This window comes from Cupressus sempervirens, chromosome 5 (assembly GCF_028749045.1).
Source record: "Cupressus sempervirens isolate cs-2001-9-10 chromosome 5, ASM2874904v1, whole genome shotgun sequence".
NCBI lineage: Eukaryota > Viridiplantae > Streptophyta > Pinopsida > Cupressales > Cupressaceae > Cupressus > Cupressus sempervirens.
The window spans coordinates 243,843,857-243,988,035 of record NC_143122.1 but is presented as its reverse complement, the minus strand read 5'-3'; the positions used below and the strand labels follow the sequence as shown (position 1 = coordinate 243,988,035).

Below are 144,179 nucleotides of genomic sequence, written 5' to 3'. Positions count from 1 at the left end.
TTTTAGCTAGTGTCAATTTATTAAGGAGGGTTAGGGATTTTGCAATATTACTAGTATCTGGAGGAATAGTACTTGACTTTAAAGACAAAAGATTACCCAAGTGATCCTTAATACTTATACCAATGGCTAGTTTACCCAGATTACCTATTGATGCACCATCAAAGTTTATTTCCATTTCATTAGGGCAAGGGGGTTCCCATTTAACAATAGAATGATGAAAAGTGAGTTGAAGCTGACATATTGGGAAAGGAAATGATGGAAAATTAATGCCTTTCAAATCCTTCAGAACAGTAGCATCCCAAGATGTTAAGATATGATTTCCTTTGTAATTTTGAGCATTAGCATTGACTGTCTCTATGATGGACTTCTCCAGACCTTGTAAAATCCTCTATATGAAAGATGATGTTTATGCAAAGACTCTTTAATTCCTTTCCCAAAAAATGACACAAATAACCACAAATGGAGTGCATTTACATATACTACTAAATATTGATTTAGTGAATAGCATTGGCCATGACTGAAAGATATCCCATAATGTATTAGGTAGTGGTAATGATGAATTTGGCTTATTCATGAAAAACAACCAACATTGTTGTGCAAAAGAACATTGCATAAACAAATGAGTTATTGTTTATTTCTCCTTATTATATACCACACAATGAAATTGTTGGGAAATGTTTATCTTTTCCTATTTATCACTAGTTAGGATTATGTTTTCTAGAGCTAACCAAGCAAAGCAACCCACTTTAGGTAGAACTAAAATATTCCAACAAAAAGAGAATGACATTTGCTTCAGTTTAAAATCTTTGATATTCTTAATGGCATTGTATCCTTGTTTGACTGACTAATTACCATTTAGAGAAAGAGCCCAAAATAAAATATTTTTCCTATTTGCAATAAGTACATTTCTATCTAGAAAGATTGGTTTAAGGCATAGTATCTAATGAGAAGAAATGTGTAATTCAAGTGGTTCCTTTCACATAGCTTTAATTGTGAATAAATATACTATACATACATATTCTATCAATTTTTATCCCCAAAAGACCTTGATAATATGCATTTCACCTAACAAATGTGCATTTTGATATAATGGTGGCAAGTCATTCCATGAATCATCTCAAAACTTTATGCTTTCTCCATTGTGCACCTCTAAAGACACACATTTAAAGATGACATCAATAGATGATATGATGAAACTCCAAATGTTAGATCTTTTACGAAGATAAGTCTTATTATAATCCATCTAGGATTAGGAGAATCAAGGTATTTTTCCTGTAGCAGTTTAAACCATTTTGTATAGGTCTAATACACATCTACCATTCTATGTTGCCACAAAATGATATGTTCCTTAGGGATAGATCATGCAAACCAATAGCCCTAGTCTCATATTTGCAAGACATATCTTTTATTGACACCAATATAATCTTTTGTTTAGTAGTCATGTTAGTTTTCCCTAAGAGCTCCCTCATTAGCTTTTCAATTTGATGAATAATAGTTTTTGGACCTTGGAGTACTGAGATATAATAGTTTCAAGTAGTAAAAATGATAAATTTTATGAGTAATATTACACCTAATAGGGACAACCAATGAACTTTCCAAGCAAAAATTCTACTCTTGATCTTGTCTATGATAAATTTAGAATAAGAAGGTTTTTCAGACCCCATAAACAAATAAATATTTATTTATTTATAAGAATAAAATTATTAAAATATATACGTAAAGAATTGTGGGTGGAAAGTTACCACCACCACCTTCCACAGACTACACGATGATCACTGTTGTTGAGTGGCACTACCTCAATCATCACTGATAGGGGAATTGTTGATGCCCCCTCCCCTCCACCTAATATATATGTGCAAGGGTTAGGTAAACAAAGGTGGGACCAAACTGTCCCCCCTATATTTTATATTATAATATTGTTTATACATTTTTTAGATATTAATATGAATTTAAAATTTAATTATATTGTTAATTAAAATTTTATGAATATAAGCTATTTTATATTTTATTTATTTATTTATATTGTTAGTTAATATAAATTAGTTATTAAGTGGATGATATAATAATTTATGAAAATGAATTTGCTAATATATTTTTAATAAAGACAAAACATAATTAAGTAATTAAGGTATAATTTAGTGTTAGATTATAATTAATTGAGTTATGACTAAGTTCTGATTTAATGAATTTAAATTAAGTATTAATATTAATTTTCAATGAGAGTTGGAAAATTATTAATTACTATTTATAACATAAAAAAGAGGAGGCATTCAATATGTGAGATAGGAATTGAGGTGTGTATATCAATTACCTCTCATTTTAGGTGTCACATTAGGGAAAGTGAAAGAGAAACCTTCAAACATAACCCTCAAATGGGCCTACATGGATTAGCACTACCCAAATAGATGTAGAGTGTCAATTCTAAATCCAATCACTTTCAAGGATATATGTAAAGTGGTCTCTTTCTATCATATTTCCCTTTAATTTTTATGTGTTTGGTTCATTTGATTATGTGATCGTTAAGTGCAAGTATTTTTTTGGTCAAAATGCAAGTGATGAAAGAGCATGCATAAGAGCTAAGTAGGTGTACTGATTAGATCTGATACATAATGATGAATGATATGAAAATACAAATGAAGGAAAAAACTTACCTTAAAGGCCAATTAGGGAGGTGAACTTGGATCTAAATAATTGCTATCAAAAACTATCAGAAATAGGAACTATACTGGATCTGGAATCGGGAAGCTTGAATCTGCAAAACCCAGAAATCTAAAGGCTTGAGGTTAGGGATGACTTCCAAGATCCAATTTAATATGGGGTAAGGGATGACTAAGGTAAATATTGAGGTAGATTTTGATCTTCACTACATTAAAACCTAGAAACTTAGAAGTCAAACAAAGAGCAGAAACCTTAATTCTAAATTCCAACTTTGTTGCTCTAAAGACCTATAGATCTATACTTGCACACCAGAAAATATATTTTTATGGAGGGAGGGGCTTGCCTTGGTCAACCCTCGGTTAACAAATCAACCTTAAGTTGAAATAAAAGTAAATGTAACAAAGCTAACATGTGATATAAGTAAATCTATCATTGGAGAATATTGTAACATTGTCGATGCAATAATGTTTGATATGTGATCAAGTATGTCGATGTAATAGCCTTGAACCATTATCGAAACTAATCAAAAATTATGTCAGATAAGACCTCATGTGTGTGGATGTTTGAAATATGTTGTAATGGTAGATAGAAGCAAGGTATATTTTAGTGGCTAACATTTGCAAATTGGCTAATTTTAGAATTTTTTGGCTAGTAATTTGGCTAATAATTTAAGATTTGATACAACCTAAATTGCCATAGTTTTATAAAATTTAGTTCTTAAATATTTAAAATCGCTCAATAATTTATTGATTAGATTTGAGTCATCTAAATATAATATATTATTGGAGAAATTATATTTAACTGACCAATAATTATCATAATTATTAGTTACTTTAGGGATATATCACCAATATTTAGTTTTCACTACTGATTTAAAGTATATGTAACATTCCTTATAATATTCCACGATGTAAAAAAATGTTCAATTTTGATTTGTAATATTCCATGGTGATTAATTAACTTCCTATTCTTATTGAGTTTCATCAATATTTTATACAAAAAAATTATGATTCGAAAATAATTGCCAATATTAATCATATTTAGAATAAAAATTTGAGAGATTCGCCAATAGAAATATTTTTAAAAACTTAATAATGAAAGATTTGCCAATATTTTATATCTTGTTTTAGAGGCAGCTTTCTTAAAGTTTACCTTGGATGGAAGAACTTGAATGCTTGAATGGATGAATAGGAATGTCTTACTTTCTTAAAACTCCTTGAATGCACTTTCTTTCTCTAAAGATCCTTGAATTCACCTTGAGAGATTGAGCATGCATAGATTACATTAATTTTGGATGGCTAAATGAGGAAATAAGGCCATCTTTTATAGAAATTTCGAAGAAACCTTTGAGAAGGGTCGACTTAGGAGAGCAGAAAAGGAAAAATTTGATATTATGCCCTCAATTTCTTTGAGAAAAACACCTAGGTAAGGGAAAATATCATCCCTTATTACCTTGGTAAGGAATGACGCCATCCCTAACATGGAGGTGATAAGGTCGATAAATGAGCTCCAAACGCAAGAAATATTGTGAGATCAAAGAAAGATGGTGATATATGTGAGAATGGGAATCTAAACATAGAATTTGGTGCCAATATATATTTTTTAGCAATGTTGGAAGAAGAGAGGGCCTCGGTTTAAGTAATTAAGTGCAAAAGGAGGTCCTAATGTACCAAATCACACTAAGAAGAGATAAAAGGTATTAAATGAAAGTGCTTACATTTTATGATGGTAAAATTCAGCCTCTACTTTGGTGAGATTTTGAAGCACATCACACTCATGATAAAGGAACTGGAGATAGATATGATGACAAATGCAATGAATTTTAAAGAGATGTGCATTGTTAATCCTAAGGACATAAGCCCCTGAACTAAGTATCCTAACTCCATATCCATACACAAGAGCATAAAAATAAGAGATATGAAATGGGTTAGTACTAAATTAAGATCAAAATCAAGTAGTGAAAGAAGCCTCGATCAGAAATAACCCACCATTAATATCATATCTAGAAATCTATTGCAAGAGCATAAGTGATCACATAGGAAATATAAGAGCATTCACCATAGATGATAGATATTCATCATCTAATACTACTAGCATGAGAGAGAGAGAGAGAGAGAGAGAGAGAGAGAGAGAGACAGATACAGAGACAGAGACAGAGACAGAGAGGAGTGATTACCTCACCTAATAAGATGTGTGTAACTTATTGTGAATCACTAAAGGGGTATACTTTAATAGTCTAGCGGAGTTGTATATTTGGTAGTCAATCCCACCAAAAAAAAGATAGGATCAGTGGTCTAGCATAGTTGTATTCTTGATAGTCAATCCTAAAAAAAATTACACCTTCTGACATCTTTTCATGTGTACACCTACATGACATAGTAGTCCTATATTAAAAGGATGGTTTGTGTATGTACTAGGATAGGTTAATGGTCTAGCAAGTTGTGTTATGCTAGTTAACAAATCTAAAATATGTGTAAAGGGAGAGTAATTGGTCCTAGAAAATTGTATTATGCTACTATAGCATATCTATCATTTTTTAAATGATCAAAAATATATGCAATAAGGAAGCTATGTATGCCCTAACCCACCTTAAGCTGGAAAAACAAGTGCTTATTATGATACCTTAAGGAAGTAATGAATAAAGATAAAGAAATTTCAACATCAAGATGGTATTAGCAAGCAACATCCAATCCAAGCCAAACAGGTCACAACTCCTATGAAGCCATAGAAGTGAACAATGCAATGAGATAGCATGCACAAAGTAAAAAGGATCCATGTGAAGGATAATAAATTATTTAGGCCACGATAAGATATTTATCTACCATGAAAACCCAATTATAAATGATGTAATAGTGGATGTCGTGTGATAAACAAATAAAACTTAACAAAGGGAAATATGGATCCCTGATATATATATATATATATATATATATATATATATATATATATATATATATATATATATATATATATATATGATGCCCTTTCCTCCCAAGTGTAGGAACAAGGGAAAAGAGTGCCTATTATGCCACTTATGAAGAATTTTTTGCAAAACAATAAGCTCCCAAAGAATAGGCTAACAATGTTACATGATGTAGAGCAACATAATAGGGACATATATGTTATTAAGAGAAATTGTGATTGAAATAAATCTCATTGTGACAAGGTATTTGAATGGCTTCATGATCAATGAGTTGTTTGATTTTATAATATAATTATTTATAATCATTAATAGAGTGATCATAATAGTGTTAATACATGCAAAATAGAAGATTCATAAGTTGTTGACTATGTTTCTTTTTGCATTTATGTCTAGTAAGCACCTTAGTGCGAAGAATTTTAGGGGGGGGGGGGGGGGGGGGGGAACATGATTAATAAGAGAAAATATGTTAGATAATAAAGGAGAGTATATGGACAAAGAATGAGATTCAAAACTTTGTTTCACACATCATGAATTATGATTGATAATGGAGTTAACTGTTTGTGGTTTCTTGTAACGATTGACTCCTAGTCCATTAGAATTCTCATGCCCCCCATTTTCTAAGGGCACTTAAATTCCTTGTTCTTGTTTACTACATTCATTCTCATTGAAGCCATGTTTTTTTCTAATAAATGATAATCAATACCATAACAAGAAGCTGTATCAAAAGGAGATAGTGGGAGATTCTTAGTCAATATGTCATCAATTATAGACTTGACAAAATCACTAGGAGAAGAAGAAGTGACAAAATTATTACTATGTTGCTTAGAAAGAGGAGTTGTTTTCAATTATTTGTCAAATTTAAGATTATATAAATGGAAGATTTGAACATTTTTATTCTCCTATAAAGGTTGGTGTGAAATTAGAGAACTAGAGGAAGGGAGATCATCATTAGATTCTTGAGCTTTTTTTTTCCTAAATAGACATAGGAATATTGTGTCATTTAGTATTCACATAATTATTTGGTCTATCATCTATGTGAAGAGTGCACATCTCATTATTGTAGATCAACTTGAATTTTCAAAGAAGGGTGGAAGGAATAACTTGCATATTATATAACCAAGGTCTACCCAAAAGAAGGTTACAATTAAGAGGTTCATGCATCATGTGAATAGGAGTATCCAAAATAATTAGACCTTGTTTTATAGGCAAAGTAACGATGCCTAAGGTTTATTGGAAATATTATCAAAGCAAGGTATAGGAACATTATTAGGGCGAATAGTTGAAAGATCAACTTTAATGTCTTTAAGCATGTCCATACTACAAACATTAATCCCAAACCCATTATAGTTTAATATCTCATGAATAAGATTACCATTGATAATAACAACTACCATAGGAGCATCATAATGATCTTGAGTTTCTTTATGAGGAAAAATCATCATCGATAAACAAAATTTGAGATTGATTAGGGGCAACATTCTTGCATTGCAAAAAGGCATTGATATTATCTTGATTAGAAGGTGTAGTTAGAATATTGGTTTAAAAAAATTGCAAAGCTTCATGATATGTAAGACAATTTTACTAAAAATCCTAAAGAGAAATATTGGTGTCATTATTACAAAATCACTCTACCAAATCATACTCCTTTCTAAGATTTTGGGGAAGATATGGTGGATGAGGAATCATGGTTTGAGATGGTGGGAGAGAAGTAATAGGTTGAGGATTACTTAGTGTACAACAGGTGTGAGATATTGCCTTAGAATCCAAAGGATCTCTAGGTTTCCTTTTGAAGGTGATTTGATAACAACTCTTAATGGCAATGAGAGGTTTATTTAGAGCTTGAGATAAGATAAGATAAGATAATATTATTAATGTCCAACAAAAGACCACAACGTGGGTCTATAGGATTGGAAGCTTACACCAAGAAAAAGCAAACAAACGGAGCACCAAATAGTGTCCACAAAAGAACAAGCACAACAAAAGAAGAAGAAAGCAGGAGACATCACGAAAAAGATTAGGTATCCATCCTCACAGGGAAAAAGTCCAATAGCGACTTATTTGTGCGGCCACCAAAGGCCCTGTGATGAAGTTGAGTGCTATGAGAGGAGTGTCACTAGTGAAGAAGTCCCCTATGGGGTCTCACAAATTTGGAATGGCCTGTGTTAGGGAAAATGTATGGTCGCTTCACACCCTGAGCCGGAGTTAAGGACGAGAAGAAGGTCGTAATAAGTTGTACCTAGGTTTGACTCCTAGGAAATGATAGTTGTAAAGTATGGTCATGAAGTTGTAAGGACTCATGAAGATAGAGCGCAATGCAACGTTGACCGATGTACCTAAAAAAATCCGAGAGGAATTTGCAATCTCTAAAAACGAAGTAAAATCTCCCTGTAATCTCGTAGTATATGGGGCATCTAAAAAGAAAATGAATCTCAGATTCTACCTCTGTTAAGGTACAAATTGTACACACCCGATCCACTCTAGCAATATGGTGATCGACCTGGATCTAGAGTCGATGCGAGCCCACCTTGAAGGACCCAAGGGAGATACGTAGCGTGTGTGTCCAATATCTATGTAAGTACTTAGGGCGTACAATAATCCCATCCTGAATATCTAAGAAATTCTCAGCGTAGAAAGCCATCCTCGGATGTAATCCCCCTGGAGGATCCACCTAGGTCTGCATGATATACTGCATGTAGATGTCAAGTCTGACATGCCCATTCAACTCTTGTTTGAAGGGGAGTAGATGAGTAGGAGCGTCCAATGAGAACTGGTAGGGAGAGAGACAGTAGATGTCGATCCCAACTGAACTTAGCAAGATAGTAGCCTAAGCATACCAACAACGGGCTCTAGTAGCCGGATCGGAGTCTGCAATAGTAACAGAGGAGCAATAGGCTAAGTAAGGGTATTTTTGTTTGTCTTCATCTGAGTCTGCAAAGCCATGAAGACGGTGGACAAACCAGAGCAAGTCAAAAATGGTTGCAAGCCTGAATAGGTGGGCTCCAAACTCAGCCAAAATAATACTGTGGGGGGTAGATATGTGACATCTGATAATCCGACGGAGGAGCACAGTCTGGGTACGCTCAATCATGGCCCAATCTAAGTCTAAAAGGAAAGGACCCCAAACCACCAAACCGTAGAGCATTATGGGTCTTACTAAGGAATCTAGGAGGGATAGATTAGACGATGTGTCCTGAAAGTGGTGTCTGAAGCATTGTCTCTTGAGCATGGCAAGGGAAACTAGCCCTTTACTAATTCGAGGTTGAATGGTTGATCTCAAGCTAAAACGAGATCTGAAAAACATAACCCCAAGGTATGTGTAAGATGATGTAATCTCAACTTCCTACCCCTGGAAGTGAAAATGGAGATGTGAGGTCTTTAGACTGTTGAAGACCATAACACGAGTCTTCTCAAGGTTCACGACCAGCTGTCTAATGTCACAAAAAGATGCAAGTCTATCCAAAAAGCCTTTGAAGACCCTTAGGAGAAGAAGCAAGAAGAACCACATCATTAACAAAGAGAAGGATGGAGATCAATACCTAGTGTAGATGACAACTATCACCTAGAAGCAAGGAGTCATTGAGAAAAGCCTCAAGCTCATCAATGTAGATTCCAAACAAGGTGGGCGAGAGAGGGCAGCTCTGCTTCACCCCAATGGTGCTCTAGATAGGGTTGGAGAGGCCCTTTGTGGTCCTGAGTCTACCAGTCACTGTCTCATATAACCTCATGATAGCCGTCAATAAAATCTCTGAAATACCAATATCTCTCAGTCTTTGAAAAAGAGCCGCTCTGGAGATGGAATCAAAAGCCTTACGAAAATCCACAAAACAACAGTAGACTTTCTTCGAGTGGTGTCGAGCCTCCTCGATAATACCCAGTATTGTAAAGATATGATCCATGGTCTGGTAGTCTACCCTAAATCCTCCTTGACCCTTAGCCCTACAATTCCTCCTGTCAAGCTCACTGGATAAAATAGTATTCAATGTTGTAGCATAAAGTTTGGCAAAAGTATGCCCAATCATGATGGTCCTATAGTTTCAAGGATCAGAGGCCAACCTAGACTTATGGATCAGGTGAATAACGTGTCTCGACCAAGAGTCCGCAAAACCAAGAGTGTAGAGAGATAAAAGCCGAGGATCGTGGTACCGATCTTGAAGAGCTCAACCCAAAAACCCTCATCATCAGCCGCCCTGCTACATCTCATAAGTCTCATGGCCTCGTAAATGTTGGAGGTGGAGAATAAGTGACAATGGGGGAGTGGGTTGGGAAGGGGGGCAAGCTGACCCGGGATGTCATACAATGTGGAGACATGGGAGGCAAGGAGGCGAAGGTCGGGGGTGGACTGGGGTTGGCAACACCGAGGGAACATGATGCACCAAAACAACTTGGGATACTGAATAAGTGTGTCTCAGAGGGATCTGCCTTGTGAAGCAATAAATAATCACTTCTTATGGTGAAGAAAGTGTTTGTAAGAGAGTTGTAAATTGGTGAAAGCGAAGGAATGAGTATCAAAAGCCAAGCACAAGGAGCGGTGGAAAGTTTTATTGGCATCATCAAACCACTAGTTCATGGGACAAGTATTTCGTTGAACAGATATGGGAGTGCTAGGAATGGAGTGGTGAGGGATAGAGAGGAAATTCGACACCCAAATCGCGCTAGCTAGTGAGTGAAACATGGTGGACACCTGATTGTGATCTATGAAGCTAGCGGTGTAGAGGAATCTTCTCAAATGGAAAATAAAGAGGTCTTCATCACTATCCTAGAAACAAAAATGGGTATGGGGGCGGATCTAGGTAGGGTAACTAGAGATGGGTGGTAGAGGGTGGGAAGAAACACGAACCGAAAGGCTAAGGAGGGCATGATCAGCCAAGGTAGACGAGAGATAATAAAGTTTTGGATGGAGGGGAGGAAAGAAGCAATAATGAGGATATAATCAACCACGTTCGGACACCCACTATGAAGCCAACACATAAAAATCTCAAAACTCCAAAAGCGAGAGAGGCCATTCAGAATCACCAACTCAAAGGATTCATAGAGCTGGAGAAGGTGACGACCATAGCAAGTTAGAGGTCCACTGTGATCTTCAAACAAACGCTGAAGCCCCATACTAGTAGGATCCCTCTCAATAGTAAAAATCAAGTCGGACTCACGGTCATACTAGGGGGTCTAGAGATCTTAGTCTATGCATTAAAATCTCCTAAGATGATGATGTCACCCATAGCCCCAAACTTGGAGATGCTCTCGAATAGGTATGTAAAAGGGTTCCCATCCTCAACACTATGAATGGCATAAGGTGAGGAAGTCGACAGAAAGTAAAAAACAGCAATGAAGATATCTCTCTGACAGCGACTGGTGCCTCCAACCTGAATCCACATAGATCTGGCATGAGTGTCAGAAAGAACCAATGTGGTAGTGCTAAACAAATCATCTCTAATCAAATAAGCAACCCCACTACAACCACGCACACCACTCAAAGTGCGGACCACCTCTCTGCAAACTGAAAGCCATTGATACCTTGTACAACCAGGAAGGAGCCAAGAAAGACTCTTATGAGTCTCGGTAACAACCAACAAATTAGCATACCCAACTGCATCATGAAGTAAGCCTGGCAAAGCCCATAGGGAGCCATTACCATTCCAATAGTTGACAAGCAGAGAGCCAATGGAGGGCTTAGACTTGCCCAATTGTTGGTGCTTAGACTGTCATTTGGCTCGGGTACGTATCGCATCCCAACCCTTAGGAGGTGAGTTACGAATAACTACTTTTAGATTCCTTATTACTGTCCATTTCTCGTTATTCCTTGCTTCTACCACGAGACTCTTAGAGTGCTTTAGTTCAGCTACCTGTGATTTTGTGAGGTCCTCATCGAGAAATATTTTTGTGTGAAGAAGAAGAGCTTCTTCTTTGCCCTGAGAGCTTGTAGTCGATCAACTAGTGAGAGAAACCTAAGAAAAAGGGTGTCATCGTGTCCAAACCATGCTCTGTCTAATGTAATATTGGAAATACCCAGTTGCTGACAAATGAGTAGCCTGTAGGGAGAGGATCAATGGAGGATAGAGGAAGACCTCTAACTCGAAGGTTGAGTTCTCGGAAGCACCTAACCCGATCTTCTGCCAACTTCTCTTGGACGATTTTCTCGACCTCTAGCAAAGGTGTCGTGCTGGAGTTTTTGGAAGTGGAGGCCCAAGTTTTAATTTGTTGCTCAGATTCTGTCAAAGGAGATGTTTGTTTATTAACAAGCTTGGTCCACTTGTCCTTGAGGTTTCCAATATCCCCAAAGTCTTCAATAATGGAGCTGATATCATTTGTAATGCATGTTGTTTGTATGGTAAAAGTTTCAGAGAGGTCTTGCATGCATGAATAATTAGCCACAACCTATTGGTTCAAGTCATTTAATGATTGAGATAGGGAGTGAACAGTGTCCTGGAGAGTTTGATTAACTAATTCGAACTTTTGCAATTGCACTAAGAGACCTTGGGAAACTGCTAAGAGAGAAAGAGTTGTGACTTTCAAAGCTGCATTATCCTTCTCTAATAATGTCAAGCAATCAAATATCTGTTGTAATGTTGTTGGATTGTGTGGGCGGTCCATGATTCAAAACAATACTAAGCAGTATATGAATTAAGCCATATTTTAATAAACCAAAACAAATATGATACTAAACATTCTGTCAAACAATTCACATGCAATCTTGTCTTGTGGGTGGATAATTTGCTTGAAGAGGTATTTTGTTAAACACTTGCTCATCAACCAGAGAACAAACAACTAATTACACGAGTCATAGCTAACAACAAAAAGCCGCCCAATCTCAAAAATCACTATGCAATAAAAACTATATATACTAATCAGAAATCCTTCGACGGGAAGTTTCAAGATGAGAGGAATTTTTTTATTATAGAAAAAATAAGTTTTCAAGGGACTCCAAAACCCTTTGCAACCATTAATTAATTAGATAAAGCACTAAGCCCAACAACAAAGTTATGTCGATAGAGTCTAAAATCCAACATTAGAAAAGTCATCAACCCTATGATGTCTTGTGTTTCGTGCTCTCCTGCCCATCCACTCATTTCAAACCATGTGAATCTCACGTCTTTGCAGGGTGGTGTTGCATCTTTCATTCTTCCTACAGTGGATCCAACTGGTTATCCAAACCTTGCTAATGGGGGTATTTCTCATGTTTCGTAGTCAGTGGTAGCTATGCAGGGGTCGAAGGCTTCCCTATCAAAGAATATCTCAAATAGGATGTTTTTTTATGTTAATGTGGGTGCTTTTGTGACTGGGGTTTTGGTAGTGGAGATTTTTGTGCCTCCTTTGTCTAGTATTTCTGGGGACGATGTCAAGGTTCTTGTCTTGAAGACATGTGATGTTGAGGTTGCTAAGGTTGGGGCCACTAGTGCTAAGAGTTTTGTTGTTACCTATAGCTACTAGCCGACACATCTTATGCTAAGAAAGATACGAATGGTTCTAGCAAATCCACGATTGCTCCTTTCCTTGTATGTCACTTTTTGGTTATCACTCTAAATAAGAAGTTTATGGAAGATATCAATACTCCAGATTCTAACTTATCTACATGTGCTATCATTTGCAGATTTAGGAGTTTTTGAACTTTTCTTCCTAAACTATGTCAATGGATTTCTAATCACTCAGAGCCAATTATATCATTTGTGGTTCACATTTCTTTTTAGCCAATTAAGCCTTTGAATAGATAGATTGCTCTTTACAAAAAATAAAATTTACCTCAAAGTTCCCTTTAATAATGAATCCATGGCATGCGGATTTCAACCCTTCCTTGGAAACCATTTGCAAGGTGCCTATCTTGGTTTGGCTCTCTTACCTCCCACTTCATCTTCAGGTGGATTGGGTCTTGGAAGAACTTGGAGAAGCTCTTCCTGACTTCACAAGGGGAAAATCCTTGAAGGGAAGAAAAGAAGAGCCTACATGGAGAAGAACAAGATAAGAGGATGAATCATCCTATCAATAGCCAATTTGATTTGCATTAAAGGATCAATTATAGATGGTATTGATTAATTGTTGGTGTTGTCACTAGTTAGTGTTTCCATCAATGCCAAAGGGGGATATTGTTGGCATAGTTGATTGTTTATTATCTTGAAGAGATGTTACAACAAATGTTTGATGATTTTTTAATCAATTATTGTGTTTTTATTGATGTCAACTCGAAGGTTGAAGTGTATTGGTTATCATAATGTTTATGCTCTAGATTGTGTAGAGTACAATCAAGTGTGTGGTTGTTTTGTTTGTTGAGTTAGAGTACGTGATCAGTATGGGAGAATCAGAGATGTCTCCAAATGTTGTGTATGCATTTTGATGTACTACAAATAAGTCTTGAAAGAGTTACAATTGATTGAAGTAAAACAATACATTGAATTATAATTGTTGATATTTTTATGTATATGGAAAAATGTTATTTTTGTAAGTGTGGTGAGTGTGACAAGAATATTAGAGGGATCGAACTAGTAGTTGAATGTCTGCAAGAGACTTCAGATGGTGAATTGAATTGGATATGTACCAACAATGGTGAATTGTCAATTCTAGATCACTTTTCTTATTAAATCCTAACAAGTTCTCAACTTTAAAAGCCTCTAACAAGGTCACTTTTAATAAGGTGAGCAAGAGCCGATAGAGTTGAAGTTAATTCTATTAAAAGGGTGGCTCACTAATTTTAGTTAGTAAAATCCTTTAACAACGTTACTCCTAAAGGGTAAAGCTCCTAACAGGGCAACAGGTAAATCCCTTAACCAAGTGACTCCTAACAAGGTTTGTTGCTAACTGGGCATTATTGTAAGCTCCTAACAAGGCCAAGCCTTTAACAAGGTGCTTCGAAAAAAAGTGCAAAACACATGGGGTTATCAATTCCCACCATCATTTTTCCTCTAACTTAGGGTTTCCACAATTTAAATGTTGATGTTATGGTGTTACGTGTGAGGATATTTTTGTTAGATGTTTCATTGATAAATTCACAAAGTTAACAAAGAATGAAAGAATGAAATGAATGGTTAAGTGTTAGATCTTATATTGGTTAATCAATATTGTGAAATTTTGGTTAAAATTTGAATATAGTTGATTACTAATTTACTCCCATTTGTGTTATCTTTTCCCCCATGGGTAAGGAGCTTGATGTTATTGCTTGCGCTAGCTCGGCTACTCCTAGTAAGTCTATCATTATTGATTCTAGCACAATTATGCATACATTGGCCTAGTATTTGGTGACGGTCAATGTTGAAGAAGGATGGATAATGGTAAAAGGAAAACATTCAAAGAACTCCTCTCCTTCTTTCAACATAACCCTTAAATGCCACAACCTAGGATCTAAGGGGAAACCTTAAATTCTGTTTTTTTCTTTCTCTTTGGGCGATCTAATTATTGTGTGTTTTTCTTTTCTTAACAGTCAGTTTATGTATGTGAGTGTTGTGAGTAGTTTGGCAACCACTTGTTCCATTTCTCTTGGTGGGGCTTATTGCATATCTCTTGGGGTGGGTTTTAGGTCTCTTTCTTCAAAACCTGCCTTTGTCTAGGTTTGAGGACCCCTTCAAACCTTGTTGTCACTTAATCAAAAACATCCAAAAATACAAAAAAACCAATGAAAATCCAGCAGAACAAGAAACATAGAAGGACCATAAAACTAGACACGTTGCACAAAAACAACACCAAAACATGAGACCACCAGAGAAAAAAACCAAACATTAGGCCAATTCTTTAAGGGTATCAACCACCTCTTCTAATAGAATTCATTATGTTGGCCACCTCCTTGAGCTCCTCTAGCTCATCAAGCCAAGAAGTAGTAGCCTATTAGAATTAAGGGGAGATTGTTAAGTGGTTGGTACTTGGATAGCATGTCCATCTGTTGCATTGATGAATGGTTTGTTATTGATGTCAACGTATGTATATTTGTGTTTATGATAGACAAAGATTTTGTACATCGTAGAGGTTGCATTGGTCAGCAAAGTTAGGATATGAAGCTATGTGAGCTTAGGAATCATGTCTGGAAATATGTTTAGAAACTACATATATGTTTGTGTATGTTTATATAAAGAATTGGTTGAGTTAAAGATCATTTGGTGAAGACTAGTAGTAGAACAATGTACAAGAAACAGTTGTTGATATTTTGATTGTATCTAATGAGCGAGATGGAATTGAGTTGAGCGAGCTTAGATTGTGGCTGAAGGTGTGTTCGTGATGATATGTTTGTGTTACCACATCTTAAAGATCATTTTATGAAGCTTATTTAAGTGTAACATGTGATATTTTCACTGTCAAGCTGACTCTTGTATTAGGAATTATTTTGGAAGTTATAAAGTATAATATACCATGTGGAACTACAATGTACTATCTTAATGACGTCCTATGTTGTAGATTGGTGAAGCTTGAAATGATAACCTAATTAGTTGTTAAAACATTGTATAAAGGAAAGATGTTTTCCTTGGTTTAAAAATGTGATATTGTATGTGATGTCATGTTTCGATGGCAAGGATCCAAATTTAATCAAAGTAGAGTAGAGGATTATGTTGATGTTGCTTTGAGAACTTCAAAGGAGTTGAATGGACAATTTACCTATTTTGTCAGTTTAGTACTTGGATTTGTTATCTTGAAGATATGTTGTATGACAATTATTGAAGCAATTTGGACAATGGATCCAGTTGTCTTCCTTATTTCTCCTAACAGGGCTAGAGTCTTCTAACAGGGACTAATGTATTGATTATATTTTAATTGGCTCCTAACATGGTTACATCTTTTCACAATAAACGTTTATAAGTACACCATATTGTGGGTTATATCCCATCAGGTTTTTCCCTCTTATCATGGGTTTCCCACATTAACAAATCATTGTCACTGTGCATGTTTTATCTCTTGGCATTGCTCACTATTTTGGTATTTGAAGTTGGATTTAAATTTTAATTGTCAAATAACTAAGTTGTCTTGGAAGGGATAAATGAGATGGTTAGAAGACCAATAACAATCTATTATAATAACACAAGTGATAAGATAAGATAAGATAAATTTATTAATGACCAACAAGAGACCAACAAGGGTCTAAGGGACTGGAAACAGTACAAAGGGCAAACACTAGCAGAGGGAGCACCAAACGGTGTCCATAGAAAGAATGTGAAAGAAAAACACCAAAAGAACCAACAAAAGGGGAATAACAACAGCTAAGAACTCCTCGCAGGCGAGTACTCATCTAGAATGGAAAGTGGACATTAAGGCAATCAAGTACTCTGGAAGGTCACCTCTGAGGTCTACAAGAGGGACATTGCCCAATGTAATCTCTGCGAGGTCTCACAGCTCTGGTGTGAACCGAGATAGTCCAGAGAGGTCGCTTCGATCCTCGGGTAGGAACTATAGGACTGAAGAAAGAGGTGATGAGCTACATAGGGGTTGATGTGGAGAAAAGCTAGAGCATATTAACATATTAAAGAATTCATTCGAACATCTCAAGGAAGAGCATATTGCAATTAAATATCATTTCTCAAAGAGATTACACAGGAGAAATAAGTATGGATGGATTATGTATCTTCAAATCAACAAGTTGTAGATATATTTCATAAAGCTCATACCTAAAAATGTTTTTGAGTATTCAAGAAGATAAGTCTCATCACCCAACAAGAGAAAAACTATGATATTAACTCATTATCTATCTTTTTTAGAGATTGGTGTAATGGAAACTACTTCTTAGAGGGGAGTAACTAGTTGATTGTTAGTGAAGGTAGTCGATGAATTTTGAATAGAGAAATTCATTGGAGATTCAAAGTAGAAGATGAACTCAGAAATTAGTGAGACACCTTTGGCATTATTGTCAAAGGGGGAGAAGTACAAGAAGATCATCGAGGAGAAGTAACAAAATTCAAGTACAAGAAGATCACAAGGGGAAAATCCCCAAAGGAGGATAAACAAAGAGAAAAGAAGATCCTACAGGGAGAAGAACAAGATAAGAGGATGAATCATTTTATGGGGAACCAATTTGATTTGCGTTGAAAGATCAGTTATGGTTGTTATTGTCATTAATTGGTGTTTCCATCAATGCCAAAGGGGGATATTGTTGGCATAACTAATTGTTTATTATCTTGAAGAGGTGTTAGAACATATGTTTGATGATTGTTGAATCAGTTTTTGTGATAGCATTGATGTCAACTCGAAAGTTTAAGTATACTCGTTATCAAAATGGTAATGTTCTAGATTGTATAGAGTGTAAATCAAGTGTGTGGTTGGTTTGTGTGTTGAGTTAGATTGTATGTTTGATATGGGAGAATCAGAGATGTATATAGATGTTTTATATGCATTTTCATATACTACAATGAGTATTAAGAGAGTTACAATAAATTGATGTGAAATAGTACATTGGGTTACAATTGTTGATATTTTTATGTATGTGGAAAAATATTGTTTTTGCAATTGTGGTGAGTTTGATAAGAGTATCAGAGGGATTGGGTCAGTAGTTGAATGCCTGCTAGAAAATCCAGATGGTGAACTAAATTGGATTTGTACAAGCAATGGTGAGTTGTTAATTCCATATCCCTCTTCTTGGTGAATCCTAACAGGTTCTCATGTTCAAAAGCCCCTAACAAAGTCACCTTAAACAAGGTGAGCAAGATCTTAATAGGTTTGAATTTAATTTCGTTAAAAGGGTGGCTCATTAATTTTAGTTAGAAAATCCTTTAGCAATGTTACTCCTAAAGGGTAAAGCTCCTAACACAGCAAAGGTTACTCCTAAAGGATAAAGCTCCCAACAGTGCTAGAGGTAAATCCCTTAAACCGAGTGACTCCTAACAGGGTCTGATCCTAACAAGACCAAGCCTTTATCAGGACGTATTGCAAAAGAGTACAAAATACTTGTGGTTCTCAATTCCCACCATGGTTATTCCCTCTAACTTAAGGTTTCCACGATAAAAATATTGATGGTATGGAGTTACTTATGGGGATATTTTTGCTAGATGTTTAATTGATAAGTTCACAAGTTAACATATAATGAATGAATGAAATGAATGGTTAAGTGTTAGGTCTTATATTAGTTATCAATATTGTGAAATTTTGTTTAAGCTTTGAATCTAGTTGATTACTAATTCAATCTCGCTCTTGATTACTAAGATTGAATCTAGATGATGCTCTTGATACTCTCAAAATGTTCATTTCTCATGAACTGTTATAACATGTTATATCTTGTACACATCCTTGTGACATTTGGACTACACTAGAGGCACTTTGTAGTAAGATTGGTCAGATGCGAAAATTCATGTTGGATAACAAGCTTATGAGTCAAAATCCCATCGAGTTTAACAATATCAAGGTCCTTTTATAAATCCAACTAGATTGGAGCTTTTTAAATTTGGGGTTTCGAATGTGAGAGGAGGTTGAACTCGATTCAAGTGTTTCTCATTACATTGCATCTTTTGTAGATATGTAAGCTCTTCAATTGAGCCTTGTAATTCTCTTAATATATTGATGGCTAAAAGCACATACATGAAGGTTTGTGGAAAAGGTTATATTGAATTGGGAGAAGGGACAGTTAATGATGATCTGTGTACCACCCTTGACCACTAATCTTCTTTCAATTTACCAAATTACTCATGGGGCACAAGATAAATAGTTGAGTTCACTCATAATTATGTCTACATTACAAACACAGAGACTACAGTTGTCATAGCTAAGGGTTTATGGATCATGCATCTTGCTTGTATTGCTTTTAGCAATTAATTGATGATATTAATGATTTTCATGATATTCACACCCTTCCATCAAGGATGAATAATGTATGTGAAGGCTTTGGAAACATGAATCGTTGAGGCGAGTGTTGAAATTCCTAATCCACCTACTTTCATCCTACTCTTCAACAAGATGATAATTATTGTTTAGATCTTGTAGAGGGATATGTGCACTTGGATGACATTTTACACTCATTTGTTAAGTCTCAAATTGCATATTTGGGAGACATCCTCGAGAGGGCTTCTCCTCTGTGTGATAACAACTTAGTCATAATTGGAGACACTTATTCACCTTCTTTGTAGATTCGCATTGATGAGTCTTCTCCTTCACTTGGTTTGTTACATTTCTTAATCTAGTTTGATCATGCTTATGTGATGGATTCTTTGAGCTTTAAGATACCTTTTAGATCTTTTAGAGATACATACTTGGATACTTCATTCCTCATTCCATTCAGATGTGGATTGGCTTTAATGGACTTGTTTCTGTTAGACTTTTTTTTAGCGCTCCCCTTGGCATTTGTGACAAGGGCTTAACCGCCTGTGTACTATAATTTGACTGGTTGTATCAAGCATTGACAAATTGGTCTTTTGGTGCAACGGCAGCCCCACTCTAACAAGTGGTATCAACGCTCGATCATAGGTTCGAATCCTCAAGCACTCAAGTAACGTTGAGAGGGAGATTGTTAGAAATTTGTTCAACGCTCCCCTCAGGATTCGTGACAAGGGCTTAACCGCCTCCTGTGTATTATAAGATGAGTGGTTGTATCAGGGATTGACAAATCGGTCTTTTGGTGCAACAACAACCCACTCTAACAGTTTCTTCTTAAGGGAAGACATGTTTCTTATAGGTATAGAATCATCTTTTATTTGCAAGCAAACTCATAAACATTGGAGCTTCTTCATTATTGGGGTCCCATGTTCTCTCCTTTCCTTCCTATGAGGGATAGTTGATTGTATATAGATGATGTAAGTAGCCCTTGAGGGCTCTTGAGACTTTTATTAATTGTGATTTAAGTGTTTTTCATCTCCCATTTTGGAGAGAAGTTTTCTCCCATGTGGTTGTTTTACTTTGTTCACTTTATGAGAGATTTGTTGCATTGCATTACATACTATAAATAGGTACCTAACATGGCCTAGTAACTTGAACTCCTCTTGCAATGTGAGTTTAGTTGCATTCCTCTAAGTTGGACTTAAGAACGGTTGGTATAATTACTTATTGACCTAATTATAATTTACTTAAGTTGATTGAGATAATGCATTGCATAGTGTTTTGCATTTGAGACATTTTGTACTAGAAATTCCACTTTAGGTAGTGATAATAGTTATAACATTCTACTTTATGTGTTGTCTCCACCTTTAGTACACTTATCATAAAATCATCCTCTGCATGTTATGCATACTTCATTTCATAATAGGTGATAATCCACCTTTGGTGGACATGCAATTCCACCTTTTGTGTGTGATAACTTATCTCCTTATGATGTTTTCTTATTTCCATGCCTATATATTAAGGCTCATTATGTACATTTTGATCATGTTTATTAGGAATAATGTCATTATTGCATCTTGTTGCAATTGACTTGCCATTCTCTTATAGAAGTTATCTTGGTCTTTCATTTGATTCTAGGAGTGTTGTAGTGTCATTTAAAACTCTAATTAAAAAAATGAGTGAAGTTTGTGGCTTATAAAGATGAAAAAGATCATAAACAATACATTGCAATCATTTTCATTGTGTTAAAAAAAAAAAGTGAGTTATTGATTGTTGTTCAATTTATTGTTTGACTTCCTATATGGCATATATGTATTGAATGATTGTCAAGTTCAATTTGTGGAGTTCCTTTACATTAAAAGTTATTCCCTTTTTTTTTGTTCTTGTAAACATTTTTTACAAATCTACCTTGCATTATTTGTTGTTAGGCACTTGATTATCAATTTGCACAACTGTGTGTGCAAACAATATAGGTGAAGGTTAGCTTATAATTGAATCTGGATGGGATGAGTCTACAATTATGAGGACATCCATGTTAATGAAAATTATCCTTGAGATAAGAAAGGAGCTAAACTCCATAACCATAAGTTATTCCTAAAACATTAAATGGGATAACTTATGGTGGAAAATGTGTACATATAAACAAAATGTATTCAAGTATGTGAAAAAATTAAAGTATAATACTTATCACAATATTGATCAATTAAAAAAGCAACAATGTATGTTCAAAACTCCAATACATAATTTATTATGTTTTATATGTACCACTAAAAAGAAACCTTATTCAACATATATATATATATATATATATATATATATATATATATATATATATATATATATATATATATATATATACCACTAAAAAGAAACCTTATTCAACATATATGTGTGTGTGTGTGTGTGTGTGTGTGTGTGTGTGTGTGTGTGTGTGTGTGTGTGTGTGTGTGTGTGTGTGTGTGTATAATTGTGTGATGTAAATTAAAATTGTCTTTAGTCAAGTTTGGTAGTCTCCTCTTCCTCACAAAGGTAATAAGATATGGAAAAAGCTTTTAGAGTACTTCCCTTCCAATGTATAAAATCGCAAACAAAATCATCAAGGGATAATCTCCCTGAAACCCACTTTCAAACCATATTCAACATTTCAACTCCATCGCTTGGATGTAAACAAGTTTATTTTTACTTTCAATTAACAAACTTGTGTAAATATGATGACAGAAAAGTTGAAGCATGTCAACGAATCTTGTTTAGCTATACAAATTATTAAAAACAGTGCACATGCTATTTACTCAATTTGAAAATTCAACCACCAAACTAGGTTAATCATACAAGAATTTCATGTCAATTATTTCTATTTTTTTACATTTTATGAAATCATTGATTCATACACGTCACTGTATCTAGAAGCCTTTTGGTATTGATACTTTAAAAAATCACTCCCTTCTAACCAAAATAGCTTATAATTTTCCACAAATGGTTTTCCCACATAAATCAAGTATCTCATTATACTTGGATGTTTCTTTTGTGCCTCTTTGTTGTTATCTCAAGGTAATGTTTTGATTAGATAAGAACAAAGAGGACCTAGACCAAATACAAATAAGATATCAAGGCAAAAGGAGAGAATGTCAAGAGCAATGTGTTAATATACTTAAGGTCCAAAATTACTGATTGGGGGTAAATCACTAATCCACAAATTCAAACTTTACCACAACTTAACAAAACTAATTAACCAATAATAGATCTAACATCTAACCATTCATTCATTCCATGTCAAATTATGAAACTTATCAAAGAAACATCAAAAAAAGCTTCTACACAAATAACACAACACTAAGATTTTTATTGTGAAAACCCTTAGTCAGAGGGAACCCACAAGTATTTTGCGCTCTTATGAAATGTGACCTATTTAAGGTTTGGTCATTTTAGGAGCTTACAATAATATATAATTAAGAACAGAACCTGTCAATAGTCACCAAGTTAAGAGATTCACCTCAAACCTATCTTTACCCTGTTAGAAGTAACTATAATGATTTTCTAACTCAAATTAATGAGCCATTTGTTAAAGGAATTATCTTCAAACCTATTAAGATCTTGCTTGTCCTATTAAAAGTGATTGTGTTAGAGGCTTTAAACTTGATAACGTGTTAGGATTAATCAAAAAGAGTGATCTGGAAATAGCAATTCAATAATTCTTGTACATGTCCTTTCAGTTCACCATATGCATCTACTCGAAGACATTCAACTACTAGTTCGATTGCACAACTATTGGTGATCACGCTATCACCTCACTCACAAATGCAAAATAGCTTTCTTCCATATAAATATACTTCTCAATATTACGTCAGTCCATCACCTTAACCTAAACATATTACACATAAAAACGAAAAATTGACCAAAATGTATTACCACACCCTAATCGTCATTAGATGGTACCCCACAATCAACCATTTGAATCACACAATGATTCAACAAACATATGCCAATATCACTTCGATAGTGCAAATACACAAATCCAATAAATTCCATCATAACTAACAAGTCAACCCATTCTTCATTTTCCATCTTGAATTGTCTTCAATCGCTCCAAAACATACCTTCCTATAAACCAAATCATACAGAACTCGAACCATGATCAAACAACTAGGCAAACATTGTGAATTCTGAATTCTATCTCGTGAGACATCACAAATTTGATAGACCAATCAAATCATTCACTGTTTATCATAAACTAATCAACATGGTTGCATTTTCCCTTTAATCAGTCATCACTCAATACTTAAGTGTGGAACATGAAAATACATATACATAAAGTAGAAACATCTTTGAATCTCCCAAATCCATCGCACACACTAACTCATCGAACAAATCAACCACATGCTTTGTCACCTAAATAATAAATGTGTGCGTGTATGTTTGTCACCTGAATAGTAAATAGCGCGCACGCACGCGCGCGCGCGCGCGTGTGTGTGTGTGTGTCTAATCAACTTGGTTGCATTTTCCCTTTATCAATCATAACTCACTCGATACTTGAGTGTGGAACATGAAAATGCATATACATAAAGTAGAAACATCTTTGAATCTCCCAAATCTATCGCACACACTAACTCATTGAACAAATCAACCACACACTTATTTTGTCACCTAAATAATAAATAATAAATTGTGTGTGTGCGCATTTTCGCTTTAATCAAGCATCACTCACTCAATACTAAGTGTTGAACATGAAAATACATATACATAAAGTAGAAACATCTTTGACTCTCCCAAATCCATTGAACAAATCAACCACACACTTATTTTGTCACCTAAATAATAAATAATAAATTGTATGTGTGTGTGTGTGTGTGTGTGTGTGTGTGTGTGTGTGTGTGTGTGTGTGTGCATTTTCACTTTAATCAGTCATCACTCACTCAATACTTAAGTGTGAAACATGAAAATACATATACATAAAGTAGAAACATCTTTGAATCTCCCAAATCCATTGTGCACACTAACTCATCAAAAAAATAATAAACTATGTGCACATGCGCATGCATGTGTGTGCCTGTGTGTCTCTGTGTCTGTGTTTGTGTGTGTGTGTGTGTGTGTGTGTGTGTGTGTGTGTTACGGGTAACCTATATACTTTTTGTATAGAAGTACCTTTTGCTAAAGTACTTGTTTACTAAAGTAATTGTTTATGTTGGGGATGCGGAGAAGGGATGATTGTGTGTGTGTGCGCGCGCGCAAATGTAACCTGTATACTTTTTGTATAGAAGTACCTTTGCTAAAGTACTTGTTTACTAAAGTAATTGTTTATGTTGAGGATGGAGAGAAGGGATGATAGTGGGTGAGTTGGTTGTTGAGCGTTAATGTAACCTGTATACTTTTACAAGGGGATGCACATGTCATTAGAAGGGATAACATTATTGCGAGGGGATGCACATGGTACAAAGGGTTGCACGTCATTAGAAGGTATGCCATTATAATGGCACCCTTCTAATGGCGTGTACCCATCACTAAAGATGGTACGAGGGGTTGCACATGGTACCCATCACCAGAGACAGTGAATGGATGATAGTGGGTGAGTTGGTTGTATACATGTTACCATACCAATTGGTAACATGTATACAATAAGTATACAAGTTACCAATTGTTTATTACTTTCAGTAATAAACAATTATTGACTGAATAAGGTTGAGAGTCTGCAAAGATATGGTATGAGGAGGAGAAGGAATGGTGAGTGGATTGGGTTTATGGTTGCTTACAATTACAGTGCATGCGTGCGTGCGTGCGTGCGTGTGTGTGTGTGTGTGTGTGAGAGAGAGAGAGAGAGTGAAAGTAAATAAGTATGCAAGGAGGGGGGCATACAGAATTAGATATAATGTGAATGACAAAGACTGTGTGTGCACACGCGCGCATGTGTGTGAGAGAGAGAAAGGAAAAGTAAAAAGTATGCAAGGAGGGGGGGCATACAGAATTAGATATAATGTGAATGACAAAGACAAGCGTGTGTGTGCGCACACGTGTGTAATGTGAATGACAAAGACAAGCGTGTGTGTGTGCATCTCTTTGTCTGTGTCTATGTGTTCGTGTGCATGTGTGTGTGTGTGTGTGTGTGTGTGTGTGTGTGTGTGTGTGTGTGTGTGTTTGTGTGTGTGTGTGTGTGAGAGAGAGAGAGAGAAGTATGCAAGGGGGGGCATACAGAATTAGATATAATGTGAATGACAAAGACGAGACAGATATATACAAGGTACGGAGAAAGAAAAGCAAGAGAGATAAAGAGGAAAATACAAATAGAGATGGTCTTATTGTTTGTATTTATACTATATGAAAAAAAGTTTTTGTAGCTTCATAACTCAATTCTAAATGCAGAAACAAGAAGATCAATACCTATCAAAGCATAACAAAAAGGATGTCACCACATCCACTTTTCAATATTTTTTATAAAAAGAATTTACTTGCAACTTCATAAAACTCAAAACTTATTTGGCATTTTATATAGTTTTTTTTTAATTTTACTAAATATTTTATATATGTTGGGCATATTATATATTTAATATTTATAGATCTATTATATATAGTTAATATTTGAGCTATCTATTATTAATATTATAAAATATAAATATATTTATAATATTTGAACTATCTATTATTCATACACACGTGTGTGTGTGTGTGTGTGTGTGTGTGTGTCTGTGTCTGTGTGTGTGGCTGTATTATACTGTTGACATTTAATACTAACTAAAATAATAAATATATTATATACTGCAATTTATATTTTAAAACATATTAAATTTATCTTAAAGAATAAATTTAAATAAAATTATTTTTTATTATTATTATTAAACATAAGCATAATATACAATATTTTTAATTTATATTGTATTTAAAATGTATATTAATAATGCATTTTTTACATATTAAATATTATATATGATAATCAATATAACATTAATATAATTGTATTTAATAATGTTTCTTTACAATATAATAGAAGTTTACAAGAATATCTTAATGTGATTTATATATTTTTCTTGGTTAGTGTAATTTATATATATAAATTATGTCAACGATTGATTATCTACTCACTATGCTTTCCCACATTGTTTTTTATATTCTGTATCCTACTGTCCACTCAGGAGGAAAACAATACATACAAAATTTACAATAAAACTATACCAAAAATCTACCGAATTAAATTTTTACGCCAAAACCACGTAGATTAAGGTTAAATAGTTAAATGTTTCATTCTGAACTTTTTCTTAAACATGTTAAGTGGCATTCATGGGGAATATTACCTGGGGATCAAAAACCTGTGTTAAAATATTCAAAAATATTAATACATCCACCATGTCATTGGTATGCAATTACAGTTCAGATGCACTCAATCATCTTGCATCCCAAGGCAGACAACAAATCCAAAAAAAAGTCACCCTTTACATTAATATCATGTACTAAGTTGAAAATTAAGCTTCGAAAAAGTAATCCAACTTTGACTACATAACACTTGTAGCCTAGTAATCAGACGTTAAAGTGTGATAATTAGACAGAGTCAAATTGTAGAAAGAAGCTTGCAACATACTCCTTAGGGTCTGGTTATACCAAAATCTAAATGTACTCAGAAAACGTCTCTTATAATCATTAAATATGGATTGAAATTAAAAGACAGCTGTATTTTTTAACTTTTTCCTATTTTTAAATTAATTAATAATTCTGATCAACAGTACATTATGATCCCTGCTAGACAAAAAGTGTAAATGAAGTGCCCAGTGCCATGTACAACTCCGAGGTTCAAGTACAGCCTGGAATCTCATTATTTTTAAGCAAAAAAAATTAAGCTACACTAAAAATTATTGATTAGCAACAATATGTCTTCACACGGACTGAAACTCGGGAGAGACGTTAAGAGGGGGGGTGCGGCGGTTGGCGAGCGGGGGCAAGCTAGAAAAACTGTAAGTAAAATGTATCTTCAAGTATAAAGATACAGGAGAGAAAGGAACATTTAACATTTACTACTACAATAAGAATGCTTGCGAGTCCGTGACCAAAAGAAGAAAGGCACGAGTCACAATATGAATAACTCCCGATGAGACAAATTAACACTTGAAATGCAAATGATTGAGGTAAAAGCATGCTAAAGAATTAACATGATTTCCCCTCTAAATAAGACACAATTTTTGTACTGGCCAAACTAATAAATGGTAATGTTAAAACACAGTCGGACAAGATTAGTGGTGCTGTATGAACTGACTCAATTTCATTGCTTATTTTTACTTACACTAAAGATAGCTTACAAAAACACTTGACTGTTAGTAATAAAAATAAAAGGTGCTAGACAACAAAGTTTAAAATACAGGCTACAGAATCTGCAAGTGTGGCAGCACTTTTCTTTTTTTGAACATCTAAATAGGGTAAAAACCTTGAACTCAGACCATCAGTATATTGGTATGTACAATTTAAACGAACCCAATTTGCAGTCATCAGGTGGCTGTATGGCATATAAATACATGTTCTTGTTACTGATCTTTTTCTCTTGCCATTGTATACTGTACTAGATATCATTTGTTCAAGTTATATTTGTGAGCACCCATTTTTTCCCATGTGCTCCTCTTTCTTCGGCATAATGAAAGTAACCAAATTTGTGCAGCTCACTTTTCTTATAAATAGATTGCATTGCATTCAGCATCACCCATTAAGAAGTATAAAGAGGGCATCCGACTTATTCCAGTTTGCGATTTCCTATGGACAATTTTGAGTTTTGACTGAACATAAATCAAGTAGCTTAATTTTCTCACCACTTACAGACCAACTTAATTTACAATTTTTCTGCATGTTTTGAACATTATCTCAGATCCCACCTTCTAATTAATTGATAGCATCATTTTTAAAAAAGCTCCGAAATATAAAAGCAATCCTCACTCACTAACTCCTTACAGCTACATAGGCAGTTCAATGTCTTAAAATGTTAAAATGATCCGAAATTGGCAAATACAATCAATACTTTTTAAATACCATTTTTACCATTTGAATGCTTGTGCCATTCAAGAGCGTGCTATTAGAGAATTACAGAAATGTAGAACACATTTGGAAAACATCCAAACTGTGTCCCACTTCAGCACATTTTCAATTATGACGAAATTTAAGTATCATTGCTATTTACATCCAACAAACCCAAATTTTGAAGTACTTATTCTCCAATAATCTACCATTGTCTTCAACTGATTTTTGAACATGTTTGGACTCTGTATATATTATATGGGAAAAAACACAGGCAGCATAAAAGTCTATTTAATAGTTTCCCGGGGACAATTGTGTGTAGAATAATATGAGCATTCGTCAAACGAAAGCATCGAGCAGTTTAATGAATCTTGAGACTTATTTATTGCTCAAGCTTAAAGAGATCACTTGGGCTCCAAGGAATAAGCATGCATCATAAAATGAGAATTATAGTTGAGATGAAGGTATCAAAACAAAACATGTGTGTGAGAAAAAGGAACACTTACCAAAAACCCAGATAATTTTGGTCATCTCCATCGCAAACTCCAAATAGCTGTTTCGAATCTTGCTACTTGTACAAACCAAAGCTCAAAACAACTTCCAACACTTCATACTCGAGTTTAACAAGTTAGAAAGTGCCAGGTAGTAAAAAGACAGGGTAATTAAGATGTGCAGCACTTTTGCCAATGGTGCAAATAGAAGCTAATCTAATGCTACTGTTGCTTGCAAGCATGTACTGTATAGCACCTAAAACAGCAATCTACATAACAAACATAATGTTTGTTACACTTTAAGATACAACTTGCTGCAACTCAAGCACACTGCTGCAGCATAACATAGCTTGATATCTGGCTAGCGGGACAGAATGCTTTGTAAAAACGCAGCTGCATTTAAATAACAATTTTCATGAGCCCCAACATGAGCAACATACATGTTTAGCACAAAATCAGCAGCAGCAGCCTGCTAAAGCAAATGAAGCATCTTGCTTCACTAAATGATGCTAAGGTTCTTCTAGAGAGAGATGAAAACCAAAAGATGCTACCATATCTCACTCAAAACAATCCCTTCAGATACAGGTTAAAGATCAAGCAAACTTTATTTAAGTTATAAATTCCAAAACCATTTACCATTCAAACAATATTCAACTGGTAAACTGGGAAAAAAAAATGAAAAATGATTTTGTGGTACCTGTAAAGGCTATCTTCTCAAGGCTATGTCAGCTACACTCTATGCACGTCCATTTCTATGGCTACCATATTGTTTAGATTGATGATAAAAACGACAGGATTCACGTCTACATTTTCCTCGTTGAAAATCACGGCAAATATTCACATAGTTATCCACTACCTGCCACAAGTATGATCGAAAATGAATCCACAAATAATATACGAACTGCATGATGCAAAAATGATACTGACATTATTTAAGTGATCAGTTGCCTGATACCAATGACAAGCTCGTGTAAACAACTTGATTATCAGACCTTTGTACTACAGATAGAAACACAAGATTTACAAAAATCTAGATGTAAAGATGAAGTTGTAAACAGGACAAACTGGTTGTTTTGCGGTCTTGCAATTGTTCTTCGTACAGAATATCAAAGTTCTTGTAACTATCTACTTTGTTTGTCTATTGGAAAACTCAATATTGAAGTAATACTACTTGCATCAAGAAAAATGCATCTCAAGAAATTTAAGGACACATTTAACTTAACTAGTAATGAAGAGTACAACCCCTACCTGTGTGTGGGGTTCAGGATGGGCATATTTACATGACGAATCACGAGAACATTTGCTTTTTTGATAGTCTCTACAAACTGGCAGCCTATCTTCATCTGTAGAAGCAAACTGAGATCAGTAAGGAAAAACTAACCTCAAAAAAATGATAACAATAAAGCAAAGCTAGAACTGCCATAGCAAACTATGTTGCATTTCTCAATATTAAAACCTTAAATACTATGTTGCATTTCTTAATATTAAAACCTGAAACCTTATTTACATCTCTATTAGCACAGTCTCGCAATTAAAATACCCTTCCCAAGTAGCCAAGTACTCATTTCATTTAATCAAGTTTCAACACAAACAGAAGATTTAACTCTTTACCAATTTATTACCTAATTACAAAGTGTGAAATTTCGAATTTAATCCAGTTGAGTAGCCTGGGTTAACATTTAGGCAACTATTTTCTAAGGTTTTCGACAGATTTTCAACACCTACTCTTTGCATTGACTAAAAAATGAAGACGTTGGAGAGCATGAATAAAATTATACTAAAATGCTTCTCAATAGTCATCAGCCCAACCTGCATTTGAGCCATGATTGAAAATTAGATAGAAAAAAAAACTTTCAGAAATTTATAATATCCACGAAGGAAAAAGGAAAAAAAATTGTCCACAAATATTGAAAGTTTGAAACTATCTCAACCATACTCCATAAAAAAAACCAGCTACAACGACACATAACGAAGTGCAAAAATCTTAGATACCGATTCTCTGCTCCAGCAGCCGGATGGTGAAGATGATACGTTCGAGTGCGCAGAGGCTTTCGGGTTCTGCCCAGATGTGGACAGGAAGTGCTTTCCAGGCCTGTAGATGCTTGCGGAGGTGCTGCATGTGCCTCCACAAGCATCCACAGGCCCAGAATGAGCTTCCTGGGCACATCCGGACACAATATCAGTTTGGCTTTTCCACTCACTCATAATTTGGCTTACTCTTCTCTGAGAACAATATAGATCATTTGGCTGTACGATAGTGTACGAGGTCTTCAACATAAAGATCTTATGTCTTCAATTTATTGTCTGAAAAGATATTGCTATGCTATGCCGGTGCATTGATGTTGCGGTTTCTGTTTGATACAAAAACTTGGCTACTGATTTAAATCTCACTTCTAGATTTCTTCTTTTCTCTGCAATTAGTAATGTCTATTGAAATCTTTTCTAGCCTAAGCAGGGATGATGCCTGTGTCATGCTTCTCATTGAAATTTTATATAGGTGATTATGACTTCTACCAACACTTGCAAATGCTGCCTCTATACAATATTGAGCTATTCTTAGTGGGATATCAACATTGGATATAATCTTGGAATCTCTGGCAAGTTGTATTCACCATACATTGTTTTATAGAAGGCTTTCTTTGCATATATAAATTATAGTATATAGATATATATAGATGCATCCAAAAACAAAAATCACGCATCTACATCTGCATCTGCATCAGCATCAGAATCGGCAACTTGGCAAAAAGTATTAATATCACCCTATACAACAGAGATCAAAAACAATATCAGAATCTACCATGAAAAGATAAAACAAACTTCCGAACTGTTAACGTTATGACCCAGAAATATAGATAAACAACAATAAAAGAGAATAAACAATACACAAAAGTCACAAAATATTTATCCTGGGAAAACCCTTCCACTTGAAGGGAAAAACCCAGTCACACCAGAAACATATCTCTTTATTGATCAAGAAAAAATTCATAGTACAAAACTTTCACTTGATTCATTACAATAAACTAAGCAATCACATAAATAGATTGCATTTGACTCTCCAACTTACACATGAAGGTCTCTTCAAATTTCCAAATACACATCACTTAATATTTTCATACGCATGCCTTTTCACATGACGTAGGACACATGTCTTTTATATAATATTGACTTAAATATTCTCACAAATATCTCTTTCATTTGAAGGTGACCATAACAGTCATAACAAACATGTTTCCATTTTATAGGAACAAAGATACAGTTCTCTATCACAGCTACAAACTTCAACACTCCCTCTTAGCAAGAGAGAGATCTTTAATAAGGCGGTCACTCGGAGCTGCAACCAAAGATGATAAATTCACATCACACATTATCTCAGCATAACATGATTCACCATAGATAACTTCATAAGCACATAAAATGGAGTTAAATACATAACTTTCACCATGCCTACTTGCAGATGGTAGAATGAAGACTTTTATCTCAAAACTTCTCCCAGAGAAGAATAAATTTCCACCATGCCTCCTCGCAAAGGGTGGTCCACCATACCTACTTGCAGATGGTAGAATGAAAACTTTTATCTCAAAATTTCTCCCAAAGAAGGATACATTTCCACCATGCCTACTTGCAAAGGGTGGTCCACCATACCTACTTGCAGAGGGTGGAACATGGGCTTTCACCTCAGACTTCTCCCAGAGAAGAATACATTTCCACCATGCCTACTTGCAAAGAGTAGTCCACCGTTCCTAATTGCAAAGGGTGGAACAAGGGCTTTCACCTCAAACTTCTCCCAAAGAAGGATGCATTAATAACTGAGATTTTTTTCTCTTAACAGAGACCCCCTCTCAGCAAGAACAATTTTAAACACCATAATAAGATGGCTGACTATTACAAAGGATTGAACATCTCCCTCTGTCACGAAATCTTCCTCTGAGAGTGAATAGTCTTTTTTTTCCTCTAAATATGATCTTCCCCTTTAAAAAGCTGCAAACAACGTTGCAAAAAATTTCGCCATCCCATTTCACCCGTAAAGGAAAATGTGAACCAACATCTTCCAAAATAACCTCCCTCTCAAGCTGAACATATCCCTCTGAGTCATAAGCTCCCTTTGTATTTGAATCACAAACTCCCTCTGAGAGTGTTTATAAATATGAATAAACAACATCCTTGATAGACAGCTAAATCTCTTATCATCCTGTTTCCAGCTACAATCAAAAGAGATTAGTAAAGTAAACCTTTCATAAGTAATGCTGAAAGCCTAAGACCAATACAGAACTTTCCAAATCTAATTATTTACATTTTTACAATCAGTTCATATATAACAAGATAGTAGATGGCTTAAGATAGGAAGATAACATAGAAAATACTTAGCTTTTCAGAAACTCGGAAAAATGTCCCTCACAGCAACACCAATCTCCTCAATCGTCAATCATTAGCACGAATTGACATGACTACATCTATTTGAGAAAAATGGTCAATATGTTTGAGAATGTTTTGCCCCTAATGCAAAAGAGATGTGAGGAGTTGTGGGCATGACTACTAATAACTCTAATCTTCTCTGTTGAAAGATACGCATGAGTCTCCATATGTACACCGAGTAGAGGTAACAAATTCATGCTGCTTGGGCATGTATGCTGCCCTCAATATCCAACTTTTCAACTCTCCATCACTTTTAATAGCTTTGTGTCTTGAATGTGCATCCCCATGCAAGTAAATTATTTCATTCCCTTTCATCGAGTGATAGTTCACTTTTCCTTTATGCTTGAGCTCCAGTGATAGAAATATAAAACTCAGTGAATAAAGAACGACTCTTGCAAAATAAAAGACTATACAAGAAAACGGGACAGGCACATGCACAAGAGGAGTCCAATCACAAAATAAATCAACATTACAAAGTAAAAAAGAAACCAACAAAGGAAATAAAAAAACAGTGCATATGCCAGAAGAGAGGAAAACTGACACCAAGTCAGCATACACACAAGAGCCCGACGGCGATCAACAACTCTCCCTCCTCTCTCAGGTTCAGTTGTAACTGAGAAGAATAGAAGGGGACTGTCATTACCAAAAGATCTATATTGTAGATAAGTTTGATATGAAACAAAACGTGCAAGGCATGCTCTGACTTCCACAGAGGAGACTACAAACTGATGTAAACAGAAAGTCACACAAATCGATCATAGGGAATCAGACGACCAACACTAAGGTCATCCCCTTGAACTGGAGTTGAGTCGAGAAAAACCTCAGAAAGCTTCTCGATGGTCAAACTGAACAGAATATAATAATTGTTCAAGTTGAAAGAGACTCCAATTGATACTTTTCCCTTTAATTTCCTGTGATCAAAACAAATAAAAAAATGCCTGAAGCCCACTACAAACACCACTATCCCACAGAATATATAAATACATATCTTGAATGATCATCATTGACCTTATTAAATTTGAAATAAGACACAAAAGAAAACAATAAATATGTCCAAATAAGAATATTGCACAATCGTTCAACAACAAAAAAAGAGAGACCCAAAAACTTAGTGCAATGAGAGCAATAAACTGAGACCTCAATCACATCTATATTGTCATCACAAACAAGCTTCCTTCATTGCTGAAATCTAATCTGGCTCTGATACCATGTTAAAGTTACATCCCAAAAATATATATAACCAACAATAAAAGAGAATAAATATTTATCCTGGGAAAACCCTTCCACTTGAAGGGAAAAACCCAGCCACACTAGCAAAATATCTCTATATTGATCAAGAAAAAATTCATATTACAAGACTTTCACTTGATTCATTACAATACACTGAGCAATCACATAAATAGATTGCATTTGACTCTCCGTCTTACACACGGTCTCTTCAAATTTCCAAATATACATCACTTAGTATTTTCATACACATGCCTTTTCACATGACATATGACACATCTTTTTATATAATATTGACTTAAATATTCTCACAAATATCTCTTTCATTTAAGGTGACCATAACAGTCATAACTAACATGTTTCCATTTTATAAGAACAATGATAAAGATCTCTATCGCAGCTACAAACTTCAACACGAACAAGCTACACCAAAGAAAAGTATACAACGCAAGCCTCCAAGGTCACAAATGCACCACTAGAATTATCAGTACCAAGTATTTGCAGCAGAAGGGAGATTTTTGAAAAGCAAACGACAGCAAAAATTCCTACTACAGAGTTTTGTGATATTATCAAGAGAAATACTAGAATTATGTTTTTCAATGTCGATATCATTTGGGATGTGGTGAACACCAAATTTAAGATAACGTTTGTCATGTCCTTTCACTTTGAAGTGCAGTAGACATTCTGAAATATTGATAAGAAACCTGATATGATTAAATGACTTACAACTCTCCATAAGATGTAGAGGCAACATCACCAATTACATCGATTGCCTCTACTTCTAGTACAAGTCAAAAAGGTGACAATCTCTTCACAATTTAAATGACTAATTTACCACAGCTTTTACACGATGGCCACATAAATAATACAACAAATATAATTCTTGAAATCAGATATTTGTTTTTTATCAATGCTCTTCCCAATTCCAGCTGAGTGAATGTACTTTCACAACATATGTAAAAAAAAAAAGGAAAACCAGCAGCGATATAAATAGCTTTCAGATACATCAACAAATACTACTCGGATCAGCTACCTCGCTAAACCAACAAATCATGATAACTGCAATTAGTTAAATTGCCACTTTTCCCTCCAAACCACGTATTGGTTCGAACCAATATGCGGTTTCCAACCAATACACGGTTTGGGTCCAATACCACAGATATACGGACAGGGTTCGATTTTTGGGGACATGGTTCGAACCAGCATCAACCCAGATTGAACCCGGGCAAATTGTCACGCAGAACGACTTTCAAATGAAGCTGAGCGAATTTTGCCCCACGGACAGCATTTAAGTCATTTTTTGAGCGAATTTTGCCCATACTATTATTGCTGCTGCTGATCCCATTGGCCTTAGCTCTATTGCTAAGTCAACTAATGCCGACAAACTAAAAGAAGGAGAAGAAGATGATGATGATGAAGAAGAAGAAGAAGATGAAGATGATGAATATTAATAATTATTAATTAATAAAATTTTAATGCATTAGTGGAAACTTGAACTTGAAACAATGATACTTGAACTAGCCGTTATGATTCATGAATCATGATTTAATTTAAATGTTTTGAATCCTCGGTGGTGAACTTGGAATATATGCTGGTACAATTACGATTCTTGATGCTATGATTACAAGTTTAAAGATTATGGTGTTTTTATTGTTTAAATCATATGATTTTATGATACATTGTGACATTCTAATTTTAACTCATGCTTCTAGGCTTCATAAATATGTATATATTTTATAATTTCACATGTGTTTGTATGAACAAACCCAAACGAACCCAAAACCCTTTTCAAAACTTTGCAGTACCAACGAACTGGTTCTTCGTACCCATATTTTGAAAACCGGTAACTAAGAGAATATACATCAGCTGTAATGTTATATGTGACAATAGTTTTAAGAAGTCATTGGAAGAATAACAATATTATCATAAAAATTAGGTAAATTACTAAATAGTAATACAGTCCACCATTGAAAACCTTCAAAAAGAAATTATAGGGCAGGGCCAATCAATAAAAATTAGGCAATACGGTTGACCATTGACACTCCTTCAAGATGAAATTAAAGGGGAGGACAGTATTGCCTATTTTCTTTGCAATTGGCCCTGCCCTATAATTTCTTTCTGAAGGGTGTCAATGGTTGACTGTATTTAACTAATTTTTATGATAATATTTTTATCCTTCCAATGACTTATTAAAACTATTGTCACATATAACAATATGTGACAACTGCTAAAGGAGCTTTCTTCTGATTCAATGAAAGAACAATACGACCTGATGACAAAAGAATCTTACCCATTATTATCATTCCAAAGATGATAGATATTCTGGTCAAGGACTCTTCCACTGGGAAATGGGACTATAAGTTGTTCTTTCAGGCTTCTTTTTAAGCTCATTGAAATGTAGAGCCATAAAACCCTAATCAATAGAATTTATCAATCAGTAATTCTCAAACAAATTATGACTATACTCTCAAAGCTTATAACAGGAGAAGCTGCATTAGATATACAACCAACCTATGGTTGTAAGCAAAGTAAATTGTGACGTATGAGAAGAGTTAAATTTGGGAACAGCCAATGATCCACCCCAAAAAAAATTTGAATGAATGTTGAACCCAAATATCAAACTCGCATCCAAACCCGAATCTGAACCGGCAACTTAGACTATTAGCAGTTATTTGGAGTTAATTTACTTTATAAGGGAAGATGCAAATTAAAATGATTCTATGGGATGTTGTATAAATGCTCTCATGATTACTATTGCTGATTACAGTAAGGGCTCAAAAGAATTTGTATAGAACTACGATAAGGAAGAAGCCTCCAAATAAACACCTGAAACATCGAATCAATGTAGTGTAATAGCATCATTTTGGAGGCTGACAGTTTCAAAAGATGGAGGAATTCCCATCATCTCAAGTCAGCTACTCATTTTGAGATGATGTTCTGCATCAGAAGCATTTTTGGAGGTTTTGTTATTGCCTTCTGTTTTATAGCTTCCTTTGTTGATGCTAACAAATCTAAAGAACGCAAAAAATGTGACAATTGATTTTGGAGACAGGTTCAAGATTTGGTGTTGAGCTCAATATGGATTGTTCTCCAATGAGCTTCAGAGTACATGATCAAGAGTTATAACCTTACATGGTCAATAATTCAAGACTCTGATTTGAAAGTTCGGGACTGAGAACTTAAGAACACAGCTCAAAGCTACATCTTCCAAAGGTCAAGAAACAACTTGATGGAGCCTTGTTTCATTTAGGATTTGTTTCTTCAAGAGAATATTTTCTTGAAACATGTATTCAATTATGTAATCAGCATGATTTGTGATATAAGCCTTAAGAGGGTTCTCTTGGGCAAGGTAAATTTGATGTTTTTAGGATCAACGTATTAAGAGAAGGGGGGGAGGGAGTGAATGTTGACGTAGTAATACATTTGTACTGCAGTTATAAGTGTTCTACCAGTTACCAGTTGGTATCTGCCTTTGTTACCCTGTATAAAGACTCCTCATGTTGTCGAATAAGATCATCGATTCATCAAATCATTTTACATGCTTTGTCAGCAATTAGCATTAACACTACTATCAATTTGGGCTTTCATTTCATCCACCCTGTCAAAGAGCTGGTTCTTGCCTAGGAATTTAGCCAATATCATAATTTGATGGCGTGGCTCACCCATACACTGAAAATAATCTATTTGATTAATCATTATTCTGTCTTACAAATCTAGCTTTAATTATTATTAATGCATCTAAAGCATTTTCATAGATTTCAGGTGCAAACTTCAAAGAGATGGCCTCTATTCTCAAACACTGTTATCAAATTGAGCATTTGGCATTCCGCGTAAATGATTTCTTTAAAGCATCAATTCCTAACCCTTTCGACTGTATCAATTTTCTTTCTACCACGTGGTTTAGGCATCCATTGATGGTTTAAAAACAAAATCATCCTTCTTGAAAAAATGGTCCATCAAACAAAATCCCAACAGATACAACCATATCCTCCTCTAAATACCAGTCAAATAAATGTTTCTATTAAATCTTGTGTTTGGGATTTCCTTCATGTTGTCCTTTGTCATCACAAAAAGTTGGGCCCATTTTCTTGTCATTGTTTTTGACATTTAATAAATTGCTTCCTTGAGCTTCATCAAATGAGAGAAGACATGGAGTATTCTACGATTTCAACAAGGCATTAATCAAATGGTGATCCAGCCCTCTAGACAGGTATAATTCATGCCAAAAAAGTAAGAGCAAATGAACTTCACCCAACTTGAAGGTTGGTACTGGGTGCCAGACCTTTACAACAAGTTATTGCTCACTCTGCTCTCTTATGTCTAATTTCCAACCTGCTTTGGGGAGCTCATATTAGAACAGGTCCACAGCCACTAGACTGTTTCCCAAAAACAGTCAAAAGTTTTCTAGTCAAGGTTATGCTATAATTTGCGTGGGCTGCATTGCTTTAAGATGATCTTAGTTGCTTAGGATAGCAGTGATATCTTCTCCACAAAATTTACTCACGATTTGAACTTTCCTCTTCTTCCTTCATAGATTAGATTCAGGACCTCTGTAGACCATGTAGTGTAAATCCCACCACCTCAATCTTCATCTCCTTGATCAGCTTTTGATATAATCAACCAACTCTCCATTTCATCAAATATAGACAAAAATGGTACTGGTTGCAGAACATGTTGTTTGTCCCCACCACCCAATAACCCTTTCATTATCCCATTGGAATAAACTGTGACAATTCCTAAATCCTGTAGAGTTCAGGCACTGATCACATCCAATCAGTATACAATTCAATTTCATTTAAGTCAGGCTAACTATCACAATGGTTTCTTTTTGTTATCCATCTTTATCATTTAAGGGCCCCTCTGTTCTGTAGGGATGCTTGCACAAGATTTCAAGTTTCCATTGCACTCCCTTTCCTAGTGAGTGGTATCAAGTGCTTCCACCACCTAATGAAAGAGAATTATTGATTGAACAAAGAATAAGAAGATTCAATCCAAAGATTGCTTTATTTTTTAGTCAACTAGAAATTCACTGCACTCAAATCAAGGGAAATCAACCTTTCTCAGGCCTTTACCTCACAGCTGGGTCCATAAATGACTTTCATTACTCCAAGCAATAAGTCAAGAGAGGTCTTACCTTTTGTAGACTACAAAGCTCAAGCTACGACTTATTGAAGTTTAAGTCAATAATCTATGCACAGTTAAGAATTGATCTAGGTAGAGTTTCATTCCACAAGAAACACTCTACTATCTAGGTCCATTAAAAACAGATATAGGTAGGCCTTGTAGTGATCAATTGAGTCCATTCACCATAAGACTCTTGAGTAAAATAGAGGAAGTTGAGTATTATCAGGCCAAAACAATTCATGTGGATGTCACCAAACATTCCTTAAATGAGACCAAAATATTGATTTCAGGCTTAAAAACAAGTATTTATTCATTCCTCCAAGACTAGACCTGGGTCATAGGTTGGCCAATCTGTCAACTGTCAACGATCATCAAGGAATTCTTATTTAACTCTTATTTAAGCTCAAATTGTATTCGTGTAGAATCCCTCAAAATGTACATAAAGATGTCAATCCGGGGTCTTAAACTGATGAAAGGTATAGTGGCTGTCAGCTCAAAGCATGGAGATAGCAAGTCAAGTGGGAATAAAATTTTTATTAAAGTAAACCTATTGCAAATAGAAATAAGTCTGGGGACAGGAACAGTCACTTCCATGCAATAGGAGCTACAACTATGACGATAAAAACGGCATTCAGAGAATAAAAACACACTTCACCAAATTAAAATATTGAAATCAAAATTCAAATGAAATATCAAACCAAGCTTGAACCACAGATTCTTATACCAAAACAACCCTTAATTAATATGCCAAGAATTAAACCACATGGCTACCAAAGATGAATGACAGCATTAACATAATTCAAAGTTGTATTCAAACAAAACTAAAGCAGAATAAAGGAAAACCAAATGTAGCAAAAAACAAACCTCGGCAAATTTATTCTAAGATATAATAAATTCAAATAATATAAAAAAACAATATGCAATCAAGACACGCATCTAAGTCACTAGATTTCCCCAGACATTCTGAGAAGCAGACCCTGTCTCCTCAGCAGATCTGGTGATGAATCACAAATGCTTTTCTACACTGAGATGATCATACAAATGTCATTTTTACTTATCACAGAATAATACAATCAAAATCAGCTTACAATACTCTCCCTCTGAAGAAATTTGTGTCTATAAAAGTATGTCTTACACTGCTTATATAGATGCAGCTCTAACAATTCTGTAAACATTATGATAAAGTACTCCATGCCAAGAAAAGGTATTTTGTAACAACTCCATAACAGAAATCTGCTTCCTACAAAGAACAGGTAATTTGGTTTTGCCAACTCAACAAAATAATATCTTATTTATCCTTAGTCACTGACAATAGACTCTGTCATAACAGCAGCTGAAAATAGAAAGTGGGAAGTTTAAAGCTCTCTCTTGAGTGGTTTGAAAGTATATGTCAACCATGAGTCTTTTTACATGTGGACAATATTTTAGCCATGAGTCTCCCCTGTAAAACCTTATCTGCTGGCCACATATAAAGAAACAATTTGTTAATGGTAGACAAATGAAAATAAGGAAACTGTGAATAAATAACCAGTTCTCCTTATTTCAACTCAACACAGCTGGAAGAAGCTTCTTTTAGCAATGTTGAATACTGAGGTAAATAAACAACATGTGAAATATCCAATTCAATGTATGCAACCATGTAAATGGATGTGATGCCTCATAAGGATGCCTTAGTAAATGTAGTATTGGCGCCGAGATAATGTGGCAAGAGCTCTCATAGGAATGATGAATGGCATGAGAGTTCCAATAAAGAAGGTGGCAGGAAATTTTGTATGCTACAGGTTGTATATTCAAAGGCTTTGAGCTTATTAACAAAAATAATCAATAATTAGTTTCCATGCTCTACCTCAAAACTAAATTGAATGTCACTTATTAACTAAGTTGTCGTATTCGATCAGATAACATCAGGTTCGACATTCGATTTGTTGAGATTCAAAGTCGGTTCGAATTCTGTCCAAATTCACCTATTGCCTTCGAAATTCCTTGTGGATTCATTGTTTTGGACCCTGATTGAATTTGGGGGAATTCGTAATGAATTTGTTTGATGTCAGCGGAGCCCGGGAGGAATGTGAACCGAATTTGAGCAGATTTGGGAACCAGGTCATTTTGTTGACTTTTCAACTTTGATGCAAAGCGCTTTTTGAGCATGTTGAAACCTAAAATATCTCAGTTTTGGCATATTACAACCCGTATTTGGGATTTTTGGCAGCGGATAGCATTAATCATTTGGATGTGTTTTCTTCACCAATAGTATTAATTGTTGGTTTTCTTTTCTTCAGTGGAGGCAAGGTTGTTTAGCAAGCAACATATTTCAAATCACTGGAATCCAGAGGGTCAGTCACTAAGTCGTGGGCCTTTACAGTGAGCCTCTACACAGCTAGAGGTATTTTAATGTTTTGTTAATTTTTTTATTGTTTTTAAATTTGTTTTATTTTATTATAATCATGTTACAATGAACTATCAATATACTCATACTGTATATCAGTAGGCCCTACAAATTTATGATAACGGTGAACACTAATTAGCAGAGAATTGAATAATCTTAATATTATTATTAAGATTATTCAATTCTCTGCTAATTAGTGTTCACTGTTATCTATTTGAAGTGTTTGTCGTTATCAAAAGGTATTAGACTATTACTATTGCCTATAGGTATTACTGTATTAGTCTTTAGACTATGTGTTCACTGTTATCTATTTGAAGTGCTTGTCATTATCTTTTCTCATTGTTGTAACTTGTTTTGTTTTCTTGTAGATTCTATCATGGCTACAAGTACTTATGTTCTCAATAACCCCCACTTCAAAATCGACAAATGTTCCCCACTTTGGAAACATGTGCAAATGATTCAACCAATGTCAGGTGGAGGAGGTTATGTGTGGATTTGTAGCCAATGCAAAGAGGAATTTAGTAGCTCTTATAGTAGAGTAAAAACACATTTGTGCTTTAATCCTCAAAAAGGCATCAAATTTGTACCGAAAAGCCAAGAGTAAACGGAATACTACCTAAAACCTTCCTTCCAAATCACATTGTAAACAAATACATTCAAGAACAGAAGCAAGCAGAGGAAGCTTCTTGAAGGGCAAATTCTTCTCATCCATTGGAAAGTGGTAGGCCTTTAAAAAAAGGAAAAACATCATCTATGTCTTCAACTACCACTCCTAGTGAACCACTTGTAGAAGGCCATCCATTCTTGCGTCCTCCTCAACAGCAGATTGAAAGTAAGAGAGCAGTGGGACCCTTGGAATCATCATTCCAAAATGAAGCTAGAGACATTGTTGATCAAGCCATAGCCAGATGCATCGATGCCATGGATTGTCATTAATGTTGTTCGCTCATCGTATTGGCAATACATGGTGAGGGTAGTTAATGAGGCTCTAAATGGGTTCAAGGGCCCTGGTTATGAGAAGATATGCACCACTTTATTGGATGATGAGGTGGCCTGTGTAGAGAATGCCATGTTGCCCATCAAGGATTCATGGGTTGAAACAGGCATGACAATAGTATCAGATGGATGGAAAGATGCAAAGAACCGTCCTTTGGTGAATGTTATTGCAATGTCTACAAAAGGTGCAATGTTTCTGAAAGTTGTGGATTGTGAAGGAGAGGTAAAGGATGGTCTTTTCATTGCAAACACTCTCATCCATGCTATTGAGCAAGTTGGCCCTCAGAATGTTGTTCAAATAATAACCGACAATGCAAAGAATTGTAGGGCTGCCGACTTATTGGTTGAAGAGTGGTATGAACACATTTTTTGGACACCTTGTCTTGTGCACCCATTCAACCTTATGCTGCAAATAAATGGCACTACGGTAGAGTAGATTAAAAAATGTATGAAGAGGCACAAGAGATCCAAATGCTTGTCACGAACCACAATATGACAAGCCACATTCAGACAATCCTCGAAATTGGACCTCTTGAAGGTAAGTTGAATTGTTTAAAATTTAAACATGTTTTAGAAATCTTGTCACTTTAGTAAACTTTCTATGTTTTCAAATTTTTAATCTATTATTGTTTTGATTTTAAAATAGGTTGTTGAGACCTGCTTTGCCTACAACACTATTGTTTTGAGACGCATTGTCTAGAATGGTCACCAGTATTAATTGGAGCATACGGAGGCAATCTAATAGTGCCAAGGCAGCTGCCCTAACGGGATTGATACTAGATAAATTTTGGTGGAATTGTGTTGAGTATCTTCTGAAGATCATCGAGCCTATATTGAGCATGATCCAATACACTGACATGGATAGGCCTTGCTTGGGTGAGGTATATGATGGCATTGAATCTATGATTAAGGACATTAGAAATATCATAAATGAGAAAGAGCAAGATCCTAATGAAATGTTCTTCAAGGAGCTACAGGTAATCACCGTAGAGAGATGGAACAAAATGACTACCCTTTGCATCTACTTGCCTTTGCATTGAACTCCAAGTTCTATAGCCAATCGGTCCTCAAGGGGAGTACCAGTAGAATTGCCCCATACAGAGATCCTGAAGTTGCTCAAGGGTACAAGGCAGCCCTTCGAAGACTTTTTCCTGAGCACCTATGACCTGCAATGAGGTCTGAATTTATGAGTTTCACTAGCACCGATGATTGTGGTCTTGATGCTCTTGAAGACAAGAACAATGTTGATGCTCATAAATGGTGGTACTTCAATGGACAAAGATACCAACACTTGCAGCCCATTGCCATCAAAATTTTATCACGGGTAAGTTCTTTAATCTTAAGATTCTAATTTCTAGTTTCTTGTTGGTAAAATTCAAAACTCTAATTTCTAGTTTCTTGTTGGTAAACTTGCAAATCTTGATAAGTTCCTAGTTCATCATCATCTGAGAGGAATTGGAGCACATACTCCTTCATCCACTCAATAAAACACAACCAACTAAACTTCTATAAGGCAGATAACTTGATGTTTGTGCATTCAAACTTGAGGCTCACAACTCAAAAAGAGAATACCTTCAAAAAGGGGGCAAGCAAAACAATGGGATGTCAAACCAGAGGCTGTAGAGTTGGAAGTCCACTTTGATGTAGTTGCAATTAAAGATGGTGATCTTGAGATACACAGTAATGATGGAGCTGATCATGAGGCTACGGCTGAGACTACAGCTGAGACTGCTGATGCTAGTGGCACTAATTGTGCTTTTAATCAGCAAGTGCCTACCGATGATGAATTCTTTGATGATTTTTGACACGTATGAGTCTATGACTGATTGCTGATTAGTGATTACTAATCAGTAATGTTGACATTTCTGTTTTAAAGTTTTTGAACCAAAACATTCATATGGTGGTGTATTTTGACATTTTGTCATAGCATTCGAACAAAATCATTAATATATGTGGTGGTGTATTTTGCTAAATTGCTTTATACTAGCATAGTGGTATATGAACTTATTTGTTGCAGCATATTTTTACATATATATAAACAAAAATAATAATTAAAAATCTTGTATGAACGAACCCAAAACAAATCGGAATCCAGCCCAAAAAAAAATTGAGCGAATTCCAAACCCGAATGTCAAACCCGCATATGAACCAGAATCCGAACCAGCAACTTAGCTTATTAATATTTAATCATATGCAATGCAAAAGAGTAAATTGGTATAACATAAAACAGAAATAGCCTGTGGAAATGGGTACAAAGGTATAAAAAATTAGCCAAAATATGGTATAGAGTGGGATGTAATTGGCTCACTACCCCCCTACTATAGTGGATAGGCTACCAAGTACACAAGGGCCCTACAAATTTGAAGCATTTTTCCACTGTAGCAATCACTTGATTAGAGATCCAACAAAGAGATAATTTCTTTATTAATTGCAAGTGTGCTTCCACAATCCATAGTAGTAACCTTTTTATTGCTTTTGGATTTAGATTGTGTGCATCTTTTTGAGTCAACATTTCAGGTCACACTTTGTGATCCATCATCAAGAAAAGAGAGCAGCAAGGATATGAAAAATAAAATCATATCCAGAAGCAAAAAAAAGGTTTATTTATTTATTATGAGTTACTATTATAAGGGGGGAAATTAGGGTCGAATGTCATTGTTAAACAAGATTTAAAATCCCAATCAAATTCCAAAACAAATTGGGTCTAGCAACCTTAACGTTTTTGCTTCGACTTGGGTTCCACTAGCGATTTAATATGAAACCCAACAATGTTGGCGATTTAATACGCAACCTGACAACCATTACCTACATCCGCACAAGGTAACTCTATGAAAAACTATTGGCTCACATCTTTAAAGATAAAAATTGCATGGGGCACAGTCCCCTCCACATATAGAGGGTGCCCTACTACCTAGGGAAAACTCAACCCCTTGGACCACTCAATAGGAGACAATTTCTATGAATGGTAAAGACTATTAAAATAATGTAATGTTTCTTTAATGATCATCTTAGTTGGTTTAGTTTGCTTCTAGTTTTGGCTTCAATTAACATCGTCGTGTAATCTCTTATTAAAAGAGTCTTTCATCTTTATTGTAAATATTGATTTATAATAACATGGTATCAGAGAATGCCAAAGGAGTTTTCAGTAAGTTGGGCAAATTTTATTTTAAAAATGAAATTGAGGCTTCCTAGAATTTTTTTCCAGAATTTTTTCTCGCTTTTTATGCAAAACATTTGCAATCTTTTCGGGTACTTCAGCCCACTTTTTATTGTGGAAGGTTTTTCTCATCCCTGCAACTTCTATTTATAGAATTTTTGCAGATCCCAAACAACGTTTATGAGGCTCACGCAACCTCAACCTATGTGTTTGCATTCTGAATTCTAGGTGCCATTTGTTCTTTCTAGTGTCGTTTTGTACCCATGTGCACTGAGTTCTTGCAGAGCATCTACGCACAATATCTCTATTTTCCCACATCTAGGATTGACCCGTGCATCATTCTTTTTTTGTCAATGTTTTTCCAATGTCTCAAAGGTTTTTGTGTTTTTTGGCAACATGTCCAAGCAAATGGTTTTCTCCCCTGTTAGATTTCTCTACAAATCTAAGCTTTTTTAAGCCGTTTTTCAAGGCATTTTTTCTTGAGCAATTAATCCCCATGTGAGCTATGGTTTTTTATGGAGGTTTAAAATCAAAGATGGTTAGCTAAGGATTACAATGTACTCGGTAATTCGTACCCCCCTTTCTTGGCGGTACACAACATATTTAAAGGGTCCAATGGTTGCCAAGAGGAACACAACAAACAAACCAACAAACAAACTTAATACGAACTACAATTAATACATTGGTGGATAACCAATATTATCAAACACAACAAGAAGCATTGTATGTTGACTACATCATCCTCCCAAAAGAAAAGTAGTCTTCCAAGCAACAAGTAAACATGAAGTAATGTCCAGAAAAACTAATGACAACAATGTAGTTAACGACTTGTATCATGCAAATTCAAAGTTATAGTGTGCCTCATAAATAAAATGGGGGTCAAGTACAGCCCCCGGTGGATATCTCTTCTTGCAAAATCTCTTACTTGTCAAGCAAAGCACTGGAACTCACAGTATTGTTATTTTCATACAAAATAGTGGTACCAATGTGACTATATTGTGTTTAATACAACAGAACAAAAGAGGGTGTACAACTTGAAGAGAAACCCTATGACTTGGAATAGTGCACATACAGCTAAAAGGATGGATCATACAGCTTCCAAAAGGGCACGTATGGCTATTAGGATGCAGCATACAAGTAAGCACTATGTACCTACAAGTGGTTAGATGGATTGAACAACTGGCATTCATGTATGGCCTCGAATTCATATGCAAGTGAGTTATTTTTTGAGAAGGCATTGCCTCCATCCCACTTGCCCATTTGGCATTCTCACTCCTTCATAAGGTTCTTCATCTTCCCTAGTTTCCCCGTATAGGTTGCTTCTTTTGTTTTTGTCATGCACCTTATTGATTCCTCCCTCCGTGTACAGCTTGATCTTGTATGGCTTCATGTCTTTTTCTATGTTCAAACTATGTCAACCTTGTTTGTATAGTGCATATTCTCTATTGCCCATACAAAAATTTTATAGAAAAGTTTGCATTCTTTCATACGAAACTTGCAATTCTTCCTTGGTTGGAAAGTTTTTTGTTTAGCGTATAGATTGCTAGTACTCCCTATTGTGATAGTATACAATTTTAATCTTACATGACCACAAGATCAAGCATATGGTCCCACACCTATTGTACCATACAATGTTTGACTAAAGGTGTTGTACAATACATTTTTGGCTTGCAACTCACGAATGACATAAACCATGTACAACAGCCCAATCTCCCAAGCATGTTTGTATGACTCTCCTCAAAAACCTTGTCCGTATGACACCTTCAATGTCTCCTCTCTCTCATATGGTTGTCTCCTTATATGGCTGATGCACTTACCCGTACGAATGACAAGGAACTCGTGTACATTATCTACAATTGTTGTACCACTTCTCATGGCACCCATATAGTGTCTCTTGCCAATGGTGTGTCGTACCCAACCCATTCAGATGCAATTCTTTGCTCCACTTAGATCCTCTTTCCATCTTTGCTGATTTTTCCTTTTCCCTCTAATTTTCTATTTGTACTCTTAGATGTATCGCATGCTTCTATCCTTTGTTCTTCACCGGGTGTTGTAGTTTCAAAAAATTACATGTTGATGGGTGTAACTCATAGTTGTCCATTTACCAATGGAATGGTCCATTTAAGGAACTTGTCTCATCTTCAAAATAATTGGCCAGCTTGAGCACCCTTTTGAAATTTGGTTCCATGCATTTCCGTCTTTTGTCCATTACCATTTCTCCATTTTTCGACTGTAAGTTCAATGTTAACTAATGGCTCACTGGTTGGCTCTACAATTGGACACATTTCCTCCCGTCACTCGATGGAGAGTGTGTTTTTCTTCCAATTGTGGTTTGACTTTGTCATGATAAGCCAACCTATTGTGAGGAGGACATCGTACACCATCTTTTCCAATAGAAAGACAAAGTCCAAAAAAAAATGTTTTGTGCCAATTGTGGCCTTTTGTGCCATGTACATCCCAAGTGGCTTGATGTCATATTGTTTCGCACCTACCATATGGAAGGTTGTTGGCCAGAATATTGGCTTGTTGAGGGCCTTCCGTGCCTCCTCTGCCAGTACATTCACGTCCAAGTCTACACCGATGATGGTGTTTGTCAAGTTTTATCACATTATCTCCATCTTGTCGATGATCAACTTCCTTCAAATGCCTGCCATCAACAACAAAAAATCAATGGCTAGGTTGTTTGTTAACTTCTCCTTCGGCTTGTCATGCTCCTAGTAGACTATGACATTAACCACTACGTTGGTCAAAGCCATCTTCAATTGTAGCGTCGCTTGCACGAGGTCGCATACCCATCACATATTGGGCTACAACATTTGTCTCGTGAGGGTTATCTTGGACTTTGACCATAGTGGGGTGCTTGTAGCATCATTTGCGGACCTTCCCTCCTTTGCCATCACCTGTTCAACATCACCTCCCACAACTTGAAGCCTTTCCTTCTCCATACAAGGTTGGGATAGACTGTCTTCTTGGTTTGGAATTTAGTGATTGCTAGCACTTCTAAGGATCTTTTACATCCTTCCCTCTCACCTCCTTCCCTCTCAGCAGGAGTTGAATGAGCAAGTCAGACCCAATATCTACAGACTGTACATTGCCACAACATGGAGTAACCCTTCGAGGAGCTCTGTCTGAAGATGGCTTTCTACTCCGAGCACTAAATAGATATCCAAGACGGGGTCGTTGTCTGACCTTGGTAACACACTTACCACTGGGCTCATGCCCATCGTATATCTTTGCAGTCCTTCTGGGTGGGCTCCCATCAATTATGTATATAGTCTGACCACCAAATTGACAAAGAGGACAGGATCTACCACCTCTGCCCCCTTTGCTTTGTTGGTTGTCTGTTCTTTTCAAGGACACCATTTGGTGCTCCCACTATTGGCTATTACGTTGTTGTACTTTCAGTCCTTCAGATCCTTGTGAACTCTTCTTGGACATTAATAAACGTATCTTATCTCTTATTTCATTTCCTAATCTAACACACCAAAGTTTGATCCTCCAGTTTCTTAATGTTCAAGGTACCCACTCCTCTTTTATTGGTGGAACATGAAAACTTATGCTTAAATTAACAATTCATATGCTAAAATAAGCAAAATATCTCAAAGAGAAGCACAATAACCAGCTTCTTGTCCCTACACAAGAGCTTAATCAAGCGTAACTATGACTCCTATAATTTTGCTATATCTTTACAAGAAATCCATGTGTTATAACTTAATCAATTGCAATCATGCTTCTTGAGAGTTTGATCCTTCTTTGAAAAACCATCCACTATAATGATTCTAAGTATCCTTTAAGATTTTTAGAAGAGAAATGGTCAACAGCATTTAGAAAGGCAAGATTGAGGTTCAATTTTTTGCATATTTTTCATGCTCAACAGTTGAATTGATATTTTATGAAAATCATGATTAAAATATTGATATGATTCGATAGCTGTCCTAAATAATTATTCCCAAAGTTTTAATATCCTTTGAGATGCTTTGGAAAACCAAAACAACCACAACACATATATTAGTGATAAAATCATTTAACAGAAGTCCAATTCTTTTCTATCATCTTCAAATTATTTCAAAAAATATACATACCATACATATATATAAGTTAGACTTGAATTAATTATTCAAGTTTTAAATAACTCAATTGTCAATATTCATTTGTATTGGGCATACCTTTTAATATGGAAGCCTTATCACTTTTTGCTGCTTTATTTATTTATTAAACCTTTCTTATCCTCGAGCAAAGTCTTATCTTTCTATTTAAGCTTTCTTTACTTACCCCTCTTACTTTCCATGTACATGGGGTCTCTCTTATTAAATTTTTTCTTTCCAAATAATAATTGATAGTCTTCCCATTTGTGTGGGTTTTAACAATTTACAATATTCTCTTTGTTTTCCACATCATGTATGTGATTTAAAGGCAGTATGTAAACTGCACTTCTTTCCACATTCCTCTAATGATCTTTATGTCCTTACCTTACTGGGATATATATGCAATACGTGTCGTTTGGAAGATGGATTGTCTCCCATTCTATAAGGATTACCGAAACTTATACATATAGGTTAGTTTAGATATTTAATATTATTTTATTTGTTAGTAAATAAAATCAATTTATCACGAATGACATATAATTATTAATAATTATTACTTATTACTAATTAGTTATAATTTATGTGTAATTATAAGTAATTGTTTAACATATGTGAATATTGGTTATTGCTTATAATAATATGTTAGTAGTTATTTTATTAATTTAATAATTATGAATTAGTCATTTATCAATTTATCACGAATGACATATAATTATTAATAATTATTACTTATTAGTAATTACTTATAATTCATGTGTAATTATAAGTAATTGTTTAACATATGTGAATATTGGATATTGCTTATAATAATATGTTAGTTAGTTATTTTAATCAATTTAATAATTATGAATTAGTTATTTATATTATCAATCTCATATTAATATTTCCTTTCGCTAATTGATTATATTTCATATGCTACTGATGTACATGTTCATAAATGCTGATTTTGAGTAATTTCATAGAATAATATGTTTGTATGTAAACAAATTACATGGTATTCATAATAGTAATTAAACAAGTACATGCATTAATATCTTAATTACGGTCTAGTGACACTCGGAGTTATCAGCACTTTAAAATGTAACAGGGCCAAAAAACAGCAAGAAAGGATATAGAGCTGCTTGTTTTAGTCTTTTGTAGTGGTTATTTTAAACCTCAATTTCATATTAACAGAATGATACTTTGCAATAGCTCACGTCTCAATGTACTGGCAAATCTGCGATATATTGACATGCTTTTCTATTCAATATTTATTTGATTTTGTTGTTGTATGGATATGCACTAGACTGAAATACGTACCTATTTCTGTTTTTCAAATCTAGTGCCTAAGTAGCTTTTATATTTTGCACTGACAAACATACTCTGGAATTAATTGTAATTAAATTCAAAACCAAACACGAGCAAGTTACTTAGTTTGCAGGTTATAAATAAATTCACAAAAAGCATGCTACCTTGCAGGTGTGCACACCTCATCACATAGCTTTACTACCATACAAAACACTGCAGTCTTAACTTCTTATCAAACATTAATCGGAATGAATTATATTTCTTGAGGCTTACAAACTATGCCTTCCAACCAAACCTTAATCGTCAAAAGTTTACGGTGATGTTTAGCTTCAGCAACTCCTATGTTTCATGTGTTCTAATTTTAAAAGAGATTTAAATATATGGTATTCAAATTTGATATATTATGAAAATATATTCATGAAGCTTCTAAATAATTAACAATGTGTCTGCACAGGCCTGTGGCTTTGGTGAAATGGTGGAGCTTCTTGCTTGTAGTGCCTGCAACCAAGGTTCAAGTCTCCATAGCGTCACTCTCTACTGTGGTTCTTAATTGAGAGTTGTTGACTTTGACCCTTGGTGAAATAGTGGGGTGTCTTGCCTGTAGTGCTTACAACCAAGGGTTAAAGAAAATTATCGACTTCGGCCTATTACCCAATTTTTGACTTGTTCCTTTGGTGAAATGGTAGGGCTTCTTGCCTGTAGTGCCTACAACCAAGGTTTAAGTCTCCACAGAGTCACTCTCAACTGCAGTTCTTCATTGAGAGTTGTTGACTTCAACCATTGGTGAAATAGTGGGGCTTTTTGCTTATAGCGCTTACAACCAAGGGTTAAAGAACATTGTTGGCTTCCAACTATTACCCCAAATTTTTACAATATTTTAAAAGAAGCCAAATTTGCAAAAATGGCGATCAAAGTGAATAATTCTGCTTATGCGAAAAAAGCAAAGACTGAGCTCGGTCAGTCATGAAACCCTAAGTCGGTAATCAACAGCAGGAATCCATCAAAACCAATCAAACCTAGGGTAAAAAATCAGCATGCGGATCTCCCACTAATCACCAGGAATAGTTTTGAAATCTTGGCCTCCATACAAGATGTAAAACAGAAATCAAAAAGTATGAACAAAAAAGGGACTTTTGAATCCTTAGTTCTTCGCCATGAAGCTAAGGATAAGGAAAACCTCAAAGCTCAGAAGGAACAAAGTAACAAACAGGAAATAGATGAAGAATAGCAACAAGTTAGAAGGAAAACCAAAAAATCAACAAATCGACGAACGCAAGCGGTAATATTGTCACACCAAAAGAAAGAAGATAGGCGGCTAGAGAATCAAAAGACATACTTTGGTAAAACGAAGTATGCAAAGTATTTGGAATCAGACAAATATATGCCCTTATCCATATAGAAAAATATAGTTTATAGGGCCACAATTAGTATCGATAAACCTCGACCTAAAATTGTATCAATTGCCAATAGCGTTCCTTTAGGCCCTAAAAAACCAAGTATGTCCTTAGAGCCTAACAAGAACAAAGAAAATGGTAATCCTTATTCACTTTCCAAATGTCCAAAAGCCTATATCCCTCCCCACAAAAAACGGACAGAATTTTTTGGAAATTACAAAAATGGAAATTTAAAAAAAAAAACCCTCAAAAACTGAAAACCTGATAGACAATCAGATTCAGCAAGAAGATATCCTCACTATAAGCAACAGATTCAGTGAGAGTCGATGGCAAGATTGTTCAGATCTAGGAGTATATTCATGCTGGAATGGACTTGAAGAACTCAATCCAAAATTGGTAAGAAGCCTAAAAAATATCTACGAAACCCAGGTAAGTATTACAAATTATTCTAAGCAATTACTATATCTACATTGTGCAAATAGCAATATTAGGAATGAGTTGGGTTTTATTTCAAATTGTTTTTACAAAGGTTATCTAATGGGAACCAAATTATTATAAACAAAACAGTAGGAAAATCAATGCCCCAAAATGGTACGAATGCAAAAATGTTCCCCCTGAATTAAACCATATCAAAATCTTGATCACAATCAGGAATTGTTTAGGAAAATTAGGGGGTATTGAATCAAATTTCAAAACATCTAGCAGCATTAATGTTTTTGTGAACACAGTGCTAGGGCAAAAGGAACTTAAATCGAAGAAGATCATTACAAATAGATCAATAGACAAACTAAGTTTCACAGATTTTGAAGGAGAAATTAAAGGCATGGTTAGACATAATCTTAGAATGGAAACCAAACTCTCAAATATAAAAGAGGTTCTAAGAAACATTAGCAAATGGAGGAAAAGAATAGAGGTAATAACAGAATAGAAGGGAGATATTACAGAGCTAAACAAAAATAGAAGGGAGAACAAGAAAGCAATAACAGAAGAGAGGATAATGGGGCAAAAAACACATACAGAAGAAAGAAAATCAACAGCGCAAAGAATACTACAGAGTGAATTGAAGATGTTAGAAGTCATAAAAAATAGAACTAAGGAAAATCAAGACAATCAGCTTAAACTCTCAAAACTCAAAGAATACGAAGCTTGCCAAAGTAAGAATAATGTCTTAGAGGAGATTGAATTCAGCATGCAAAATTTAAATAGATTGTCCCATGATATCCTACTTTTACAAAATGATATTGAAGGCCAAATCATATTAAGAGAACAAATGCATAATGATCATGGGAAAATAGTATTGCAAGTCCACAAAGAAGAGTAGATGAAAGAATTAACTAGTAAAGAAGCAGAGGGAAGTTTGCTTGATGAAAGGAGTAAAGACGGATCAGCAATTGAAATCAGATTAGGAGATAATCAATACCAAAAGAAAGATTGTGAAGAAAATCCAATAGCAAAAAAGAAGGATACACTAAAACAGAGTAAAGGGAATAGTGCAAAAAGAGGACAAAAACAGAATAAGGAAAAAGTCCAAAAATGACAAATGATAGTAACAGCAAGGCACAATCAGAATCTCCCAAGAGTGAAACAGAAAAAAGGATTCAAGGAAATATAGGAGCAGAAGAGTATAGAGGAAACCAGGAACAGGGAATCTTGATTCCCACAGCTACATCAGCACACTGGAGTAATATTACAATCCAGAAAAAACCAGACAAAAAGAGTTATAAATTCTGGCAAACACCAATGAATGGTATTGAAACCAAAGGGCATGCCCCTAGAAGGGACATGTCCCTATCTAGGTCGGCCCTGAATTGTTCTCTTTAAAATCGACGACTTTACAAGGAGACATATGTTAATACATTAAACTAACCAAGATGATTTAGTTAATCTTAACTATGTTGCCCAAAGGAGACGCCAATACCTATTAAGGAGAAGACAATTACTTATAGGCTTTACTTCAAAAGGGATTTCATACATTCTCAAATCTATACGATCTGTAGAATCAGATTAGTATGAGATCGAAGTTACAAAATTAACACTCCCTCTTAACTTGATAATCATACTGAGAGATAACATATCTAGCATCATCAATTAAGATGAATACGCATAGACTGATACTCTATATCTATCTAAATCTTCTAAGCATGTGATGTCATTCAACACATGATACTATGTCATATTACTATACCTGTGATATGACTTATCACTTATACTTGTGAAAACAGTATTGCATGGAATGCAATATACAGGATAAACTCTAGAGAATGATTAAATTCTTCCTTTATCCAAATTGTGACTTATAGGTACTGACAGGCCTATATCACAACATGATCCTGAGTTAAGATCTACCAAAACACAAGATAAAATCCGGAGAATGATTAAATTCTTCATTTACCCAAGTTGTGACTCATAGACATAGAAATGTCTACATCACAATATGATCCTAAACTCATCTAGATCTGACAGTAGTTCTCTATTGTTCAGCACATTATCTAAGAGATCGTCATCTCTCATAATGTCTTTTATACAAGTGTTCATTATCTCAGAGATCATCACCTCTTAAATAATGAATACAAATGGTGAAGCCCATAACAGTCAATAGCTTGACAATAATAATTTTAATTCAAAATTATTATTAATTAAAAAATGCAAATGTATTACAATTCAACCCTACCAAGTCTCTTCTTGAAGTGATCTATCTTCACTCGACAGAGAAGTTTGGTAGGAATATCTGTTGTCTGATCTGCAATGCAAATGTATCCTAATTTTACAATATTCCTATGTACCACATCTCTTACATAATGGTAAGGAATTTTAATATGCTTGGACCTATCATGAAAAACTAGATTCACAAAAAGCTTGATGGAACTCTGATTATCAAAATGAATAATAGTAGGATTCATGGGTTGACCAAATAATCCCCCAAGAAACTTTCTACGCCAAACTACTTCCCGAGAGTCCATTGCTACGGCAATGTATTTAGCTTCTGTAGAACTCTGTACTACTAATGCCTGCTTTCTGCATATCCAAGATATCATTGTTGAGCCTAGACTGAAACAGCATCCTGGAGTACTTTTCCTATCAGTAACACTTCCAGCCCAATCTGAGTCTGTGTACCCATGTAAGTCCAAGTCAACTTTCTCATACTTGAGCCCAAGATTAAGAGTGTCTTGTAAGTATCTCATGATGTGTTTGACTCATAGTTCCAAACATCGCCTTAAAATCGCCGAAATTGCCGATTTGGCTATAAGATTCATGACACGATTTTTTTGGGATTGGAAATCGCTATTGGCAATTTTTTCATGTGAATCGCCTGAATCGCCAATATCAACAATTCATGGCATAAATCACTCAAGTTGCCATCAGGTATCGCCAGAAATCGGCTGCGGCAACAAGCATAAAAAGTTGGATTTAAATAAAAACACATGTTTTATTTGTTTTCTAATTTCTCTTTCCTCTTTGTTATTACCCTAAAAAGCCTTCTATTTGCTTAGCATGAGTAGAAGAGAGGAAGAGTGAGAGAGAAGAAGAGAAAAGAAAATCCATAGGTTTCCAATCGGCAAGAAGAAAGAGCACCAAAGAGATCAAAAGTCCATCTGGGGAAGCCATAAATTGCATTGGGAGCATTAAGGAGTCAATATCAACACTCCTCAACTCATTTGCAAGAAGTGTTGGTTTTTTTTTTGCATGTTAGTGTATTATACATTTTTTGTTTAATTTTTTTAGTTTTCATTTGCAAATCTTGAATGTTTTTTATTTTTACTAAATTGCAAACTGGGTTTGTTATTTTGTAGCTTTTGTTTATTAGTTGCAAACTTTGATATTTTACATGAATTTTTTTATTGCAGCAACCCTTTGCTTTCATTTTCCAATTTCCACAATGGGTAAAAAAGATGAATGCTAGAAATATAATGAAGAGTTTTCTGGAAGAACCAAATATCAAACAAAATGTATATTTTGTAAAGAAAAAATAAATTCCAGAGGTATCTATAGATTGAAATACCACATTGCTGGCATAAGTGGCCATGATGTCACAGTTTGCACTCATCAAACTGCTGAGGCAAAACGCACTTGTTTAGTGGCATTAGAAAAAATTGAACAAGACAAGTTGAATAGGAAAATGCAACTTGAAGGGTTAAGAGGTATTGGCTCCCGTGCTCCCGCATCCATAGCCAGATCTACATCTGCATCTGCATCAACTTTCGCATCCGTAGGTTGTGTTGGAGAGGGTTCTTCTAAGCCTCCTTTTCGTCCTAGTTCTAGTGCTCATGCGAGTGTTAGTGGTAGTCGGTCTTATACTGAGAGAGAGTCCAACACCAACCTATTGCGGCCTAGAGTGTGGAAAAACAAAATGGATAGTTACTTTGTGCCCCACACTACTCTTGGCTCCCAACCCACGCTTGAGGGCATGGGTTTGAACAAGGAGATTCATGATGCTGCCAGAAAAGAAATATGCAAATTTTGGTACTTTTGCAACATTCCATTTATTGCAACCAGGTAATTGATTCTTATTTCTTTGTTTTCTTTAAAGTTAAAGTTAAAAGTAAAAATAAAACTTTAATTATATCTACTTGTTTTATGATTTGAGTTTTTGACATCTAAATTTCTAATCAATATCATTATCTATTTGTGACAGGGCTCCTTATTGGCAGAACATGATAGATGCAGTTGCTATTTGTGGTCCGGGGTTTAAAGCCCCAACTGAGGCTGAGTTGAGTGGATACCTCCTGGATGAAATGGTTGAGGATATGAGGCATGAGCTTGAGGACAACCGAAAGGAGTAGATTGAAAAGGGTTGCACCATCATGACTGATGGTTGGACAGATAAGAGGGGAAGAACACTCCTCAATTTTCTTGTATCCTATGGAGGTGATTGATCATTCTACTTTCCTACATACATAATTTTGAATCGTGATTGACTATTTCAAATTTTGATTTGTTGATTGCTAATTATTATTCGTTGTTTTGTTACTTGTAGGATATACCATATTCCTCAAATCCATTGATGCTTCTGCCATGTAAAAAACGCCACATACTTATGTGAGGTTATTAAGGAAGTCATAGCAGAGGTGGGGAAACATGTGGTGCAAGTGGTGACGGATAATGCAGCAAGTTATGTTGCTGCAGGTAAACTTTTAACTTTTCAAGTTTTGAAAATAAATTTATTTGAATTTTGAACTTTTTCTAATTTCAACTTAGAATTTCTAAGCTTCCTAAGTTCTAACATGTTTGAAATTTGAATTTTTAATTCTAATTAACTTAAAATTATTGTAGGTAAACTTTTGATGGAGAGGCACCCCACCATAATTTGGTCCCCTTGTGCAGCACACTGCATTACCCTCATGTTGGAGGAAATTGGCAAACTTGAGTGGGTCAAGTCATGTGTGGAAAGGGCAAAAAACATATGTGAGTTTATTTATAATCATTTATTTGTCCTTAGCACAATGAGGAAGTACACAGGAGACAAAGAGTTAGCTCGCCCAGGGATCACGAGGTTTGCCTCGAATTTCATCACCTTGCAGTCCTTGTTGACATCAAGGGATGATTTGAGGAGCATGTTTGTTGGGCGAGAGTGGATTTCATCTTCCTATGCTGCGACCACTGCAAGGATAGATGTGGTGGATTGCATATTTGATGATGATGGTTTTTGGAAACCTGCTAGAGAAATCCTTAAGGTAAATTTATTGCAATTTAACATTTAATATTTTAAAATTTACTATGCTAATTGTTTAATGATTTAGTTTTACCTTAAGTTATATTATTGAATTATTCTATATTTAAGTTTTGACTCAAATTTTTGTTTTACTTTATATGTAGGCCACTGAGCCCTTTATATCTCTCCTACGAACTGCTGATGGGGAGAAGCCCTCTATGGGCTACATATATGAGGGCATGGATAGGGCCAAGGAGGCCATTAAAGCCCAATATGCAGGAGTGCAGGAGAAGTATGCCCCTATTTGGGACATCATTGATAGGAGATGGTAGAATCAACTCCACAGACCCATCCATGCAACAGCTTACTTTTTGAATCCGGCATTTTGTTTCCATCCTGACTTCAAAGCGGATGAGGAGGTTCTTGTAGACACCTAAAAACCTTTAGAAAATAAAGTATTTTTATTTTCTGAAAAAAATTTGATGACATCATCATTTATTAATTAATTTATTTTTATGCCATTAAATCCCTTTATCATAATTAAAAATATTTAATTAAGGAATCCCTCCCAAAAATGTTTAAATCTTATTTAAACATTATTTCCTTATTTATTAATTAATTAATTAATTAATTGACCAAAAAACCCATAATAAATAAAAAAATTATTTTTTGCCCAAAACTTGACCAATTTCCTTAAGACCACTAACTTCTTCCAAAATCTTCTAATCCTTCTTTAATTTTGATTAAAGGCTAATCTCATCATTTCCTACCCCTAATCCCAACTCAAAATATTTAATTAAGATTAAATATTAATCCTCATGTTTATTTAAAAAGTTTTAATAATATCTCCTCAACCCAAACCCTTGAAATAAATAAAACTTTATTTATTTCCTAAAAATCTAATTTATCCTCATCCTAAGAAGTTCGAGACTCTTCTAGAAAGTCTTCATCCTCATCCTAGGAAGTTCTAGACTATTCTAGAAAGTCTTTATCCTCATCCAAAGTCTAGACTCTTCTAGAAGATGTCTTTAAACCTAATCCTAATCCCCTCCTAACCTTGTCACATTCTCTAAACATAGGTTAAGACTTAGTAACCCAAGCCAAAGTTAACAAATATCTCCTCCTTCACCCACCCTCATTAAATGCCATCCACTTGCCTATCCCTAAGCTAATCTTAAACCATCCTAATCCATCCTCTAATCATTTGCACAATCCTAAGCAAGCTTAAAACCTTCCTAATCAAGCCCAAGTCGAAATTGCTCTCATCTCCCTCAAAATATCTCAACCATAAAACTTTATGAAGCCCACTAGGCCATAAATGACTCTTCCAAAGCCCTTTCATTGCTCTTACAAGCCATTATGAGGGTCTTTATGAAGATTTTATCCCTTGAGCCTCCTTTGTTGACTCATCCTTCCCCTTTCCTCCATCCTCTCACCCTGTGACATGTGTCACTCCCTGATTGGCTGTAAGGAAGCACAATCCATGTGCTCTCCTCTCATGCAATCTGAGCCTTCCACAAGCTTTTTCCCATCCTTGCATCCTAGCCCTTGATCCCTCAAGCCCTTTGCCTATTTAAGGAATCCTCTCCCAAGCCATTTTAACACAATCCATAAAGTAAAGTCATAATGCCATTTTAAGAAGCCATTTTACATCAAAACCATACAATCACACCCAAATTCCAACTCCATTTGAAGCCCTTTTTGAAGCATAAAGCTTGAGCATACATCCTATCTATTTAGACAAAGCTACTCAACAAGAGAGCTTCTCATTGAAGAGAGCCCATTAATGGCTCATATTCTCAATTGAAAGCTCATCTTAGTCTATCTTGAAATTTATGAATTTTGTTTAGTTTGTAGAAGCTTTATTTAAATTTGGTTTCTATTAGCATACTAACATTGCTCATATACAGTTCTCACTGGATTATACACAGTGATCCAGAGGTTGAGTACTGATGAGGATAGCAGTGCTACAATTATTGAGCTTGATAAGTTCAATAATAAAGAAGGGCCACTTTTCTCTAGCAAGATGGCCATAGATGCTCGGGAAATAATATAGCCAGGTAAAAATTAAATAATATATTCAATGTTCATGAATCTAGATTCTAAACTTAAAGTTGATTATGTAATTTTAGAGTTGACTTGTAATTTGTAATTTGTAAATGAGACTGATTGTTTTTATTTTTCCTTGTTTCAGATAGATGGTGGCAAATGTTTGGGGCCACAACCCCAAAACTTCAAAAAATTGCCATCCGTATTCTGAGTCAGCCAAGCAACACTTCTGGATGTGAGCATAGTTGGTCCATGTTCGAGCACATCCACTCGAAGAGGAGAAACAGGTTGACAATGCAGAGGTTGAATGATCTTGTCTTTGTTCATTACAACCTCCGTCTTAGGATCAGACATAATTTGGGCACTGACTCCTCTCCGATCATTCTAGATGAGATTGATCCAGAATCAGAGCAGCTCACGGAGGTTGTGGATCCAGTCTTCACTGAGGACCAAGTGGATATAGAGGCTGGGGCAGCTAGAGCACGTTCTTTAGGCATTAGTAGACGCACACGCGCGCGCATAGACGCAGGCCCTAGCGACGCTCGTGAGCCCATCTTACATGCGGAGGATATGGCTCGACAATCCTCTAGGACCTACATTAGACGCCTTGCTAGTAGGAAAACTAGATACTCAGAGGCTAAGGCTGAGGCTGCAACCGAGCTTGAGGATGAGGTTGAGGATGATGATGACTATGAGCCTGAGGCTTGAGCTGGAGCCTTGTTTTTATATTTTGTTTACAGATATTGATACTGAAACATTGATAAACATATGTTTCAAACTTTCATGGATCTTCATTTTAGATTCTTAAATACATTTATGATTTGATGTCTTATGGATCATCTTACATACATTCTATGATTTAAATCATTATGATCATTTGATTTCGATTTACTTCAGCTAGCCTACAATTTACATTTTAGATAACATAGTTACGTATGTGATGGATTTTATGTTCCAAACTTCCATGTTTACGTATGTTAAGTTTTAACTTCTATTTGATGATGTTATAGTGCATTTAAGTTATATTCAATAAAAACTGCATGAAATAAGTTTTAAATTGTTAAAAATTTTAAATTTAAAAGATTTTTTCAAATTTGTCGATTCATTGCCAATTCACGATTCGATTCGGCCTTGCCAATTCCAATTCAATTTCGATTCACGTTACTTTGGTTTGACTACAACTAGGTGAATCTCCTTTGGCTCACACATAAACTAACTTAAGGCATTAACAACATAGCAAATATCAAATCTTGTATTTACCAAGTATATAAGAGACCCAATCATCTGTCTGTAAAGAGTAGAATCTATGGAGGGTGATTTTGCAGCTACTTCCTTAAGTTTGTGTAAATTAGTCTTCATTGGAGAAGACATAGGTCTGCAATTCGACATTCCAAATCTCTTCAAGATGTATAATGTATACTTTCCTTGATTAAGTATGATGCTGTCAGAATTCTGCCATACTTTCAGTCCTAGGAAGTAATGAAGAAGTCCTAAATCTTTCATTTCAAATTCTTTGATTAGATCTTTTTTGCATTGATCTATAAAATGATCATCACCTGTTATAAGTAAATCATCAACATATAGTATCAAAATAATCATATCATCTTTATCCTTTTTATAATAGAGATTTGGATCAGCTTCATTCTTGGAGAATTCTAAACTGGAGAGATACTTGTCAATTTTTTCATACCATGCCCTTGGAGCCTGTTTAAGCCCATAAAGAATTTTCTTGAGCCTGCAAACAAAGACTTTAGGGTTATGAATTTCAAATCCTTCAAGTTGTTCCAAATATACCTCTTCTGTAATCTTTCCATTCAAAAAAGTTGTTTTTACATCCATCTGATGTACTTTCCATCCCTTCAATGCTGGAATAGCTAGGACTGCTCTTACAGAGATGTATCTGACAACTGAAGCAAAGGTTTCTTCATAATCAATTTCCTCCTCCTAAGAGAAACCTCTGGCTACGAATTTCGCTTTATATTTTTCAATACTACCATCAGCAACATAATTAATTTTAAATATCCACTTAGAAGAAACAACTGATTTTCCTTCAGGCCTTCGAACAATTTCCCAAACATCATTCTTAATAATGGATTGGTATTCTTCCTTCATAGCATCCTTCCAAGTTGTATGTTTAATAGCATCTAAAACATTGGTTGGTTCTAATTTAGATAAATCACTCATGTTTGCTACATAACTAGAAAATCTTTTGGGTCTTTTGCTTTCTCTAAAGGTTACAGATGGTGCAGCGAAGTCTTGTGCTTCCTCTACAGTCTTAATGGCCCAAAGTGGTCTTTTCTTTGGATTTTGAGTTTTCTTAAGAGTAAGATTCTGAATTTCATCTTGAATTTCTTCAATGTTCTCCCTCTGAAACTCAGATTCATTATTTTCTTTAGAACTAGATAAGGGAAAGAGATCTTCAGAACTTAGGGCTCTTTTGAATGCTAAATCTTCTTCAAATATTACATCCCTACTAAGTTCAATGTTTTTCTGACTAGGTATGAAAATCCTATATAACTTTCCTCCCGGAGGGTTCTAACTTAGTTCTCTTTTCTTTTGGGACATGTAATCCTATATACCTTTCCTCCCGGAGGGTTCTAACTTAGTTCTCTTTTCTTTTGGGACATGTATATATATTGGGCACCCAAATATCCTAAGATGGCTAATATAAGGTTTAACCTTAATAAAGACTTCTTCAAGAGTTTTATCTGTAAGGTGGGAGTGAGGACTTCTATTTTAAATATAGACAGCAATACAAGAGGCTTCTGCCCAAAGATAATATTCTAAATTTTGATCAAATATCATAGCTCTTGTTGCTTCTATAATTGTTCTATTCTTCCTTTCTACTACCCTGTTTTGCTGTGGGTTATAAGGAACAGTATACTCCCTCTTAATATATGGTCTGCTCCTTTAGCAATTCTGCCCTATCTGAATTAATGTAGAGATAAACATTTTTCATAATAGTATTTATACTATTGGTAAAACTTCATACAAGTTTGAATTATAGAAGATCATCTTCAGCAAGCAATAGAAAGTATTATCTTAGTCTGATTTATAGCAGAATTTACAGAAACTTTACATGGTATTAGAGCTCTGGTAGTCGAACCTAGGCTCTGCAAATTGACAATCAGATTTTAAATATCTAGCAACATCCTTCTATCTTCAATGACAAGCACAATCAGACCCAAGGACAGGTTTGATGGAAAAGAACACTTCGTTGGTTGGAAATTCAGAATTATGATGATTCTTGAAGACAATGATGTGAAACAGTTTGTTGATAAAGCATCCAAGCAACCTGATGTTGAACCTAATAAAACTATCTGGAGTAAAGGAAACAGGAAAGCCATGTGAATCATATTGGATGGAGTGAAAAATGAAATCGTACCTATGCTAATGAAACATCAAACTGCATTTCATATGATGAATGCATTATTAAATGCATACGAAGTTAACAATGCAACTAGAACCCTTGCACTAAAAAGGCAACTAAATCATATACAGAAAAGAAGGGAGAATCTATGAACTCATACTTCCTAAGGGTCGCTAGTCTAAGAGACGAACTTGCAAGTATAGGGACCATAATTGAAGACAAGGAACTAACACTTATGGCTATAGATGGGTTACCAAATTCATGGGAAACATTCTCACAAGGAGTAAGTGCTAGAGACAATCTTTCAGACTTTAATAGACTTAAAGGAGATTGCCTGCAAGAAGAATCTAAGAAACTTAAGAAAGTGAGGAAAAATGAAAATTGAAGATGAAAAACTTCATGTTCTCAACACAAATTCCTATAAAGGTAAGAAGAAGCACTTCAAGAAGAAGGGAAATCAAAGAAATGACAAACCTAAGAAAGATTTATCCAAAATAAAATGCTTCAAATGTGAAAAATTTGGACACTGTAGATCTAATTGCCCTAAGAATTCAAAGCAACAAGTAAACTGTACAAACGTTACCAGGAAAGACGAAAACTATGATCCTGAGAATTGTGTATTGTATTCTACATTATCAAATGAAGTATCAAGCAAAGCATGGGTAATTGATAGTGGATCATGTCGACACATTAAAGGATACAAAGAAGTACTAGATTGAATATCAGAAGAAGTTGATGGCGAAGTTACCGTCGGTGATAATTCCTCTCATTCAGTCAAAGGAATTCAGAATTGCACCTTGAAACTGAAGTCAAGTATTTCTCTACAACTCAAAAGAGTACTCTATGTACCAGGAATAAAGAGGAATTTAATTTATGTTACAGCACTTGAAGATCATGGACATAATGTTGCATTCATCGACGGTAAAGTAATGACCTAGTCTAAGAACTCTTCATTCAAGAAATCAAAGTTGACTAATCAAAGGAAGGGACTCTTATATGAATTATATACAAAACCTAGTCAACCTATTCAAGCCTTAATTCATGAAGTTGCTAATATAAACGAAATATGGCATAGAAGGTTAGGAAATCTAAATTTCAAAGCCTTATCAACTATGGAGAAGATGGTAATTGGTTTACCTAAGTTGAATATATTAAACTAGTTGCCCTTTGGTTGTAATATTTATATATTATCCGTATGTTCTTTATCCACAAACATACCCTACATAAATATATAAATATTACAACCAAAGAGCATGTCCCTAGATGGGACATGTCCCTATCTAGGTCCGCCCTGAACTATTCTCTTTAAAATCAACGACTTTACAAGGAGACATATGTTAATACATTAAACTAACCAAGATGATTTAGTTAATCTTTACTATGTTGCCCAAAGGAGACGTCAATACCTATTAAGGAGAAGACAATTACTTATAGGCTTTACTTCCAAAGGGATTTCATGCATTCTCAGATCTGTACAATCTGTAGAATCAGATCAGTATGAGATCGAAGTTACAGAATTAACAAATGGGAGAGATCTCTTTGAAGATAGAGACAGAGAAGAGCAACAGATATTTGAGAACAGGGATAAAAATAAGAAACCCTTAATACCAATAGAAGTAGAAACGTACATTGAAGCAATAGATCTAGAAGAACAACTAATCTTCAAGGAACAAAAGGCAGAAAATGATAATCAGAATGGAAACAGCCAGATTTGGGAGGAGTTTGGAGTTCTGAATGACATATATCAAATAAAAGAGAAAGAGGAGGTCAAAGAGATGGAACAACAACTCGAAGAGAATAAGGAACAAAACCTAGATGAAAAGGAACTAGAAGACCAAATCATTAAGGAACTAATAGAAGAAGAGAATAAGGAAGAAGAAAGAAACCCAATCAACATAAATGATGAACAGCAGTCATTGGACAATCTAGGCATTTCTATTAACCGGGAAGCTTTTAGAACTCCGAAATGTGGCAAACAGAAAATGAAGCAAGGAAGGAAATCACTTAGGGAATTAAGAGAGGTTGATGGGCAAGCTAAGGAACAAAAAAAGATATTTGAAATACTAAATGCAGGGAAGAAGAAGAACCTTCCCACAACTCAATGAGGATTACAACTTGGAATGCTAGGGATCTGAATACCCCTAGCAAGAAACGCTTATTAAAATGTAACCTTGCCTTATTTGAATCAGACATTACATTAATACAAGAAACCAAAATGAATAAAGAAAGAGATAAATTAGAAAAGAAATTGGGAAATTGGAAAACAGTACTCATGGAATCAAATGGGGCATCAGGAGGAATAGGAGTTGGATGGAATCCTTGGAAAGTAGGCCTTAATATTGTGGAAATAAATAATAATTGGATGGGATGCAGTGTTTTAAGCTATAGACATAATCTTCAAATAATCCTAATTAATGCCTATGGACCCACACAAACAAAAGAAAAGAAAAAATTATGGGATGAAATTAGTTTATTTATGGAAAACTATCCTAATGAAAATCTTATCATTGGAGGAGACTTTAATGTAATATTAAATTTAGAAGAAAAGTATGTGGGAACACAGATCATTTCACAAGCAACTATGGATTTCAGAGAATGGGCTGGAAAGAATAAATTACTAGATATTCCAACCAACAATGGAATATTCACCTAGAATAGAAGAAGAGACTTCCGCTATATAGCAAAAAGACTTGACAGATTCTTCTTTAAAGGAGAATTAAGTAACTTGGATCTGGCCTTTCAAGCAATCATTCTACCAATAGCTGGTTCAGATCACTACACAATTACAATAGAATTAGAGGAACCAAATAAACCCTCTAGAAACCCATTCAAATGTGAAAAAATGTGGTTCTTAGATAAAAACTTCATGGAAAACATAAAACAATGGTGGCAAGAAGGAAAATTCAAAGGCTCAAAAATGTATTACTTTGTATCTAAATTGAAAATGATGAAAGAAAAAATCTTAAAATGGAATAAAACACAATTCAATAATATATTTAAAGAAAAATTAAAAATAGACGAAGACCTCAAGAATTTAACAAAGAAGTTATCAAAAAAGGTATGGATAATGAAAAATTCACCAAAGAAAAACAACTACTAGCAAAACAGGATGATATGTTGGCAAAGGAGGAGATATTTTGGAGACAAATATCAAGGGAGAAATGGTTAGCAGAAGGAGACGGAAATACCAAAAAAATCCATAATAGTACAATTTATAATAGATCAATCAACAAAATAACAAAAATAAAAAATAGAGATGGAAACACAGAAGAAAACCCTACTAAGATAGCAGAGGTATTTGTAAATTACTATAAAAACATCCTAAACAACTATGAATTCTCAAATTGAAAAGCTCAAGAAAAGATGCTAAATGCAATCCCAAGATTGATCATAGCAGCAGAGAATCAATCCCTTAATAAATCATTTACTATAGAGGAAATTAAATCGGCCCTCTTTAGGGCGAGGGCCCTAGCTCGATTGACTAAATCTTCCCTATTGCAGGGGGTTGGTCACAGATTCTAGTCTCCCCCGTCCTCGTGATACCGGTGGGCGTGTCGCGCCAGCGCTACCGGTCACGTTAAAAAGTTTACCAAGCGCATTGCAGTTTATAGGGGGGCCGTGTTGCACCGATTCCTACAGTCTGAAGAAAAAAAAAAAAAAAAAATCGGCCCTCTTTAATCTCAACCGAAACAAATCACCAAGTCCAAACGGGTTCAAGCATTCTTTTTTAAGAAATGTTGGGAAATCATAGGGGAGGACCTATGGGAGGCGATAGAAGCATTTAAGAATGGAGGCTCACTATTAACAGAAATCAACCATACTTTCTCAACCCTAATCGTAAAAAATATGTCACAGTAGAACCAGAAGACTTTAGACCAACTGCATTATGTAATACAATATACAAAATATTATCTAAAGCCTTAGCAAGCCGGTTAAAAACAATCCTCCCTAAAATCATTTCGGAAGAACAAACTGGCTCTATGCCTGGTAGATCCATTCTAGATGGTATATCGATAATTCTGGAAACCATTCACTCAGCCTCTAACAACAAGGATGCATGTATGCTCATGAAACTAGATATTCTGAAAGCATATGATGTAGTGGATTGGAGATTTTTATGTAAAACATTAGAAGCTTTTGGATTTTCGCATCAATGGATCAACATAATTTCAATTGTATATCAATGCCAAAAATCTCACTCCTCATAAATGGAACACCAAAAGGTTTCTTTAGTATATCTAGACGGATACGACAAGGGGACCCTATCTCGCCTTTTTTATTCATTATTATGGCCAAAGCATTTGGGAGAACAATAAAGAAAGCTCAAGTAGAAAGTAAAATAATAGGAATAACTTGAACAAAAAATATTCCTAATATTACTCATCAACAATTTGTTGATGATACAATTCTACCAGGAGTAAGCAACAAGGAAGAAGGCCAAAATTTTAAGCAAATTATACATGAATATACAGAAGCATTTCTACAAAAAGTGAATGCTGAAAAATCTGAAATATTTTTTCTTAATACCCCATCAGAAATGGAAGACCATATATGTAACAAGATGGGATATAAGAAAAGTTTTTTCCCATGCAAGTACCTTGGTATTCACTTAGAAAACAAGATTCACTTAGAAAACAGAGCAAGGAAAAATAAAGGATGGGGCAATATTTTAGATAGATGTCATGTCCCCTCTTTAGCTCTATCTAGAAATGACATGAGAGTTAGCCTATTATGGAGTTTCGTACGCTGGCAGTGGTGATCAAGGACTCAATCAAGGTTTTCAGCGTCTGAATTTGGTATTACAAGCAATAGTAGATCAATTGAGAGTAGTTCTTTGATTTTAGGAGGCAGTTCCTTGATTGTAGGAGGCAGTTCCCACCTTTTAGGAGGTGGTGACGTTTCGAGAGTTGAGGTTCTATGAAATCACCCCCTGGTCTCAATTTCAGGAGATTTGGGTGCGTTCCCTATTTTTTAGGAGCATCCCTATATTTGAGGGTGAGACTGCCAGTTGGCCCAAATTGTCCGGCATCAATCACAGGCAAGTGACAAACTATGTTTCATATTTTAGAGGTGTTTGGGTTGTTCCTTGGCTACTTGGGAAATATTTTTATACATTTAAATATTCTCCTAAGTTAGCATTTTAATAATTTAAATAAGGTTATATGTTTAGCCATTTTGGAGTAATAAGGAGTTTTCTAGCTCCATTTGGATCGATTTGCCTATGTGTGACAGCTCATTGGAAAGAGCTCAATCTCTACTATTTGATTATCACTTGTCGGGACTTATTGATGCTCGGAGCTATGTCATTAATAAAGTACTGATTTCCTTCTATTTGGACACCTTTATTGGGGACATAATGTTATATTATAAAGTTCAGATGAAATCCACTTTAGGGTTCTTTTAGGGTTTGATTTGCCTTGGAGAGCGGATATAAAAAGATGGTAACCTAAAGGTGAGTATCTTTTATCATTTTGTCAACCTATTTTGGACATCATTGCTCTGGAAGAGCATTCCTCACCTAGGACGCAAACTCTAGTGCTGAGAGTAGATTTGTTGGGACATAGCCCTCAACAAGATCAAATTCAAACATTCTTATGCATACAGTTTGATCAAGGCAGGGGATCGATTTCTAGTATTGTAGTCACACTTTGTAGGCAGTGGATTTTTAGGGAAGGCGGCCACTTTGGTTCAGCCTGTCGTTTCTTTACAGCAGCTCATGTGAGGAATTCTGGGGTGTTGATTTGCAACAGACTGCAGTTGTTTTATTGCAGCAACTTGGGCTTTATCATTTGAACTTGTTTGGTTGTAGCTAGCTCCCATTTTCAGCTAGTGTCAACCTTGTTTGAAGTACATCTATATTGGTATTATTCTGAAATAAATCAGACTCTGCTGGTATGGTTTTAGAATCATTTCCAGATTAGTATGTATTGCTGCATATGATTTCTATAACTTCTATTTTATCAGTTACTGTTATTTATTCATTATAATACCTATATTCTGAAAAATACAAAAAGAAACAACACTCTTCTGCAACTTCTGTCTAGCTCTATAAAATCAAAGAAAAATCTACAGGAAAATATAATTTTTATAATTAAACATTATAACAGCAGTAGAGCAAATATCCATTTGGGATATTTCAACAGAATAGACAAACAGACAAAAACCCGAAAAGGGAAATGGTTAACTAAAGCTAGCAGAGTCATGAAAATCAAAGCCATTCTTTCAGCTATACCTACTTATCAAATGTCATGCCTTCCTTTACCTAAAAACATCAACAAAAACTAGAAGGAAAACTCAAAAACTTCTTTTGGAATGGAGCAGAAGATAAAAAGAAATCAGCATTGATCAAATGGGAGAAGATATGCCGACCAAAGGAATTAGGTGGTTCACGTATCAAGAATTTTAGCTGGCATAATGAAGCATTGGAAGCAAAACTAATATGGCGAATGTACCAAGAAAGAGAAAGTAAATGGGCCAAAATTTTATACAATAAATATTTGAATGCAGAAGATCCAACGTTAGTATTTAGAATAAGGAATCCACCCAGAGGGTCAGAAGCTTGGAATTTCATAATAAAATGTCAATCAATGATTAGTAGATACATTACTTGGGACATAGGAAGAGGAGACGAAGCATTATTCTAGGACTCTTAGGATGGATTGCCTCCTTTAGATAGCATCAATATTCCCTTAAATATCAAATATGTGTTTGCTGATTTATGGGGGAAAAGGGTAGCTATTGTAAACGAATCAAAAGGGAAAATGGGGAAGAAATCTGGACATGGAAATCTTTGGAAAATGTAGACTTAACAACTAAAGATAAAGAGATCCTATAAAGAATCCTCAAACAACGACAGGTTAAGCATAAAGATAGGAAAGACAAACTCATCTAAGAAGCTTCCAAAGATGGATCATACAATGTTAAGATAGGATACAACCTAATAATTAACTCTCAAAGATGGGAAAACATAAATATGTCTCTTAAGTTGTGTTGGGATCCAACCTGTTTACCAAAGGCAGGAATCTTTTTATGGGCAGCAACTCAAAAAAGAATTTTAACAGTAGGAAGATGGGGTTCGAAGGCCCCTCAAGATGCAGTCTACGTAAGGAAAGTACTGAGACAGCAGAGCATTAATTCTATCAATGCTTCTCTGCTAAAGAAAGTTGGAATTGGCTCCAACAAAAGTTAAGTTGGACTTCCCCTCTCCCTGGGGATCTTAATAGTCACCTAATGGGTTGGCCTAAAGAAGATAATTATAGAATATATGGTAAACTTTGGAACATATCTCCTGCCATACTAATGTGGGAAATATGGAAAGAAAGGAATAGGCGTATATTTTGTAACATAGAACTAAGTATACCCTCTTTTCTTAACAAAGTAGAAACAAGCATAACAGAAGTTATGAATAGTTATTTAAGAAAAACAGTCAAAATCAAAGTGACCTTTACAGAATGGGACGAAGAAGCAAAAAGGAATTGGGCCTACCTAATTAATCCACCACTAGTCTATGATAAAAAAGACCAAAAAGCAAGAAAAGAGTGCAGATGGGAACCACCACCAAAAGGATGGATACTAAACTTTGAAGCATCAAGAGGTAACCTAGGGAAAGCAAGAATAGGATGTATAATTAGGTCTGACTCCAGAAATTGGATTATTAAAAGAGCTAAACCCTTGGGCACCACAACAAACAATATAGTGGAATTAGAAGCTCTTAGCGAGGGGCTTGCACTAAGCTTAAAATTGAGGATAACAAGAATAATCATTGAAGGGGACTCCCAAATCATTAAATGCTATTAGAAAGCGAAAAACCCCAAATTGGGTGATGAACTCAAAACTTGAAAGTGTTCTAAATCTCATTGACAAGTTTGAAGAAACTAGGATTAAACATATATATAGAGAAGGAAATAGAGAAGCAGATTTTCTACCAAATAAAGGAGTAGGAGAAGAGGATATTATTCTTCAAGCAACAAAACCCCCTCAGGGATAGGAACAATCAAACCTCTCAATTTCTTTAGTTTACCTTTTATGCTCATTCTTAAGAAATTTATTCCTTTTTTAGTTTCATCCCTAAAGACTAACACTTAAATATCTTAACAAAAATAAAGTAAACATATTAGAGGATATAAAAGACCCAATTATTAGACCTTTAATAGAAGAATTAGTTCACAAAGTGATTCAGCAATCATGTTTCATACTAAGTATAAAACATGATTGATAATTATTAAAAATGAGAGGAACGTGATTCTAAGTAGCGTTCACCTTTCTAGATCTTTCTAGGTCTCTCGTGATGATCCTTAATTGGCAACTGGGATCTATTTATTTTTGTCCTTTGTTTGTATTCATGTCACTATCAGTTGTCTTCAGCTAGGTGTCTGCTTATTTAAATCCTTAGCATTTCATGGAGTCTGCGATATCCTTGTATCATGCCCTGGAAGTCTGCACCATGGCTTTTTGGGGGACTGTCAAACTAGATAGGTGGAATACGATTCTGAATCCGGTAGACGACATGACAAGGGTCGTTGTTAGTTGGGTTCTAGGTGAGAAGGCCTTCAATTATGATTTCACCTGGCATACAAATAGCTTTGTTAGAGGCTCTTTCATAGGTTGTTTAGCTAGGGGGAATGTTGGGCAGTGGGCGATTATTCGTCTATGTCAAAACATCTTTGACCCCATCTGGTTAGAGGGCCTCAAGAATGCAATTCTCAGCATTGATCAAAAATTGAAAATTCCTCTACCCAAAGTGTATATGTCTCATCCTCTAATCAGTCTAGGATTAGCTAATGTGTCAAGGCGGCCAATTCTTTATATTCGTGACAACATACAATTCTACAAGGTTTGGCCAAAGATGGAAGCCAGTATCAATTTTTTGCTTCGTTGGAGGGGAATTATGGAAGACTAGAACAAGTATTGGTTACTTCAATATTTGCAGATTTTCGACGCCTATATCGAACCAGGGGTGGACTTTGACGATATCAACAAATTGGAGTTCTCAATGCCAAATTTGTTCAAGTCGAGCAAAGAACAAATGACTTTTGTCTTTCCACCAAGATCCAAGGCAGACGATTTGGAGAAAGCAGCTGATATAATTATGGTTTGTTGGAAGAAAGCGGAGGATTCGTAACCCTCCAGTATTTTGGGTAGGTTTTGGGTACCCTGGCCTAAATTTTGATAAGGGTTTTTTGGTTCACTACGTATTGTCAGTGTTGGTGTCGAGTTTGGTTTTTCTTCGCTCTATGTGAAGCTGGCTGGTTTTTGTCCGTCTTTCCCACCTCTAGTTTTTTTCTTTCATCCTTATGTGTCCTTGGGATGTCTTGCTTTATCCAGTTTTATGTTTATGTCTATATCTCCAGTTGGTTTTTTGCCTGGTTTCGACTTAATCACTTTTTGGATATTTCTGTCCGAAGGGTTTTTACATTGTTCTCTAAACTTTATATGACACAGATCTTCGTGTAGTATGAATTACATGTACATTTTCAGAATATTAATATAAGGTTACTCTTTAAGATATGATGTGCAGTGCCATTAAAATTATCTTTCATCTTTCATTTATTTTCTAACTAAATTCTTTTAGGGCCTTCTCAACTGTTGCCAATAGATGAAATTCTGGTAATAAGGATGTAGTATAGTCAATATTAGTATCCAGAATTAAAGGCAAACTGAACAAAAGGTTTATTCAGTATTCATTTTCACAGTACAGGATCAAACCCTATTGATGTTTAGCACAAATAAATTAATCGTCAACATATTTGGAATCTAAGTCTGGAATCAGCCTAGCTATATGAACTAGGAGGTAAAATCTCCATTGTGTATAGTTTAAACATAAGTTCTATTAATCACTAATAATCAAAAGTTTTCAGTAGAAGTCAGGAAATCCGAGTTTCAGTCCAGTTATAATATAAGATTAATCATAATATCTGAACTTGCTTTTACTTAGCATTTAGCCCTCTAATAATTTTTTTAGTAGACTCTCCCATAAACTGAAAGTAAAATCAGAAAATATGTAACAAAATATCAAGTATCCAGGAAGCAGTCATGATTTTTAGAACATCCTCCGTTTTTAAGGACTAACATTTAAAGATGAATTTGAAGTGTTTTGAATTACGGAGAACTGATATGGAATAGCAAATTTAGACAATCAAACTCATTATCGACTTGTAAAAAAGCTTCAATCAAACTAATCCATGAAAGTTCTGGCGTTTTATCACCGAATCTAGTAATGATATCCTTATAACCATAAGGAGTGGAAGAATGCTTCCCTAAGACTCCACCTAAGTTACAGAAACAAGTATAAATTGAAGGAATAGAAGTTAAAAGAGATACCTTTTCAATAAGCTCTAAAACTGGGGTATGCTCCTTTCATTTATGTATTTTGAAAGGACTTAGGTCCCAAGCAAGACTGGAGGTTTTCTTCTCCATTCTTTCCTACCAGTGCCCGTTTGAACGGAGAATCATGTAATTTTACTATTTTATTAATATAATTCCAAAGGCTCGGGCTGTTTACCAAAAAAAAAAAAGTGTCAGCACATTTTGCACCTATCAAGAATTTGGATGTCCAATTTTCTAGTGTGTTATAACTCCACAACCATACTGTTTCCTCATATATTGCAACTATAATCATGCTGTTTTCCTTAATTTTGTCATGATGCTTTTCACAATTCTGAGGTTTAAAGCATAAAAGGATATCTGTGCAAGTTGAGTGAGAAAGTATTCTAGTTTTTAAATTTATAGGTTTTAATTAAGGTAGTATTATCATACAATATGGCTGTATGGTTTATCAAAGTCTTGAATCCACGTAGTAAATGCTAAAACTTATGTCATCTTACCCTAAGTTGATGCGAAGAACTAAGCAGATCCATTTTACAAAATGTTAACAGGCCGCTTCGTTAGTTTGACAGAATAAACATTAATAAGCCCAAATAATAAATAAAAAAGCGTCAAACAAAATTTCTTGCTTCTGTAAGTTCCTGTCATCTTGTTTGTCTTGTTATGTATGTTTCTGTAAACCATAAAGGGATGCTAGTTGTAGAATTACCAACACACAACCCCATAGAAGCAGGATATCTTTAGAGCACAATATGCTTGAATTAAAATTGGAAGGTAAAGAGAGATTCTAGCAGCTTTGCACGTATTGCATAGAGGTGATGATAGAATTTTGACAACTACATGTTCATCAAGTTAGGAATTGACATGGAAAGCTTGGCTACCGAAAAAGTGTATAACTTAATTTCCTCCCTTGAACAAGTAATTTGTTTTTCTTTTATTGTTGTGCATTTCCATCAGGTTGATGAATACTGTGAAAAAACACATCATGCCTAAATAAAGCTATTCTAATAATGTAATGTTTGCATCTACTGACTTTCCTCTGCATGTGGGCTATTAACCTCTTAAGTGTTAATAACTTACTCATGCTTAGCCGCATAACTCTTCTCCTAATGAAAAAGGGAGCTATTGTAATAATTGAACTCCGAAGTCGATAAAAAATTCCACCACCTGCTGCAAGAGGTTGACAACTTGATTCAGAAGTGAGCATGTTTCATGCAGAAAATATCCTTATTAGGTAAGTCGCAGGATTCGCCTAATTTCATCCATGAAGTTCGAATTTCACCAAATTTTTACCCTTTCCAAACTTCATCCGAATTTTATGATACTTAACATAATATTGTTATTTATAATAAGACTATTTTATTTTTAAATAATATTAAGTTATTTAGTTTAATTATTTAGCAATGTCAAACTATTTTGACCATTTTGTGGGTATATTACTCATATTTAAAAATAGATAAATATTTATAAGTTCAATTTAATGTCGATTTTTCTTCCAAATTTTATGATCGATGAACTCGAATTCGAATTTGAATCTTGTGACTTAGCCTATTAGTGTGCCTCTCTCCACAAGAAAACTCCTACTGTCTTTTATTCAGTCACAACACGAATGACTTCAATGAATGTGAGGCTGTTTTAAAGGATCCACCATTCTAGAGAAGGCATATACATAATATTTTCAATTTCGATCCAGCATAGAATATAGTACCTTGTATGGAAGTAGGTGTCCCCCAAGAAAGGGCACCGAATAAAAAATTCAATTGGAGGTATTTCAAGAAAGAAATCGTATCACATACTAGAATTGGCCCTCCATGCAAATGAGTTGCTACTAGCTTGATTAAGTTTCAACTTCACTGAGTTGAATGGATATGATTCTAATTTAAACAGCCCGTCACTGAACAGCAAACACCTGTAGCTAAAGTGTTTGTGTTGTTACTACTCTATTTCCTCTTGAATAGTAAATACAACCATCTTAATCTTCATAATAACTCCTCAAAGTTTCTCATATATTTACTTAATGTTCCCACCCGTAAAATCCTAAGTATTTATCTTAAGGTATAAATAGTAAATGCCATTTACCTTTGAATTGATTAAAACTTCATATTAATAAAATTCCCAACTATTTAAATAAGTTTCAAGTTTTACAAATATCACTTACCATTGATAGGAGGAACAATCTGTTTACCAGCTGGCTCTGAAAATCGCAGAACTGGAGGTGGCACCAATCGTGGACCACTAATTGCTGGAACTTGGAAAACGGGGGCCTCATATTGCTGCAAATGAGGACCACGCGTCAAAAAATCAAGTTGGTATAAAACAAAATGAAAGCTAGAAAAATACCTGTCAAAACAAATTTACAATTGCCAATTCAAACAACTTCTGGGAAATTCAAACACATGAAATTTCTCACCTGAGCAGCCAGCCCTCTTGAGAAGTAGTCATCAGCATAGTCCGCGGTCTTCATTCGTTTCACGGGCTAGAGACAAAAAATGGAAGTTGCATGTCATTGGTGGAATTGAAAACGAAAAATAAAACATCTAGGAGAACATTTCTGATCCAACATTTTTAATCATCGTTTCACATTCAGCTAAGCCACCCCTCTTCTCGATTAGTTTGACAAATTAAACAGATTTAACATTTTACCATTCACCACCAAAACAAACATTACACTGTCCCAGTCCGTTTTCTAGTTTAGTCAATAGTGTTCAGAATATTTGGCTAATTATCATAAGCTTTCACTATTACTTTAAATTTGTCAGTTTAATATGTATGACCTAAAAAGCTTTTAGATTGAGAATAATAAATGTTACCACTTCTTGCATCAATTCTATTAGCAATAATGTATAAATACAGGTTTATTTAAGCCTTGACTAATTCAAAATTCCGGTAAACCTGCTCATCATAAGATCTTGGATGAAATGCATAAGGAGTATCCATGCCCAAATTATATTGGACAGAATTGAACGTAGCTGCAGGTTCAACGGGTGCCTGAATATAGTCAAATTTTAAAGGTAAGAACAAATTCCAATACCTTGCATAACTACAATACCATTCCATGTATTTAAGTTTGAAAGGTGGTCAAATCAGAAAATATTTGGAGTAAAAGAACAGTGAAACAGAGTACTTACATCTCTAATTCGAGACCTTAAATGATCTGGTGCATGGAAGTATCGACAAGAATTCCGCTCACACTTTCCACGTAAGTAATCAGCACAGACCTTCAAAATATGAGCAATTAACAGAGTGAAACATTCTACCAACTTATCAATCAAGTTCACTTCAAGAAACCCCACAAAAAATTATGCAGTAGCTTAAATGCAATTCTATCCTTAGCAGGCTCATAGAAGACAGTTCAAAGCTCCTCTCCAGACTCCCAAGTTAACACAGACTTCCGTAGTTATTTACGTATTCCAACTTCTACACCTTCCAGATGCTTTTACATGTTATGTACAAGTAGGAATGCAACTTGATAAGATTTAATATGCCCAAATATGAGATCAATCATATATATTTTCAGAACTTACAACAATTTATCAGTTGCAAATCATCCAAATATCACTCTGAGCTTATTTATTCAAGTAAAGAGTAATTATTTACGTATTCCAACTTCTATACCTTCCAAATGCTTTTACATGTTATGTACAAGTAGGAATGCAACTTGATAAGATTTAATATGCCCAAATATGAGATCAATCATATATATTTTCAGAATTTACAACAATTTATCAGTTACAAATCAGCCAAATATCACTCTGAGCTTATTTATTCAAGTAAAGAGTAATAACACGCTTATATGCTACAAGTACCGCTAGAGTAATTAATATTTGCTTCTAGAACAAATACTTATTATTTTTATACTGTGTTATGACAGTCTACAAATAATTTAATAAGCCAATTATCAGCTTTAAACTGTGCATTTGCTTCTTTGCTCCAAAATACAATAAAAATATTTCCGTAAAAAAGGGATGAGTCTATCCATGATTCCCTCCCACCAAGGGAGTATCATAAATCCACCCACCCTCCCCCAGGTGAGAGGGGATTACAGGGTTCACAGGTGGTCGAGTCAAGACAGATAACAAGCCACTAGGATTTATCACACTTCTTTACCTCCTCAACGTTTAGCAAGTTTTATGGACGGTACACTTATAGGAAGTCATTTGCCTACACCTACAAGGAATTCAATAAGAATGAGACTGATTGTAGGGCAATTGAAACAAAGAAAGAAAACTACAATTAAAGGATGTTACAAACGTAAATGGCAAAATACTTGACTTATTAATCAGAGATCAAATGATCTATATATACAAAGAGGAGAGTCAAATAGAATATAAACATTCTATTCTAGACTAAACCCAAATATTAGAAACATTCTAATATTTACAGAGATACAATAGTGAGCATTAAAAAGAAACATAAATATTATTCTAATACCCCCCCTTAATGCTCAATCTATTTACTACACCAATAGATCCCCTAAATTTAACAAACTTATTAGGAAAAATGGATTTTGTGAAAATATCTACTAGTTGCTCTGAGGTAGGGACATAGATTAACTGAATAGATCCATCTTCTACTAATTGTCGGATGTAATGGCAATGAAGCTCTATGTGCTTGGTTCGTTCATGAAACACTAGGTTCTTAGCAAGTTTGAGTACTCCCTGATTGTCTGAAAACAAAGAAGTCGGACCTACTTGAAGAATATGCATATTTGCAAGCATCTAACGGAGCCAAACTCTCCACAAGCTGCCTTGACAGCTCCTCTATATTCTGCTTCTGTAGAGGAGAGTGCCCGTGCCTGTTGCTTCTTACTGGTCCAGGTAACTACTGCAAATCTGATACTGAACACATAGCTAGAAGTAGATTTCCTGTCATCAACTGAGTCGGCCCAATTGCAATCGGTGAATCCACTGAGCTGAGGAGTAGCACTCCTTGTGTAAAGAAGACCATAATCTGAAGTACCATGTACATAGCGCAACAAACATTTCGTTGCAATCCAATGATCAGTCTTGGGGTTCGTCATGAATCGTGAGATTTAGCTAACTGCAAAACTAGGATCAGGTCTAGTAGTAGTAAGGCAAATGAGACTACTTACTAGTTGCGTGAAGAGTGTTTCATCTACAGGAGGAGAATCAGATTGTGTTGTCAATTTCAAACCAATCTCCATAGGAGTGGAGGCAGGTTTGCAATCCTACATTTGAAACCTGTCAAGCAAATTTTTGGCATACTTGGACTGAGACAAAAAAATACTGTTGTCAGTCTGCCAAACCTCAATACCTAAACAATAATGAAGCACTCCGAGATCTATCATATCAAAAGTTCTGCACAGATCCTGTTTGATTTCTGAAATCAAATGTTCTAAACTCACAGTAATGATCAAATCATCCACATAGACAACAAGGAAAAGAATATCATCACCAGAGGGTTTAATATACAGATTACTATCTGACGGGCTACGCTGAAATCCCTGAGCAACCAAGTACTGATCAATCTTTATGTACCAAGCCCGAGGCGCCTGTTTAAGACCATAGAGGGCCTTCTAGAGTCTACATACTTTTGGTTCTGAACCAACAACCTTTAAACCTGGGGGCTGCGTCATGTAGACTTCTTCTTGTAATTCACCATTGAGAAAAGCACTCTTCACATCCATCTGATGAACTTTCCAACCATACTGAGCTGCAATGGCAAGAAGAAGGTGAATTGTGCTCATCTTGGTTGTCGGGGCAAAGGTCTTCTCATAGTCAATGCCTTCGCGCTGGGTGAATCCTTGACCAACAACTATGGCTTTGTATTTGTCCAAGGTACCATCTGCATGGTACTTGACCTTATAGACCCATTTACAGCTAATCGGTTTCTTCCCAGGAGGGAGATCTGAAAGAACCCAAGTGTGGTTCTTTTGAAGACTCTGAAGCTCAGCATCCATGGCCTGTTCCCATTCTGGAATTCCCTTGGCCTCCGCATATGTCTGGGGCTCAGGGATACTGTGGATGTTGGCCATAAGAGCAACATTAACTGTGTTGTGCTGAATGCTCTTATTTCTGGAGGTTCTACCCTCAATGAGTTCATCAGGACGAAGATCACTAATCGTTTGAGCCCACCATTTTGGCCAAAGCGTAGAGGAGCCAATATCAGATGCTGTCAAAATAGCTGGAGCTGGAGCAGGAGTTGTATTATCTAGAGGTGGCTAAGGTGGTGTATCAGTAGCATCAGATGACTCATATATAATGGAAGGACCCAAGTCAAAGATTGTTAAAGACTGAATCTTGGAATGCGGCGAGGAGGCAGAGAGCTAAAATGGTCCAAGTTCCTCATCAAACACAACATCACGACTGAAGATTAAACGATCAGTGTTTACATCAAGCAGTCTATAGGCCTTATGTGTGTGACTGTATCCTTTAAACATGAGTTTTTGGCTTTTGGAATCCAACTTAGTGTGTTTGGCATCAGGAATCCCTACATATGCTTTCAAATGGTTGATCCTAGGTTTGCTACCAGACTAGGTTTCCTCAAGAGTCTTATGTTTAACTGCAAGAGTGGGTGACTGGTTAAGAAGGTAGACAGCTGTGGATACTGCTTCTGCCCAATATTTTCTGGGAATATTTCTATGTTCTAGCGCAGCCCTAGCCATTTCTGTGATGGTACGGTTTCGACACTCTACAACACCGTTTTGCTGAGGGGTGTGAGGTGTGGTGAACTGACGTCTAATGCAATGAGTAGTACAAAAGGCAAAGAAAGCAGAAGAACAGAATTCCCCCCCATTATTGATCCTAAGAGTATGGATGGGGGAACCAGTCTCTTTTCCTACTAGGGCTTTAAACTGCTGAAATGTAGGAAAAGCATATGATTTTTGCTTAAGAAAATATACCCACATTTTACAACTGAATCATCCATAAAGAGTAAGAAGTACCTATTCCCAGTAACAGAAGGAGTATTCATAGGATCTCATACAGCGGCGTGGACCAGCTAGAGTACTTTAGATGCCTGCCATGATTCACCATCCTCAAATGGTGTCCTATGTTGCTTCCCTGCTTGGTAAGCTCCGCAAATGCGATGGTTCTAGGTTTGGATATCAGGTAGGCCATGGACTAAATCATCCTGAGCAAGTTGTGCTAGATATTGAATGTTCAGGTGACCATATCACTGATGCCAGAGGCTGCTAAGAGCGGATAATTTGGCAATGAAGGCACGCTCAAGGGAATCGCCTAAATCTACAAGCCTATAAATACCATGATCCTCAAGACTGACAGCAAGTGTAGTGTGAGAAGCACGATCAATAATCAAACACTTATTTCCACTGAAAACAATATCCAACTGAGGGGAGAGCTTCATAATCTGAATAACAGACAGAAGATTATATTTCATGCCAGGAACATAACATACATTGCGGAACATGAGTCTTCTTCCTCCGGACTAAATCTGAACATGGCCCTTGCCGACAATATTGTATGCCTCACCGCCTCCAAAGATTACTTAGTCAAAATAGGGAGTGAATTCAACAAACCAATCACGCCTATGAGTGAAATGTCGGGAGGCACTGGACTCTATGTACCAGGTAGAAGATTTCACATGATCTGCAAGTATGCTGGCCATAAAGGCATGGTAGATAGATTCTTTCTGCTCTGAGTGTTGGGCAGCATTGGCTTGCTTTTTAATTGAGTCTGACTTCTAATGCTGCTGATATAGATGCTCATAATATGTGAATATCTCAAATGGCACAAACTTCGAGGTGAGAAAATGAAAGCCCCAAAAAAATCGGAGTACCTAGAAGAGAGCTCAAAAAACCCAAAAATAATATGCTGTCGAAATCCGGATCTACTGGCTCAAAAATTGAGGCACAAAAAACGAGGCACCCAAAAAAATCTGACGATAACCCATTTGAAATCTCGGAAAACCCAACAAGAATCTATAATCGGAAAAAAATAACGAGCCTTCGGAAAAAAGGGCCCTGGCTGAAAAAAGCTTGAAAAAAACTCAGATTTCTTGATAATAATGGCGGATTTGTTAAACAAAATGCTGTTGGCTTCCACCAATGAACTCGTTTTTGGATTGTGAAGTAAAAAACGACACTGTTTGTGCAAGAAAGACACCATAAACTGCACTCAAAAAAGACTATTCCCAGATTTTCAAAAAAAATCGAAAAAAAAAGACCCAAAGAATTTTGAAAAATTCAGTCACAAAATTATAAGGGTTTTCGAAAAATTCCTTATAATGGCTCTAATACCATGTTACAAACGTAAATGGCAGAATACTTGACTTATCAATCAGAGATCAAATGATCTATATATACAAAGAGGAGAGTCGAATAGAATATAAACATTCTATTCTAGACTACACCTAAATATTAGAAACATTCTAATATTTACAAAGATACAATAAGATACAATAGTGGGCATTAAAAAGAAACATAAATATTATTCTAATAAAGGATAAATGGCACTTCCGGAACACCTCGGACCATGTTTGGGGGTATAGTTCAAAACCATCCGTTCTTTCTTTCCTTTGTTCAACACTGGACTGGAAAATTGAGATAAGAAAGCAAACTACTATCCACTAGGGTTATAGCAGATTGGGTTCTTCCCTCTCTTAAACCCTGGAATGGGTCTTTAATTACCATAGTAATTCTGGCAGTCAATTCGCTAACTTTGTGAGCTATATGCTGATGGATCAGACTCATTTCAAGGGAGCTACCTACTTGAATTTAGTCAACCCTCCTTTCACCTTTAATTCCTTTTTTCCTATCACCCGACACCCAAAATCACTTTACATGAGCTATATGCTAAGGGATTATTCTCATTTCAATAATAATGAGTTGGAGTTAGCTTTAGGGGGAGTTGCCAACTTGAATTTAGTCAAACTTCCTTCCACCTAAAAATCCCCCATTACCTTACCACCTTGAAAACAAAAATTGACAAATGTTGTAGCTGTTGTCCCATCACCAAACAGCTGAAATCGCTGTACTTCCATCAATAGAATACAAGCATTAGCTAAAAGTTCAAGCCGAAGAAGATCATAACTAGTGACCACATCTCAGCCCTGTTTGACTACCCCGGTGAATAGTAAGGGCGATTGGTAGTTAGTGTTCCAACTATCAATTCATTGAAATCCCCCCTACATTCCCACTTTCCTAGGGGGCTTTGAGATGAAAAGCAGTCTAGTTAGGGAATCGGTAGTGCAAAGATAAATAGACTTGTTGGAAGGCAAAGGGGCAATCAATTATGTTCCATTTTGTTTGAATCCCAGTTTAAGGAAAGCACTTACCTCATCTCAATGCAGCATGGTGGGAATTACAGTTCCCAATTCAGTCAAATAAACAAGCATGCCTACACCAACATACTAAACCAATCATATCTGAATCTCTTCCCAAATAACCAACGAGTGTCCCACCAGTTGATGTTTCTCGCTTCCGCTCATCCTCAACCAAGCAAGTCACATCCATCTGAAGCGAGAACCAACCCAATTGAAGTAGGAAGTAGACAACCATGTTAATACAAGGGAATTATAGAACGTAACCCACCTCAAAAAATAACCGTGGGTTTTTATTTGATCAATGCAAACTGCATTCTATCAATAGTAGAATACATGAAAGGACTTAAACTCCTTGCCTAAGTCATCTTATAATAAAATAAAATTATTAGAAGATAATGCTTGCAATTGTAATGTCACCTTAGTGGCAAGGTGTTTATTTTCTTAATTTTTTTGTTTGTTATTTTTACATCAGGAGAGTCGTGTTCTGTTTATCCATTAAAATGGTTTTATACTCCAATCACTATATAAAGAAATGTAAATCTTTGTAATCCTATATTGTTATTTAATAGATCACAATTGGAGCAAATCTAACGAGAACAGTTTTTTGTCAATTTTGAAAAATCAAACCCTTTCCCTCAAATTTCCAACCCTCAATGATTAAGGCAGAATCCATGAATAGCTCTTTGCTTACAATTTTTTTAAAAGCATTGACTGTTTTGATATTTTGGTAATTTTTTATAAAATCATGCTGATATATTCAAGCAATTAGGGCTTTCGGTAGTTTTGATGAAATTGGAGGTTCTTGAAATTGACAACTAGGGTTCACAATTCACACCAGAATACAAAGAAAATGTTTTTGGAATTTGAGCTTTGGTGAAGTATTTACTATTATTAGTGGTGGTAGTTCTAGCTATTGTTGCCACATCTTTTTTTGTGCCTAATATTACTCCTCGCCCATTATTGATTTGTCTTTTTGATGTTATTGCCATTACAACAATCTTCACTCTCATGTTTATCTTGAGGATATCTAGATTTCAGCAGTTAAGAGTGTGAACTTTGGAGTTGGTGATTGTTCTAATCACTACGTTCTGTAGCAATTAGAACAATCCACCCAGGTCCACGCTGGATTCATTGGCAGGGACAGGGAAACAAGGGAATGCATTTCTGAGTCATTTCCTAACGAGCCAAAAATAAGGGACAGAAAGGGATGACAGTATACAAATTTTCAATATATATGTGTGTGTGTGTACGTGTGTATTTTTTTTAATTAAACTATATTAAGATATTATAGACAGAGAGGGAAGAGAGACAGAGACATGTCAGTCATTGTTTATTAACAAGACAATATGCAAATAAATCACTGATCGTGAGTTACAGTAGTAGTCTAACAACTTAAATGATAATAGCAGAACTATACATCAGTATAACAGCATTATAACAATAGTCCCATTGTCTATCAATACAAATATCAAAATGATAATGTCTCAATCATGTCCAAAAGTCTGGAGAGTCCAATATCATAATATTAATTTAATATTTATGATTTAACATATAAAATTTAATCATTTAATCACAAATTTTAATGTCGATTTTGTAATCACAAATTCATTGTCGCAGGCATGAATTCAACCCTTGTGGCCCCCCATGTTATCAATCTGGTAATTTAGAAAAAAAATGTTTTTATTTAATTTTTAATGCTAAAAATCATTTTAATATTTTGGGGACGATTTTTTTGTTCCAAAGATGGATCAGTGTCCCCAAATGTTAGGGGACGTTTCCTAAGATTTTGTGTTGTTTTTCAAAATCGAGGATGGCAATGGGACGTCCCACTCTCCCCAAAACATTTTTAGGATGGAAACGAGTCCCCTAAGGATATGATAGGTGTTTCCATATAACATAGAGCAAGACAGATGGGGACTCCTCTGACAAGTTTAAATATAGACTGGCAAAAATTGTCAAAATTCACGGAGAAAGAGGTATAAGAGCCTAGAAGACATTGGAAGACCTGCAAGACAATCTAGCTAACAAATGGTCAGAATGACAAGTGTTATTGGCTTAAAGCATTTCCAACAACGATGTGGAATATAGTCATTAACTTGTTCGTAAAATAGGATGTTTCATCTATAGCCTCTTGGGGTGCACTCAAGAGGGTATTTAAGGCCATGTTTAAATTACTATCGACAATGAGATTATCACCGAAATTTATATACCAAACAAGGGAAGAGCGAGACTGTACGAGCTTACAATCATAGGCTAAAGGAAATGTTGAGCAAGTTGGAGAACCAATTAGCCAGCAGATTGAAGGGTGGTTCATTAAGGCTATATCCTTGCATGTTGATGCCTACAATCGAGAGGTGGACATTGAGATTGAAGACAAGACATCCTCCTAGTAGAAGAAGAAGATGAGTGATGATGACAGCACTAAAGACAGTAGAGATGATGAATCAACAACACTCCAGGCCTTACACCAAGACATAATGAGAATGATGAAAGAAATAAAGGCTAAGACGGGGACTAGTAAAAAAAATTAATGAGCTAGGGTGCACGTAGTGCAAAACTGAAGGGCACACCAAAGGAAAATGTCCTAAAATCATGTTCTATGAGATTTGCGAAGTGATGGATCATTCAATAAAGGAATATCCATATAATTTGAAGATCAAAAGTACACAAGTACTCTTTACGAAGGGGAGTCTACAGCATCATAACAACAAAACGTATCGCGCCAAGTGGTTATGGATATCAACGTCAAAATAAAATACAGTCTACACACGAGAGCACAAATCCCTCTGCACAATTTTCTTATAGTCAAGAGAGAACATGCACTGTGGACCTAGTTAGTACATGGAAGAATACAAGAACTCGTGCTCGTCCTTGATGGAGGAACCAACACGTCATACCATTATATTGTACACCAGTCCGTACAAAAGAAGCAATTAGTATAAACAATTCAAAGCGTACAAGGATCTAGACAACATGAGTGACAAACCCCTCGTAGCAAGAAAGGCCATCAAACGTATGGCTCAAAACTTGCAACAAAGGAAGCCACCGTACAAATCGAAGTAACTTGCATAAACACAAAATTGTCTCATACAGAATCAAGTTTTACAGTGAATAGAGTAGGTAATTGAAAGCTAGACCATAAGAAGCAAAGAACACACTGTATGGGAAAAAGGTCATGTTAAAAAAGGAGTGAACCATACAGGAAAGAGAGAGAGTCATACCAAGGAGGGAGTGAGTCGCACGAAGAAAGGAGGAAATTGCACAAAGGGAAAAAACATGTGTCTACATGGAGAATGTTTTTTGTACAATGAACATCAACCCATTCATTGGTTATATAGTATTAGGTCGTACAAGGAGTTGCACGAGGACTTTCATCACGGGCAGGGATCGTAGTTTAGTCGGCCCTTCATAAACATTACCTAAATAAAGCTATCAAATTCCCACAATCCAAGTGATTGTTGCCTTTTTCTAGGTTCGATTGTGTAAGTTTTTCTAGCATTGTCTCGGATCGCACTACATGAACCATTATCAAGATACAAGAGAATCAAGGAGAAGATAGAATACAGATTGCAAACCCAAAACAGGGAAATAAAAGGAGGTGAGAGGGAGGGAGAGAATATGACACAGAGAACAAGGCTGACATGACCTCCAAGAGAATTCAAAAAGAAGAAAAGAAAAATAAAACAAAAGAAGAAAAACCCATTAAGGAATACATTTCATGGCCGATTACTTCTTCAAGGATGATATCTGTAAACGAGATTGGAAAGGGATATCTCATAGTTACAACATTCAAACATCTAAAATCTACACAAATCTAAATCTGATTCTCTTCCTTTTTCCAGGATATAACTATAGGTGATGGCCGTTCACTAGTTTATACCTTAAAGATGACACAAGCATCCAACATCTTGGCAATCTCCTCCTATACCTTTTCTTTGTAGTTTTAATTCATCAGCATGGTCTTTTGCATATGGGCATGGCTCCTAGTATGAGGGGGAGTTGATGGACACATAACTTGGGTGGTACTCCTTTTAGATCTTTATACATCAACGCGAACGTATCCTTATATTCCAGATAAAATTTAAATGTTGTTTCTTTTAACACGGGGTCTCAGTCATCACCTACAAGGAGTACCTTGGGATTGTCTTCTTCCCTTAGGTTCATTCTTTTCAAATTAGATTCTTCGTATTTCACTTCCTTGTCCTCCTCAAATGGTGTGTTGGAGTGTCATTTATTTTTGCCGTACCTTCTTTGTATCCCCTATAATGTCCAAGATATGCTTCTTCAGTTTTTGTTTCATGGATTTGCAACATGTTGCATTCTAGCTGGAAGACCTCATAATCTCCCATTTGCCAATGAAATAGCCTGTTGAGAGAGCTAGTTTTGTCTTCTGAACAATCTCATTCTTCACCCTCTATTTCGAAAGTTGCGGTTAATTCTTCACTCACTATTTGGTTCTCGAGGTCAATTACATATGTTCGTCCTTCTGCTTCGATGGAAAGAGTATTCTTTTTCCAGTTATGATTAGCCTTAGCGGTAATAAGCCAACCTTTCCCCAAAAGTGCACCATACTCTTTCTTTTCTAAAGCAATGACTACGAAGTCTAGCAAAAAAATTTGCGTACCGATCGCCACTTTTTGTCCCATCAATGTTCTAATGGGCTTGACTCCTATTGATAGGCCCTTACAATTTGGGATGTGGGTGGCTAGAGGGTTAGTTTTCCGAAGGCTTTCCAAGTCTCTTCAGGAAGGACATTTGTACTAGAAACTTAGTCTACGATAGTGTTTGCAATCTGCAGCCCATTATTTCCATTTCTACAATGGAAGGTGTCCTCCCTACTCCTATTGTGAATAGAGTATGCATGTCTTTTTCTCCCCCTGTTTCCTTCTTTTCTCCTCTATTGGGTTTATCCTCCTCCCTATTACTTACTACTTTTGTAATAGCAACATTGAGTTATTGTAAGGTTTCTAATAAATCTGCTACTCTTATTGGTACGGTGTCTTGTAACATTTGTTGGATAATGTTGGCTTTTGATGTTGATTTTACTAAGAGTGGATTTGTCATACTAGCATGCCCTTCTTTTGTGATGCTTCCTAGATATCCTTCCTTGCCTCCTTTAGTTTCTCTTTCTTCGTACTCGCATCCGAATATGTGTTTCCTGGCTTGTATCCTGGTGATGGCTAAGACTGCCCTCCTTGGTTCTAAGATCTCAATCATGTTTACGCTTTTCTATCTAGGGCAATCTACATCTTCATGTTTGTCAGGTCCACATCATTGGCACAACATCCCTCCACTCTGTCCTCCACTTTGGCAATCGCATGCAAATTGACCCCATTTGTCACATCTCTGCCATTGAATCGTGGGGCATCCTTGAGACTAGATGTTGCTCCTCAGTGTATTGGTATTGTTGTTATTATTACTTCCTCGCCAATTGTTTCGATAACCTCTTTGCGATGCCTCTATGTTTGTATTTCTTGGTGATGTGGAGGGGAGTGTGGCTTGGTCACATTGGGTGAAGAGTACCCGCGCGCTTCTTGCCTTCAAGTTATAGGGGCATTCCTTAATGAAATGTCCTAGTACGTAGCATATATCGCAAAATACCTTCTTTGGGCAGTTAGCTTTTGTGTGGCCCTTTGTCTAGCAATCAATACACCAAATTTCATTTCCTTCTTGTTATTGTATAGCTTAGTCAAATAAATAAATATTTATTATTTATTTATATATATTTGCACATTATAATATAGTACATATTTTTGTTTATTTTATTAACTCTATTATCAGGTCTAATTGAATTTGCTTTGTACACGACTAGGAGCCACGTCAAGATAGGACGTGCCTCCTGATTGGGTCACGCCTATCGCACGTGACTCCCAAGTCACCTATTAAACATTGCTTGAGTCTTCCAATCGAATCATCGAACATATAATTGACATAGTCTTCAAGTGATAATTGCAGGGCTTGAGCATAATAGTAATATTTACTCTTTAATACCTTGGTTTCATTGAAAGTAAAACAAGTCTAATCTAATACTGAACACTCAACCATATTGTGGTTGGATATTGAATATAACATTTTGAAATATATATATATATTCATATTCTTAGAAAAGAAAAGACCAGAAGTATTATCACTGTCAGGAAGTTTGATTCTGACATGGTATCAAAGCAGGTCTGAGAGACAATCCTAATTCGACTTACCTGTCTAGTGCACTCAAATATACTTAAAATTATGTATCTATCAAACTAGTAAGCGGTATGAGACTAGAGGACAGACTCGAAGGTGACTCAAATTTTGCAGGATGGAAATTGCGAATGAGGTTAACCTTGAAAGAGAACGGTCTAAAACAATTCATTGTAAAGTCTTACCACCCACTTAAAGGAAGTGATGAATTGGATAAATGGGAAAATGATAACATTAGAGCCATAAAATTAATTGTGCACGATGTTAAGGATCATCTACTTCCTATCATCACAAAGCTAGACATAGTACATAAATGTTCAAAGCTTTTGAAGAGCTTGAAGAGACATTTGAGATTAACAACACCATCTTCATCATATAACCCCTAAAATAGCCTTTTTCCGAAAAGAAACCAAATCTTAGTCACCTGAGAATATTTGGATGCCTTGTTTATATACATATTCCTAAAGAGAAAAGGACTAAACTAGAACCTTCTGGAAAAGAGGAATCCTAGTAGGATCCAATAAAACATCTAAAGAATACCATATATACATCCCCAATCAAAAACACATTAATTAATCTGAGATAGTAATATTGATGAAGAAACTACATGTAAAAGATCCAAAGTTGAAAATGAGTCATTAAGAACTACAAGGACATTCAACTCCTGAGATGCAAAGGGAAAATCAAATAGAAGAAAATAACTCCTAAGAGCCTGTGGATTCAACAAATATATCTAAAGACAGTAAGAAGAGACCTCTATGGGCTAGAAAGTTAATCGAAGAAAACAGTACAATTCCTTCTGGGTCTATTAGAGAAAGAAAATGACCAAATATATTTTCTAGCTATATTGCACTCATGAGTGAACTCTCAAGTTCTAAACCTTCAAATGTAGAAGAAGTTATGAAACAATAAACGTGCAAAGATGCCATGATAGAGGAATATAACTCCATCCTTAAGAAAGATGTTTGGGATATTGTTCCTAGACCCAAAAATAAATCTGTCGTATCTTCCAAATGATTATTTAAAATCAAGCATGCCTCAAACGGAAGTATTGACAAAGACAAAGCTAGATTCGTTGCAAGGGGTTTCTCTCAAAAAGAAGGAATTAACTGTGAAGAAACTTTTTCTCCAATTGCCAGATATACCTTTCCTAGAACTGTAATAGCCATTGTTGCATCCAAAAGATGGAAGATACATCAAAAGGATGTTAAGACCACCTTTCTGAATGGAGTAATAGAAGAAGTTTACTTTGAACAACTTGAAGGATTTGTGGTACATAACAAGCAATCACGTGTGCAAATTAAAGAAGGCTTTGTATGGTCTAAAACAAGCTCCCCAAGCTTGGTAGGAGCGAATAGATCATCACTTAAGCAAACTTGGTTTCTCTAAAACCGACGCAGACCTTAACCTATATTTCAAAATACAAGGGGACATGTTGATTTCGGTACTATATGTTAATGACCTATTGATTACAAGAGAAGATCACCTAATTGTCAAGTGTAAACAAGACCAAGCATCCGAATTTGATATGAAGGATCTAAGATTACTACACTACCTTTTGGGACTAGAAGTATGGCAATATGCTAATGAGATCACTCTAAATCAAGGGAAGAATACACTAGATATACTAAAACGATTTTGGAATGATGGAAAGAAAACCTATGAAGACTCCTATGGAAAAAAATCTAAAGAAACAACTAAAGATTCTATAAATGTTGATCCTACTCTCTACGGACAATTTATTGGGTCCTTAATGTATTTAGTGAATACAAGACATGACATCTATTATGCAGTAAATGCACTAAGTCAATTCATGTGTGAACCCAATTAAGTTCATTTAGTAATAGCTAAACACATTCTCAGATATCTTCATGGAACAATTGAATATAGCTTAAGATACACAAATGCTAATGTATGTCTAAGAGGTTATACAGACTCTGATCGGGCAAGAAATTCTTTAGATTGGAAGAGAACATCATGATGTTATTTTACCTTGGGATCATAAATGATATCATGGTTCAGTAGAAAACAGTCATCGGTAGCTCCACTGAAGTAGAATATATAGCAGCATCCATGGGAACTCGACAAGCCGTATGGTTGAGGAAGCTTCTAGTTGGATTGTTTGGAAGGCACTCATACCCACAACTATCTATTGTGATAACCAAAGTTGCATCAAACACATTGAGATACCATATCACTACATACGAGACATGGTTGAGAAGAATGTGATCGAGTTGAATATATTAGTACAAAGAATCAGATCGCCGACATTCTTACCAAACCACTTGCTAAAACAAAGGTGCAACACTTTCGTAAAGAACTTGGTATAATTGTAATTTCTAAGAAAATGTCTCAGAATTATTGATTATTGTACATATTATAGTATAAATATTATGAATTTATGAAACCTGTGTACATCATACGAAAGTGACGACTTTCAAATGATCAACACTTGTACTTGCAGAAGTTATTGGAAGGTGACAAATTTACAATATCTTAGATCATGATATACATTTTATGTAAGTGTTGAAATAGATCATGAAAGGCCATATCTTGTAAGCCAACAACTAAGTGTTAGATGTCATTCAATTGACAGTCTATGAGTTGTTTGTATAGATATATGATCAGTATTTGGTGAATATCATGCCTTGATATCCTAATAGGCCATTACCTTATTGAGTACTTGGTGAATACCATTTATTGATGTTTTGATAGGCCACTTCTCAAAGTAATTGGTGAATATCATGTGTTGATATTCTAATAGGCCAATAATTATACGATATCATATAATGGAAGTCTTCTGATCAAAGATTTCCTCCTTGTGCCATTTCCAAATTATTTCAAATGATGTAATAATTATTTTTGTGCTTAACCTTCTAATCTAAGAGGGAGTGTTATTGTATAGCTTAGTCGGATAAATAAATATTTATTATTTATTTATATATATTTGCACATTAAATTATAGATCATATTTTTGTTTATTTAATTACTTATATATATAAATATATAAATAGAAATCGAAATAGAAATTTGTGCAAAAAATAATGAGGACGACTATTCTAATCTCGTAGAGACATATTAAACATTGACTATTCTGTTATCGGATCTAACTAGGAGCCACGCCACGATACCGTTGACCATTCTATTATCGGATCTAACTAGGAGCCACACCACGATACGACATGACTCCTGATCGGGTCACGCCTATCGTGCGTGACTCCCAACTCACCTATTAAACGTTACTTGAGTCTTCCAATCAAATCACCGAACATATTATTGACACAGTCTTCAAGTGATAATTGTTGGGCTCGAGCATAATAATAATATTTACTCTTTAATACATTGGTTTCATTGAAAGTAAAACAAGTTTGATCTAATACCAAACACTCAACCATATTGTGGTTGGATACTCAATATAATATTTTCAGATATAGATATATTCATATTCTTAGAAAAGAAAAGACTAAAAGTATTATCATTTTATCACTGTCCGGAAACCTGATTTTTAAACTTCTTTTGTGCCTTCTTTCCCGGCGGCCATCTCTCTCATTATTCACATCATATCCCTTCTCAACGCTCATATTGTCTCGGATTCTTCTCCACTCCCTCCTTTTGTACTGTCATTGTCGCTTCCATGCTTTCTTCCTTTTAAAGTCTTCTTTTCGCTTTCAATGTTCATGGTGTATGTGCAGGCATCTGTGTAGGAGGATGGTGGTACCACCTTCATCTTCTGACATAGGGATGGAGTTAGCCCTTTCAAGACACCGTCATTTTTTCAATCCATCAGCTTCTTTGTTCTCCAATTTGCCTATTAGTTCCCTTAGTCTCCGACTATGGGCTTGTGCTGATTCATTCTTTCCCTGTCTAGTGTTATATATTTTTGTGACTATTTCATCATCATCCCTTACTAATTTGAATTCTTCTTCAATGGTCGTTTGGAGATCCTTCCATGATGCTTTCTTGCCAACCTCTAACTCTGCATACCAGTCAATGGCAATCCCCCTTAAAGTGGCAGGAAATGCTTTTAATCACTCGGTCATTCTCTCCATTTGTTTGCCATATGGTTATAAATATTTTGCAGTAACGAGCTGGATCGTCTGACCCATCACCTATGAATCTCAGTAGTTTTTGTTTCTCTGTTATTTTGGTCATTCTAGTTCGTTGACTACTTCCTTGTATGTTTACTGCAGGCAAGGGTACTTCTCCTCCTTTCACTTGTGCCTCCTCTTCTGTCCAATTGGAGCTTCCTTTCTGGCTTGAACAGTATTCTCTTTGTGCTAGTTTTTTCGTGTCTATCCACTCAACCCTCATTTTTGGTTCTTTGGAGATCACCAAGTTTGTTATTCTTCTTATGGTAGTTTCAATCAAGTTGTCTACCTCTAATTCACGAGGGGTCAGTTCCTTTGATTGACCAACATGTCCTTTTAGATGGCAACACCTTTCCTCTTGCTCTCTAATATGTAAGGCCCATTGTACTGCAGCTTGTCCCTCAGTTTCCTCTCTTGCTAATCTCCTTGGGTCTTTATTTGGGATAAAGGGCATTAATTATTTCGAGAAGGCTAGGTGTTTTTCATCGTGAAGTGTCTCTCTCTTGTGTTTCATGTTGGTTTCTTTCGAGAAATTGTTGCCTCCACTGTCCACGTTGTACTTCGGCCCATTGTTCCTCCAACAATACTAGGTTCCTTGCCAGTAGGTGAGTTATCTATCCAAGGAGATCATACACTATTGATGAGACTAAAAGTTTGTCGCATAATGTGCTCTCACGAACTGCTCTCTTGGGTTTCTTTTCGCACGTATTGATTGACTAAAACTTCCTACGCCTGCACCAAATTGTGTGTTACTTGATCCTACCTTGTTACTTTGTCCTCCACGTCACTGTCTATGACTAGTACTTGTAGAAAAGGGTGACCCATCACTCCATTGTCGTCATTCTCATAAAGTTATGATCTCAAGACCTTTAGATTTGAAAATAGGCAATGAGGTCAAAAATGTAGATTGATTTAGGCTAATGTTCTACCCAATACATTCATTTACTACACTCACAATATAAACCAACTACAACATACAAAAGACATTAACATAATACTATGCAATGCGAAGGAAATGATTTCTTTTATTAATTCCAAAATAGTCCATACAAAATCTGCATTTAAATTACTTCCATCAGTCCTTATCAACTGTTTTGGTTGGTTAAGCAAACCAACGAATACATCCCTTAGCTACAACTAACGACCCAACTCCCTTACAACTTTTAACAATTGATATACTAATGATTTATTACCAACCTACAAATGGCTATTCTAACAAACGAATCTCGATGGCTTTCTGCCAAGCCAGATCCTTCTCTCTCTCCATTTCCAATCTCTTCCCCTCTCTCCACAAGACTTCCCTGGTTATCTCCCTTCCTTATATAGTGGGGCTCTCCCACAAGATCTCAAAAATTCTAGTCAAAAAGGTGTTTGGGTTGCCTTCAAGCCCTTAACCACCTTGGAAAATTGCATTCCCCCTCTTCAATACTCTGGAGTCTATAAGGTTTTGCGCTCTTGTGGCACCCCCTATATAGGTGAAACTAGGCACTCATTTAACATTAGAAACGAAGAGCATGCAGCAAATATCAAGCACATTTGTGTTCCTAAACCTACCCTGTCCAAGCATTCCTCGTCCACTAAGCATCATATCTTCTAAATGAAACTTAAGGAGGCTTTTGAAATCAACAATAAGCCCTCCAAAGTCAATTGGGATGATGGTTGGAGCTGCTTGTTCTTACCCTCTCCTTCTCGTTTTTGTCCTTGGTCATCATTTCTCTATTGTGGTGTGTGCTCTCTCTCTCTCTCTCTCTCTCTCTCTCTCTCATTTATTTGTCGCCTATTATCTTGGTTGTTGAAGATTGTAGCTGCGATAAAGATCTTTATATCTGATTTTGTTGCATATTGAAATTGGGACAATACCTCTGTATTGTGTCAACAGCTAGAGAAGATATTTATGATTATATTTTCATCATATTAAAAGAGCACAATGTGTGCTAGGTGTCTCACTCTAAATATTTGGCATTTTATTATACGAAGAAGCATGCAAGGTGTGAAGAGTCATGTGTTTGAAAAGATGAAGAGACTTGTTTTTGAAAATTGAAGAGACCTTCGGTTGTGATATGAAGAGTCTCTCAATTCTGTGTGTGTGTGTGTGTGTGATTACTTTGTGTGCAGTGTAAGGCATCAAGTTGAAAGCATTATACTTGAATTATCAATAAAAGAGATGCCTTTTTAGTGTAGCTAGGTTTTTCCCTTCAAGTTGAAGAGTTTTCCAAGAATAAGAAGTTGTACCTTTTGTGTCTATTATATTCTACTTTTGTTTATTGTTGTTTATCATAGCAGCAATAAAGAAACAAAAAAAAATTGTTTAGCTATGATTGTTGTTGATTCTATCTCAATCAAGTTGTCGAGTGGGAGTGGAAGAATGAGCAAAGGCAAAGACAAGGTAGGAGAAGGGGTCGATTTGAACTTGCCGCAAGCGCCTGTGTTCCACCCAAGCGAGGAATTTGGAGATCCACTAGCATTTATAGAGAAAATTCAGAAGGAGACAGAGACATATAGAATTTGCAAGAATGTCCCTTTGGAATCATGGAAATCTCCAATTGCACTGGACATGTAGAAGATTGCATTTCTAACAAAGATGCAGGCTTTGTACCACTTGGGCCAGTGACATCCACTTGCAATGCAGGTACCTTTCATCTGGACTATGCACATTTTATAATGGAGAGGGGCTAGGCGGGAGAACTGCTGCCACAACCTTTGATTAAGGGACAACATGTGGATTAATGCTAGCTTTATAATGCCATGAAGCAACATGGGAGGTTTCGCAAGGTTCTTCAATTCAAGAAGAGGGAGGTTGCAAAAATTCTCGATCCTGTAGCACAAAATTGTACCCAATTCTATTCTCTTCACAACTAGTAGGCAAAAATTTAGCTTCTGACAACAAGGCTAAAGGCTCGTTTGGAAGGAGTGTTTGTCAAGGTCAGCAGTTCAAGTTTCTGCGGTTGGAATTAAAGGCCTTCATCACATTTGGGAGACACGAAGCTTGAAATGCATATGTTTTCTTTAAAGCTTAAAATGCTTGCGACTTCTTCAATTTATCTTTGTTTAAGGAGTAGAGATTAAATAGAGGATAGAGTATTGTCGGTTTTCCTATCCTAAAGTCTATTTTCAGGTTTCACATCTGTGTCGAGTTGATCGAGAAAGTCAAGTTGTGTGATACTTATGTCGTCACTCATCTACCCTACCTTAAAGTCTGGACATTCATTATGTCTTCTAGTGATATTTTTTGTGTTCAACTAAGGTGAAGTGGTTTTGGTTGAGATAGAAAGTGTTTGGCTAAGAAATGGTAATGCGAGGGTTTGAAGTGTAGAGAAGCACAAAGTGGAATGGCACGAATGCAATGCCTAAAAGTGTCTTCCCGAGCTTTAATGGTTCCACAAAGGGCCACTTATAAAACTTTAATTACAATCAGTACTTATCTAAGACCCTTATGATAGCTCACACAGTCAGCACTCACAACAGTATTTTATATTAAAAGATTATATTAGAAGTTTGATATTATGACTTGAGTTACATGATGAGTGATGAGAATTGTTTGTTTATATTAAAATTATTGATAACCGGAAACTAATCAGTGTCTTGTATGTTGATGGTGTGTTGTTTATTGCTAAGAACTAGATAATGATTAGAGAACTCAAGGCTCAGCTTTCTAGTATATTTGATATTAGGGATTTGGTGGCTGCCAAATATATTCTTGAGATGGAGAGTGGAAAAAATTGGGTTTAGAGAAAGCTTTGGTTATGCCAGAGTAGGTATGTTCATAATTGATAATATATTCTAGAGGATTAATATACATGACTATAAGCTAGTTAGTATTCTATTTCCACTTGAGTTTAAACATGTGTCTATTTCAATAATGATTATGAGGATATGTCTACGGGTTCCTTATGCTAGCAGCGTTGGGAGTTTTATGTATGCAATGGTTCGCACTAGATGAGAATAAGCCCAAGCAGAATGCAGTTTGAGAAAGTTTAAGTCCAAACCTAGTAAAAAGCACTAGACTTTGCTAAGCAAGTGTTTAGATATTTGTGAGCTACTTCTGATTATTGTTTGGTCTATCATGGTACTAATGATGTGGTTATCATAGGACATTTTACGATTTGTTCATGCATATTGAGAAAGATACTTGGATGGTATGAGTATATGGATAGTATTGAGCATTTTAGGATTTGTTGAGTAAGAGGCAACCTATATGTGGTTTGTCTGCCAATTAAGAAAAGTATATGGCTACTACTCATGCCTCTAAGGAGGCAGTGTGGTTACGGAGACCTGGTATTGGCATTGGTTTTGATTACAAAACTATAAGGATCAAATGTAAGAGTCAAAGTGTTATCTATTTTGCCAAACATCCCATGCATTATGCATGTAATAAGCATGTTGATGTTGAATACCACTTTGCATGAGAGATAGTTGAGAATGCTAATGTATTGATAGAGATGACAATATCAATCCCTTAAATGTACTTGTGACGTATAATGCCAAGTGCGAGAATGTTAGAATAAGATGACATAAACCCTGAATTCGTAAGCTATTCACATTTCTCCATGTTCCTTGGAAAATGTTCACTTGGGCATGTGAGAAAATGGCTAATTGTAATTGCACTTTTGAGAGGTGATAGAGCTAAATTAAAATGGACAAAATACACTCTTTCCGCATCCATATTGAGATGTTTGGGAATAGAAAAGGTGTCCAGTTGGAGGTTTGAACAATCATTGATAGTTATGGAGGACTCAGAATGTCTAAAGTTTAAATGGTTTTGAGTCTGGCAGCCAAGGAGGAGTCACTTGAAGAGTTTTATTATCATACTATGTCTATTGGTTATTCATTCTCCAATGAATGGATTTTTTGCATGTCATTTACAGCAGTGGTTTTTTAATGTGCCACTTGGCTATAAATTGGGGCCAACGCATAGCTATTTCATCGTAGTTTCCTGGTTGGAGATCTGAGGTGCATTATTGTTGTAATCTCTCTTTTGAAGATTAATAATATCAAACTTGCACAGATATGGATACGGATACAAATATGGAAACGGTATTGGGTACGGATACGGCCATTTACTTAGACACCCAATATGGATACAGCTGGACACAACATTAATAAATAATACATATACATATATTTAACATAGTTTTCTAAGTTATCGTAGGAGATTTTCATTACTTCAAAAGTAATATTGACACATAAATGCTACATAAATATTTATAAGTTAATTTAACGCTTTACAATTTGTAAACACAATAGAGTTGCATTAGAAGATAACCCAAAAACGGGCTACTAAAATAGAAAAAACATTTTATTTGTCTTTCTCATCCAGTGGAGGTTTTTCTAATACTAATTTTTTTTTTTAAATTGTTTTGATATATATTTTTTTTAACATTAAAGGGAAGATCTAAATCAAATCTTTAAAAAAAAAACAAATCCCATAGTATTTGGTACGGTTGGAAAATCAAGTTTATTAGGCAGACATGGGTACAATATTCGATGTGTACCCGAGCAATATTGGATACATTTCCAAATTGGATACGGGGATATGTGCGCCCAAGTAGGGACAGAGGAGTTTCCGGCAACTCTGAATAATATACTTGCCCTTGCTCTCAAGTAGAGCTCTTCCCCAAAAGGGTTTCCTTGCATACATCTAGTGTCTATTTGGTACAATTGATTTTGGTACATATGTTAAATGGTGCAATCCCAAGCTAATTTCAGATTTAGTTTAATCTTTGGTAATATTTTCAGATTTGCAATGAGAATGTGATTATTGCAAGTTTTCTTCACCTTTTTGTCACGAAGAATGTGGATGGAATCCTTAAATAACATGACTCTAATAATGTAATGGGTGAATAATTTGATCTAATGGGCTTGCTTGACGTTTGACTGATTCTTCAAAATGATGAGGAAGATGACTGTATTTATAGACTTGAGACATGAGGATAAGTCTGATAACCTTAGTTAACTACAAAAACAGTTAACTCAGGTTACAGATAGAAATTTTCCAATTCAAAGACTTTGGATGCTGATATTGAATTATTCAACTATTTAAAGGATATTTCTGAATATCAACTTTCTATTTGCACACTGAATTGAAGGAAGAAGCTTCTAAATGGAAGCAAAGTTGACTTGATGGAAGAAAGAGTTGATTGAAGTGGTGGACAGAGAAATTTTAAGTTTCCTAATGAAGATTAAAGAGGACGAAAATAGAAGTTATGAGTGGATAATCAGCTCATTATAAATTAACTAATAAGATATTATTTAATTTATAAGTAAGTGTATAAAGTGGAAGTGGAAAAGTAAAATATATTATTAGGAAGAAGAAGAATGAAATTAAAGGGAATTTATTAAAAGAATATTTGCAATGCCTACACATACATCCCAGAAGTCCCTATGTTTCTAATAAGGGTAGCAACAGCAATGACTCTAGTAATTGCATTCAATATCCTTTTACTTGATATGAGGAAAGATGGAGTAGAATTAGAAGGTTGGACAGCCATTCACTTCGCACGTGGGTTATAAGAAGACTTAAAGGAGCTCAATAAGCATACCTCAACATGGATTGTGGTTCAAGAACTATGTGGTCAGTGTGTTTGGGAGTGGTAATCCAAGAGCTTGGGAACTCAACTTGGGTGCTGCACCTTTACAAAGGTTCAAGGCAACTTGATGAGTTCTCCCTAGTGTATGGTTTGTTTTTTAAGGAAAGCTTATGAAGAATGACAAATTTCATGGTCTAGGTTTAATATATTTTGTTTTCAATTAAGTAAACCTTTTTTATTATTATTAAGTAAACCTTAATAGGGAGTTCTAAATAATATTAAATTATTACAGGATGAGTTATAGTATTGACAAAGTCACCTTAGAGGTAAGTGTTTTTTGCCCGTCTGTTCAGTTCGCTATTTTAGTGTTAAGTGAGTCATGATTTCATCCAAGGGAAAACAGGTTTTGATGGGACTTGAACCCCAGAACAAACGAGTTTTGTTGGGATCAAAAACCACTAACAAAATACTGCAAAAGATATAACACATAGAAATAGCAGCCCAGCAACAGCCATACTGCAACGGATGAAAAGAAACTATACATGAGAATCCAAGTAGTAACAAAAAAAAGGCTGAAGCCCCCAAACAATCAGATCAAAGGATTCTGATAGGCTCCCGTAACCATCACAATGGGTTTTGAAAAGGTTCCCATAACATTCGAGAAAAAGCCAACATAAGACCCCTTATAGCTCCTCCCGTCCTCTCTTGCAAAGCCAATCTCCACCTCAATAGAAGATGTCCCCTTCTCAAATTTCTCAAAAGGGTCAGCAAATAAGGAACCCAACAGTGAGAAGTACCAAACCTGTCTCTTCCACAAGAAACTTTTCCATCTTAATATGAGAAGACTCCACCTTTGCAAGTGTATCAAGAAGAAAGGCAAGGCAAAGAGTAGCACAAGCTCATTTTAAAAATTGACACCCTTAAATCACACCTCTATACCCTCCCATGATAAAAGACTTCACATCAAAACCATCAAAAATAGGCCCAAAAAAACTGAGGCCAGCATCATCTTAGGGAAATCGTAAAAAACCCTCCTATAGCAACTCTTCCATTCAAACAAAAACCAAGAGATATCCCTAACAGACATATCTAGAGAAATGAAAATCTCCTTGCCATAGACCGCATGAGTCACCAAAGAAAGCTGAGAGCTAGAGGGAGGAAACACCACAGCCTCAGCTCCAAACCAGCAACAGGACATGGATCTCAGAAACTCCACCTTAATATCATTCTCCAAGGAACACTTGCCCATTTCAGCAAGTTTACACAAACCCTCAAAAATGATCAGAGCCCTCAAACAGGAGACCCAAAAAAAGGCAACTACAATAATAGAAAATAGGGCACAAATAAAGGGCAGCATTCTTCCCTCCAACTGCAATCAACTGCCCTAGCAGGATCTAAACAGAAGAAAGAATCTACCAACATAAGAATGCCCCAACATTGGCAGAGAGAGACCCCGTAAACAATGGTAAGATTAGGAAAGACCATTGTCATCCGACTTGGAAAGTTGGAACCTTCAAACGAGTATATGCTCTAGAAGATGGATCCCAACACTGAAAACCCCGAAAACATAGGCTCAAAATGGAAGCCCAAACAGACAAAGGTGGGAACTAACTGGCCAAAAAGCCCAAGAGCCATCGCAAGAAACCCACACTTCAAGAGCATGAAGGGCAGGAAATGGACTGAGGCATTATCAATAAAATCCCTGGAAACAGGCATCCATGGAATGCACAACAAAAACCCGCACAAAGACAAGTCAGAAGGGCCTTCAGAACAGCTAAGCCAGCAAACAGAGAGAAGAAAAATAGACCTGCTTCCGTTCTAGCAAACACCAAAGAAAAAAAGCACCCAACTTGCTAGCAATAACAAGTCTTGTCTAAAACATAGCAGATTTGGACAAAGCAGAAGCAGCTCAGAGGAGATAAACCCTGAAACCATAAATGGCCCCTCCCGCAGCAACTGAATCTCCCCCATCTGAGTCTTGATCACCATCATCTTCTGTCTCTCCTTCCTCCATCAAAATCCTAACTCCTCCCCACTCCCTGTGCGCACCATCATGTCTCTCTGGATCATGTCATGTTTATCCTTTTGCATGATTTTGTCATTCAATTTCTATAGAAGGAGATAGACCTCTTTGTAATTGTATCTTGTTATTTAATAGACTACCACAGATGTAAAACATTTCATAAGTACAAATCAATTCTAGATCAACATTCTTATAGCTCCTAAAATGTAAAATGCCCATTACAACATAATGCTTGTTATGAACATTTTAGAGCAAAATGCTTCCAATATCCTAGCAATCATACAATCGATTGCAGTCAGTCAAAGCAGTACAATAAAACAAAAAAAGCACTACTACAATATTCACAGTAATGTTACTGGGTATGGGGTTAATAAAACACACAGTTACATGTTCTCCTTGGCCATCAGTTGGAGCATGATGAGCATAGCGGCACTCATCTGCTTCCCTTGAACACCGTCCCCGTAAATAATCCCGACAGACCTGACAGATGAGATAATTTGCTTAGATCTCAAACAAAAGCATACATGGCAGATAGTTGAATGAAAGCATAATTAATTATTTATTTGGCATGATATAGGAACAGATCTCTTATCCCAAAAATTTGTCTCAGTGCAAATTTGTTTGAAGCAGTATGAAGGACAGAAAGGGTGTTTGCCCTTCTTATAAATACTTGCAAATTATTCATATCTAAAGAATGCAATGGTTTACCAGTATATCTATATGACATCGAAGAGATTCCAGAAAGACATTTCTTTATAAGTGAGTAAAATTTTAAACAAAGAAAACCAAGTGGACATCCTCCAAGAACTATGAATGAGAGTTCCATTTTTATGTGAAGTTAGAAAGATTGAAGAAAAGGGAAGCTCACTCAAGCAAATATAGAAATCTAGAATGGTAAAAGAACCTTGTCGATTATTCAACACAATCTCAACGAATTTAACAAACAATGCAGAAATAGTGTACAGAATCTGAAAAGGTGATTCTGAAGGAGACCAACACAAAGTAAGCATAATGGAATTATACTGCCATCATTTTATAGGGATTCCATATTGTACTAGCAAAACCAAGACTTCTACACTGATTGTATAGTTAGCATGAATCTCTTTGCTAAACATCAGTTTGTGTACAATTCAGGGTACCTAGTGGATCTGGTTAGGCAGCAGTCAAGATATCTTACTATAAATATATGTAGATCGGAGTTGCTTCCAAACTACAGGTGAAAACTAGGAACAAGGAAAAATGACTATGCGGACTGCACACGGTACTAAGACCATTATCCTGTTATTTCTAATTAATATATTGCATATTTGTAGCCAACTTCAGTGTTTGTTAATTAAAATCAATTTAAGTGGTGTAATTGAAATTATAGTTATGAATGGTCAAGCTTCCAGAAGTGTTATTAACGATGCTAATCACTCTCACAAATCCTATATCAAATATTAGGATAGGATTATTAACGTAACAGGGCCTCCTCCTGTACTCATCGAAAGCATTTCATTGAACACTAGCTATGCAATAGAATCACTGTTGATTATATGCTCCTATACTTTATTAATTGGCTATGTAATTATAGCTCTGTTATGCAAGTACTACTATTTGTAGAGTAATCATTTAATCCATATTTCTGACACCATTGCTGGTCCCTTGAATGTAACTTTTTGACTGGTTACAGAAATCAATCTTCCTTCTCAATAAATTTTCAGCCATCTCAACTCCTACCCCGGTTCAGCAAGCAGTAACCTTTGAAGGATAACAATTTACATAAAATAACTGACGAGTGCCAATCACTGCCTGTTAAATATTTCAGTACCACAGAACTTTTTGTTATTTTATTATTATATGTTCAATTACTAAGCATCAACATTTCTCATTTTATCCTCCCCTCTCCAAAATTAATGGGACAATCAATAAAATAAATCGGTGTACAAGAAACAATTTGAACCCTCCTCAAGTAAGCTTCCTTAAAATGAACTTTGATGGTGCGACAAATGTAAAGAAGGTAAGGCGTGGACACTTCTTAAAAGTTGTCACCACTATTTCATGATTTGATTGTGGGATTTTCAGCATTAACACTTCAAAACAAACTTTGTGATCCATCATCAATATATTAAACAGATGAAGGATATGAAAAATGGTTAGTAGCAGACCAGGACTGAAAAATGGATCACAATGTGATTCTGAAATGATGATGCTAAAACATCTCACACGAGAAGCCAGAAGCAGCAGTAACAGACTTATGGATAATGCTAAACAATAACTTCTTGAAGGCATCATATTGGCTAATCGTTGGGATGCTTGTTTTCAGAAGTTAAAAATGACTCTCAAGTGCTTACCTTGGGTTGGCTTAAGGAAACTAAAAAAGGCATTAATGACTGGAAATGGTCAAGCAAAATAGATGTAATTAGCACTAGTTTTGAACTAAGTTGCCAAATCAGAACTGGGTATGGCTACTGTATGCTGATACAGAAAAAAAAATTTGAGGGCTGGGCACATCTTAGGTGTGTGAGTACTACATATCAGGAGTGTCTGTACAAAGCATATAAAAACAATAAATATATACTGTTTTAATTTAATTTATATACTGCTTATAAATAATATTTATCATGAAATTTTTATCAGCTTATGCCAAAATTCAGTATGATAAATTTATATTAGAATGATACAAACACAGAACAGAATAAGTACACATTATGATCAATATTAGATTTACATTATGGTAAAAGCTTTATATATATATATATATATATATATATATATATATATATATATATATATATATATATATATATATATAATTGTTACTTCTTTACCTCTTTCAGATACATACTGTATCATGTTACACAATATATATAGGCGTAGGTTTAGGATTAGTGTTAGTTGTCACAGCAAACAAATTAAACATGATATGGTCACATTTCAAACTTCTCAATGCTCATTATTACTGCATCTTATCTCTGTTATGACCGCGTCTTGTACCTACAATTGCTGCTAACATGAAATAGGAAATGCCTGTTTGTTGATGCTGCAATGCATTATCACATAGGAAATACATATTTGCTGTTGCTGCAAGAAAAAAAATTATTTTTTTTAATTGTATGACTCCTTTTCAGGTTTAGGGACTGTCATTAAGGGTTGTACATGTTTTTTATTGCCCTGGAATACATCTATCCACGCTCTGTTGACCCTAGATGACTCCATGGATTTCTGAGCACTAAAAATCAGAGTTGCCGGAAACTCCTCTGTCCCTCCTTGGGCACGCGTATCCCCATGTCCAATTTCGAAACATATCCAATACTGCTCGGATACACCTCGAATATTGTACCCATGTCTGCCTAATAAACTTGATTTTCCAACCGAACCAAATACTATGGGATTTGCTTTTTTTTTTAAGATTTGATGTATATCTTCCCTTTAATGTTAAAAATATATATATTAAAGCAATTTTTTTTATAAAAAATAGTATTAAAAAAAGCCTCCACTAGATGAGAAAGACAAATAAAATGTTTTTTTCTATTTCAGCAACCCATTTTTGGGTTATCTTCTAATGCACTCTACTGTGTTTACAAATTGTAAAGCATTAAATTAACTTAGAAATATTTATGTAGCATTTATGTGTCAATATTACTTTTGAAGTAATGAAAATCTTCTACAATAACTTAGAAAAACTATGTTAAATATATGTATATGTATTATTTATTAATGTTGTGTCCAGCCGTATCCATATTGGGTGTCTAAATTAATGGCCGTATCTGTACCCAATACAATTTCCGTATTTGTATCCGTATCCGTATCCGTGCAACTTTACTAAAAATGAACCCTGCCTAGTTCCACAGTCAGATCAAATCCAAATGCTATTCCAAGATGAATTGTACCCAGAAAGGTTTCCCACCAGTCCGGTGAATAGGTTTTGAACAAATAATATTCAAGCAATATAGCATTGCTGACTGGATAGGAAATGCTAGTATTTGAATTTCCCAATTGCTCTTTATTGTTGAAATCAATGGGCATCCTAGTAATTAAGAAATTAGCAAATTCTAAACTACTATACTGTTTCTGGACTCGATGTGTAGAAACTTTTTCCATCGACATTTCAAATCACACTATGTGATCCATCATCAAGATGCAAGAGAGTCAAAGAGAAAAGTGAAAGATTGCAGACTTAGCAACCACTTAAAAGAAGGGAGAAGGGAGTAGTGGGGAGAGGAGGAAGACACAGGTAACAAGAAGACTTTATTTTTAGTCGTTGTTAAGTCTGCAATCTTTCACTTTCCTCTTTGGCTCTCTTGCATCCTGGCAATGGATCATGTAGTGTGGTTTGAAATGTTGATGGAAAAACTTTCCACATAAACAAATCGAGAATCGGAGTAGCATTCTAATGGATTGTGGAAACCTTATAGCTCTGCCCAAATTATGAGCTGTTAAAAGATGATGTGTTTGCACTCATTCTTCGATCCCTTCCAGATTTTTGTTCCCTATCAGGAAACTTTAGAAAATAATAACCCTAAATATGCTGGGCAGCTTTTTATTGTTGCATTTAAGATTGATGTTGCACATGAAACATTCATTACATATCATGTGACAGCCCTCTACATTGTATCTGTATGCGCCTTCAACTGCCATATGCTTTGGCTTGATGCATCTTTTGTTTGAAGGGTCCTGTCATGCGAGAACTTCAGAAGGTCGTGAAGTATTCCTCTATAGGAAGTAGGGATTCTCCCTGCAGTAGTGCAGTCTCAACAGGAGACCTAGATCCATCTTCACAATCAAGAATTTCTCTACCCTTTCTTTTTGTTAAGTATGTGCTCACTGCAGAAAAGCTGAGCCATACCAGAACAATACAAGCCAAAGCTTCTATTACAATAAATATTCTTTAGAAACTGGGTGTAACAGTTTCAGACCCTCTGGTGCAGGAGTAGATAATCCCTTTTCAGTATGTCGGCCACATTGATAATACCCTAGAGCAGGGTTGGCGGGTTTTGGAGGAGGGTTGTATTCAGCTTCAGAAGTGTGAGATTTTGGGCCCTGCTAGGTAACCCCCACAATCTCTGAACAAGAAACCCAAGGATCTGGCCATTTTCTGCCAGTGGAATTACTTCTTGGGATGCGGTTATGAAGGTGATTCAGAGACAATTTTGATCACATTTTGCTTTGGTCGACTCATCTTGTCAGGTCTTATGGTATTGATATTATCTCCTTGTTTTAGCTAGTTTCAGGTTTTATAACATACTGTTATAGTATTCCTCAATTGAGTGTGGATCCTAACCAAATCCACAATTAAAATAAGTATAACACATAAAAAGAAGTTGAGAAGCCCTCTAACATTTGATAAATTGTTAAACTACAAGTTTCAAAAAGAAATTAATTTTCAGCTCACATGAAAAACAAGCTGAAAACAACTCCACATTTGGTATTCGTGCTAGCACTAACACTTTGGTCTGTTTACTTATTTTTCACTTAATGTAATCTCACCAAGTATGGATGTGATGAGGAAATGTGAAATGAAAAAAAAAATCAAAAACTGCTGACTAATTTCCAAATGTTAGAAAACACTGTATCAATCACACAATAATAGAAACTTCAAAATGTGAATGTATACACAGATAAACTTCAAAATGTGGATGCATACACGGATAATCATACCTTCAAATCAATCTTTTATTCCTTCAAAAAACTTACAAGGTAACCTCCACAACTGATACAACTCAAGGTTGTATAGCAATTCACTGCACTTAGTATGTTACAATGTCTCTCTATCTTGCTCATATCTTTATACTAATTTAGCAAAAAATATGATCTCCCAAAAATCGGAAAGTTTCTTTTATCAATTATGAGCACAAGATGGAAGATAAGTCTAAATGTTTGTATGCACATCATTTAGACTCATTGAGTTACCAAATGACTCCATTTAGACTTGTATACACTTTATTTAGCATTAACGTCCCATCAAACCCAAAAATGAAGATGAAAATGAGATGGTGTATATAAAGAATCACCACCACAGATTTTGGGATGATTAGACTCCAATCATCACCCTAGAGATTTAGGCTGGGGTCCCATGGAGGGGGGCTTTCTTCAAAATAGAGCGGGTGGCCGCTGAGATTTTTTAGGAATATTTAATGGTGAGCGGTCCCATGGATTTTTTAATTTCTTTCAGCTTAAGAAATTTAGCTCCTAAATTTAGGGAAGCTGGTGGTCCCACAAATTTTAGAGTGAAGATAGCCTAAAATTTTAAATTTATTACTTAGTTTTTGTGGAAAGATAATGAGCAATTGTTGACATGTGGCAACAAAATTTCCTAAGCTGATAGGACTATTTCTAGCCCCACCCCATATCTACCTGCTCAAATTGAGAAGGCTAAAAAGTCAGAACTCCTATTTTGTAAGAAAAGATTCTGAATAAACCTTTAGCCACCCAAAAAAATTATCATAGGACCTCCCGCTCAACAAAACTAGAACCCAAGTCCCCTCCATGTGACCCCTTCCTTAGAAGGACAATTTATGCATTTTTTACTTTATGCCCTCTGCTTTTAAGTAATATAGTTCTCTTCTTACTCTTCATCTATGGATTCAAGAATAAGGATGTTGATATGTGACTAAAAAGGGCAGATAGAGAACATAGGCAGTGTGATAGACAATATATCGTTAAAGGTTGTATTGAAAAGGAATAATCACTAAGTGCTTAGTCAAACAAAATATTAACCATACTTGATTAGCAATAGTATGTATTGAATAAAGTATTAATCATACTAAGCAAAAACAAACATGAACACTCAGAACAGCAAAGGTCTTGTTATAACTACAAAAATGTCAAACTTTAAGAAATCACGATAGGAAGGAACAATATGTAGAGTGTATTAGAATATTATAATGTTTCTTTAATGGTCATTTTAATTAGTCTTTAGTTTATTAAGTAATTTATATTTCAGTCTTTACTTCATGATTGTTCCTTACAGAAACATCCTCTTTGTAAATCCATATAAGGAGCTTTCATCTTCTTTGTTCAATACAACTACACCGATGTCGACTCACCATAACATGGTATCAAAGCAGGTCAATGGTGTTAAATTTTGAACTAGAAATATTTGATTGCATCAATGAAATATAAAATTCAAAACAACTTGATAACACAAGAACATATCCTGGGAAATAAACCCTCCTCTTTGAGGAAACAACTCAGCCCACCAAAGATAATACCTTTATTCAGATTATGATTCAAATATACAAAAAAAATCCTCTTTGTGATTGATTGACGTCAATTCACAGTCAATCTACAAATCTCAGAGATACTAACTGCAATAGACTGCAAACAAAATCTGAGAATCATATAGGGAGGTGATTACTTGCTGATTAAAGAACACTTCTGAAATGTAAATAATATATAATAAACATATGAAAGAAACCAATTATTTCCAGAAGAGAAAATGCTGACACACAGCAACCTTATACTCAGACAAACATCAAGAAGGAAGATCTAAACAACAATCGAAATACTTCCGGCTCAATCAATCTGAAGACTTAATGAGTTCGACCATGTAATAGTTGTTGATCACAGAACATTGAAAATAGAAGAAAACCTTCACACTCATGCAATGAATATTATTCTAGTCTCCCTTCAAGCCACTGTGGTAAGATAAGCATCCAAACAATAATCATTTTCTTTAATCGAAGCAATGACTAGAGCAAGTCTTGTAGAATATGGAAAGACAGCGGTTACTATCACCACACGGTGGCAACTTTTCAAAAAGCCATAACACAGATTAACAGCACACTTTAACAACCTTGAGCCAACAATTTCACTTCCACGTAGGATTCCTGGGCCAGATCATACGGCCAAGCCATTACGTGCTCCAATAAAACCTTAGACACGAACAACCACTGCAGCGAACTTGATTAATAAGGCTGATACATAATTTATCTTTACCAATACAAAATTCCAGTGAGTACAGCTACTCAGTCAGATCCAGGAACATGATATCATTTGCAGTAACATGATTTAGGCATAATAAAAACAACCTTGAGCACACAGGAGAAGCTGAACATGAATATCAAACAGCAGCAAAGAGTAGAATTTGACAGCAAAAGTAGAGACCAAGCAATGCAGAGGATTTTCATCAGGTAGATCTGTCTCGCAGTTACCACTGAACTCAACAGATGGGATATCATAAAATTTGGCGAATTTTTCTTAAAAACATTAGAGCCTCTTTTGATCTGGAGTTTTTTTCCAAAAATATGTTTTTTTTTTTTTTTAAAATAAAAATCATAAGAGGTAATTTATGAAAATAGTAGTTCATTTTCAAAGATTTTTGCTAAAAATCAGGAGTCTAGGTGAGGGTTTTGATTGTGTCATTTCTTGGTTGCAGGAAAAGTCTCTGATTTTTGAGGGGTGCATTAACTTGCATGTTGCTTGCATATGCTTTTTGTCAGTTGCATGTCCTTGTATGTGCTGTTTTACCACACAAAGCCTCATGTTTTGTCGCATGAATGTTTATTTAATGGGTTTTCATATTTTTTTCCTTTAAAAAATCTCTGATGGGTTTTCATAATTTTTTCCATTAAAAATTTATCTGATGGATTTTTATAAATCTTTACCTCAAAAAGTTTTGTAATTCTGAAATTGACAAAGTTGCATGGGATTCCTTCATGGGTTTATAACTTTTTCCTCAAAAATTATCTGATTGGTTTATAATTTTTCCCTCAAAAATTATATGTTGGATTTTACCATTTTTCCTCAAAAACAAAGCTTTGTAATCTCTGATCCATGTCTTGAATTCTATTGTCTGGTTTTGCTAGAGTTTTCAACTCAAAAATCATGTCTAGATTTTCTGATTTTTCTCCTAAAAAAAATCAGGTCTTTTTGTATTATGTTTTGGGGCATCATTCTCATCTGCAAAGTTTGGAGGGTTTGTCGATTTTTCTCAAATCGTGTTAGTTATTCTCAGTGTTTGTCTCTATCTCCAAGGAAGAGCAGCTATGTTATCCAACATCAAGTTTGGATGTTTTGTGATGATTTCTGGTCAGACATTTTGCTATATCTGGGAGAGTTGGCAGCAGACTCATCTCAGTGGCATAGTCAATAGCAAGGTTCTGAAGAAGGGGGTACTCTACTTTGCCCCTTTCTAAATGGATTTTGGCTTCTTTACCATTAACATGTTACAGATTCATGGAAAGTCTCAGTAACAGCAGAATGTTTTGAAGAATTTGTGACCATAAGACAGCAGTTAGACGATGACTAGTAAGGGAGGGTATTAGAATATTATAATTTTGTACACTCTATTATGGTAAATTGATGTTGGTGGAGTTGTATTAAATAAAGGAGATGAAAGCTCCTTATATGGATTTACAAAGACGATGTTTCTCAAGAAACAATTGTGAACTGAAAACAGAAATAGAAACTACCTAATAAACTGAAGGCTAACCAAGAATATTTTAATGTTGTTGTAGTGGTTATCTTGGTTAGTCTTCAGTTTATTAGGTAGTTTTTATTTCTGTTTTCAGTTCACAATTGTTTCTTGAGAAACATCGTCTTTGTAAATCTATATAAGGAGCTTTCATCTCCTTTATTTAATACAACTCCACCAACATCAATTTACCATAATAGAGTGTATGGCCATAAAGAATGATGATTGAAAACTGCAAAAACATTAACAATTCAGTTGCCATCCAAAGCAAAATAAAGTAGTAGGAAATGTTATATGATTATTTTGAAAGCAATCAAATCGTACTGCATATATCAATCTGTTGCAGTTTCTTGTAGAACAACTCCTACATGCAATGTGAAGCCTTTGATGGAATAATGTGCAAATGTTGCAATTTTCTATGTTATAAATGAATATTTATAGGGGGATCCCCATATAAGAAAGGAACATGTTTTCTCTATATACTGGTAATTTGTACTTTTATTAAAGGCTTGCCTGATACACACTTCATTAGAATATCCATGAAATTTGAAAATATCTATTGGTTTCCTCAACCTTGGAGGCTAGTAAGCATTAATGTACCTTAGCAAATGAATAATACCTCAACTGAAAGCTTGTTTGTAGTCTTCAAAGGAGGAGGTGACAAAACTGGTAATGGATGTGGTACTCGAGGAGGTCCAAAGTACAAATTTGATGACCTAATCTGAAAAACAAAAACGAGATTATATGATCCATATTTCTTCAAATGCTGGTTCAATAATATGAGCATCCCATAGGCATTAATTTCACTTTTTCATCCAATTTGACTTTAAAATAAAACAGAAGAAAACAAGCTTTACCTCATTAACTTGGTAACCTAAAGGAACAGTTGTTGGTTGGATGCCAGCTGCTTCCTGCAGTGACCTGAGTAAAATACATAAAAGATATGTTGGAATATTTCTTACCACAAATCTGCACAGTGTAAGTTACCAACAAAGCAACATTCATGGGATTTCACCAAAATATGGTTTCCCCTGTGATTTCACCAACATATGGTTTTCCCTTCCTTTCCTCACAAACTCTATATCTTTCTGTATGTTATTTATCAATAATCCTATCAAAAGATTACCTAGTTGAAAGTGTTAATAATAAAAAACTGTACTATTAAAGAATTGTGATTTAAATTCAGATAGAAAAATAACTTACACTCGAATCCGCGGAGAAGGATGATAGTAGCGACAACTAGTGCCTCGTAAACAACGATCACGGAGAGAATCAAAACATACCGTCACTTTATTCCTGAAAGAAACAGTTAATAAGTCAAAGCAGTTCTATCATTGTTGAAAAGATTAGAACAAATTATTAAACAAAAATTCCAATGATTATAATCCAACTAAACGAAGAACCGTGTCTAAACACTGAATATCTTCAATATGAACACAAATCTCATTTGTACAACATCAAAATTTGAACGATTATAATCCAAACATTTTCAAACTCCAATCATCTACTCCAAGGAAAAAACTATAATGGCATACAATTATTTTCACAAAAAAACTACACATCAAAACGATCTAAATATTGCTTCGAAAAATGTAAGGAATTAAAAATTTATTTTATTTTTTTCCTTTTGCTACCATGACATATGACAACGTGTTCACACCATTACATATTTGACCTTCTCAATTTGATGTGGTGGACCTGGATGAGACAATAATATAAATGAAAGAGGTTCCATAAAGATATAAAGGTTATTTTAAAAGGACATGTGCAAAAATGTAGCACCTAAGTCTACAGAGAGTCTATCTGATGTTAAATGCAATGGCTTGAGTTGCTTTCAGTTTTCATACATCAACATATATCCTATAAGTAAGTTCATCTATCTAATTGGTAAAGTATTCCTAGAAAGCTCCAAATTAAATTAGATACACTTGTCATTTTTCATTTCATCTAACATACGTGACACACAAACATAATGAACTAGAGATGCTCTATCTTTGACTGATGACAATTATTAATATAAGTTGTTGCCTTTTCTAAGTTGTTCATTGTCGACTTGATACTCAACATTAAGATAATGAAGCTCCATTTTGATAAGACCATTCAGAAGTATACTTCAACAGCTCAAACATGAAGAGAACATGACGCCATGTCGCATGGCACACGATCATGCTGCCATGTCATTCATGTGGAAAACGACTCCAGTCGAGCACATTGAAAGATAACGCTTGCACAGTTGAGTCTCAGCAGTGACAGTAGAGACAAGAAGTCAGTTCACAAGAATACGAAACACCTCCATATGCATTGGCTGCTGAATGATATCTCTCGCAGCTATAAAAACATTAACAAATCATAGTGGGCACATTGCAAGTGTGGCATTGAAAGAAATATATTCATATTATTCAAAAGGAATTAGCATTTTTGATGAATTTAAAACTACACACATTAAACATATGGGAAATGGGGTGGCAGACACCAGAGTAACGAGAATTGCCGCGATTCTCGCAGTTTTGGCAATTTAGCGATCTGAGGAAGCATGGGCAATATTTGCTGACTCGTTAAACTAGATTGCCAATTTTTCAAGCAAACTCGGCAATTTGTGTCAAAAATTGAAAAAAATTGACCCCAAAAATCATCAAGTTGGTAAAAAATCACCATTTTTTTTTTACGTATGTGATGGATTTATTGTTTATGTTCCTTTTTATGTATGATAGGCTTTAGCTTCTATTTGATGATGTTATACTGTGTTTAAGTTATATTCAATGGGTGCATGGAATAAGTTTTAAACCATTAAAATCTTTAAATTTCAAGGGTTTTTCACTTTGCCGATTCGTAGCCGATTCATAGGTGATACAGGATTCGAGTAGGCCTTACCAATTCCGATCCGATTCCGAGTTTAGGTTCTTTGGCAGACACACTTTCAAAATGCGTGCTGATGTTAGCAATTGGTAAAGTTCGACGAGAAGATTTTCAAAATATTCAATTGGCATTTAGAAATTACAAAACACCATCCAGCCAATGATGTTTTAATGAGGGGAATGAATGTTGTCATTATTGAACATCCTAGTGAGGTGTGCGATGGTGCAAAGGAGGAGTATGTTAACAGCTTTAAAATTGAAAGTTTGCATCCGACAGTCGATAAGATATTGACTAGTGTTTTCCTCTGAGCAACGACGGAGCATATGGGAGCAAACTTTTCCTTGACAATGACATAGCAATAGCAAGCATTTTTTGGAGAAGCAAAAATGAAAAGGCTGAAGCGTATGTTGAAATGCAAGACAAAAAAAGTAGTGAAGGCAAAAATGTAGGTATTGGGAGAAGAATTCATTATGGCCAGACACAAATAAATTCATTATGGCCAGACACAGATATCACATTAACATGGATATCATTAGTTTGGTGCTGGCATGGGGTCTAGAATTGGCAGAGAATGCAAAAATCATTAAGTGGGTGTAAAGGAAACTAGTTAAGGAGGACATGCCACTGGGGTTGGAATCCATTTTTGAGTGGGCAAAACCCAAAGTTGGATTTGATGTTTCAAAAGAAATTAAAGAACCACATGAAGCGGCAGAGTTTGGGATTAGTTCACTGGCTGAGCCAGATGAACAGTGATGAGCATCGGAGCAAACTGCAAGTGGCGTGGAACAATTTGAAAAGAGCACTCCAAGAAGATGATATAAACTTCAAGGCCAGAATGTAACCATGCAATAGCAGGTGCTAAGGCAAAGATGTACAAGGAGGGCCAAGCAAGCAAGAGGAAGGAGAAATAAAGCTATCCCAGGTAAAGGAGGTCAGGAGTGAGGAAGATGAAACTGGTTTTTTGTCCTTTTTCCTAGGCACTAGAAACCCTTCTTAATCGGAATAAAAATGTAGAAGAATTTGGGAAGTGCCATCGAAATACTGGTACAGCTGCATGCATGTATGTTTTGGAAAATATCTGTAAAGCTGGTTTTTGGGGCAGCTGTATGGAATTTTGAAAACAATGGGGTGTGGTTTGGGTGTATGTAAAACTACTTAAAAGGTTGTATTTATGTAATGTCCCCTTTTTCCGGGACATTATAATTCTGTGTGTTGGCTCACTTCGCCTAGGTTTTAGGGGCGAAAAGGTTCTTTACAGGGTTCAGTTCGAGGTTTGGCCTAGGCATTTCCAGTTTCAGACCCATCGGAGCAGTTTTGGCAAGTTGTCCAGATACGTAGTATTTTTAGTAAGTAAACAGAGCATAGTATTTTCGGTACCTCAGTGTTGGTTTGGAAGCGTCTTGCCGAAAGCTTTCCAACGAGCTATTGCATGTGATTATCTAAATTCATTTGGTCAGTTATTTTAATACTTGATGATTATATGGTTTCCTGACTAAGTGACTATTAAAGTTATTTAACTTGCCACTTTATTTTAAAAAACTACTATGTTCACTTAAGTGACTAAAGGACAAAAAAGGTGCTTTGTCCCACATTGCTTGAAAGAGCGTGCATCACATTGGGAAAAGTAATAAAGGTACAACAAGCTCCACGTGAGAGGATATGAAGATTATAATATTCAAGCAAATATTAATCTGGGAGTTGGAAACAATTGCTGGTTATTTATTCTAGGACACAAACCTTGAAGAAGTATTTGAAGGTTGGACACAAACGTAGCCTTCTCATAGGTTTCATCTATATTGTCAATCTAACTGTTATTTATGTTTATAAGATTGGATTTTATGGATTGTTGAGTGTTATTGTATTGCTGTTGTATAATACAGTAATATATTTGGCAGTTATTAGTGTTAATTCCTGGTGCATATATGCATTTGTGAATATTGGAGGAAATAAAGGAACTTTTCTGAGTTTTCTTGTATTGAAATCTGCTGGTTATAAATCTATTAAAGTTTAGGAAATTGTATCAAGTATTGGTTTTCTGTTTGGTTTTTAAATCTGCACTTAATATCAAGGGTTTGGATAAAAATATCCGGAAGGGATATTACAATTTCTGTATACTGTCAGTGTGGTTTACAATTCAATGGAAAATGGCATTATTTTCGTTGAACAAATCAATATATTTATCCTTTTATATTGATAACAAAAATATACTATTCCCGATTAAGAAAAAAAGGATTATCAATTGCAGCTAAATAAACACCACAGACATTTTGGCTTGGTAAGAGTGAATTCAATCCCTCTTCTATACTTCTATCCCTTCCTACATTAAGTTAAGCTTATAATTATCAAACTTTTGGAATATCTGCTGTAAAAGAACCTTCAAATCCTACCAAACTACCAAGTCCATTTTAAGACTAATTGAATTCATTTACGTTTTTTTTCTTATCTGGATAGATATGTCTGGATAGAACTAGGTTTTACGTCCTCTTTCTTTTCTGATGTTTCAGAAGAAATTTCTAGAACCCTCTTGGAGAAAAATGGATTGAGCATCTTTCTTTCCACAGTTTGTTGTTCAGCTTCTCCGTGAAGGGTACCTCAACTCACAACTTTCTACAAATCTTTAAGAAAAAAGTTGCTGTATATATTTTAATTCATCCTCAAAAAGAAATAAAAAATGACCTTACACAGATAAAATTATTTAGCATTAAATCCTATTTTGGCCAATCACACTTCACTATAAGCTGCACAGAAACTATGAGGAGGATGCTAGGCTTAATAATTGAACTCCTTATTCCTTGATAATTCACAGACAAGGTTACGAAAAACTTTTTAAAGTAATCGGGTTCAGAGTTGAGCTACATTCTCTAGATTTAAAAACAATGGCCAAGCTCAAGTTGTTATGGCACAAAGTCAATGCATATCTGCTAGATCGATGGACCAACTTTACTGTAGTGAGATATATCCGAAGTTGGATCAGGCTCTTGCAAATGCTCCCCATTACCAATACAATAAAAACTTTCAACCAAAATAAATTAAATTCAGAACAGATCGAAAATAACAGATATTTTCACAATTTGAATGTGGATGATGATAACTATAAGCATTCCGGCCATAGGATTGAGAGTTGCACTTGTCGCGCTGAATTTGGACTCTGTTTCAACAAAAACTTGAATCTTTTTTTTAAAATAATATATAAAATTTGTTCTTAATGATTGTTTTGTGATGTTTTCATTCCTGTGCTACTAGAATAGAAATCTTCGACCAAAACAAATCAAATTCAAAACAGGCTGACAACATAAGACATTTGCACAATTTGGATGTGGATGGCGACAAGCATTCAAACCATAGGATTGAGAGTTGGACTTGTCAAGCTAATTTTGGACTCTGTTCCAGCAAAAACTTGAATATATTTTAAATAATTTCTACAATTTGTTTTTAATGATTGTTTTGTAATTTTTTTCATTCCTATACCAGACTCGGTGACTATTCAACAAGACTAACTCACCTCGTGACAGAAAAAGTATCCCCCAAATCTAAAAATTATATTATAAACGTAGGGATCCTTCAGACACCTATCATCGATAAACTTAGGAGATCACTCGAGTAAGCATGAGGGTATCACTGTTTGAAACCAGTCGTCAGCAAAGATTGGAGAAAGCTGCTTAAAAGACTGTATTTTGGTATGCTGTCAGGGTAGTTTAGGGTTTGATGGACACTATGGTATTAGTTTTCAGAAAAAATGCAATATACTTAACTTTTATTAATAACAAAAATATACAATTACCGATCAGAAAAAAGGACTCTCAATCGCAGCTAAATAAATACCACAGACATTTTGGCTTTGTAAGAGTGGATTCAGTCTCTCTTCTCTATTTCTATCCCTTCCTAGATTAAGTTATGTTTATAATTATCAGACTTCTGGACTATCTGCTGTAAAAGAATCTTCAAATCCTACCAAAATACTCAGTCATTTTGAGACTAATCAAATTCATTTACATCCTTTTCTTATCTGTATACATATGTCCGGATAGAACTAGGTCTTACATCCTCTTTCTTTTCTGATGTTTCAGGTCAATCTTCTAGAACCCCCTTAGATAAAAACAGATTGAGCATCTTCCTTTCCACAGTTTGTTGTTCAGCTTCTCCATAAAGGGTAGCTCAACTCACAAGTTTCTATAAATCTTTAAGAAAAAAGTTGCTATATATATTTTAATTCATCCTCAAGAAGGAAAAAAAAAATGGTCTTACATAGAATAAAGTTATTTAGCACTAAATCCCATTTTGGCCAATCACAGTTCACTATAAGCTGCACAGAAACTATGAGGATGATGCTGTGCATAATAATTGAACTCCTCAATCCTTGATAATTCATAGACAAGGTTAAAGACACTTTTTAAAGTAATCAAGTTCAGAATTCGAGCTACATTCTCAAGATTTGAAAACAATGGCCAAGCTCAAGTCGTTATGGCACAATGTCAATGAATATCTGCTAGACCAATGGACCAACTTTACTGTAGTGAGATATATCTAAATTGGATCAGGCTCTTAAGAATGCTCCTCATTGCCAATATAATAGAAACTTTCAACCAAAATAAATCAAATTCATAACAGATTGAAAATGGAAGACATTTGCACAATTTGAATGTGGATGACGATAACCATTCAGGCCATAGGATTGAGAGCTGGACTTGTCATGCTGATTTTGGACTCTGTTTCAACAAAAACTTGAATACTTTTTTTAAATAATATATACAATCTGTTCTTAATGGTTGTCCTGTGATGTTTTCATTCCTGTGCTACTAGAATATAAATCTTCGACCAAAACAAATCAAATTCAAAACAGGTTGACAACATAAGACATTTGCACAATTTGGATGTGGATGGCGACAAGCATTCAGACCATAGGATTGAGAGTTGGACTTGTCAAGCTACCTTTGGGCTCTGTTCTGGCAAAAACTTGAACATATTTTTTATATATATCTACAATTTGTTTTTAATGATTGTTTTGTGATTTTTTCATTCCTATACCAGACGTGGTGACTACTCAATGAGACTAGTGCACCTTCTGACAGAACAAATATTCCCTAATTCTGAATATTATGTTATAAATATAGGGATCCTTCGGACAGCTATCCTCGACAAACTTGGGAGATCACTCGAGTAGGCATAAGGGTATCACTGTTTGAAACCAGTAGCAAAGATTGGAGAAAACCACTTAAAAGGCTGTATCTTGGTATGCTGTCAAGGTGGTTAAGGGTTTAATGGACACTACAGTATTACCAATCAAAGAAGAAAATCAATTGCAGCTAAATAAACACCACAGACATGTTGGCATGGTAAGAGTGAATTCAGTCCCTCTTCTTTACTTCTGTCCCTTCCTATATTAACTTAAGCTTATAATTGTCAGACTTCTAGACTATCTGCTGTAAACGAATCTTCAAATCCTACCAAACTACTTAGTCTGAAACTAATCAAATTTATTTACGTCCTTTTCTTATCTGGATGGATATGTCTGGATAGAACTAGGTTTTACGTCCTCTTTCTTTTCTGATGTTTCAGGTCAAACTTCTAGAACCCTCTTGCAGAAAAATGGATTGAGCATCTTTCTTTCCACAGTTTGTTGTTCAGCTTCTCCATAAAATGTAACTCAACCAACAACTTCCTACAATACTTTAAGGAAAAAGTTGAGATATATATTTTAATTCATCCTCAAACAGAAATAAAAATATGACCTTACATAGAATAAAATTATTTAGGCTCTGAAGCCCATTTTGGCCAATCACAGTTCACTATAAGCTGCACAGAAACTATGAGGACGATGCTCTACATTATAATTGAAATCCTTATTCTTTGATAATTCGAAGACAAGGTTGCGAGACACTTTTTAAAGTAATCGGCTTCAGAATTGAGCGACATTCTCAAGATTTGAAAACAATGGCCAAGCTCAAGTCATTATGGCACAATGTCAATAAATATCTGCTAGACCGATGGACCAACTTTACCGTAGTGAGATATATCCAAATTTGGATCAGGCTCTTGCAAATGCTCCCCATTACCAATCTAATAGAAACTTTCAACCAAAATAAATCAAATTCAGAAGAGATTGAAAATGGAAGACATTTGCACAATTTGAATGTGGATGACGATAAGCGTTCAGGCCATATGATTGAAAGTTGGACTTGCCACGCTGATTTTGGACTCTGTTTCAACAAAAACTTGAATATTTTTTTAAATAAAATATACAATTTATTCTTAATGATTTTTTTGTGATGTTTTCACTCCTGTGCCACTAGAATAGAAACCTTCGACTAAAACAGATCAGATTCGAAACAGGATGATAACAACGTAAGCCATTTGCACAATTTGGATGTGGATGGCGACAAGCGTTCAGACCATAGGAATGAGAGTTGGACTTGTCAAGCTAATTTTGGACTCTGTTCCCGGAAAAACTTGAACATATTTTTAAATAATATCTGCAATTTGTTTTTAGTGATTGTTTTGTGATTTTTTTCCATTACCATACAGACTTGGTGACTATTCGACGAGACTAACTCACCTCGTGACAGAACAAGTATTCCCCAAATCTCAACATTATGTCGTTAAACGTACGGATTCTTCAGACACCTATCACGACAAACTTGGGAGATCACTGGAGTGGGCATGAGGGTATCGCTGTTTGAAACCAGTAGTCAGCAAACATTGGAGAAAGCCCAAGCCCATTAATTTGAGTAGGGATCAATGCATGGACTTCCCGAAGGGAACCACTCTACTTGTGAACTTTCCACTTCTTGATCTTCAATGATATTTATAGAAGAAGCTTCCTCCTGAAAACAATATCCTTTTTTAAATTGAAATGAAATTGCGCACACAATCCGCAAAATGGGTTCCAAAATTGATTTCCTCTAGAATAACTAACGTGTTCAAGAGTTACAGACCACGGAAATTTGAGGTCGCCAACAGCTAACTAGAGTTGTCAAACAACTTGAAGGAGGTGACTACTCAAATTTTAACTTCACTTTGCTGATATAATTGTTTTCAAAATTTTCAGTCATATATTAAAAAATATGTCGATTACAATACAAAACAATAACAGCATTGTTTAGGAAAGGTCAAATGTATGGAAGGTCAAGATTAATTTATACTCTTCAACTGCAACGGCGGACGAAGGGTGAGCGTATTTGCAGTCGAGAGGCGACCGTTTGCAGCGGCCCTTGGTGAAATCCTTGCAAACATCAACGCTCAGGCTTTTGCCTCTTTTGGAGGCGTTTTTCTCAGCGGGATCACTGGAGGGCTTGGAATTTCGTGGGGCGGATGAGTTTTGAACTGGTGACGTAGAATTGCCGCGAGGGCTGCGACCTCTGCTTTCGTCACTATTTGCACTTGTCGCTGGGCTTCTCTCACGTTTCTCGCCAGCCATGCTATTCTCAATTCAACCGCTCGCACAGCAGCAGAGGGTTTGGAGGGTTTACTGTTTGCACTGTCCTGTGGGGTTTGGAGGGTTTTACGGTTTACAATTTCTTGACGGGTTTTGGCTCCATGAAATGTCTTCTAATAAAAATTTAAAAGATCCGTCTTAATGGAATAGGCTATGATGTGGAACAGCTTATGTGAAGAAACTAGAACGGCAATGGTCAAAAATGTGTTCAAAGTTAATTAATAATTCAGAAAGTATATCAATTGAACGTTTTTAACAAGGACGAAAGTTAATTAATAATTCAGAAAGTATAGCAATTGAACGTTTTTAACGACGACGAAAAGCCTCTAGTTCTTGTCATGGTTCGCCTTCTAAGTTATCTAAAAAGAATCGAAAAAATGGAAGAGGATAGATGGCCTATAGTGATCTTTAGTGACACACTATGTCAGCGAAAAAGGACATGGATGCAACAAAACATCAAATGGATGAGTAAATGGAATATTCAATTCAATATGTGCCCCACAAATAATAAAGAAATAAAGGGCTTTGTCATGGAGAAAATCTACAAAAGAAATTGGAGAAGCGAGATCGGAAGGAAGAAATTATATTATATAAATGAGTTCAACCCCGCTTGTGATCAACTCCAAAAAGCATACATAGGAGCCAACATTTCTTGGAGGGCTAAAATTCTTATTGCTCAGCTGAGAACCAACTCTCACCAACTTCGTTGTGAGACCGGACGTTGGAAGAGGCCAAAGGAGGCTTGGGAAGAAAGAATTTGCAGATTCTGCAATTCTGGGAAAGTGGAAACTGAACAGCACTTCATTTTAGAATGTGAAGCCTACAAGAGTAGTAGAGATAAATTTGCGGACACTATATGTGACAGTTCTTGGCATAACCTATTCAACGAAGAGTACATTGAGCAATTGGGTGGACTCATCATCATCCTACACAAGCAACGAACATTGTTACTTAAGTCTGCTTGAGTTGTCTTGTTGTCCCATAGGCTATTTTTAGCCTCGTGGACGTTAAAATTTTATCTATCTATCTATCTCTCATCATGTATTTTGAATTGTAGCTTATAGTGTTGGAGGTGAGAGAACTTGCTAATTTTGGTAATTATTGCTATTTGATTTTCTTGTATTTGTTTTATTTGAGTAAGTAAATAAAGCACTAAGCAGGTAGAATTAAGTTGTCATACAACTAAATACAATTGTCAATTTTTGATATATATTTTTTTCACCTTATTTGAAAATATGAATTCTTTGATTTTGTATTGGTTAGAGCAATTAAAAGAATCAATTTTCTGAACAACACTTTTGAATTGAACGTGTTAATTGTAGGTTAACCTTGGAGAAATGATTAAGAAGATGTTTTAAGATTATGATTCATTACTATTGTTTCTAGTATTTGAGCAGTGCTTGTTATCATAAAATATTCAAGAAAATATAAATATGCTAAATCTTGTTTCCATAATTTAGACATGTAATTTTTTATGCATTATCTGAAAATGAAACTCACCATTAATTCTATTTCAAATTACATAATTTATATCGAAACAATCATAAAAGCATTGTGCAAAGTTAACAAAGAAACATTTGCATCATATCCATTCATATGCATCATAACAGTAGAATTTATGTTGATATATCATATTCCTTCATATGCATGAGAACAGTAAAATTTATGCATACATATCACATATGATAGTAACAAATAGTTGTTTCATTTTTTTTTTTTACTTCATGCCATGTAGACTAATTTTATAGATACGATGTTATAGAAGGTCACAAAGAAATGATCCCTGATTAACAATTTAGAAATATGTCTGAAAATAAGATACATAGTTATAGTCATATTTGGTATAGTATTCAACCTAAGCTATCAATGTAATATTTTCTATAAGCATATCTACAATATAACAATGTGGTTTATTACAGTTTGATGTACTTTGTAACAAAGCTTCTTCTAAAATAGTATTCTGTAGTTTTTTTATTCTTCTTTGTCCTGCAATGTCCAGAAAAGAATCAAGTTACATTTTTGTTATTGCCATATGAAAAATTTGTGCAACAATTTATGTTTTTAGTGCTTTCCTTAAAGTATTTGTACATTTACCTTTTCATTTGCTTGATTGGTCTGAAGCAGATTGACATGCATAATTGCATTGGCTTGGGTCAATGTGAAAGTTCCTTCGATGCAAAGCTCTCTTAGGATGAATACAACTCTGGATTTATGTTGCATATATTCCTCATACTTGATGTTGTAGAGTGCTGGGATTAATTGTTCAACCAATGCGTTGTCAATGAAGCATTGGATTGGTTGTTTATTTTGACTGAAAAGCAATGTCTTCAAGTGTAACTTGTGGACATAGTTGACATCTTGCTTGCATCCAATATAGTGCGTAGTTTCTTCTTCAAGGATTTCATATCCTTCAAATTTGTGTTGGTAGTGTGGGCAAAATGTTCCAAATGGATTGGAGAATAGATTTGCAATCTTCAATTTCTCATTGACCTGTTTCAAAGTACAGCCTATAAGTGTCAATTACATTTAATAGCAACAATTGTTTACAATTTAACAATGGTTCTCTATTACCTCTCTAGTTTTTTGCATTATGTCATGTAATATTTGCAATGTCATTTTGTCATTTAACTTGCAAATAAATGTCGACAGGCCTGTACAAAGTGTTTGTTTTCTGTGTGTCCTTGTTATAATGTTTCTAAAAAGCAATGCTGGTGTTTCATTTTAAGCAAGATGTTCTTCTGTTGAGATGTAGCGCCGAATAAAATTTGGATGGATTTCCAACTGCATAAAATATATAGACAGAGTTTAAAATATTGGGTTGAGTATTTGTATGATAAATGCTCTAGTAATTTGAAAAGTATGATTGAAGAAGTGATTGCTATTAATTGTTACTTGTGCTCTATCTTTGTCAGAATGACCATCCTTTATTTCTAGAATGTTGACGTTGCCTTGTTTTTGAGCTATAATGACCAATGCACCTATTGCTCCAATAGGGTAATTGCTTGTGCTATTCAACAGGTTCCTTATTGTAGTGTTGGGGATGAAATTGTAGTCGTTGCATATGCGATTGATTGTTTCGACAGTGCTTGTTTCCTTTAGTACAAGAATGCAATCACAATCACCTCTATCATAGTCTGATTTTGATTGAATTTTAAATCCACTTATGGAAACACCCATGCCTGGGATTATTTTGTCCTCATATTACAGAATTAAGTTTTTATTAACACTCACTATTACTGTCATCTCTGCTTTGATATCTGTCAAGTCTGCTCGTGGAACTTCTCGTGTTTTGTTGACTTTGTCAAGGTTGACTTTGTACACAACTACGACATCTCCTTCAAATGTGTTGCCTCATTTTCTTGCATTTATGTCTTCTATAGAAATGCAATCATTAGTTTTGACTTTTGTCCTGCATTGGCATATATGTTAGTGCATTTTCCATGTGTATATGAAACTGAAAAATTTCTGAGAAGAAACAAAGATTACCTTTTTGTAGACAGTTATCGCCTCATTTGTGTAGCCTTTCCTGCTCTTTTGTTTGCATCCATTGATTCTTATACATAAATTGTGGGTAGGTGAAACTGGCTTAGTGCATTATATTCTTTGTTAGGATGCAAATATTTTGTAATTTGTATTATGTGGTTATTGAGTCTTAGAGTTTGATGTTAATACAATAATTAGTAAAATATTGTTAGTACAATTGTTTGCCATGGACTATTCTGAATCTTTTTATTTTGAACATTGTAATATTGCATATTTTGTTTGTTGTAGTATGTAATTTTGTCAGTGTCAAGAAATGGCAAAAGGAGTTGTTATCTGATTTGCTTATCTAAGTTGGATGGATTGTTAGTAATTTTAGTAATGTTGGTTGAAATTGTCATTTGTTGGATGGATTTTTAGTACTGTTTTTAGGTGATCAGTCTAGTATGCTTCTAATTTGTAAAGATTGCATATATTTGTAGTTATGTTGGACCAAATGTGGTCAATAAGTGAGGTGTCAATGTTGTCTATGTGTTGTAAGAGAAATTTAAGTTTGTGGTGTTGCATGTAATTGTTAAGAATTCTAGCTCGAATGTTGCATGTTTGCATATTTATATTGAAATCTCCTACTATGTACAATATGTTATTTTGGTCTATGTTGTTCAGTACATAATTTAGAGCTATCTGTATCTCGTCTATATTGGTGTTTGGCCTTGCATATAAGTTGGTAATATTAATTTGATTGTTGAAGCTTGTTATTCTGATTGTCAGTATTTCTACGTTTTATGTAACATGTTCTTTGACCTTGGTTGCTAATCATTCTTTTCTTGTTAAAGTTAGTAAACCATTAATACCATGAATAGAAAAGTCGTTGTATTTGTCACTAAAAGATATGGAGTCATCAATTTTGTCATTGACTTCCTGTAGGCATAAGATGTCAGAAGAGATGATGTCATAGTCATTTGACAGGTCAAGTAAATGTGCACAGTATCTACGAGTGTTTAATGAGCAAATGGTCAAATGTTGTGATGAATTGAAGCATATGTCATCATGTTGAAGTTTCCATTGTGCAATTGTAGTTAGTCATTCCATCTCTTTAATTATTTTATGCTTTACTTTGAAATTTTTCATTGTAAGCGACTTGAGCAAGTATAATTGATCAATTGTTCTTATTCGTGAACGTGTTGTATATGCGAGGCCATGATTTTTAACTCCTGTTGGATCAAAAGCAAGTGCCCCCATTGTTAGTCCTTGAGATAGATGTATAGTACGAGCACATGCAAGTTGAATTGGAAATTGTTTTCGTATGGTTTTTTTTTATTTGCAGTCATTTTAAGGATTGGTCTTGCAATGCGTAGAATTGGTACTCAATCTTGTTCAATTTTGTCATTGTAATATGTATTATACTTTGTTTTTTGTTGTTGGCCTACATTTGTGTCATTGAATTTGATCCATATAATGTCGTGGTCATTATTTCTAGTATATAATTTGAAAATTCTGTCAGAGCCATTGACAATACCATCTTGCGTGTTATAGTTTCCTGAATAGATTTCTATGAGAACTCCTTCCTTTACATTTATTTCAGTAGGGAGGGATGTTGTATGAGCATAAAGTTGCAATGCATCATAGTTTTCCTCTAAGTGATCAATTGCTATTAATGTAATTGTACTTCCAAGCATATTTGATAATGTCTTGTTGTTATGTTTATCTACATTTGATCTCCTGAAGAATAGGAAAGGAAGAGTAAGGTTAGTCGGTATTGGTTTTATGAAATGGTCATTAAGGTATTCTATGTCTTCTACTATTTGTTTAACTATACGGATTCTATTTAGAATGTCAACAAACACATGGTCTTTTTGACGCATTGTATCTTTCAAAGAGAAATATTTTATATTGTCACTCCATAAATTGTAGGGCATCAATTATTTACCTGTTGGTTTGCTTTTAAAAACATTTGAATCTAGAACTAGTAATGCTTGGTATAGGTCACCACAGAAGATTGTGTATAATCCCCCAAAATAAGTCGATGTATCTCAAGAAAGAGGATCCCACTAAGGATATTTTATCTATGAGTAGGATTTGAAGGTGGCAATAGTGCTTACAGATCTTGTCAAGTGTGTCACTGTTTAAAGGGATGAATTCAGACTTATTGAATGGTATGTGTAATGCAGAATGTATGGTGACACCGCCAATGTTATAGGCAGCTTTTCTTGTATATGCAACTATCAATCCTTTTGGTTTGTCAGGATCATCATTAATGTCATTACCGTATAGACGTAGGAGTGCATGGTAAATAGCTTTAGCTGTAAATGTTTTCCCAGTGCCAGCACCACCTGTCAAGAAAATGTGTATTAGTGCGACTCTATCTTTTTGTTTCCTGATTATGATGTCTTTAACTATCATTTGTTGCTCGGTATTAAGTGTTTGGTGTAAGTTGAAATAGTCAGTGTTATTCATTATCTAAGGGTGTTTGGCAATCTCAAATCCAACATTTGATGATGTACACATGTTTTTATATAAATTTATTGGAATATCTATTGATATGTCGTAATTTTCATGTATTGTGTCATTTTTTTCATGTTTCTTTGAGTTTTGTCTGTTGGACTCTTTGATATGTAGTTCATTATCCTCTTGTTCAATGTTTCCCCATTTGGTATTGATATTGTGGCAGAACTTCGTATGGTTACTTATAATAGTTGTTTCATGGTGTGAATATGCTAGTTGCCAACAGCTGAAGTTGTCAAAGATTCTTTTAATACTTATTATAAATGGAACATATAGTAGGACTTGTTCTCTATAGTAGTTTTCTAGATCAATATGGATGTTGTAATTCCTAAAACGTATTATAGCAGGTTTTAATTTTTTCTATTACAATGTTTACTTCTATAATATTCTGAAACAAATTCAGCAAAGCATATGTGCTTTAGAGTTTCTAAATGATTAACATAGTAATGTAGTGCAGATTTTGCCATTATATTCTCAGATTCATCTGGCTCTTCTCTCAACTCTTTCAAAGATCTAAGCACAAAAATGTGGTCATCATCAGGTCTTGTGTCAATGAATATACACCTTTGGGAACTTTGATTGAGTGGCATTGAAAGGACTAAATGTGCAGCTTGTTGTGCTAACATTTGTTGCAAGTTAAGTAAGGCATTTCCTAGTTTTCTTATCATGTGAAGTGCATCTATATTATTTCTTTGGTGGTCTTTTCGAATATGTTTGAATGCATTTGTCATTGATTTGTCTACTTTTTTCATATATGAGCTGCAATACATAGCTGCAACATATCCATTCAACACAAATTGTGCATCTGTATTTGCTCTCCACAAAAATGGCATTTTCTATAAGAAACTATTGTTCCAATTTCACAAGGTTTTCATTTCAAAAATAGAGTAAGCCTATCTAATGTTGACCTAATTGAGTTGACATAGTTGTACTTTGTCAATTACAATTCATTCAAAAACATATCATATGTGAATGAACTATCATACTTTGCTTTTTGTAGTGTTGAGAATATGTTTGTTGCATTTGTTGATATTGTATCAGAGCTTTCTGCTAAAGGTTCAAGTATCATTGTTTGTGGAAGGGGAGGGACAGGAAAGTTGTATCGGCATGCTCTTTTTGTTACAGAGAAGAAATCAAAAACTCTACCAAAGAAGGACACATCACTCATTATTAATTTCTAGATAGCTTTTATTCGATGTTGATAATAATGTGCACATGTGACTAGGTCTTTGTGAATGAGTGTGTTTATGTCAATATTACTTTCACAAGTTCCTTTATTGTTGTCTCTTTTTTATTTATCTATTTTGTACAAAGAGTGTAGAGTTTTTGTTAATGGTTCCCAATTTTGCTCTGCACTTGTAAAGGTAAGGAAAAAAGTTGGTGGTCCCAATTGACGTATCATAGCAAAGGCATTTTTCTTAAGTTGTTGGCAATAGTCTGGAGATATTCGTATTCTTTTGAAGTCAACTTATCTAATGTCTGATTTCAATATCTTTTCCAAATTTGGCTTATTTTTAACATCTCTTGCAATGAGTTTCCTTCCTTTAAGCTGACCTTTTCTGATTCTGATCCACATTGTTGATAATACTTGGTGTATTAGTATCTTGACTGCTTTGAAAAAAAAATATTTTGTATGGAGTGCAAAATTACGATGACAGTTTAGGACTTCCCATTGTGCAAGTTTTTGATAACTTAATTTTTCTGAAATATGACTATTGTGTGGTTCTCCAAAAAATAATGTAGAAAAATTCATTCCCTCTGCATATTTATCTTTGAATATTCCTATTGGATAAGATTCTTTAGCAAGTACTATTTCGATTATTTTGTCGTCCATGTTTCGTATGCTTCTTGAATCTGTAAATCCATGCATTAGTGTCTCTAATGGGTTGACATTGTCGCTATCACTTTTTGAATCGGAATCAAATGACACAGATTGACTTAATGTTTTATCTTGTTGCTCTTCCTCCAATAATTGTAACCATGCATCATTGATTTGAACATTTTCTGATTTGTACAATGTCGTGTTTGCCAATTCATGAAGAGCTTGCATAATAATATTAGGTCTTACCATTCCTTTTTGAAAGACACTTCTATATTCAAGTCGTCGCTTAAGTGACATTGCAACAATTGATGTATTATTCAATGATAGGGGCAAAGCATTTTGCACAATGTTCAAATTGATAGGCACATTTATGATAGATCCAGTTAGCCCATTTGTGATATTTTGTGTCCTAGTTCCCCATATTTGAGCAAAAGCAATTCTTAAGGACACTAGTATTTCTTCTAATTGAGTCATACATTTTACATGTGATAAAGGATTATTTGTTCCAATGTTTTCTGGTGTTGCAAACTTTGGAAGCTTTGACTGTTTAAGAGATTTGTCACACATTTTGCATATGTTTGCATTTTCATCTGGGTAATTACATTCGGTCAACATTTTGTATATATCTTTTTCCTTTGGTCTTATATGTTTGATATTTGTTTTGAAATGCAAAGTGTGACAAATTGCGCAGGTATATTTCGGAGTGTCTTGTATTTCAAGTTCATATATTTCTATTGTTGTTTTCTTTGATCTTTTTTGCTTTCTTTTTAAGTTGTTAGCTACTGGTGATATAGTTGTTGATGATATAGGCAAAACATTGATATTGGATTGTTGTTCATGATTGTTCAAACTAGCTTTATTGAATATTGGACTACTTTCATTGCTTACCATTTTAGCTCTAATGATTTTTTTTGTGTTTTTGAGTGATTGTGGAATGATTTCCTTAGCAAAATGTATATCTTGTTGCTTTGTATTATTTTTATGACCTAGTTCATTTCTCGTTCTCTAATATTATGTTTTATTCAAGGTGTCCATATTCTTACTAGGTAATTCTCTAAAGTTATGAAAATTGATCATATGGTTTATGCGTTGGACCGATCGTAATTGTACCAAAGGTTCAAAATGGCCATTTTGAGGATTTGTGTCATGAAATAGTATACAATAAGGTTCTATGTTCAATGTTTTATTAAAGTCTACATATTGCTTTCCTGTTTTTAGTGAAAAGATACAGATACAAATAGTTAACCACTTGGAAAGCCAATGAATGCAAAATATGTCTCCCCATAAACCAATTTCGTTACTATTGTTTACTTCTTTTGCAAACAGATGCATTCGTCACAAGTAAGTGTTCTTATCACTTACATTATGGAGGTCTTTGATGAGCAGAGGATGCAACTCGTGATTATATGCATGTAATGCTTTTGGATCTGCTTTTGCAAGGCACATGGAAAAATAGTCTATTGTACCATTTCGTAGTTCTTTGGAGGTTTTTGTAAAGTCAAGTAAGTATTCAATAGAGTCAAATAAGCAGTCACCAACATTGTATTTGAATTTTTGCAATCTACAAAGTCCTTGGTTTGCCAATTTTATATCAATGTTCCATGATCGATTTTTATCAGTCATTTTGACAATGTGAACATTTGATCATCACAAGTTGCAATTGATAAATATTTGTTGATAATGTGCAGTTGTACTTAATGCATTTCAAACATAGTAACTTCTAACATATGATAATGCTCTTCATAGGAAGTTGAATAAATGCATTCTATGAAAGTAGTCAGGTTTGCTATGAATTTTTAACACCTCGGTTAATTTCGAGTTTCAATGTCTCACCCTATGCATCAGACACATATACTTTGTTAGTTTTGTTTAATTGGACTTTCCAACTTTCTGACCAATAATTTTGTTTACATTTTTGCAACATAGAGACGGGACTATGTAGATGTTCATATTTTAAGAGACATTAGAAAAATTTGGAAGTAAATATTTTTAACTAATTAGCAATACTTGGTAACTTATGTTTGCCACATTTCAACATCTACTACTCATAATCTATCCTAGTATAATTCAAATTCTAGATTTTGACACAAAGGTTGTACATAGTTGGCAAAGGGAAATTGTTTAACAACAAATCATACATACTATACTTTTTGTAGTCAGTAACATATAAATATATCTGTGCAAGCATTACAATATAGCTATAGAAATTTAGTATAGAGAATTCAATACAATGCTTGAAGATTTTTGCTTATGTGTGCAAGCATCTTTAGCATTATTCTCTGTGTGCAAAAACTTTTGTATATTCACAAACATCTTATAGTGGATGGATAGATCCAGGTATATCTTTGAAGAGTGTGCCTTCCATATTATTTATCACCTCAATTTCAGATAACTTGGACTTTAGAATACCAATTTCCAAAATTATCTTCTCATTAATTGACAAATGTTTCTTATCAACATTATTTGTTGGGAGGAGAGTTCCATATGCTTTGCAACTTGTATTTTGTTTCGTTACATGTACAAAATTGCTTTTATAATCCACTATTTCAATCATACTGTGGAAGCTCATATCACAGGTGCTTGAATCTAATTCCTTGGATCCACTTTTTGGATTCCATGGGAGAATTGGTTTTTGGTTGCAGCTGTTCATGTTGTCATAGCCTACAATTTCTGGAAAAAAAAAACAATTAGATGTCTTTCATATTCAAATGTATTTGACCAAAGTTTATTTGTGCAAATGATTCTAATTACTTGACTAGACTATCTTATATTTTGCATTAGCTATGATTAGAAAATGCACGAAAAATGGTAAAAGGAAATACCACTCTCTTGTTGCAGTCCTTTGTATTGAAAGTGCTCAGATTTCAAAATTTCAATAGCATTTTTCAATAAATCTGAACCTCTAACATTGGAATTGTACATTGAGGGTGGTTTCCCTTGAAAGCTTGAATGCACATTGGGAGTATTGTCCAGTTTGTATACATCATTGATGCTATCATTTCCAATAGAGTTATGGGCAACTATGTTTCCTACTAATCCTGATGTTGCATGTGTATATGGTGGCAGATAACTAGCTTGATGTTCGTTAGGAAAAATTGTTGATGATTGACAATCTCTAGTTTGTTGGGTTGCATCAAAATTATAATTTGTAGGTGTCATTAGACAATGTAGATTGGGTACTATCATGCCATCAAATGGGATCTGATCTAAGGACAATCTTTGTGATACTATGACATCTTCTATATTAGACAATGTTGCATAATAAGGCTTTATGTTTTCCTCTTCATGGATTGGGGTTTGGTAGATTGGATTTTCCATTTTCAATGGCTTAATATGCAATAATGCATCATTGGTTTCTATTGTTGTTTTCCTGTAGCAATCTACATAGTCTATTACTCCTCTCATAGAGAGTGCAGCTTTATCATATGCATCTGCAGCTTCTTCTAGTGATTCAAATGTTCCAAGCCATTGGCGACGCTTAGTTTGTGGATCCCTTATCTCCGCAGCATATCGACCCCAAGGATGTCTCCTGACACCCTTGTATTTCCTATGCCTTGGACATTTTTTGCACTTGGTAGACAAGTTTTTACTTTCTTTAAAAGTGGACGTGTCTTCATTCTCCAAATGTATAATTGTTTTTGCCTTGGAACAAGCCATATATATTCTTGGTTCTATAAAAATAGTGCACCATTTAGACAAAGTACATGAATTGAGTGGATGAAAGAAGCAAAGATAATAGAGTAGAATCTTCCTACTCTAATGCTATGTAGAAGAATACAAAATGTTTAGCACAATTTGGTTATTTTGAATATAGTAGTGTAGATTTTATTAGAAGTAATCAGATCTATTAACTGCACTGATAATGTCTAAAGCAACTACATTGGATAACGAATCAGAGCAATACAAATAGTTTTTTGCAAATGAAAAGAAATTGCAAATGGGTAATTATTATTGCTCAATAGTCCAATTAGTAGAAGAAATCAAATCTAAATCAGGCAATGATTTAGATTGATAAATGCAAAATAAGTTATAATACGATAATTGCTTGATTCATCATGTGAAGTGTCTAATTCTAAGGTGGATTAAATGACATCACACATATTTCAGATAATGTATGTGTTTAGAATTCAAAATTTAAAACTGACATTTCAAATGTATACTTATTTGTATCCTGTGTCCTTTGAGCTTCTACATATTACACATATTTCTCCATTATGTACAAAGTGGCATAAAAAATTATTACGTCAAATGCTAATAGGAATATGAACAAAGGTGTTTCCTTGACAGTAAAAAATAGCATTAAGAGAATGCATATGTTAAGTAGTGTGAACAATTCAGGTAAAGACATGGTGCTCTCAGAAATCAATAGAACAATTTCCTTTGGAGAAATTGTTTGTATATGCGACCTTGAACTTTATATAGCTTGATTATGTCTCCAAAGCCCATGCACCCTGCCATATAGAATAAAATAGATCACAAGTATATAAAATAAAATGAGAAACTATGAGATTAGAACAGGCTAATGCTATATCAAGTTGTTATATGGCACATGTTGCCCCTTAATCCAATTCCTAGCACTTCTTGCCAAGCTCAAATTAGTCCTATAATCAAAATTAGGTCTGCAACTTGAGCTAAACTATGAATACCAAGCCAGTTGATCAAGAAATGTCAAACACCCAATTAGTTGCATTCCATTACCAAAATATCCAGCACCTGAGGCTATCCAATTGACATTTGGTTGAACCTGAGCATATAAATGTAGAGAACCATACCAATTCTTAAGATGGAACTTGACAATGATCATACATAATTATTAAGGGTTCTGAGTTAGCTTGACTTAATTTAATTGCTTTTCCCCGATTTAAAGTATGGAGGAATGTAACCAGTTCACCAATCTATGTTAATGGGTTTTCTACACTTTCTTGGAGTACCAAGTAACTAGATTTGCAGGGGAGAATGATTAGTATGTGTTGAAACCTAATTTTTCCTATCATGTGTTCAAGTGTTCTGGAAAGCTATTTTTTTAACATTGAGAAGAAAGGATTTTGAAATACAAAATAGGGCATTGGTATCTACCTCATGCATAAGCCACACAATCATGGTGCAATTCAAGGTCACGGGAGTCACCTGATTTGCCACAATAGGTGTACTCTATAGCCAACTCTCAACTTGGGCAATGCCTTAGCTGGTCTTAGCTACATACTTCATATAATCACGTTTATGATGTTTTCATGCTACTTTTGCAGATTTTAGACCACACCGCAATGCATGTTACCAAAGTTATAAATAATATCAAACACAACTGTAGTATTCTTTTTTAACTAAAACAACTTTCAACACATCAAAATGATCTAATGGTTGAAATGAAATTCTAATTTAATAAAACCTGTACCACTTTAATCGCCTGAGCTTTCCTATTAATACTAACAATCATAAGGTAAATTATGCCTTACAGGGATTCAAATCTTACCAGAAAGGAAGGAAATAAAGATATCAGCAACAAAAATTATATAAATAACGCACAAATAGCAACTAATCAGAGTGAATAAATCCTTGTCTTTCATTGGTTACAAATAAAGTTATGAACATTTGAAAAACAAATCCAAATGGAATTGGCAAGAATAAAGCCACCATCTGCAACCATGCTTGCATTCGGTGTTCTTTCAACTTGAACCAAGGTCTAAAGATGGATAACGAGGAAAGCTTTTTCTTCAAAATGAATACACGGTATGTGCCAAAAAAACCAAAAGAAACCGATAAGGAAAATTTGAATGATGCTTACCTAAATAATACAGTGATGTCTATAGAAGCGCACTCACTGGACTAGACAATATAATTGTGCACTCTATTGAATTTTGTTTATATATTTCCAATTTATATACACTAAGCACAAAATGAATTTTTAAAAAGAACATAGTTTGAAAAGAGAAACTGATGTATTCTTTGAATATTACATTTCAAAGGAGAAAACATAACATTCCATTTTGGAGAATATAAGGCCAGCATTTCGACTCTTGTTTCAAAATACTTCTTGCTTGTCAATGCAGGAGGTTTTAAAGTAGATATGTATGGAACGACCTGTCTGAGAATGATGTCATACTCCCAGTGGAGGGAGCTGAACGTGTGGTCAAGGCTTCAGAGCTCTTCGAGGATTGCTCTGGTACATATAATGAATAAACTTTTCCTTTTACCAAATGAACTCCTTTCATATAAATTTATTGATAATTATGTCTATGTTGTCAGAAAAGAATCTAGATTCCATAAGCAACATGAGTGCACCAAGTAAAACACAAGGACAAAACAATGTTTATAACAAAATCTGAGAGTGGGACACCAAAAAGAAAGAATGATTCTAAAGCAAAAAATTTGAGGCATAATGAGTTACAACCTCCCAATATCAAAGTTGCTCATAAAGTGTGTGCATTACGCACCAGAGTTATGAACAGAAATGAAGACATGGGTAACATCAAAACAAGATCTGAGCCTACTCAGTATCGCATCAGAGTAGAAAACAAATCACCCAACTTAGTAATAGGTGCCAACAAAAAGAAAATGGCTTTTAAGCCCGAGTTCATCAATTCCATAGCTCTTGGTGACTCTAGAAAAAAAGACAAAGAAGAAGAAAAAGAAGAATTGTCAAAAGAAAGCGAAGTAGTAGAGAATTCCATAGAGTCTCATTGATCATGAACATTCCCTTGCTCAACAAAAGCACACGATTTGGTGAGTCAAAGAAAACAAAGCAAAAATATTGTGAGAGTAGAGGAGCCAAATATTAGTCAGTCCTTGAGCATATTTAGTGTTGGATTAGGTTGAAAAGGAATGCAACTAGAATCTTTTGAAGGTTTGCTTACATTGGTGAGTGTTTTCTTTACAGAGGGTCAAATGTAGAGATGGATGTTGTCATTGAGAAGGGCAATCATGGGAGGGGTAATATGAGCAATTGCATTCCAAGCTTGAAGCATTGAAGAAAGATGTCCATGGAAGTTGAAAGCTCACTAAAAATTGTAACTATGTAGTTGAGCTGGAAGAGTCGTTATTAGTCAGTAAACTAGTATTGAAAATATTAGAAAACGTTCAAAACAACCCAGAAGAAGATATATTTATCCAATCAGAAGATAAAACTTCACAATCCTCATCTTTGCAACTATGGTCCCAGAGCATCCTAAACAAAAAAATAGCCCTTGCATTTTGCCTCTTTAACACATTTAACTATGCAACTTAAATCATAATTGATGTAGTTAATCGCCAACATGAAACAATGACCCATGAAGTCAATGTCAAGAGGTGTCATGGTTTTACAGTTCTTTTGCCCCCGAATTCAAGTGCAATCACTAAGGAGATTAGAAGAAAATAACAAAGGATTCTTTTGCAACTTTCACTGATGATTTCATAATATGAGACCTGTGAATCTATTGCACAATAGCAGGGTGAAAATAGGAACGTTGTAGGCATTGACTCTCTCTATTAACTAATGGATGACTTGCTTTTCTATCATGATCCTACATTCGTCTTCTACTGTAGCTTAATCTCAAGCTATTAGTACACAAGTATAAAATATTACATTGAAGTCTCCTTATGGTCCAAAAGATGTAGCTATTGTGTACAATTGCCATTGAGGCTTTGAGACAGAGGAAAACTATAATTGCTCGAACCAATTTTCAATTTGCATGAATTTGTCATAAAGTAATTGCAATTATTATTGTTAAAAGTATCGTATGATACTTGAAACCAATCATTATAGATCATATGCAAACTTGACATGCTTTGCAAACTAGGACAATAATTATGTCTGACAAAGACATTGCACAAATTTGTATCACTTGCTCTAAAAGCTGGTTGACCTAGTCTATTGTGTACTATTTGGTATTTTTTACATATTGCAAATGGCAACATAAACTTATGGATATGGAAATCTTGTGGAATGGAAATGGAAATCTTAGAGAGAAACAAACATGAATACAACTTTCATTGCATGGAATCAAAACATTACATGAAATTGGTTTTTTGATCACTAGTTTCCATTGTACAAATTATAGAACAATGTATCTTTGTAGCACAATGGAGCATACTCTTATACATCACATGTACATACTTTTTGCAACTATCATAATATAACAATCAATTTATACATAAAGGATGCGCCATCTTCCAATATCTGCTACAAGATGAATGCTAGATGGCATGTCACTATTCAAATTTACAAACAAATAATGGTACAAGTAGTGGTGCTTTATGGTTTTAGTAGATATGGCTCCTGTATCGTTACTATACCATTCCCCTAAAAGTTGTATATTCTCATGTCTTATAATCCATTCAAGTGAGAGATTTGGGTATGATGTGAGAATATTTATTATGCATACAAGTGTATCACTTTCAAAAGTGGCTTTAAATGGTGATAGCTCACAAAATAATGTTTTGCATGTTGGAGTAAAAAAAAGTGTTAATTCTTCTATGGTATGATTTTCACGAGGAAAATGGATTAGAATATCTTGACAATGAACTATGACATGAGCTTCCCTATATACTTGCACAAGATATTTCAAGTAAGTCAATTCTCCATTTGTCATGAACGGCGATAGGACACAAATTTGATTGATCTCAGGTATTGTTTGAATGTTTCCCCATCCATTGTATTGAAACATTGCATCATGATTTTCATAAAAATATTTTTCCAATATATTCCTTTGACATTCACTTGGAAGTTGTTGGATTCTTTCAAGGACTCCAGATTGTGGATTTTCATGATTTGTTGGGCAGTTTATTGTGCCAAATACATTCAAAGAATTCATAGGCATGCAACTAAAGTAGAGAAAACCTGTCAAAAATTGCCAAGAATTCTTAGATTTTGCCACGTGTGAATGAATTCTAAGGTATACCTTAACTTCATTATAGAGTACAAGGTACTAATCAATTTAATTTTTCAAATAATTGTATATATATTTATCTTAAAGTTTGACACCTCTAAGCAATGTATGATTTATGCTTCTTTTTTCCAATTAGTTTTCATTTGATTTATTAATCAACACAAGGTATTTAGTATCCTAAATACATATCAAAGCTAAGTAAAATAGACATTTTTTTTTATGGATATGGACATGCATATGATTTATATATATAATTTTATTCATACATGATCGAAAATATTTTGCAACTATGTTTCATGCTATCTAAAAAATGCAAATTTGACATAGGGATTCTTTTCTTTATCTGAGAATTGAAATAAATATCGCTCAATCAATAATTTAGAATAGAATAAGCAAAACCAAATAGGGAAATTTGCAAAAAGATCCACAGTAATGAAATATTACTGCTTTAGAAATTACTATAATAATTAGCACTACTTGATGATTACAATTTGAATTAAAATCTGCAGTTCTACTTTCAAAAATCTAGATCGAAACATACCGGTTCCTCACAATTGGCAATGTCAATTATATGCACAAATCCCAAAACTCTTACCACAGTTCAAGCACCTGTGAAATTTAGGCCAAAAAAATCAGCAATATAGAACATACAACTTGTAAATAATTCATTTTCACCTTATGAGAATACATCTTCTTGAACAAAGTATGACAATATGCAAGGAAAATGTAATTTATCAAGCAACTAGACATCATTTATAAAGTCAATGAAAACATTGCATGTTCTTTTGGTTTCTATTAGAATAGTTTATTGGACTTGAAGTTCTTTAACCACTGTTCATGAATATTACTAACTACGCACACAACATTTATTGCACAAGAAACATGTGAATTAATTTATCTATTTCAAATGTTCATAATTTAAAATGCATTGTCTATACTATTCTTAATCAAATAATAAATCCCTATGTAACATATATGCACTTAATTTAATGATCATTGATTTTTACTTAAAAGATGACACAATTAAACATTGATGCAAACATAATAGTTCACTATATATAGCAAGGTTTTTACAAAGTCATAGAATTCATTCTTCTAACAACGTTAGAACTACATACAAATTATTCCATACAAATTACATATGCTATGGACTATGTACATAGAGTCATGACAACTAATCTATGATAACCAGTGATGTATTGAGATTTTAGTAGACTAAGAAGTACTCATTCATGCCAAGGGGCAATTTTTTTGTGCATAAGTTGTCATTGGAGGAGGAGACATATGCATCTGGAGGAATATGATTGCATTGCATACAACTAATATTTTCAGAGCACTCTGCTCCAAAAATTTTGAACAATGTGCATACAAGGCATGATCTATAATTGCTTTATATTTACTATGAATTGCAATTTTTACGAAATTATATACATAGGTTGTGACAGCAGATGAACTTAAAGATTCTAGGGAGAACAATCCACCTATAAGGTCATTAAACAACTCTATAACATATGCATCAATGTATCGATCATAGTCTTCTTTAGGCTTGAAGTAATGCTTCACATATGCATTTGCTAATTGCTTCACAATTTGTATATCTTCTAAAAGGTCCATGCAATTGGTCAAGAATTTAGAAACAATGTCTGCATAGTGTGTTGAACCAGATTTATTCTGCAAGAATTCTTCACTGAGAACTATGCGCAAAGATCTCTCAACATTTGGGCATTCAATAACAAGCACATTCTCCAAATGTGTTGAGTCAATTGGACCAATAATTGGAGAATTCCACTGAGGACTTGGGCATGGAATAAAAATCCGATCAGACATTCTAAAAGTCTAGATTTGTGACAAATGACTACAAAATTAGATAAAAAATTTAGTTATAGACAATAATAAATATATTTGTAGACATGGAATAATGTATTCTTACTTGATCTAGTCCAAATCCTAATCATAATGTAATTTTTTTTTACTAGTCTCTTTGCCTTGTTAGAATGGACTGTAGTAGTTACTCATGAAAAATGGCTGGCTATAGAAAATGCAAGTAGGTTGTTGGCTCCATATGTATCCTATATATATGGTCTTTAATGATCAGGAACATGACTGAAGTTTTTGCATTGAATAATGTTTGCTAAGATGCTTATACCATCCTAGGAAGATACGCCCAGAACTTGTTATAGTCTGCTTATTTGGAAACAAAGTTATTGGTGTCCTAAGCACAAAATTTGGGAGATTGTCCATCATACGAATAAAAATAAAAAGAGTTTTCGTGTGTCACTAAAATTCTCCCTCAGTTTAGTGATGAGCAACATAACAAATTAGTGGCTAAAGTGGGAGTAACATTTACTTCATTGGCAAAAATTGCAAATAGAAAATTTGGATACTACATGCTAGACCCAATCGTAAGTTATATTTGACTCCAATATATGTTACAAAATCAAATTTAAAAATAATTAATTTCAACATATGTTACAAAATCAAATTTAAAAGTAATTAATTTCAATATATGTTACAAAATCAAATTGGAAAACAATTTCTAGAATTCTCTCAAAATTAAAATATTTATAATATTATTTAAATTCAAATACAAATCAAATAATATAATTATGTTATAATAACTAAAACTTCAATAATTTAAAATAATAAATTGAAATAATTTTAATGAGTTCCTCTATTGTTTATCACACTAATTTTCTTCAATAATTTGTATGAAAAATGAGATAAAGATTAACAACTTCTAGATAACCAATCTAGTTAAGCATTGCATGTAACAATAAATAATAAATAAACATATGTGGAATGGAAATTTTCAAAAACCTAAAAATATTTCTTAAGGTTTTGATATATTGTGATGTCTAATGTAGCCATTTGAAAAATATAACACAGTTATAAACTCTGGTGTCTTTACAGTTTTATTTTGTGCAAATTCAATAGTAGAACCTAAGCTTTTCAAAGCTCCCTAATCAAAAGTGAATATCTAATATGGACAGGCCTTGCATTCAAGCTATGTATCATAAGCTGGAAATCCTATTTTAAAATAAATTTCAAAATAGCACATTGTCAATTTTAAGTTATGTTTACATCCATTTTTGTCAATTTATATGAATTTGTTAAGAAAGAATATAAGTTATTCTAAAAGATGATTTCCAATGTCAAAATAGGTTTAGGTCAAACTCTATGTACAATATCTTATCAATTAATTACATGATTTGTTCTATTAAAAGAATTATAACTTACATTAATAGTTGTACGAAAAGATATTGAAATGTCCCTTTACTGATTTTGTATGATATTTCCAACCTCTAATCAGATTTTCAAGATCAAACAACTAATATCACAAAGTTCCACCAATTTCTCAATAAACCCCAAATCGAGTATGCCAGAAATAGTGCCAAAAGCTTCACAACTTCACTTATTATTAATAAATCTGAAAGTGGACATTTTTACAAAAATTTGAGCAGCATAATAGCCTATAAAATGACATTTCTAGATCTATATAATATGCACACAATAGCTTCCAAACGGAGGACAAAAACAATGCTCATCGGGCTCTTGAAAATAGCACAAAATAGCCCGGAATCACCACAAAAACTTAATATTCTATCACAGAAGTATAATCATATCCAAATAAATATTTTCAGCTCTATTTTAACATTTAAAAGTCTGATATACAGCAGCAACCCAAACTGATATGAAATACTCAACTGGAAACACCAAACTCTTACAAAATATACACCCAAAAACCCATAAATCTGCACTGTTCAGCACAAAGGAAAACTCTGCATGAGCATGCACATGGAATGGCTTCAAACTCCCATCCTTAGCCTTCCTAGAAACCTGCAAACTCCCGTTCTTGGGTCTCCTTGGAAACTTGCAAACTCTCGTTCTTGGGTCTCCTTCTCCATAGGTTTGGTAGCCTCTGAAGAATAACAAAGAAATGAGCAAAAATCAAGTTCTGAAATTTGCCCAAAATGCCTCCAAACCCCTTAAAAGAGGGCATAACCCTAACTCACGTCCAAGAGGGGTTAATAAAAAATATTTTAATAATAATCTTCATTTATTAGTCCATTAGCTTCCAAAGATTATCCCCTTTTTCCAAAACTTCACCTTTTTGGGCCTGCCTGCCTTAGCAAAGATTATTATTTTTAATTATTTGAAAAGGAGACATGACAAGTCCTCGCCTCTCAAACATTGCTTGTCCTCAAGCAATGGCTGAACAATAAACCAATCAATCCACCTGGATCCCAAATGTAGTCATGAACTATACTACTACCAATTAACACAGGCTCCTGCAATATCCTCTACAATATGACCAAGAGTCCTGAATCCATAATCAAACTGACAATTATAGCTCAACCAAACTCCAAAATCACCACTGCCACAGTCAAAAACCCATGAGACACAAACTCTTAGAACATCAAAACCCAAGTAAAGGGCACAAATCAAACTGCCAACACAGTAAATACCATCAACGTATCCCACTAGCCTATACAAAATGTACAATCCAACTCTGCAACAATGGTGAACGCTCTCAAATGAAACTGTACCAAGTATGGAGAATCCACACACTGTACAACTCTTGCAGTCAATACAACTCTGCAAATCACTAGCCACTTTCTCATAACCATATCTCCCATGCACTACTGATGGTAAAAAGACATTACAAGATAAAGAGCAAGAAATGGAACCCAAACCAAGTTTGTCTGCCATCAACTCCTCAGCACAAGGATCAAATGCTAATTGATGTACATACCCTGCAATATAATGTTGATAAAAAAACCAACCTCAGTCAACAGCTCACCACGAACAAGTGATACAACCCACTGTGACTGATCACTAGCTAAGTCAGGAGATGTCATAGCCAAAGGAGTAGAATCAATAACAACACCCATTGAAGCATCACTCCAAAACTCCTACTCTAAGTCATGTATTATCAAGCTATCAACTGCAGGACCTATCGCCATGTCGTGCCCATCACAACTCTCATCCTGAGGCATCAAACTATCCCATAACTGATGATAAGCACTAGGAACCAAAGTACATCTCTGTATCATCATCTCATCAACATGGTCATGAGCATATCTCACAATGTAATGTCAATAGAATGAACCAATCTCAATCAGTGGCTCAGGCTGCAATCCAGATGTAACTAACTGTAATTGATCACTAACCAAGTTGGAACTGACTACTACCTCTGAAGACATCGCCAAGGGAGTAGTATTACTAGCAGGAACCATACCAACTGTCGGCTCACCAACATCACACATGGTCTTTGATACATCATCTCTAGTCTTCGTGCCATTAGTACTAGAGGTCACCACCATGTCAGGCATACCACAACAATCTGTTGCCGCACCCAACTCAACTGAACCTGACTCTAGTGGGGACAAACCCGATATGCCAATGTTAGTATCAAGGATGGATGCATCCCCATCTCCATTATCTTTGACAATCTCGACCATGGACATCCTTGAATCACCAGACACCATAGCTTGTGACTGTATAGAATCTAATAAAGACTGTAGTTTCTCTAACTCCATGGTCACCTT

The 144,179-nt window shown here is 35.0% G+C and overlaps 1 protein-coding gene across 2 annotated transcripts; it reads right to left on the bottom strand.

Moving 5' to 3' along the window:
* Positions 1-28,666: 28,666 nt before the first annotated feature.
* Positions 28,667-122,112, bottom strand: LOC149555439 (zinc finger CCCH domain-containing protein 28-like). 2 transcript variants are annotated; one of them, XM_089829476.1, is made up of 12 exons: positions 121,667-122,112; positions 112,875-112,967; positions 112,529-112,592; positions 112,291-112,392; positions 102,656-102,754; positions 77,342-77,431; positions 77,106-77,201; positions 76,624-76,689; positions 76,372-76,486; positions 29,998-30,092; positions 29,447-29,605; positions 28,667-29,142 (listed from the first exon to the last, which is right to left on the bottom strand). In XM_089829476.1, the coding sequence occupies exons 1-11, from the start codon at positions 121,939-121,941 to the stop codon at positions 29,486-29,488; spliced, it is 1,215 nt and encodes a 404-aa protein (XP_089685602.1). In that variant the 5' UTR covers positions 121,942-122,112; the 3' UTR covers positions 28,667-29,142; positions 29,447-29,485. The 2 variants fall into 2 exon arrangements, with proteins under 2 accessions (XP_089685602.1, XP_089685603.1); XM_089829477.1 differs by lacking the exon at positions 102,656-102,754 and having other exon boundaries at positions 121,667-122,084.
* Between the last annotated feature and the right edge of the window lie 22,067 nt (positions 122,113-144,179).

What these genes read in the sequence shown, in the direction of transcription:
- LOC149555439 (XM_089829476.1), bottom strand. Translation starts at nt 121,941, where the DNA reads ATGGCTGGCGAGAAACGTGAGAGAAGCCCAGCGACAAGTGCAAATAGT. An exon ending in TAAGGTCTCGAATTAGAGAT is followed by an intron (nt 77,202 to 77,341) that starts GTAAGTACTCTG and finishes GACTATATTCAG; the next exon opens with GCACCCGTTGAACCTGCAGC. An exon ending in ATCCTGAACCCCACACACAG is followed by an intron (nt 29,606 to 29,997) that starts GTAGGGGTTGTA and finishes TACTTGTGGCAG; the next exon opens with GTAGTGGATAACTATGTGAA.